The sequence below is a fragment of the Phoenix dactylifera genome, chromosome 3, assembly GCF_051530095.1.
Source record: "Phoenix dactylifera cultivar Ajwa chromosome 3, Ajwa_hap1_PhDact_Kaust_v1.1, whole genome shotgun sequence".
Classification (NCBI taxonomy): Eukaryota; Viridiplantae; Streptophyta; class Magnoliopsida; order Arecales; family Arecaceae; genus Phoenix; species Phoenix dactylifera.
Genome location: NC_143192.1, coordinates 11,062,861 through 11,201,004, shown reverse-complemented (window position 1 = coordinate 11,201,004; position 138,144 = coordinate 11,062,861). Strand labels below are relative to the sequence as shown.

The 138,144-nt window shown below is 41.4% G+C and overlaps 2 protein-coding genes, 1 long non-coding RNA gene, 1 other non-coding gene and 2 pseudogenes across 8 annotated transcripts; 5 read left to right on the top strand and 1 right to left on the bottom strand.

Annotated features, from left to right (window-relative positions):
- Positions 1–14,386: 14,386 nt before the first annotated feature.
- LOC120105469 (small nucleolar RNA R71) lies at positions 14,387–14,492 on the bottom strand. Its single transcript, XR_005507866.1, has one exon. It is a non-coding gene; the product is annotated as a small nucleolar RNA R71 (small nucleolar RNA).
- A 40,490-nt stretch (positions 14,493–54,982) lies between these two features.
- LOC103698098 (uncharacterized) lies at positions 54,983–57,894 on the top strand. Its single transcript, XM_039117959.2, has 2 exons — positions 54,983–55,491; positions 56,778–57,894. The coding sequence occupies exons 1-2, from the start codon at positions 55,128–55,130 to the stop codon at positions 57,680–57,682; spliced, it is 1,269 nt and encodes a 422-aa protein (XP_038973887.1). The 5' UTR covers positions 54,983–55,127; the 3' UTR covers positions 57,683–57,894.
- Positions 57,895–64,785: 6,891 nt separating this feature from the next.
- Positions 64,786–65,601, top strand: LOC120105461 (Kunitz family trypsin and protease inhibitor protein). Its single transcript, XM_039117952.3, has one exon. The coding sequence runs from the start codon at positions 64,810–64,812 to the stop codon at positions 65,425–65,427; it is 618 nt and encodes a 205-aa protein (XP_038973880.1). The 5' UTR covers positions 64,786–64,809; the 3' UTR covers positions 65,428–65,601.
- Positions 65,602–90,433: 24,832 nt separating this feature from the next.
- Positions 90,434–91,643, top strand: LOC120107413 (flavonol sulfotransferase-like pseudogene; annotated as a pseudogene). Its single transcript, XR_015976131.1, has one exon. The product of XR_015976131.1 is annotated as a flavonol sulfotransferase-like pseudogene (transcript).
- A 19,395-nt stretch (positions 91,644–111,038) lies between these two features.
- Positions 111,039–114,140, top strand: LOC120109116 (uncharacterized). Of its 4 annotated transcripts, none has more exons than XR_015976127.2 (4): positions 111,039–111,593; positions 111,755–112,100; positions 112,427–112,618; positions 113,921–114,140. It is a non-coding gene; the product is annotated as an uncharacterized LOC120109116 (long non-coding RNA). The 4 variants fall into 4 exon arrangements; XR_015976129.2 differs by adding an exon at positions 113,748–113,812 and having other exon boundaries at positions 111,057–111,593; positions 111,755–112,618; XR_015976130.2 differs by having other exon boundaries at positions 111,060–111,593; positions 111,755–111,832; positions 113,748–114,140.
- Positions 114,141–114,418: 278 nt separating this feature from the next.
- On the top strand, positions 114,419–115,999 carry LOC120105466 (flavonol sulfotransferase-like pseudogene; annotated as a pseudogene).
- Positions 116,000–138,144: the final 22,145 nt, after the last annotated feature.

Here is a 138,144-nt window from a genome sequence, read left to right as displayed (position 1 = left end):
AGAAGAGGATGGAGGTGGATGAGAGAGGCGGTGGTGGAGGGAGTTACTAGGCAACCATTAAGGCCAGGTGTGGATAGAAAATAAATGCATCAACCAGTTTTTTGCATGCAAAAGGAACACTAGCATTAATAATAAGTTAGCTTTATGTTTGAGTGTGTATGCTTGTTTTTATTTGTTTCTATGTGTGTCTAAGAGAAAGAATAGAAGAAAAGAAGAGTTAGATAAATGCATAATAATTAGAATTGGATTTCCTAACTAATCATACCATAAATTTTCAAATTTATAGCCCATTGGATTCCTTTAGAAGATCAAAGATGTTCAAAATCTGACCAAAATCGATAGTTTAATCCCTAAACCTAGATCCATTCAATTTCAAAGAATCAAATGCTTTATATAGAATCAAGTTCTAGTGTAGGTGAAAAAAAGGGGTCACTCTAGCAAATCCATAAGTAGGAAAAAATAAGTCAATGGATCATTCGATGTGTAGCTTGGATTATAGATGCCTCAAAGTACTACTTTGAGAAGCTCTTTCAAAGGTCAAAATAATGAAGTAGGACTGAGGTATAACCAAAGTCTAATCCATCTCATGCACTTCATAACTCTTGTGAACACTTGGTGGCTTTACTACGAATTTGAGCTAATATTTGAAAACCACCTTTAGGGTTTTTTGCTTGCATGATAGGTCTAAGATTTAGATCTTTATTTTTCGTTACTGTTGCTGGTGGTCCAAACCGAGAACGATGGACACGACGGTGTGAACGGGGTTCCGCCTGAGTTGTCTTGGTTGGTGTTGGTTGCGCTCCACCTTCCGCCAAGGAACCTGCAAACAAGCCTTGCACCACCACCAGGGTGGTGATGGCCCTCCGACGGTCAAGTCAGAGGAGATTGGAGGAGGAGAGATGATAATCACAAGTGGGAGAGAGTGCTCTGGGAGGTATTGCTTACCCCCCCCCTTCTCCCCCCAGCCGCATATATACCTGGCTGGGAGGTCTCTCAGGGGGGTTTGTCGTCGTGGGGCACGATAGAATGGCCACTGACATGGCCGTTACGGGGCGTCGTGGAGCAGCGCCGGGTACGGTCATGGCAGGGCGTAGTGGAGCTCCGCTTTGTACGGTCGATACAGGAGATCGTGGGCAGCATCGGGTACAGCCGTTGCAGGGAGTAGTGGAGCAGGAGGCCGCGGCGTGCCTCTGGAGAATAGCCTGTCGTTATCAAAAGATCTCCGACTCGGGGTCGGAATGCTGGATCATAGGGCAGCCGACCCGGGGTCGGGCTGCGAAGCCGGGGAGGTCCGACTCGGGGTCGGAGTGCTGGATCATAGGGCAGCCGACCCGGGGTCGGGCTGCGGAGCCGAGGAGGTCCGACTCGGGGTCGGAGTGCTGGATCACTGTTGCTGGTGGTCCAAACCGAGAACGATGGACACGACGGTGTGAACGGGGTTCCGCCTGAGTTGTCTTGGTTGGTGCTGGTTGCGCTCCACCTTCCGCCAAGGAACCTGCAAACAAGCCTTGCACCACCACCAGGGTGGTGATGGCCCTCCGACGGTCAAGTCAGAGGAGATTGGAGGAGGAGAGATGATAATCACAAGTGGGAGAGAGTGCTCTGGGAGGTATTGCTTACCCCCCCCCCTTCTCCCCCCAGCCGCATATATACCTGGCTGGGAGGTCTCTCAGGGGGGTTTGTCGTCGTGGGGCACGATAGAATGGCCACTGACATGGCCGTTACGGGGCGTCGTGGAGCAGCGCCGGGTACGGTCATGGCAGGGCGTAGTGGAGCTCCGCTTTGTACGGTCGATACAGGAGATCGTGGGCAGCATCGGGTACAGCCGTTGCAGGGAGTAGTGGAGCAGGAGGCCGCGGCGTGCCTCTGGAGAATAGCCTGTCGTTATCAAAAGATCTCCGACTCGGGGTCGGAATGCTGGATCATAGGGCAGCCGACCCGGGGTCGGGCTGCGAAGCCGGGGAGGTCCGACTCGGGGTCGGAGTGCTGGATCATAGGGCAGCCGACCCGGGGTCGGGCTGCGGAGCCGAGGAGGTCCGACTCGGGGTCGGAGTGCTGGATCATAGGGCAGCCGACCCGGGGTCGGGCTGCGGAGCCGAGGAGGTCCGACTCGGGGTCGGAATGCTGGATCATAGGGCAGCCGTAGCTTTCCTGGATACGCGTGCCGATCACGTGGGGCATGGCGGCTCAATTCCCCCATAACAGTAGCCCCCCGCTTCCGAGCCTGGAACCAGAAGGGGAACAGGTGAAGGGAGTGATGTTTCGAGATTGCCGCCATCCTTCGGAGAGGCGCGCGCGCTTCAAGCTTCCCGCCTTCTTTATGGCGTATGGCGGTTGCTGCTGACCTGGCAACCTGAGGATTTCGGCGGACATCCTTCCTTAATGGTGTCGATTCGCCTTTGGGGTGCGAGCGACCCTTCGGCGGCCAGGCGTCTTCTGGCGTCATCGAGGTGTCACTTGCCCTTTCGCCTATTTAATCGGGGGCCCTCCCCCGTCCGTCTTCTTCTTTACGGACATTTTCGAGTTTCTCCTTTGCGCTACCATTGTTGCCGCCGAAACGTTCGCTTGCTTTTCCTTTGACGCTCTCGGAGCCGTTCTTCCTCCTCTTCAAGTGAGTTTCCCACTCTTCTACTTTGAGCTCTTCATACTTTTTCTTTTTGTACTAGTGCACCCCAGTCGTTCCGGCCTTTCCCTCCTTCTTGACCCCGTCCTGACCGTAGATTGGCCATTAGGGATGGGCGAAGTGGGAGCAGATAGCATCAAGTCAAAACTGGTCGCCGAGGACTTAGACGGATTTGTGGCTCGGTACCACCTTCCCGAGGCCTGCAATGTCACGCTCCCAGGGCCTGAGGAGAGGATGTCTCATCCTCCCCGAGGGAAGATCGCCATCAATGAGGGCATCCTCCAAGCCGGGTTCCGCTTTCCCCCTTCAGACCTAGTCTTACAGGTGCTCCGGGGTTTAGGAATGGCACCGACGCAACTGGTGCCGAACTCGTGGCGTGCTCTGACGGTCTTCCAGGTTCTCTGTCGCTTGCATGCGATTCCCGCCACCTTGAACGTTTTCTGGGAGCTCTACGGCCTGAGCGGCCACCCCCAGGACAAAGGGTGGTGGTGCTTCGCAGCGCGGCGAGGGTGCGGCCTTGTCAAGGAGGGTCCTACCTCCATTCACCACTGGAAGGAGCGCTTCTTTTTCGTTGATGCAGACCCCTCCTGGGAAATCAGGGTAATCTGGGGGACGCCGGTGAAGTCCCCAATTGGCCTGTCGAAGTTGTCGAGGGAGGAATCCGAGGGCGTCGCCGCCTTGAAGGGGTTGGTCGCCGAGGGCCAGCTTCCCCCGGTGGGCCGCCTCATTTCTGAGGATACCTTGGTGAACGTCGGTTTGAGCTCGGTCCCCACCGACCGTGAGTCCGCCATCGTTTCTTTAGCTCTTTTCTTCTCTTTCGTTCCTTCTTCCTTTCGGTTTCTCAGTCCCTGACCATCCCGTCCTTCTTGCAGAGGTCGACGACGTCATGCGGTCGGTGAAGTCGAAGGCTGTTGGTAGGGCGTCCCTGCTGGAAGCAGTCCGGAGGAGGAAACGAGCTCTTCCGAGCGGGGCCCCACCGGCGAAGAAGTCCCGTAAGGAGATACCTCCGATGCCGACCGACGAGTCCGGGCCCACCGGTCAGGGAGATGTCGTGGGCACCGACCGGCAGCTGACGCTGTATCAGCCCTCCGGTGGTAAGGTTGCCGCTACTCCGGAGGTGCCACCTGAGCCTGCTCAAGACGGACGGGTCGGACGTGATCGGTCCCCAACCCGGCCTTCGACTCGGTCGGCTCCTGATGACTCGAGGAGGGACGCGCCGAGGCCCCGGCCGAGCGGGACCCTATCAATTCCTGGGGCGACCCCCGCCGCGAGCGTGATCAGCCGGACTCTTCCCCAGGCGATGGATAAGGGTAAGGCTGCAGAACCACCATCCGGCTCCGGGGAGAAATCGGGGTCTGCCTTCACTACCGATGGCGCCCGAAATCTCATCGAAACAGTGTTGCTGGAGAAGGACCGTCGGCGGGTCCGGGAGTTGGATGTCTCTGACGTCGGGGCCGCCAGCTGCGTCCGTCTCATGTCGGTGAGTGTTCTTCTGGCCGTCTTTCACCATTTATTGGCTCTGTTGTTCTCCGCCTGACTCCCTTATTTTTCCTATTTCTTAGCTCGCCCAGTACATGATCCGTCTGGAGGAGTGCTACAAGGAACAGGCGGGGCTTTTGGCGAAGGCCGAGGACCGGCTGAAAGCAATGGAAGAGGGAGGCCGGGCTGCGGCAGGCAGGACGACCGGGGACCTCGAGGCGAGGCTCCGGGAGGCCGAAGAGCGGGCACTCGGCTTCGCCGCCCTGGAGGAGCAACTGTCAGAGGCTCGGGAGCAACTCAAAGCCGCCTCGGGCCTCGAAAGCAGGGTCAAGAAGGCGGAGGAACGGGCTGAAAAGCAGTCCCGGAAGATCGCGGACTATCGAGAGCGGTGGGAGAAGGCCCAGCGGTCTGCCGACAACGCCTGCGACCGAATCCGCTCTTTTGAAGCCAAACTAGGCGAACTGGAGTCGGCCCTGGAGAAGTCATGCACGGACGTCCAAGAGCTCCGTTCGCGCCTGAAGGAAGCCGAGGCCGCTCGGGTTGCTACCGAGGCGAAGCATAAAGAGGCTCAGGCTGATCTGCTGAGGGTCTCCTCTGAGGCCGAAGGCCGGATTGTGGCGAAGGTCTTGGAGGCCAAGGCTCAGATTATGGAGCGAGCTGAGGCGGAGCTGGCCGAGAAGAGGGCGGAAATCGGGCGTCAGGCGGTAGAGGCTTATCGCCAGTCCGCCGAGTTCGCCCATGATATGTCGGAGGCAGTGCGGACCTATCGCCAGTCTGACGAGTTTGTCCATGACGCGTCGGACGCGGGGGCCGAAGCCTTCACCTTGGGCTTCGAGGAGGGCCTGGCAAGGGTGTCGGCTAAGTATCCCGAAGTTGACCTGAGCGAGATCTCCCTCCTGGACTCCTCTCCGGCGCCATCGCCTGCTGGTTCTCCTGCTGCTTCCCTACCTCCCGCGGACGAGCCCGGCGTTCCCGACCCGGGAGTTCCTCCAAGCTGACCTCTTGTACCTTCCATTGTCTTTTTTATTTTTGTATGTCGGCGTTTTGCCCAATTGTATGGGCCTCGGCCCTGAAAATTAATGCACGTTGAATATTTCTTCATCTCGCCCTCGTCCTCTTTTTTTTTTTTAGCTCTTGGTTGCTTCTTGCTGACTTTTGATTCCCGAAGTTCTTCCGGCGCTAGGCCAGGCATCCGAGGGTTAAACCTCAGGAAACTCTTCCGGCGTTAAGCCAGGCATCCGAGGGTTAGGCCTCAGGAAATTCTTCCGGCGCTAAGCCAGACATCCGAGGGTTAGGCCTCAGGAAATTCTTCCGGCGCTAAGCCAGGCATCCGAGGGTTAGGCCTCAGAAAATTCTTCCGGCGCTAAGCCAGGCATCCGAGGGTTAGGCCTCAGGAAATTCTTCCGGCGCTAAGCCAGGCATCCGAGGGTTAGGCCTCAGGAAACTCTTCCGGCGCTGAGCCAGGCATCCGAGGGTTAGGCCTCAGGAAACTCTTCCGGCGCTAAGCCAGGCATCCGAGGGTTAGGCCTCAGGAAACTCTTCCGGCGCTAAGCCAGGCATCCGAGGGTTAGGCCTCAGGAAACTCTTCCGGCGCTGAGCCAGGCATCCGAGGCCCGAGCCTCGGGAGATTCCACTCGTTGGTCGGCCTAGGCTGGCGCAAGCCGAGGCGACCGGTCGGGGCTTCCGGCTAGTCTGCTCCCGGGATGATCATCGGGTTAGCCAGGCATCTGAGGGTTGTCAAGCCAACTGTTGCTGGTGGTCCAAACCGAGAACGATGGACACGACGGTGTGAACGGGGTTCCGCCTGAGTTGTCTTGGTTGGTGCTGGTTGCGCTCCACCTTCCGCCAAGGAACCTGCAAACAAGCCTTGCACCACCACCAGGGTGGTGATGGCCCTCCGACGGTCAAGTCAGAGGAGATTGGAGGAGGAGAGATGATAATCACAAGTGGGAGAGAGTGCTCTGGGAGGTATTGCTTACCCCCCCCTTCTCCCCCCAGCCGCATATATACCTGGCTGGGAGGTCTCTCAGGGGGGTTTGTCGTCGTGGGGCACGATAGAATGGCCACTGACATGGCCGTTACGGGGCGTCGTGGAGCAGCGCCGGGTACGGTCATGGCAGGGCGTAGTGGAGCTCCGCTTTGTACGGTCGATACAGGAGATCGTGGGCAGCATCGGGTACAGCCGTTGCAGGGAGTAGTGGAGCAGGAGGCCACGGCGTGCCTCTGGAGAATAGCCTGTCGTTATCAAAAGAGTTACATATTTGCTTTTTTGTTGCTTACTCTCGTATTTTGATTTTGTGTTTGATTGTGTTTCAAGTTTTACAAAAGAGAGAAAAACATTGTCAAGATACACGTTGATCCCTTATATGCTCTATTTTGAATCTAGTGGCTCGTTTCCATGCATTCAATGTGATTGTCATGTATGCATGTTTATAGACACCCCCACCTATGGTAGGGTGAATAACTCCATGTTTGGTTACACCTAACACTTGGTTAACCAATCCTAGCCCTAAGACACCTAATCACCTGAACCCAACCCTAAACTACCTTGAGTCATCCGGTTCTAACCCTACACTAGCCAAACCTAAGTCACTTAGTACTAGCCTTAAGCGATTCGATCCTAGTATTAAGCCACCCAATCTAATCCTCACATGCCCAATTTTAATTCTAAACCTTCCAATCAACCCAATTCTGACCCCATGTCTCTTTCTAACCATGATCAAACCAATTAGTTTAACTCTGAGGGCAATGCAGATTTTGGATAAAACTAGATGTCATGAACCAACTCATGGACCCCTCGATATCCTTACCCCAAAATTTTCCCTCCTACTCTGGGTGCACCAACAAATGAAAAATTCTTGCATCCATAGGGATGCACCATGATAAAATCGCTCCCTATTTATCTACCATCTCTCTTTTCCTTCAGGGGATTACTTTCTGAGTACTATCCCTCTAGCTTGCTACCTAATCATTCTCATAACCAGCTTAATATACCCTTATTCCTTCTTTTACTATATGCTTCCTATATTTTTTACATTCTCTCCTCGTCACACCAAATCCCACTTCCACCACAAGATAGACCCAAGATTGCCTCAATAACAAATTTTATTCACCTTTGATGCTATCTTTATGACATGCATTAGGCAACCAAAGATGTTTGGTGTTTGGCCCCCATACCCCCTTCACATGACCCAATTAACCTTTAAGTTTCCACTTAACTTTAGCTAACTTGATGCCCTTGCCATCCTAATAATCCACCCTTAAATCTTCACCCCCTTTCTACAAGATCTTCTCTAACAATTACCTGAACTAGTTGAGCCCCTAGCAAACAATATCAACCACCTAAACAGCTTAAGCCATCCAACCCTCTATAATAACCCCAATTTTTTTTTTATATAAAGAAGGATAGAATAGTCCTTAAAATTGATATAAGGGGTAAAATTGGAAGGAATCAAAAGTTAATGGCATAATTGTAGATGCATTGAAGTGGCAAGGGCAAAATGGAAATTTAGCATTGTGATGTGACTTAAAAGAGGGTTTGAGTTGTGCTGGCGGTGGATTTGAGCTGAGGTGGTAGATTTTGAACAGAGAGAAGGAAAAAGAGCTAGTCTCAGGTGGAAAGAAGAAGAAGAAGAAGAAGAAGAAGAAAGAAAGAGGAAGGGAGCCCCGATTGTGCTGCCAGCTGAAAGGAGAAGTGCTAGTCTCCTTCCCCTCTACGCAAAGACCTCAATTTTCCGAAGAGAAAAAGGTAAATACCCATCCCTACCTAGTCTTCTAATGAAATTAGGCTATATAAAGGATGGATGTGGTCTAGAGAGGTTAGATAGTAGTGTTAGAGGACGTTAAAAGAGAGGAAATTGGATTTCAACAAGGTTTTCCGAGGCTGCGGAAAACATGAGTCGAAGTCCTGAATTCAGTAAATTGTTTTAGGGTCAATCAGCCTATGTTGCCAATATATGTTACCATTCTGAAAATCCCTATGAGTGTAAAATGTTAGATAAAAATTTCATAAAATTTAGAGTTTGAAAAGTGAATCAAATCGGGATGAAGTAACCCGCTGTCAGTCTGGGTTACTGTTTATCCGAGATGAAGAAGGTGAGAAAAATGAAGGAAGTCACCTCAAAACATGCCGGAGTCGACTCGAGGGCAGATTGGGATCGACTCAACCTCAGCGGAGTCGACTCGGAAAGTCGAAGACGGCTCGAGAGTCCGAAAAATTTTAGAAGGAGAAAGGATTCAATTTTTTCTCGCACCTTGCCCCAACAGTAATGGCCCAAGGTGTGAGTGAGATGCTCCTGCATCAAAATACACATAAATAGCAAGTTGATTAATAGAAAAAGAAAGATTTAGTAAGGGAGGAGTTGAGTCAATTAAAGTTTTCTATGTTTATGATTGATACATAGATTATGAGTCCTTGATACAAGACTGAATGTATAATTAATGCATGTCACAGTTGGGCAAAAAGCTAGAGAACAAGAGGAAGAAGTCCCCTACCGCCTACTGTAGATTTTGGAGGTGTATCAGGACCGTGCCGGATTGGCAGGTGAGTGGAAGTCATGTACTTTGCACCATGACCATTCTTAATTTATTTTCATGAATGTCGCCAAGTGTGAATTGATTCTACTTGTGTATATTGATTGATATTGTAGTAGATTCTTCTATAAACTTGTTTCTCCATGCTTGATTATTTTGTACATGCATTTGAGGGAATATTGAGAGAAATTACAAGGGGTAGAAGAGTAGTCAAATAGGCTCCAAATTATGAAATGACTTCTTTTGTAAATTGATTTCATTTCCTCTATTTTAAAGACTTGTAGAGCCTTTTCAGTGGTATATTGAGTTGCATTGCACTCCCTTGACTCCTCACTCCCAACCCTGATGTTAGTTTATGATTGGATCATGGTCGAGTGGGTGGTAGTCTTGATTATACTCCTTTTTACTAAAGTATTGGGAGGGTGCATTATGGCATTTATGCATTGTTTGGCAATATCTACAGGACACCTATAGTCGATGGGGTTAGACATCGGCCTATGTGTAAATAGTAGCCTTCTGGGTGGACGGAGCCTAGTCCCTTCCTAGGGTGGACACGGCCCTAGGCGTAGGGTCGGCCGGTCCTGCGACTTATATATCTGCTTGCTGCCGGGCATAGTAAGATTCCGAGAGGTGCAGTATGGCTTTCCGCGGATGTAGCATTCCCACGAGGTGCCAATAGTATTCAGATGTGAGGTGATTCTCATGGATTTCTATGGATTTCTGTTCTGCATACTGGCCAGCATTTACATTATTGGTGTGGTGTCATATTCTATGCATGCATATGACAGTAGAAAGTTGTTGTGGTTCGCCTGGGGTGTAAGACCCACCTTCCGATAGCTGTTTATCGATGTCTCAGCATATTGACACCCGATTTGTATGTTCCAGCATTATGATCTGTTGAACATTTTCATGAGTAGCATATATGTTTACTTGATTATTCCATATGTGCTTCAGATGAGTTGATATTGATTATGGTGATATTGATTATTTACTCCATATTCTTTACGTTGAGTTCATGTTCATCTTGTTATTAATCACCATTCATATGCTCTTGAGATTTCATCTCGAGCCATAATTATATTCTGTCTCATATACATAGTACTCTCAACTCCACTCACTGAGTATTTATATACTCACTCCTCAGTTGATATTTTTGTTGCAGGCCAGCTGATATATAGAGAGGAGCAGGATTAGTGGTTGCTTGCTAGCTGTGACGCTCCATAGTATAGTATAGTGTAGAGTAGAGGTTTATATATTTTGATGTATTATAGACCTTCAGTGTGTATGGTGTACAGTTATAGGCATGGATCCTATTGTGGATATGGGTATGACCATGAATAAAATGGAAACCGGATTTTTTATACAGATGGGGTGTGCCGGTGATAATGTATTGATTTATATTGTCCAGGTTATTTGTGACAGGATTATGTGATTACAGCTCTGACAGGTAGATTGTGGTATGTGTGGATATTTCCTGACAGGTTAAAAATAGAACAAAGTGATCATTTTGTGCATATATCATGCCAAAATTTTCAAAAATTTATGATGATTGATAGGTAGTAGGGTTCTACGCGGTGGCTGGTGGCCTTATGCCTACCCGCACCCTAGGACCGTCGCGGCGGCCCGCCGGATTAGGACAGAGGTGATAAGTGCTTAATAATTTATAATTTAGTTACCTTTCCATAGCACTTATCAATATTTTTAAACTGATAAATACATATTTTACCATGAAATTGAACAAACATTGAAGTAAGTTTAAAATATGGTAATTATTCTCTTAAACTAGATTCTGAACTTGTCTCTCTCTTAATTGCAATCTTTCATGAAAACTACAGAAAAATATATAAGGAGATTGTGTTGACCCGACTAAGGTTATAACTAAATGGGCTTTGGTCCTGATTTGATTGAAAGTTATAATTGTATAGGAAAATATTTGATTAACCCTTTTATTAAGTCACGGTCTGATTTGGTTGAGTCCAATCTGAAGCGGTTTAGTAAGAATTAAATGACATTGGGCTCGAAAACAAGTTCAAGCCAAATCAACGATCATGACCCACCTCAAACCCAAAGTAATTCCCAACCAATTCCTTACCTGCCTTCATATAAAATTTATAAATTTAAAACAAAAAAAAGAAATTAATGAATATAATAAAATAAATAAAATATGAATAGTGCATCACGGATTCACTGTTCATATGAACAGTGTCCCATGAAAATACTGTTCATATGAACAGTGTTACAAAAAAAAAAAAAATAAACAAAACATAAGCACTGTTCATCTTCTTCCCCGCAGTGCATCACGGTCGAGATTCGCTCCTCCCTCCCGTTCCAGCCACGAGTTCCATGCGGTGCAACCACGGATCCGCGTTCTCCACTCTTCCGGATCTCCAGCTCCTCTCAACGTCCCCATCATCCCACGGATCAAGCCTCCACATCCAAGCAATCCCACAAATCAAGCTCCCGAGTCCGCCTCCTTTGAAGCCAGCGATGCAAATCCTCCACGCGGTACAGCCGGCGACCAGCTCCTCCGCGATCACCGTGCGTGCAGCCAGCACCCCAGCCCAAGCGCTCGTCCGCGTTCATCACGGATCCCGCATCCATCCGTGGGCCAAAGAAGAAGATGGATCTTCTTCCATCCGTGAAGCATTCCTCCCGGCGATCCCGCAGGCCTTCATCTCTCCCATATCCGCCGATTCAAGAAGCCGTTTCAGCCGCCCGTGATTCTCCCCACCTTCCGCATGTGTTCCCCTCTTCCGTGATCCGGCGATCCCGCACCGCGTCCCCCTCTTTCGGATTCGAGAGCCCCTGCATCGCGTCCCCTCCTAGCTCAGCCTCCTTCGCATGATCCGCTCGTCCGCGTCACTGCCAGCAGCCCAAGTTCCCATCCGTACTCATCTTCCATGGATTCAAGACCCCCACCTCTGCATCTTCTTCTGCCCGTTGATCACGATCTCCAGCGCATCCAGATTAGCTCCCTCCCAGCTTCTTCCACTCCCAACGGTTCACAGCAGCATTTCTTCCCCTATTTCAGCAGCCGGTAATCCAGCTCCTTCCATCGCGCCTCATTGCAGCACCCTCTTCCGGAAACTCCCACACCCGGACGGCAAGCGTGATCCAAGCCGTCTGTGATCAAGACGATGCAGCCAGCGACCGGATCTCCCGCCTCCTCCTCCGCCCGTGACACATCCGGAGCCAATCCCCCGCTTCCGCGATTCAAAGCTCAATTTCCTGCAAGCATCCGAGCATCCGAGATAGTCTCTGCATCCTCCCAGCTTCTTCCAATCCATTTGCAGCCGCAACCATTCCGGGATACGATCACAGTTCCTTCTATTTCCAGGGAACCCAGCACCCAACGCAGTTGCCCGTGATTTCCCTTCGCATCCCGAATAGCCAGCCATCCGCCAGGAAGCGCATCATAGCCAATCCCCCGCCTCCGCCTCGTCCGTTTCTCGCCATCCAAGAGGGATTCTCTTCCGTGATCAGCGCCCAGCGATTCCACGGCCGTTTCGATCCTCAGTCGGCTGCAAGGGGTGGGGAAGTCCTATATAAAGAGCTCGGTTTGAAAGAAAACGGGGGGGGCACGGTTCCAAGAAAAAAATAGAGCTTGCTCTGTTTTGAAGAGAAAAAGAAAACAAAAAAAAAAAGAATAAAAAATAGAGAGGGTTTGAGGCGGATGGCAAAGGAGTTCTTCAGCCAACCAATGGAGATGACAAGCACCATGAGCAGCTGAGCCTCGGTTTAGGGGTTTGATGAAGCCATAGAGGAGTATTCGTTTCATTTTTATTGATTTGAGTTTGTATTGTAAGATGGTTGCATGATGAAGAATTTATCAATTGATCTTACGATTTATCCAATTTATGTGAATCATCTATCTTGCATAAAATATTTTACATAGATTGATCTATTTCATCGAATCCAACACCTGTGGTTTGGAGGAGATATTCATATGACATCGATTTCATGTTTAATGACTTAATGATCAGATGCATCATGCTAGGTTAGACAGGTCATGCTTATCGTTAGAGTAGATGGTTTGTGCTAGACTTAGATGATTCATGCTGGAAATTAGTTATGATTTTCTTTTGTGATTGCTTTGGCTTGTAGTCGGAAGCAATCGAGTCTTACATACAACTCAATCATTGAAAGCGTCACGGATATAAATCTATCGGTGGAATCTAGCCCTAAACACCTCTCTCCATAGACAATTCATACTACTACACCCATATTAATTCTTAGTTTTTATCATTTACTCTAGCTTATCCCCTTTGAAGTAATTATTTAATTAGAAAAAATAACTTGTCTCCAATCCCTGTGGACCGACACCCGTAATTACTATCCTACAGGATACGTGCTATTGCGTGGTTTAATTTCAAAATTGAAAGAACCGATCAATTTTTGGCGCCGTTGCCGGGGATTGCTTGCATAGTTATTTTTCCTATCATAAAAAAAAATTAATTAATTAAAAAAAACTTTCAAAAAAAATATATATATATATATAAAAATTATTCTCTATTATTGTTACTTTTCTTATCTCCTTTTTCTCTTCTACTATTTTTTTTTTTAATTTTTCTTTTGGTCTTATTTGATCAGAAATCGAAGAGGAGATCTGGGCTATCAGAAAGGAATGCTTTGGAGGTTTGCTAAAAAAAAAAATTTAAATTGCTGGGGAAATTTCCTTTGGTAACCTCTAAACCTTTCTTATTTAAATTAATTATTAGCTTGAAATTTTGTGGTGATTGTTTGATTTCAATTTCAGCAAGAGTGTGAATGCATGCTTGATACACATACACAAATCAATTTGCACATAGTAAGGGCAATCACCCCAACAAGATAAGAGCCGGATTTCATCACCGGACTCTTGCCCAACTTAGGTGAACTCAATCTCACATAGTGTCATCTTTGATTAAAATCAATTAGACGTTGGCCCCTAGGGACATTCGAGCTCAATAGGACGAAGATCACCGAAAGTTGCACCAATTTCGCTCTGTGGCTTAGTTGATGTCTAGGCAAGCTTTGTCCCTATAAGGGAGACAGTTCATCTGTTCGAGGCAAGTGGGTTTTAAGTGGGACCTTTGCGAACGCATCGTGACCCCTCCACTTACCTGGGAGCTTACCTGGTCAACTCGGTTCATTAGACCGGATTGGAGGCTTAGGTGCCCTCTTCAAACCAGTTAGGAGCTGTCTAGTGATTTTAGGACAAAGACTTGGATTGATATGCTTTTCTCTTTTTGCATGCTTGATTGATCGAGTACTAGTGTATGCACGGTAGTCGTTCTAGAGTACAAAACCTATTACCTTTTGACCCTGAAATAGAACGAACCCTTAGGAACATTCGAGCTAAGATCAAAACATTAGGATCATCCCCACCTCTTAAGATGGCTGAAGAACAACCCAAACTCCTGAGGGAGTACTTTACTCCCACTATTTACACTTCCCCATCTTGCATTCGATTACCTGAGGTAGCAGCTGTACAATATGAAATAAAGTCTAGTATGATCCAAATGCTTCCATCTTTTTATGGGCTCACCAATGAAGATCCATATAAACACCTAGATGAATTCCTTGAAATTTGCACCACTGTCAAGATTCAGAATTTCACTGATGATGCTCTGAAACTTAGATTATTCCCCTTCTCCCTTAAAGATAGAGCCAAACAATGGCTGAATTCTTTAGAAGCTAACTCAATTCGTTCTTGGGATCAAATGCAACAAGAATTCCTTAAAAAATACTTTTCCATAGGAAGAACGAACCAGTTTAGACGTGCCATTACAAGCTTCTCCCAAACTGAGGGAGAAGAATTTCATGAAACTTGGGAGAGATTTAGGGACCTAATCCGTAAATGCCCTCATCATCAAATACCTAAGTGGCAACTAGTGCAATGTTTTTATGATGGATTGACAGAACGAAACCGTCAGATGATCGATGCTGCATGCGGGGGCACTTTTATGCTTCAAAATGAGCATGAAGCATGGAAATTATTTGAAAATCTTAATGAAAACTCCCTCCACCATGCTTCATGTTCTCGTCAAGCACCCCCGAGTTCTCAAAGAAAAGGGACAATTTGTGAAATAAGTCATTCTATGGACCTGTCTAGCAAGGTAGATACATTGTCCCATAAGATTGACCAACTGATGATAGGTGGGCATTACATGAACTCTTCCCAAGCACAAGTGTGTACTATTTGTTCTAGCCCATCCCATCCTATTCATGAGTGCCCCTCAGCACCCCAATATCCCGAACTCGTGCAAGAACACATCAATGCTGTTCAAACACAGCCCAGACCGGATAATGACCCATTTTCCAATACATATAATCCGGGATGGCGAAATCATCCAAACTTTTCTTGGAAGCAGCAAGCTTCGAACACAGCCCAACCCTATTCCCAAAATTTTCAAAATTCTCAGAATTTTCAAACCCAACAAAATATTCATCCCTACCGTCCCTCAACTCAATTTCAACACATTCTTCCTCCACCCCAAAGAAACACAGCCTTTGAGGAGAAAGTGTTGAACGCCCTTCAAGGTTTGGAAACCATTACACAATTAGTGCACTCTCATACACAATCAATCGCCAAGCTAGAATCCCAAATGGGTCAACTAGCTAATGCACTAAACAAGCGAGAGGAAGGAAAGCTTCCAAGCCAACCACTAAGTAATCCTAGGGGACAATACATGGCTCAAGAAAATCAACTAAATGCAATTCATCATGAACAAGCCAATGCTTTGACTATCCTAAGGAGTGGACGTGTAGTAGACAATAAGATTGGGGAGGACAACAATAAGGAAGATGAAGAAGAGGATAGAAATGTGTCAAATGAAAAACCTGTTAGGATCCCACATATGCCATGAAAATTTCAAAATAATTTTCAGATTGCAGCGGAAAAACATATGCGGGATCCGTTCATCGCATGAACGTATTTTAAAACCATTCGTTTGTAGATAGATTAGAATTAAATTATTTTAAACCATTTTAAAATCATTAAGAAGATCATATCTTCACCTTGTGCGGGTAGATGGTCTCCGCAAATCTGATTTACGTGGATTTGTAGAAGGTTCGATGGAAGCCGCACACGCGTCCGGCCTCTACGGGTATCCACACGAGGTAATGATTCAATCGAAGCCTACGTATCTCCCCGGGGTGCTAGCTCCCTTGCAGAGATGGCTTTTGATGGCTGAAGTCCTCCCTTTCAATCAACTCTTGAATGCTTAGGGAGGAGGAGGAAGAAAGACGGATCAAAGGGAACAAGAACAAAACACTTTCAGTCTTTTCCCTTTTCTTTTGTTGGCACCAAGAATGAAGAAGGAGGAGAGCCACCAAGGATTCTTCTTCCTCTTCTCTTGCTTGCGGATGAAAGGAGGAGGAAGGGGGTCCTTTTTGCTGCCGTGAACACCAAAAGAAGGATTAGAGGAGGGGCTGAACCCCTCCTCCTTTTATTTCTCCATGAGATAAGGATGAGCTCCTTATTTTTAGGAGCTCACCCTTATCTCCCAATTCGGCAGCAAGGAGGGGCTTACGCCCCTCCTTTTTCTTCCACGCACTTCCCAAGGGGAGGGGCGTGGGCCCCTCCCTCATATCCCATTTTATTAGCCATTTAATCAAATTAAGTGGCAAGATGGTTTGGGTTCATTTTATGAGTCCAATCCTAGTCAAAATAGGATTTTTATGAACCCATTTCAATTTCCTCCAATTCCGAATCCAATTAGAATTTAATTGAGCCATGACTCTATTGAACTCTTCAATCCTAATCTAATTAGGAGTCATGAAATTAATTAAATTAAATTTAAAATTAATTAGGACTTAAAATAATCCTAATCTAATTAGGACTTATTAAATTTCAGCCCTAAGACAATTAGGACTTTAGAAATCCTATTCCAAATAGGATTCTAATTTAATTTGAAATCCTAATCTAATTAGGACTCCAAGGATCCTACTCCAAGTAGGACTCATGATCAAGTCCAATTAATTAAATTTAATTAATTAAATTAAATTGTAATTCGATTGCAATTGTTCCTTCTTCCAACCACTAACTCTTAGCGGGTTATCCATTTATCAATCTAATTGATTATTTGTGATTCCTAATCACATTCAACCATCGGATCGGTCAATACCTCTAATGTGTGTGACCCCATAGGTTCTATTCTGACTGGTAGTGAGAAATATTGCGATCTCTATTACAATATCATTGAAAACTCCTTTCAATGGGTTGAAACAATTTCAACTCAACTCATCAGGGTTTATCGACCATCAAGATGATCCCTGTGAGTCTCACCATCCACCAGTGACACCTAGCAGTATGTAGTGGCCACCCAGCAGAATAGAATGATGAACCTCTAGGTGCAGTTATCGTATGATACAGTCCTTCTATCGTGGATCCCTACAGACCGGAGGTCATGGATAACTCGTCAAACTCCGTCGTCTGTCATATGTCTAGATTTATTTGACTTGAGTTCGATAGTGAAAAACTCTTTCTCCACTTTATATTTCTGCCCTGGCCAAGGTCTTAGAACTCAGTCTAATAAATCACATAGGATCACTCCTCTTCTATCAAGGTCGATAGATTCCATGTAAGTGCATATCCTACTCCTACAGTGAACTTACTGCAGCCAATCTACACTACAAGGACCCATATGGCTAGAGACCATGTATACGTGTAGTCAAACTACAATAACCTCACTGTGAGTAGCCGAAGCACCGCAGGTCAAAGGACCAGTCATACTACTGCAACATCAAGCAAGTCACTGACGAGTGGATAGACATCCAAGTGACTTCTTGTCTTGGTCACGCTCAGTACCCTTGTTCTCTAACAAGCACCTGCACTATCACTTCAGTGTCCCTACACTGTGGACTCGAGTCTCGTCCATCCATAAGGAAAGCGATTTGTGCACTGATCGGATCGATCACCGTCCTCGTGATGATCCATTGATCATGAGCATTTAGAAATTAATCACCAATAATACATGGCTCAAATTCTCAACTCTTGAGAATATGTACCATCATCTTATTAATTTCTTGGACGATTCATAGACACATAAACAATATGAATGAAAAGATGCCCATTTATTATTCGATAATAATAAAGTCAAGTACAAATTTATGTTCTAGAATTAATAATGTGTCCGCCAGATTGGCTTCTAGGGCATACATCTAACAATCTCCCACTTGCACTAAAGCCAATCAGACATATATCTAAGTCCCATCTTCTCAAGGTGGGCTTCTGTCTTCTGCTGATTTAACTGCTTAGTGAGCGGGTCTGCCACGTTGTCCGCGGAGTCTACTCTCTGCACCTCGACATATTTCTTCTCGAGGTATTCGCGTATGAGGTGAAAGCGCCGCTCTATGTGCTTGGACTTCTGATGAGACCTTGGCTCCTTAGCAAGAGCTATGGCGCCATTATTATCGCAGTAGAGTGTGATGGCATCCGATGGCATTACATCTAGCTCTGCAATGAATTTGTTGAACCAGAAGGCTTCCTTTGCAGCTTCAGAGGCGGCGATATACTCAGCTTCCATGGTAGAATCAGCAATGATCGGTTGTTTGGAACTCTTCCAATTTACCGTACCACCATTACACAAGAACACATATCTAGATGTAGACTTTCTATCATCAATATCAGTCATAAAGTCTGAATCTCTGTATCCTTCTACCTTTAACTCCAATGCTCCTCCAAAGACCAAGAACAAATCTTTAGTTCTTCTTAAGTACTTAAGAATGTTCTTCACAGCTGTCCAGTGCTGTTCACCTGGATTCGACTGATATCTGCTAGTGACACTCACAGCAAGGGCTATATCAGGTCGTGTACACAGCATGGCATACATGAGGCTTCCTATTGCAGAAGCATAAGGAATCCTGCTCATGCGTTGAATCTCTTCAGATGTGTTGGGGCACATCTTTTTGGAGAGATGAATCCTATGCCTAAGGGGTAATAGACCCCTCTTGGAGTTTTCCATACTGAACCTCTTCAGTACCTCCTCTATGTACATCTTTTGTGATAGGCCAAGCATCCTTTTAGATCTATCCCTATAGACCTTTATCCCCAAAATGTAGGATGCTTCCCCAAGGTCTTTCATGGAGAACTCTTTTGATAACCAGACCTTGACCGAGGTTAACATAGGAATATCATTTCCTATCAGGAGGATGTCATCCACGTACAGTACGAGGAACACGACAACACTCCCACTAACCTTCTTGTAAACACACGGTTCCTCTTCGTTCTTGATGAACTCAAACGATTTGATCGCATCATTAAAACGAGTGTTCCAACTCTGAGATGCTTGCTTTAGTCCATAGATGGACCTTTGCAGCTTGCAGACCTTGTGATCACCATCACTGGAAGTGAAACCCAAAGGCTGCTCCATATAGATATCTTCATCAAGATATCCATTCAGGAAAGCAGTTTTCACATCCATCTGCCATATTTCATAATCATGAAATGCTGCAATAGCAAGCAATGTTCGAATGGATTTCAGCATGGCTACAGGTGAAAAGGTCTCCTGATAGTCAATGCCTTCGCGCTGACTATACCCTTTCGCTACTAGCCTTGCCTTATAGGTCTCTACCTTTCCATCCGAACCTATCTTCCTTTTATAGATCCATTTACATCCAATAGGTACTATACCTTCTGGTGGATCTACTAAGGTCCAGACTTGGTTGGAATACATGGAGTCTATCTCTGACTTCATGGCTTCCAGCCATTTCTCGGAATCGATATCTGATATCGCCTCGTTGTAGGTCTTGGGATCCTGTACATGTTCCCTATCTCCCATGAGAAACATTTCCTCGGTGTCCTCTACTAGTATACCTAAGTATCTATCGGGAGGATGGGAGACCCTACTAGATCTACGAGATGGAAGAGGTACTACGTGTACTGGCTCTGTATGAATAGGTTCTATAGGATCCATGACTCGTTGCTTTTCAGAGACTCTCTCTTCAAGCTCAATTTTTCTCCCACTGCCTCTATCAAGGATAAACTGTTTTTCCAGGAAGACGGCATGTCGGCTCACAAACACATTGTGATCCTCTGAGATGTAAAAATTGTATCCTAATGACTCTTTAGGATATCCAATGAAACGAGCACTTATGGTCCTAGGCTCTAACTTGTCTGCCTGTAGTCGCTTGACGTGGGCCGGACATCCCTAAATCTTGAGATGACCAAGACTCGGCTTCTTACCATGCCATATCTCATACGGTGTGGTAGGAACGGATTTAGAGGGAACTCTATTCAATAAATAAATTGCGGATAATAAGGCATCTCCCCAAAGAAACATAGGTAGATCAGTGAAGCTCATCATGGATCGGACCATATCCAATAGAGTCCGATTCCTCCTTTCTGACACCCCGTTGAGTTGAGGTGTACCCGGAGGTGTCCATTGTGAGACTATGCCATTTTTCTTGAGATAATCCCGGAATTCCCCACTAAGGTATTCTCCTCCTCGATCTGATCGAAGAACCTTAAGGGTTTTTCCAGTCTGTTTTTCTACTTCATTTCTAAACTCTTTGAACTTTTCAAAAGACTCAGATTTGTATCTCATAAGATACACATACCCATATCGTGAATAGTCATCGGTAAAGGTAATGAAGTATGAATAACGACCCCTGGCTGACACATCAAATGGGCCACATACATCAGTATGAACCAGGGTAAGTATTTCAGTGGTCCTCTCCCCATGTCCTACAAAGGGTAACCTAGCCATTTTTCCTTGAAGACAGTACTCACAAACTGGATATGACTCAGAAGTCAATGGGCCGAGAAGCCCATCTTTCTCCAATTTGTTCATTCTGTCCTCTCCAATATGGCCAAGCCTGAGGTGCCACAAATACTTCTGGTTTATCTCATCTCTCGATCTTTTAGATCCTATGGCATCCACTACTTGCTCAGACACATTCACAGACACATCAATATGCAAGTGATAGAGACTGTCAATCATGAAACCACATGCAACTAATTTATTTCTGAAATAAATAGAACAGCAGTCTTTGTCAAAAGTCAAAACATGACCATCCTGTGCTAAACACGAAATAGAAATCAAATTTCTGCTAGCAGCATGGACATAATAACAGTCTCTAAGCAATAAACTAAATCCAGACGGTAATCGCAGAGGGTAGGTGCCCACAGCTACAGCAGCAACTCTTGCCCCGTTGCCAACCCGAAGGGTCACTGCACCTTCCGCCAGCCTCCTACTTTTCTTTAGACCCTGCATAGTAGTGCACAAATGAGCACTAGAACCAGAATCTATAACCCAACTAGAAGTAGAAGAAACCGTAAGGTTAGTTTCAATCACGAGCAAGTCTAGCATACCTTCAGAAGGTGTGTCCTTTTTGTTCTTCAGGCTCTCGAGGTATGAAGGGCAGTTCCTTTTCCAGTGGCCGTTGACGTTGCAGTGGAAACATTTTCCTTTGTCATCAGCCCTTTTCTTATGAACTTCCTTCTTAGGCTTTTTGTCTTTCTTGTGCTTCTTTGCAGGCTTCTTTTTCTTCCAAGTAGACTTTCTCTTGGAACTAGAAGTCAGCTCAGCAGCCAGAACAGAGCCCCTTGAACCTTTCAAGGCCCCTTCAGTAGTTACCAACATATTCAACAATTCGGTCTTTGTGCATTCAATTTTATTCATATGGTAGTTCACTATAAACTGGCCAAATGAATCAGGAAGGGATTGCAGGATCAGATCTATCTGCAGTTCCTTATGCATGGACATACCGAGCTTCTCAAGTTCCTCGAGGTCCTTGATCATAGTCAAACAGTGATCGTGGACAGACTGCCCCTCATGCATCTTTGCCTTGAAGAGCCTCTTGGACACTTCAAAGTGTGCAGTGCGGCTCTGCTCACCATACAACTCTTGCAGATGAGCCAGTATTTCCCTAGCAGTCTTTATGTTTTCATGCTGGCATTGAAGTTCGTTAGTCATGGATGCCATGATGTAGCACTTGACCCTAATGTCGTCATCAGTCCACTTCTGATGCGTCTCACGCTGATCATCAGTAGGACGTGCTGGTAGCCTAGGGATATCATTCTCGAGCACATACCCTATTTTCTCACAATTCAGAACAATTTTCAGGTTCCTAAGCCAGTGTTTATAGTTGGTTCCGGTCAGTCTGTTGGTCTCAAGGATTCGGGTCAAAGGGTTTGAAGCTGACATTGTGATCTGTAGAGAGTAAAGATTCTAGTTAGACTTTGTACTTGAACTTAATTTGTTCTAGAGACTTTTAAAACAAATATGCTCCCACTATTTTCTCGAATCCCTCATACTCCCCTGATGGAGAAACGAAAACCCTACGCGACTAGGATTTCTAGTGGGTACTGCGGTCTCACCGATTTACATGCCGCCTCACCTAACAGTTATTGGTGACATATAAATGGATGAGTGTACAACTCTTGTACAATGCTTCTCAAGCATATTGCAGTGGTACTTGGTCTCTAAGTGATGAAGACCTCACCTAACAGTTATTGGTCCCATTACTTAGTTAAGTCAGACCCACCGTATAACCGCGGAAATAAAGTCGTCATTGGGTCCTCACCTAACAGTTATTGGTGCCCAACCCCACCTTTACCCCACAACATCTCATGTCTAATAGAGAGGTCCAGTCCCCCGATGCAACTTGCCCACTGTGTCCAGCCGAGACAAATCAACGCCGGAAAGACCTTAGCAGCTCTACTACGGTGGAAGACCTATGGACTTAATATTGCATAATCAAGTCTTAGTGTTTGCAACTTGAGTTCTTCATAAGAAGTAATCGAATAATTGGCCAGGTAAGCAGGTGGGAGGCTCCCCTTACTCAGAGAGTAAGATCCTAATTAAGTAACCACCTTATAGGCTTGCCTAGACACCAATTAGATCAATTAATCTAATATGACTAACTCATGTTGGTTCACCCTCGACTGATTAGGGAGGTTTCGATTTAGGTCTCACTCGATCGCGTATTCACATCTCATGCAAATATAAGTCTACCCGCATAGATTAAGATTAGAATTAAATTTTTCAAGGCATTTTAGATCTGAAATTTAAGGGATTATGCTTGCTGAAAATTAAGTATGCAGAATTTTCAGCTTGCTCCATCGGATCGGTCAATACCTCTAATGTGTGTGACCCCATAGGTTCTATTCTGACTGGTAGTGAGAAATATTGCGATCTCTATCACAATATCATTGAAAACTCCTTTCAATGGGTTGAAACAATTTCAACTCAACTCATCAGGGTTTATCGACCATCAAGATGATCCCTGTGAGTCTCACCATCCACCAGTGACACCTAGCAGTATGTAGTGGCCACCCAGCAGAATAGAATGATGAACCTCTAGGTGCAGTTATCGTATGATACAGTCCTTCTATCGTGGATCCCTACAGACCGGAGGTCATGGATAACTCGTCAAACCCCGTCGTCTGTCATATGTCTAGATTTATTTGACTTGAGTTCGATAGTGAAAAACTCTTTCTCCACTTTATATTTCTGCCCTGGCCAAGGTCTTAGAACTCAGTCTAATAAATCACATAGGATCACTCCTCTTCTATCAAGGTCGATAGATTCCATGTAAGTGCATATCCTACTCCTACAGTGAACTTACTGCAGCCAATCTACACTACAAGGACCCATATGGCTAGAGACCATGTATACGTGTAGTCAAACTACAATAACCTCACTGTGAGTAGCCGAAGCACCGCAGGTCAAAGGACCAGTCATACTACTGCAACATCAAGCAAGTCACTGACGAGTGGATAGACATCCAAGTGACTTCTTGTCTTGGTCACGCTCGGTACCCTTGTTCTCTAACAAGCACCTGCACTATCACTTCAGTGTCCCTACACTGTGGACTCGAGTCTCGTCCATTCATAAGGAAAGCGATTTGTGCACTGATCGGATCGATCACCGTCCTCGTGATGATCCATTGATCATGAGCATTTAGAAATTAATCACCAATAATACATGGCTCAAATTCTCAACTCTTGAGAATATGTACCATCATCTTATTAATTTTTTGGACGATTCATAGACACATAAACAATATGAATGAAAAGATGCCCATTTATTATTCGATAATAATAAAGTCAAGTACAAATTTATGTTCTAGAATTAATAATGTGTCCGCCAGATTGGCTTCTAGGGCATACATCTAACAAAACCTTCTTCTTCTTCAGCTAGTCCACCTTCTGCCAAAACTCACACCCCAAAGGCTCCATTTTCTGAAGCTCTTAATTCACCCTCTCCCTTTGGCAAAAAAGGAACTTCACTAGAGGAAATAATGGAGGTTTTCAAATAAGTGAAAATCAACCTTCCGCTTCTTGATGCTATTAGACAAGTTCCCTCCTATGCCAAATTTCTCAAAGACCTTTGTACACAAAAGCGAAAATCTAGGGCACATGTGCCTAAAAAGGTCTTCCTAACTGAGCAAGTGAGTTCTATTCTTCAACACAACACCCCTCCAAAATTCAAAGATCCTGGTGCTCCCACCATCTCCTGTGTCTTAGGAAATAATTTCATTGATCGAGCACTCTTAGATCTAGGGGCAAGTGTCAACCTTCTACCTTATTCAGTTTATGAGAAACTTGGTTTAGGTGAGTTAAAACCAACCTCGGTATCCCTTCAATTGGCTGATCGATCTGTAAAAACACCACGTGGGATAATTGAAGATGTTCTTGTCAAGGTAGACAAATTCTATTTTCCAGTAGATTTCATTGTCCTTGATATGGAACATGAGCCTAATCCTAAGAAACAAATCCTCGTGATCCTTGGGCGGCCCTTTTTAGCAACAGCCAATGCATGCATCAATTGTAGAACAGGGGTAATGAACATATCATTTGGGAATATGAAGGTAAAATTAAATGTGTTCAATGCGGCCGACCAACCCGCAAGAAAAATTAAGTGTTTTATGATAGACAAAATAGATGACCTCATAGAAGGAGATGCAAAAACTATCTCACTATGTCTGGCTGAAGACAATAAACTTAGCGCTTGTTGGGAGGCAACCAAATTCTCTTAGATTATTTCTTAACATTGAGGACAATGTTAGGTTTAGGTTTGGAGGTATTCATCTTGATTTTCATCCCAAAAAAAAAAATAAAAAAATAAAAAAATAAAAAAAAATAAAAAATAAAAAAATAATAATAAAAAAATCATTTTTTTAAAAAAATAAAAAAAAAGTTGTTAAAAAAAAGTTTTTGTTAAAAAAAATCCTAATTTATATACATTTATGCGAGAATGATAAACACACAAGGTATATAAAATCTAAAAAGCCCAATGACTAGTGGGAAGTAATACAAATTTAAGTTCTTTTTATTAAGTCTCTCTTAGGGAGTTGTAAGGTAATTAATACTTTGGAATTTCACTACACACTGGCCGACTCTTCTAAGGTCTAGGCTCGACATTATGTTGAGAGTATGGTAGCAACCTTGGACCCTGATGAATCATACTTATCTAATTCAAAAAAAAAAAAAACATCAATAAAAATGGATTTAGTCAGGAACATCGAAAAGGGCTACCTATTGTCAAAGATCAAGTGGGCTTGTGATGAGGACTCCGAGCATAAGTCCGTAGGGGAGTCTTGATGCCCGACACCTTATGCCAACTGGTGTGAGAGTTGTCGACTGATTGCTCGTTACACAGAGAAATCACCACAAGAGTAAAAGTGCACAATTTATATATCTTTCTTTAAAAAAAAAAGAAAAAAAAATGTTGTATTGACCGAAAAGACAATAGTGTGAAAGCCGTCGTTGTAAAAATTCGAGTAAACTGGAATATTACAGATAAAGCCCGTGAGGTACTAAAGTAAATATCCACAACTCTCGAAATCCTGCAGATAAGATGATTTTGAATCAGTGAGTAGGTCTTTTCGACCAATCCTTGGAAACTACTAGTATTAACAATATTTTGGAGATCCGAACCCTTAGCTTGTGTACGGTCCAGATTTCACCGAGCACTCCAGTATAAATAAGTCTTACAACTCCCTAAACGGAAACTTAATGACTTTAACTTAGATTGCATACTAATCTAGAATTTGGGCTGACTTAGTAAATAAAACCGTGTGTGCTTTGAAATTCTTATCATTTATGTATCTTAAATTAGATTTTAATTAAAAAAAAGTTTTTTTTTCTAGCTAGTATGCACTTGGAATTTGAAGTTTCATCAATCAAATAAAAAAAAAAAAAGAAAACAACAACAACAACAACAAATTAATCATAACAATAAATGATATTGAAGTTTGTGGGTATCTTCACTGGAAACCCTCACGAGACTATAACTCGTCCACTAGGGTAACCTAGGGGTTTAAAGCCTTATTGCATATGGTAAATGCAATCGCGATGCCTGCGAAAGTGAGTTAGAGCTTTTCTTTAATTTTATTTTGCTCGAGGACTAGCAAAACATAGGTTTGGGGGTGTGATAAGTGCTTAATAATTTATAATTTAGTTACCTTTCCATAGCACTTATCAATATTTTTAAACTGATAAATACATATTTTACCATGAAATTGAACAAACATTGAAGTAAGTTTAAAATATGGTAATTATTCTCTTAAACTAGATTCTGAACTTGTCTCTCTCTTAATTGCAATCTTTCATGAAAACTACAGAAAAATATATAAGGAGATTGTGTTGACCCGACTAAGGTTATAACTAAATGGGCTTTGGTCCTGATTTGATTGAAAGTTATAATTGTATAGGAAAATATTTGATTAACCCTTTTATTAAGTCACGGTCTGATCTGGTTGAGTCCAATCTGAAGCGGTTTAGTAAGAATTAAATGACATTGGGCTCGAAAACAAGTTCAAGCCAAATCAACGATCATGACCCACCTCAAACCCAAAGTAATTCCCAACCAATTCCTTACCTGCCTTCATATAAAATTTATAAATTTAAAACAAAAAAAAAGAAATTAATGAATATAATAAAATAAATAAAATATGAATAGTGCATCACGGATTCACTGTTCATATGAACAGTGTCCCATGAAAATACTGTTCATATGAACAGTGTTACAAAAAAAAATAAAATAAACAAAACATAAGCACTGTTCATCTTCTTCCCCGCAGTGCATCACGGCCGAGATTCGCTCCTCCCTCCCGTTCCAGCCACGAGTTCCATGCGGTGCAACCACGGATCCGCATTCTCCACTCTTCCGGATCTCCAGCTCCTCTCAACGTCCCCATCATCCCACGGATCAAGCCTCCACATCCAAGCAATCCCACAAATCAAGCTCCCGAGTCCGCCTCCTTTGAAGCCAGCGATGCAAATCCTCCACGCGGTACAGCCGGCGACCAGCTCCTCCGCGATCACCGTGCGTGCAGCCAGCACCCCAGCCCAAGCGCTCGTCCGCGTTCATCACGGATCCCGCATCCATCCGTGGGCCAAAGAAGAAGATGGATCTTCTTCCATCCGTGAAGCATTCCTCCTGGCGATCCCGCAGGCCTTCATATCTCCCATATCCGCCGATTCAAGAAGCCGTTTCAGCCGCCCGTGATTCTCCCCACCTTCCGCATGCGTTCCCCTCTTCCGTGATCCGGCGATCCCGCACCGCGTCCCCCTCTTCCGGATTCGAGAGCCCCTGCATCGCGTCCCCTCCTAGCTCAGCCTCCTTCGCATGATCCGCTCGTCCGCGTCACTGCCAGCAGCCCAAGTTCCCATCCGTACTCATCTTCTACGGATTCAAGACCCCCACCTCCGCATCTTCTTCTGCCCGTTGATCACGATCTCCAGCGCATCCAGATCAGCTCCCTCCCGGCTTCTTCCACTCCTCCCAACGGTTCACAGCAGCATTTCTTCCCCTGTTTCAGCAGCCGGTAATCCAGCTCCTTCCATCGCGCCTCATTGCAGCACCCTCTTCCGAAAACTCCCACACCCGGACGGCAAGCGTGATCCAAGCCGTCTGTGATCAAGACGATGCAGCCAGCGACCGGATCTCCCGCCTCCTCCTCCGCCCGTGATGCATCCGGAGCCAATCCCCCGCTTCCGCGATTCAAAGCTCAATTTCCTGCAAGCATCCGAGATAGTCTCTGCATCCTCCCAGCTTCTTCCAATCCATTTGCAGCCGCAACCATTCCGGGATACGATCACAGTTCCTTCTATTTCCAGGGAACCCAGCACCCAACGCAGTTGCCCGTGATTTCCCTTCGCATCCCGAATAGCCAGCCATCCGCCAGGAAGCGCATCATAGCCAATCCCCCGCCTCCGCCTCGTCCGTTTCTCGCCATCCAGGAGGGATCCTCTTCCGTGATCAGCGCCCAGCGATTCCACGGCCGTTTCGATCCTCAGTCGGCTGCAAGGGGTGGGGAAGTCCTATATAAAGAGCTCGGTTCGAAAGAAAACGGGGGGGCACGGTTCCAAGAAAAAAACAGAGCTTGCTCTGTTTTGAAGAGAAAAAGAAAACCAAAAAAAAAAGAATAAAAAATAGAGAGGGTTTGAGGCGGATGGCAAAGGAGTTCTTCAGCCAACCAATGGAGATGACAAGCACCATGAGCAGCTGAGCCTCGGTTTAGGGGTTTGATGAAGCCATAGAGGAGTATTCGTTTCATTTTTATTGATTTGAGTTTGTATTGTAAGATGGTTGCATGATGAAGAATTTATCAATTGATCTTACGATTTATCCAATTTATGTGAATCATCTATCTTGCATAAAATATTTTACATAGATTGATCTATTTCATCGAATCCAACACCTGTGGTTTGGAGGAGATATTCATGTGACATCGATTTCATGTTTAATGACTTAATGATCAGATGCATCATGCTAGGTTAGATAGGTCATGCTTATCGTTAGAGTAGATGGTTTGTGCTAGACTTAGATGATTCATGCTGGAAATTAGTTATGATTTTCTTTTGTGATTGCTTTGGCTTGTAGTCGGAAGCAATCGAGTCTTACATACAACTCAATCATTGAAAGCGTCACGGATATAAATCTATCGGTGGAATCTAGCCCTAAATACCTCTCTCCATAGACAATTCATACTACTACACCCATATTAATTCTTAGTTTTTATCATTTACTCTAGCTTATCCCCTTTGAAGTAATTATTTAATTAGGAAAAATAACTTGTCTCCAATCCCTGTGGACCGACACCCGTAATCACTATCCTACAGGATACGTGCTATTGCGTGGTTTAATTTCAAAATTGAAAGAACCGATCAGGAGGTCGTGACAAGCTTGGTATTAGAGCAAAGGTTAAGAAGAGTCCTGTCAGAGCAATAGGGTGAGTCTGGATTAAGTATAGGATTATACTAAGGAGCATAAGGTTTTTCCGTATGTTATTTTAGAGTCGTTTACAATTCAGTAAAATATATTATGGCTCAGTATGTAACGAATTCCCTCTCTCTTTGACTTTTTAAAAGATATATAAAGAATACCTCCAAGGAGAGGACCTGCTCGTCCTGGAAGGAGGATGGAGCCAAATATAGCATTGGATGCGGGTTCCACACATGTCGAACCTTAAAAAGAAAAATCTCCTCCTGCAGACAGGCGGAGAGTTGATGATCAAGGGGAGGTAGGAAGTAGAGATCCACTGGTAGAACAACTTTTGGTGGAGAATCAGGCTTTAAGAGAGCAGAGTGCTTGAGGAAAGCCTCCTGCCCCATCAACGGCATCCATCCCACCTCTTGTACCTGTGCCGAGGAGTTTGGTCAAGCGGGCTCTAGATGATGAGGGGATTACTGTACAGGACTTTCTGAGGCTCAGAACCCCAAAATTTAAGGGGGAAAGAAGGTGAAGATCCTTAGAGATTCCTGGAGGAAACGGAGAAGATGATTCGGAGATTGCCTTGTTCTAATGCAAAGGCAATAAAACTTGTAGGGCTCACAATGAAAGAAGATGCCTGGGACTGGTACCAGAGGCAAGTGGAGGACAGATTGTACAATAGGAATCCTCCAACCTGGAAAAAGTTCAGGCAAGCAGTGATGGATGAATTCTTATCTTCGGCTGAGAGGCAAAATCGGGATCTTCAGTTTGAGAGGTTGAAGCAGATGCTCGGAATGAGCGTAACTGAGTACGCTCGTGAGTTTACCAGACTGGGGAGGTATGCTCCTCATTGATAAGATTAAAGCTAGAGTGTTGTTTGATTCTGGAGCTACCCATTCATCTATGTCCCCTTATTTTGCTAAAAAGTTAGCTAAGGATAAGATATTGATGCATCCCTTAGCTATTAGCACACCTGTAGGGGATAGTATAGAAGTGAGATATGTGTATCCTACCTGTGTGGTAGAGGTAGAAGGTAAGACATTCCCAGTCGATTTGATTGAGTTGGCAGTGTTAGACTTTGATGTCATATTAAGCATGGATTGGTTATCAGACAATCGTGCCACCATTAACTGCCAAGAAAAGAATGTTATCTTCAGACCTTTAGATGGGGGTGAATTTGTATATCAGGGGGATCGGAGTGAGGTCCCAGTGAATTTGGTGTCTGCAATGAAAGTAAAGAGGCTGCTGGAAAAAGGGTGTCGAGGCTATCTAGCTTATGTGATGGACACCCAGGTGGAATATGTTGATCTGCAACAGATTCCAGTTGCTAGGGAATATCCAGATGTATTTCCACGGGAATTACCAAGATTGCCACCCGACAGAAAAATTGAGTTCAGTATTGAACTTCTTCCTGGTACAAACCCTATATCGATTGCTCCCTATCGTATGGCACCTACAGAGCTGAGGGAGTTGAAGGTGCAGTTGCAGGATCTGCTAGACAAGGGGTTTGTTAGGCCCAGTACATCACCATAGGGTGCCCCAGTTCTGTTTGTGAAGAAGAAGGATGGGTCACTGAGATTGTGTATAGATTATAGACAGCTGAATAAAGTGACCATCAAAAATAGATACCCACTCCCCAGAATAGATGACTTGTTTGATCAATTACAGGGGACTGAGTACTTCTCGAAGATTGATCTGCAGTCTGGGTATCATCAGCTGAAAATCAGAAAGAAAGATATATTGAAGACTGCATTCAGAACAACATATGGGCACTATGAGTTTCTAGTGCTTCCATTTGGGCTGACAAATGCCCCAACAGCATTCATGGATTTGATGAATAGGGTCTTTAAACCCTATCTTGACAGGTTTGTGATAGTATTTATAGATGACATCCTCATATATTCTAAGAGTCAGGCTGATCATGAAGAGCATTTGAGGATAGCACTACAAACCTTGAGAGAACATGAACTGTATGCCAAACTTACCAAATGTGAGTTTTGGCTATAAGAAGTTGGATTTTTGGGACACATAATATGTAAGGAAGGTATCAGGGTGGATCCCAAGAAGAATGAGGCAGTTATGAATTGGCTTAGACCAACAAATGTAACAGAAATCAGGAGTTTTCTGGGTCTGGCTGGGTACTATAGGAAGTTTGTAAAGACCTTCTCAAAAATAGCTGCCCCATTGACAAAGCTGACTTGGAAGCAAGTTAAGTTCACTTGGACAGATTCTTGTGAATAGAGCTTCCAGAAGCTGAAAGATTGCCTCACATCAGCTCCAGTTTTGACTCTACCCACAGATACAGGCGGGTTTGTAGTTTACTGTGATGCTTCCAGAGTGGGATTGGGATGTGTGTTAATACAGAATGGCAAGGTGATTGCATATGCATCCAGACAGCTGAGAAAGCATGAGATAAACTATCTCACTCATGACTTGGAAATAGCTACTGTCATATTTGCATTAAAGATATGGAGGCATTATTTATATGGTGAGAAATGTGAAATATATACTGATCACAAAAGCCTCCAGTACATTCAGCAGCAAAGAGATTTGAATCTCAGACAGAGGAGATGGATAGAGCTGTTGAAGGATTATGACTGCCAAATCCTGTATCATCCGGACAAGGCTAATGTAGTAGCAGATGCATTAAGCTGGAAGTCAATGGGCAGTTTATCTCACATTTTCGTCTAGAGGAGAGAGATAGTCAGAGATCTGACAGATTTATTTGGTCAGGGACTATCTTTTGAGGTATCAGAGGTTCGTCCTTTGATTGCATAGTTTCAGGTGAAACCGAGGTTGATAGATGAAATCAAAGTTTCACAGGATTTAGTTCCAATCCTTATGAAACTGAAAGGAGAAGTGCAATCAGGACAGACAGAAAGGTTTCAGATTGTGGATGAGATGTTGATGTATGGCAGTAGGCTATGTGTGCCAAATGTGGGAGATCTAAGATAGAGGATTATGCATGAAGCACACAACACTCCCTATAGCATTCATCCTGGTTCCGCCAAGATGTATCGTGATATCAAAAGCATGTATTGGTGGAACGGATTGAAAAGGGATGTGGCCAAGTATGTGGCTTCTTGTTTGACTTGTCAGCAAGTGAAATTTGAACGTTAGAAGCCAACAGGACTGTTGCAAGAGTTACCTTTGCCCGAGTGGAAATGGGAAGGGGTAACTATGGACTTTGTGGTCGGGCTGCCCAGAACACAAAAAGGATATGATTCCATCTGGGTGATTGTGGATAGATTGACAAAATCAGCCCATTTTCTACCGGTGAAGACCACATATTCAGTAGCTCAATATGCCGAGATGTATGTGGATAGGATAGTGTCCTTGCATGGAGTGCCAGTTTCTATTATATCGGATAGAGGTTCACAGTTTACCTCTAGATTTTGGCAGAATCTCCAAGAGGCATTGGGGACTCAACTTGATTTCAGTACAGCATTTCATCCTCGGACAGATGGGCAATCAGAGAGGATTATTCAAACCCTCGAGGATATGCTCAGAATGTGTGTACTGGATTTCAGAGGTAGCTGGGATAGATACTTATCTTTAGTGGAGTTTGCATATAATAATAGCTATCACTCCACTATTGGTATGGCACCTTATGAGGTGCTTTATGGGAGGAAATATAGATCTCTCTTGTGCTGGTCTGAGATTGGAGAGAAGCACCTAGAAGGGACAGATTTGATTAGAGAGATATCAAAAAAGGTGTCAGTGATACAGAAAAGGTTGAGGACAGTGTTTAGTAGGCAGAAGAGCTACATAGATTTCAGAAGAAGAGATGTGCAGTTTGGCACGGGGGATCATGTTTTCTTAAAGATCTCTCCTATGAAAGGAGTAATGAGGTTTGGAAAGAGGGGCAAGCTTAGTCCCCAATACATTGGCCCCTTTGAGATACTAGACAAGGTTGGCAATGTATCTTACAGATTAGCACTGCCTCCAAACCTCAGCCATGTGCATCCAGTATTCCATATATCTATGCTCCGGAAATATGTGCCGGATCCATCCCATGTGCTACTAGTGCAGAAAGTTACTGTAGAGGGAGATTTTTCTTATGAAGAACTTCCTGTAGCTATTCTTGATACTCATATTAGGAAGCTGAGAAATAAAAAAATATGTATGGTGAAGGTTCAATGGCATCGGCACAATGTTGATGAGTGCACTTGGGATTCGGAGCAGAATATGAAGAGCAGGTACCCTCACCTCTTTGAGTAATCAGGTAATTTACTCTTTTAAATTCAAGGACGAATTTTATATAAAGGGGGAGGATGCAATAACCCCTTTTTTTTAAATATAAAGAAGGATAGAATAGTCCTTAAAATTGATATAAGGGGTAAAATAGGAACAAATTAAAAGTTAATGGCATAATTGTAGATGCATTGAAGTGGCAAAGGCAAAATGGAGATTTAGCATTGTGATGTGACTTAAAAGGGGGTTTGAGTTGTGCTGGCGGTGGATTTGAGCTGAGGCGGTAGATTTTGAATAGAGAGAAGGAAAGAGAGCTAATCTTAGGCAGAAAGAAAAGAAGAAGAAGAAGAAGAAGAAGAAGAAAGAAGAAAGAGAAAGGGAGCCCCGATTGCGCTGCCAGCTGAAAGGAGAAGTGCTAGTCTCCTTCTCCTCTACGCAAAGACCTCGATTTTCCGAAGAAAAAAAGGTAAATACCCATTCCTACCTAGTCTTCTAATGAAATTAGGCTATACAAAGGGTGGATGTGGTCTAGAGAGGTTAGATAGAAGTGTTAGAGGGCGTTAAAAGAGAGGAAATTGGATTTCGACAACTCGAGGCTGCGGAAAACCTGTGTCGAAGTTCTGATTTCAGTGAATTATTTCGGGAGCCAATCGGCCTCCGTTGCTGATATATGTTACCATTCTGGAAATTCCTATGAGTGTAAAATATTAGATAAAAATTTCATAAAATTTAGAGTTTGGAAAGTGAATCAAAACCGGGATGAAGTAACCCGTTGTCAGTCCGGGTTACTGTTCATCCGAGATGAAGAAGGTGAGAAAAATGATGGAAGTCGCCTCAAAATGCGCCGGAGTCGACTCGAGGTCAACTGGAGTCGACTCGGGGCAGATTGGGGTCGACTCGAGCCTCAGCGAAGTCGACTCGAGAAGTCGGAGACGGCTTGAGAGTCAGGAAAATTTTAGAAGGAGAAAGGATTTAATTTTTTATCGCACCTTGCCCCAATAGTAATGGCCCAAGGTGTGAGTGAGATGCTCCTGCATCAAAATACACATAAATAGCAAGTTAATTAATAAAAAAAGAAAGATTTAGTGAGGAGGGAGTTGAGTCAATTAAAGTTTTATATGTTTATGATTGATACATAGATTATGAGTCCTTGATACAAGACTGAATGTATAATTAATGCATGTCACAGTTGGGCAAGAAACTAGGGAACAAGAGGAAGAAGTCTCCTACCGTCTACTGTAGATTTTAGAGGTATATCAGGACCGTGCCGGATTGGCAGGTAAGTAGGAGTTATGTACTTTGCACCATGAACATTCTTAATTCATTTTCATGAATGTCGCCAAGTGTGAATTGATTCCACTTGTGCATATTGATTGATATTGTAGTAGATTCCTCTATAATCTTGTTTCTCCATGCTTGATTATTTTGTACATGCATTTGAGGAAACATTGAGAGGAATTACAAGGGGTAGAAGAGTAGTCAAATTGGTTCCGAATTGTGAAATGACTTCTTTTGTAAAATGATTTTATTTCCTCTATTTCAAAGACTTGTAGAGCCTTTTCAGTGGTATATTGAGTTGTATTGCACTCCCTTGACTCCTCACTCCCAACCCTGATGTTAGTTTATGATTGGATCGTGGTCGAGTGAGTGGTAGTCTTGATTATACTCCTTTTTAGTAGAGTATTGGGAGGGTGCATTATGGCATTTATGCATGGCTTGGCAATATCTACAGGACACCTATAGTCGATGGGGTTAGACATCGGCCTGTGTGTAAATAGTAGCCTTCTGGTGGGCTGAGCCCAGTCCCTTCCTGGGGGGACACGACTCTAGGCGTAGGATTGGCCGGTCCTGCGACTTATATATCTGCTTGTCGCCAGGCATAGTAAGACCCCGCGAGGTGCAGTATGGCTTTCCGCGGATATAGCATTTCTGTGAGGTGCCAATAGTATTCAGATGTGAGGTGATTCTCATGGATTTCTATGGATTTCTATCCTGCATACTGGCCAGCATTTACATTATTGGTATGGTGTCATATTCTATGCATGAATATGACAGTAGGGTGTTGTTATGGTTCGCTTGGGGTGTAAGACTCACCTCTCGATAGCTGTTTATCGATGTCTCAGCATATTGACACCCGATTTGTATGTTCCAGCATTATGATCTGTTGAGCATATTCATGAGTAGCAATATGTTTACTTGATTATTCCATGTGTGCTTCAGATGAGTTGATATTAATTATGGTGATATTGATGATTTACTCCATATTCTTTACGTTGAGTTCATGTTCATCTGTTATTGATCACCATTCATATGCTCTTGAGATTTCATCTCGAGCCATGATTATATTCTGTCTCATATGCATAGTACTCTCAACTCTACTCACTGAGTATTTATATACTCACTCCCTAATTGATATTTTTGTTGCAGGCCAGCTAATATATAGAGAGGAGCAGGATTAGTGGTTGCCTGCTAGCTGTGACGCTCCATAGTATAGTATAGTGTAGAGTAGAGGTTTATATATTTTGATGTATTATAGACCTTCAGTGTGTATGGTGTACAGTTATAGGCATAGATCCTGTTGTGGATATGGGTATGACCATGAATGAAATGGAAACCGGATTTTTTATGCAGATGGGGTGTGCCTGTGATAATGTATTGATTTATATTGTCCAGGTTTATTTTGTGACAGGATTATGTGATTGCAGCTCTGACAGGTAGATTATGGTATGTGTGGATATTTTCTGACAGGTTAAAAATAGAACAAAGTGATCATTTTGTGCATATATCATGCCAAAATTTTTAGAAATTTATGATGATTGATAGGTAGTAGGGTTCTACACGGTGGCTGGTGGCCTTATGCCTACCCGCACCCTAGGATCGTTGCGGCGGCCCGCCGGATCAGGACGGGGTCGTGACACCCTCAATCAAATTCTTTTATGTTACAAGCAATTGCACAATAACTACAATAATCCTAACAAATCACTATGCAAAACAATGGCAAGTCGCACTGTAATTTTATCCAACTAGAGGATCCATTGAATATCAACAACTACTAGAGCCATGGTCATTGCAGGAGCTCTTTCTGTAAGGATATGATTTGAATTAGCACTATGATTACCACTAGATCCTAAGACATCAGTGTCAAGATCCCCAGACATCCTCTCTTTGCTCTTTTCACTTTAAAATGCTCAATACAACATCAAAATAATTATTGGATAAAACAACCTAAAAATAACTGAAAGTGAATCCTAGGTTCTTCGGTATTAAGCATGCTGATTTTTTTTTTTTTTTGAAAATCATAGCTGAACCTGATTGGGTTGCCTACGTACCCCTTCATAAGGGGGATCAAGCCATACGTAGTTCTTTTAAGTTTCAAAAATGCAGCGAAAAAATCGAATCAAACAATTTAATTCGTGCATGCTTACAAGATCGAATCTAGAAATCAGCACTGTAAGAATACATAAGATTATGCCGGAATCGTTTAAACAATTATGCTAAAACTTTATGCATCATTAACTATCGGACTGAAAGTTAAATATTCTATTTCGATTAATCTTCGAATATCCATCGAATGGATTCTGGAGATATCTCCGTGAGGAGTCCCAAAGGAGGATAAAACCTCAGGGAATCGGACCTAGATCCTGACACCAAATAAAATATTAATGTAGGATTAATACCTTTTATGAAGGATGAAACTTGTGGATTTGATCCTTGACTTCGCAGCCACGCACACGAATGGCCTTTATGAGAAATCCACGCGAAGTTCCTGGAGAAATCCAATCCTGCGGAAGTGCTAGCTTGCGCAGAATTTCTTGAGGCTAAAATTTGATCTTCCCAACGCTATCAACTTTTGATCCGCCTTCTTGGAAGAACTTGAAGGAAAGGTTTAGAGGGATCGAAGAGGACTTAGATCTAATCTAAAGACTCTTATCAGGGACCCCTAACACTAATGGCGTGAAGGACTTAGTGGAGGAAGAAGTCGGCAAGATTGAATGCAAAATTTTTTTCATGCATGAACTAGGGTTCCTCACTTTTCTTTTTCCTTTTTTCCTTCTTTTTTTCTTTCTTTCTTCCTTGAATTTGACCACCATCTGATGGAGATCCTTTTAATGTTGCTATCCCCTCTAACTTCATGCCAACCATCCTATATTTGGGGAGGATTTTGTGGGATTTTGAATTTTGAATTCAAAATTCAAGTTCATGTGCCATTATATGATGAAACTTGATCTAATCTAAACCATTCATCATATTGCCACTTTTCTCTTTCAATTTCGAAATTCCCATGCTCCCAATCAGATTAGAGGGTCATGTGGTGATTTTGTGAGGTTTTAATTCGAAATTCAAACTTAATTAGAAGTGAGATAGAGATAAGGATGACATATGCTATGAAGAGAGAGAATTTGATTTTATCCAATTCTTTTCATGAATCTATCTCTCCATGTTGCCCCATCTGATGATGAAAGAGGTCCCTGATGTTGCCATGTGTCCCATGGCATCATTAAATAAATTAAATTATTTTTTAATCATATTAAAAATTAATTTATGGCGCCATGCATGGATATGTGACATGTGGACTTCAAGATCCGAACAATTTCAGATCAAACCCATTTAATTATATTAAATCCTAACAATCAGGATGGTCCAATTATCTTGGGTTGAACCTAATCCAATTAGGTCAATCCCTAATTAAGCACAAATTTAATCTAATTTAATTTGATCAATCTAAGTCCTCTTAATTCAGACCTAATCCAATCAGCTCAAAAATCCTAATTGAGCCCAGAGTTGAATCTAATTCAATTTGGCTCATCCTTAGTCTAACTACTCAATCCAATTGAGTTCATTAGCAATCTAATTACTAATTAATCCTCCGATAATTACTTTAATTATTTTATAAGATAATTAGCCAATTGAATTGACCAAATTATCCCTGAATGATTCTTAATCATTCATCAGCCTTCTTGATCAATCAGGAATCTTCTATGCATGTAACCTAATAGGTTCGAACCTAAGCCGATAGTATAGAAACGACTTTCTACACTAATCGATGTGACCATCTAGCAATGGTACCCGATGTCCGGATAGGCCGAATATATGCGAAGCAAATATTCTGGAACCTTAGACTATGGTTACTGTATAATTCAATCCATTTGACTCCTAATGCCAGGATGACTTAGAGCTCACTGTCAACCCTATAATTAGTACATCCATTATGTAATTAACTTTAGATATCCCGTGACTCCTTATTGGGATTACCCTGGCCAAGGTTTTGCTAAATTAATCACAAGACATTATCTCCTGTTTTCAAGAGGGGTCAATTCCATCTTGACTCACAACTAACTACGCAAGTACTTGACTGCACCCAGTGACCTTTCGTCACTAAATTAAAAATCCAGGTAGTCCGGTACCAAAATACAGTGAGTTGCTTGCTAGTCACAGGTTGCGGTCTCAGGTCAGAGGGCCAAACTTATACCTATATCCACTCGGAACATCTCTCGACAGTAGAGCGTTCCAGAATTGGTCACGTTCAGTAAAATGTACTCTTACACTTCACCTATGTAACATACCAGTGTCTCCACACTCCTTGGTTAAGAGGACAACCAACGTATATGTCATACAATGATCTAATCTCGATAATGCTATCGTCCTAGTAACAACATATCACTTGGTCGCGAACAAGTTGAGGACTCAAAAGATAAATCCTCCTTTATCATAACATAAGTCCTAAGGACTTCATCATATAAGAGTTCATTTGAAGATGAAATGATGAATAATGCCAAATAACACTTTATTAATTTGTCAATTCATTTACAAAATTCAATCATCAATATGCTGACGATTGACATTTAAGATACAATTCCCAACAATAACCACTTAAACCCAATCCTTAAATTAACCCGATCAACCAAAGTAAAAGCTTATGTTAACTTACACCTAAACACAATTCTCAACATTGACCATTTCTTCTAAGGCAAGTACTATCTAATTTGGGTGCTACAACCATTAATCCATTTGTTAAGTCATGAGAATTAGGTTAAGTTTAGCCTTATTGACTAGCCAATTGGCTCCTATCAAACTATAGTTAAACCAGCTCCAGTTTGGCTCAAATTTTGATTAGTCACTCTTCTAAATATTTATTTTATGTCTACAAAAATTTAACTTTCCCTTATCATCCTAAAAGGGTCCAAAGTAGGGTTGGATGGAAGTATTAATTTTTGCTTCTAATTTTGAGCCATTCAAAGTGATTTGGTAAAGAGATATCTCAAACAAAGATTAACTTTTAAATTAACCTAAGTTACTTAAGGACTAATCATAGTCCCTCGTGACTTTAATCCATTTAAGTAATCTAAGTTTAATTATAGCTTGACACTTGAACTAATCCTAACCATCTAAGAGGGCTAGGCTTAGCACTCCACTAACACCTAACTGCGACTATAAATACTCCTCTCTAGTAGCTAGGAAAGGACTTTCTAAACATGGACACCATTTTGAACTAAAGAAAGTGGTATTTCTACTTCTCTCTCTAGATTATACCCTTCCTTTTTTAAAAAATTATTGCCAACAATCAAAAACTCTTCTACTTATGAAGATCGGTTCAAGCAAAGTAGAAGAGCAATGAGCCCAAGAGAAGTCCCCCAAGAGGGATCACTCCAGCACCCATTTATGGATCAATGAGGAAACTTTTCTCTACTTTTTTCTCATAATACTTTACATTCTTGCAAATTCTTGGAAACTATATTGATGTAATGATCATTTATTGCTTATTAAACAATTTTGTTTTGGAGTTGCATCCTTTTTTAGAGTAGTTCTTTACTTGCTTTTACTCTTTTTCCTTATTTATTTTCTTGCATATTTTCTTGTTCTTGATTTTTTTTAAAAAAAAATTATTTTCATAGGTGAGAATAATCTATTTTTAGGCCAAATACATGGAGCCTATTAGTTTTTATATTTAGGTCACCCCCTAAAGAACCTTAGTGAATATTTCTACATGTTTAGGTAGCATGTCAGATTAGGATTTTAACCTAAAGCCCTAAGATAGAATTTGAGTGCCTACATTTTAAGTGTCCACCCAGGGATCAATTCTTATTGGTGGTTAATATTGCCCTCGTGATGCTTAGGGTTATTCTAAGGGTAGCCTCCTCCTCGTACACAACCATTGGCCTTGCCCAATCTTTGGTTAATTCCACTTTTCTTATTTCTTTTCATTTTCCATTAGGTATTCATCTTTTATGTCAGAAAAATAGACTTGTTGGCAGCTCCAAAACCTCTATTTCTTGACTTTCCTTCTCATGTCAAATTCTCTTTCCATTAGGTCACTCGAGAATCGAATTGAACCGATCTCACTGGTTGGTTTAATTTTAGTTTAAGCATATATTGAGGCAATATATTACCAATGAGATCGGGTAATGGTTTCATTATAATTGTTTAAAAATTCTGGTTGCTTTAATTGTAGATAATTGTTTAGAAATTCAGGAAGAAAAATCCAAATGAAACAATTTCATTATAAATTGAGAGATAGGGTATCATGATCCAATTCAAACCAGACTAGTAAAATGTTATGTATATAAAATATATGATATAATAAACAGAAGTATGTATATGTATACACACACACACACATACACACACACACACACATATATATATATATGATCCAAGCTATTCGATGTGCTATACTATCTTTAAACTTCTTACTCTCAGAAAATCCTGTGATTTATAGATCACTAGCTTATACATCCAATAGTTGTGTTATTTAAATTATTCATTTTTTACCACTAGATGCCATACATATTAGGAATCGAAGCAGTTTACAAACTCTTTGGAGTTCTTTAGTTGAAGTTACACTGCAACTCAAGTTGAGTTGAATAAAACTTGAGCTCCAGTAGTTGACTTACAAAGAAGCTCAGTATTGTGTTTGAAGGAAAGTTGAGAAAAGAAGAGGTGAAACAGTTGTACCAAAAATGAATTAGCCTAAATAGCAGAAAAATATGGTTTTCTTCCACCTTCATTATATGACCTATTTTTCTTTTGAAATTCAACATTATTTTGTTAAAGAAAAGGTTGGAAAGACAATGAGATTTCTTTCTCCTAAAGATAATTTTCCAAACAAATTTATAAAATAGAAAAAAAATGATTGATAATTTTTCCCCAAACTAATTGTGAAGAAAAGCAAAATTAGAACTTTTTTTTCTAATAACAACCAATTCTAATCAATAATCTTCAAATTGGAGAAATATAATGTCATCATATTTTGTTATAAACAAATTATCCATAAGAACCATTGCATCAAGAATTGGGAAAAGAAATGAAAAAAATAATTTTTTCATGTATATTCCCATCAACACACGCACCGCACGCATGCACATACCCCCCCACACCAATCTGGTTTGGCTGGTTGGTTTGATTTACTTCTAATAGAGTATCAATTGGGATTTAGTTGGCTTCGATATTTCTGAGGACCCGTGCGGGCGTGTGTTTAGTCCCACATCGGTTATTCGTTGGATAGATCTTGGATACTTATATAGGATCAAGGAACCCAAATAATACCTTTCGGCTAGCCATTTTGGGTGAGTTCCTGGGTTGTTACTACTGAGATACGCCCCGTTCGATGCGACGTTCGCAGCGGAATTCGAACGGGACGTCGTTCATCGTATGAACGTGCCTCGGATCGTAGAATTCAAAAATTTTTCTGGATCCAAATCCAGCAGATCTTTGAACTCATTAGGGAGGGGAGATTAGGATCGAAAGAGGGTTGATTAAGATTTATAAAACTAAAACAAAAATCAGAAGTTTTAGATTTGAAGATCTCATCTTCAAAAATTCTACAGGTGTAGAACACCGCATCCTGATGACCTATTCTAGGTTTCTGTTTGAGCCGCACAATTGTTCGGCCTCTACATGTATCCACACGAGGATCTAATCATCTGAGAATAGGTCTTACCGGAGTGCTAGCTTATTGCAAAGACCTCTCATGACTATCATAATATTGGAAGATAAAAATCTGCAGCATATCTCTTTGAAGAAGAATGTTTTCTTCTTCAACCTTGCTCGCAATGGAGGAAGATGAGAGATGAAGCTTTAAGCATGGATCTTCCTTGCCATGCACCCGTGGATGAAGAGAAAGATGAGGTCCCCTTACTGCCGTGGAGAAGGAAGGAAGAAGAGAGGGAGAGAGAAGGCGTGGGGATCTAGGATTAAGAATTCAATGCACATGCCTCCCCTTTTATAGATTGGGTTTAGAGCTTCTTCTAATCTTATTAGGAGTATGGGACTATAACCCACCCTTGGATTAATCCCAAGTATTCAATCCTTGTGCTCATAGATGCATGACATGTGTCCACTTAATCAATTGATTAATTTTCTAATCACATTAGGATTCCTAATCTCATTAGGAGAATTAATTGATTTGGGAGCATGCATCCTATGATGCCATGTGGACTTTAAAGTCCGCATAGTGTGAACACGATTTAAGTTATATTCATCCTACGACGACATGTGGTCTTTAAAATCTGCACAATCCTTGATTTAATCAAATTGACCCAATCATGAACCCAAATCAATTTGGGTCGAATCCAATTTGATTTGGCTCATTAAATCAGCTCAATTGCAATCCAATTGCAATCAATTCCACTTAATTCTCCTTCCATTAACTCACTAATACTTAGTGGGTTAATTCAATCATCAATCATATTGATATTGACTTCAATTGAGATTCTAAATCACAATTATGATAGTTTGACTAATTAAATCCTCGATGTGTGTGACCCTGTAGGTTCTATTCTGACTGGTAGTGAGACATATTGAGATCTCCATCTCAATATCACTGAAACTCCTTTCAGTGGACTGAAACGATTTCAGTTCTACTCTCAGGGTTCACTGATCACCAAATGAATGCCTTCGAGTCTCACAATCCACTAGTGACACCTAGCAGTATATGATGGCAACCCAGCAGAATGGAATGTCTGAACCTCTAGGTGCAGTTAGCGTATGATACAATCTCTATCATGGATCCCAACGTGACGGTGGTTATGGATATCTCGTCAAACCCCATCGTCTGTCATATGTCAAATTTATACGATTTCCAGTTCGAGATATGGAAAACTCTTTTTCTAAAATACCTAGCCAGAAATTTATCGAACTCAGTCTCATAAATCACATAGGATCACTCCTAATCTATCAAGATCGATAGATCCCATCTAGATGCAACTCTATTCCAAAATAAACCTACTGTAGCCAATCCGCACTACAAGGACCCAACTGGCTAGGGCCCAAGTTCACATGCTCGTCAAACTACAGCAACCTCACAGTGAATAGCTGAGGCATCGCAGGTCAAAGAACTAGTCATATAACTGCAGCATAAGTAGTCACTGACGAGTGGATAGACATCCATGTGACTACTATCTTTGGTCATGCTCAGTACCTTGTTATCTAACAAGTACTTGTATAATCACTCCAGTGTGTCCACCCGAGACTCGTCCATCTAACTAAGTGCACTAATCTCAGCGGATCGATCACCGTCCCTCGTGATGGATCCATCGATCAGGAGCATTTAGAAATTAATCCTTAATGACACATGCCTCAAATTCTCAACTTCTTGAGAATATGTATCATCATTTATTAATTTTTTAGATGATTCATGGACACATACAAACATGAATGAAAAACAAATTGCCCAATCTTATTTATTAATAAGTGTCAAATTACAAATTTGTGCCCTAGATTACAAACGCTGGTTCTTTAGAAAGAAGAAAAGACAGAAAAAAGAAAGTAGCGGAAAGAAGACTCTCTCGAAAGGGCCCGTGGAATAATATGCATCAGCCACGTTGGCTTCTAGGGCATACTTCTAACAGTTACAAATGGTATCAGAGCGGATCCGGCCTATAATCTATGTGGACTAGAGGACACTGCAGCACGGATCCATTGGGGCTAACCATGAGCCGATCGTGGTGTTTGTGATTAGATTTGAATAGATTTGAACCTTTAGCCTGACGAGGACGTCAGGGCTTTAACAAGGAGAGTATGTGAGGACCCGTGTGGGTGTGTGTTAAGTCCCACATTAGTTATTCGCTGGATAGATCTTGGGTACTTATACAGGATCAAGAAATCCAAATAATATCTTCTGGCTAGCCATTTTGGGTGAGGTCCTGAGTTGTGACAAATGATATCAAAGCGAACCCATCTTATAACCTATGTGGACTAGATGACACTACAGCACGAATCCATTGGGGCTAACCACGGGCCAATCGTGGTGTTTGTGATTAGATTTGAATGAATTTGAATCCTTAGCCTGACGAGGATGTCAGGGCTTAAATGGAGAGAGTATGTGAGGACCCATGCGGATGTGTGTTTAGTCCCACATCGGTTATTTGCTGGGTAGATCTTGGGTACTTATACAGGATCAAGAAATCCAAATAATACCTTCTGGCAAGTCATTTTGGGTGAGGTCCTGTGTTGTTACAAATGGTATCAGAGCGGACCCGGCTCATAACCTATGTGGACTAGAGGACACTGCAGCATGGATTCATTGGGGCTAACCACAGGTCAATCGTGGTATTTGTGATTAGATTTGAATAGATATGAACCCTTAGCCTGACGAAGATGTCAGGGCTTGAATGGGGGGAGTATGTGAGGACCCGTGCAGACGTGTGTTTAGTCCCACATTGGTTATTCGCTGGGTGGATCTTGAATACTTATACAGGATCAAGGAACCCAAATAATACCTTCCAGCTAGCCATTTTGGGTGAGTTCCTAGGTTGTTACAATATTTGAGTTGACCCCCTAATCTGAACCAACTTGTCACTAATTAATGAGTTGGGCTTGGGTTCTCTCGTCTTAGAGGTAGGCCCAACCCATGGCCCAAGCCTGCTTACCAAAGAAAAGCAATAGGTCCAGGCCCCCCAAGGACAGAAGCTCCGAACAAGTCAATACATGAATTGGCCGGGTTACATTTAGCCTAGAAAATGTAGTAATGGCGTGGGCAAGAGATTCCCAATCGAATCCTGGATAAATGGAGGTTGTGCTACCGGGCCGCTGGTTGCCCATGGTCGGCAACTTGTATGGTTGCCGAGAAGAACCTCCCACATGCCAATCATTGCTCTTCAGGATTTTTTGAGGATGGTGCCCCGACAGCAAGAAGCACAAGCAAAGATCCTATTGCCGCCGAGCTCTGAGGTCGGTAGGAGACAATCTGAGTAGACTGACTGAGGTACAAAGGATGGATCTCACCGTGTGCGGCCTATAAAATGTTTGCTTGCTGGAGGTTTCTACCGGGGGACCCTCCAATGCCTAAGTCAGGATTGAGAGGCAATAGTATGGAAGAGAGAAAATTTTAGCAAAGTGAAGGCTCTATGAGTAATATTGCATGCATACCCGAGGTCCTCCAGGTTGTCTCTTTATATAGAGGAGCCCATTTTGTCATTACTTAGCCTGACATAACATGCAATGATGGGCGGATAATGGCTGGCTATATAAGGCGTGGGTGCCAGTCTGCGTGGGCCACGGGCAGCATGATGGAAGCCCTCAAACGATGGATGGTGGTGATGTGTTGGTGTGTTGGATGGCTAGGATTTACCAAAGTGTTGGATGAATGCCCACAGTAGGATGGCTGGTTGGGGCTTGATGGCGTGATGGATGGATGGGATTAATGGACCACCTCAGGGCAGCACCAAAAATCAAAGGATGGCAGTGGAATTTGGAGGTAGGACTAGCTCAAGCTAGCACCTATTTTCATGGGTCGCTTTAAAGCTAATGCCCAGAATTTTTCATTCATTCAAAAAAGATCCTTTCAAATTATATGAGAGGCTTATTTATAGGACTCCCTAAGGATCTCAACCATCTCTTCTAACGAAAGACAATTCAAACTCAAATTTCAAATTCAAAACAGCAACTCTAAAGCCTAAAGATTCTCCTTCTTTCAAGGGATGCCAAGTCAACCTCCAAGCCTATGCATATGTCTTTAAATTCAAATGGCTCATCTGCATGCCTTTTAATTTAAATTCAAATGGCTGATTGCTCTTCCTAAGATTTAGGAAGCCATATGCCATGCTCCACGCCATACTCCTCCTCATGTGCCATGCCTCCTTGCTGGTCCTTTGTGCCTTGTACGCCTTCTTTCAAAGTGGGCTCAAACCCAATTGCATTGGGTCCTTGCAAGCCGCCATCTAAGTAATATATTTGCTTGGCTTTTTTTGCTTTGGCTCTTCTTGCTTTCCTTGCTGCATTCCTCATGACTTTCTTCATGTCTTCATCACAGCACCAGTGGGGCGCAGGCTGTGGTGCTGCTGCAATTGCGGCCCATCAGAACTGTCGATGTTATGACTGTTAGTCCTTGCGGCCCATCAGAACTGTCGAGGTCACTCACTTTGGTTGGTCAATTGCTCAGTTGGGGTCGGGCCGTTCTCTTCGGTTTACGTCCGGAGTTGAGGTGGTAGGTTTAGCTCGAGGTTGAGGTGTCTAACATTTCTCGCAACAAAGAGAAAAAGAAAATCACATGCTCTTGAACCATCTTAAAAAGAAACATACCTATCTATGTAAATGAATATAATATTTGGATCATAATCTAATATCCTACCTTATGGCTAGCAACCCATTAAACATCTTTCCAAGATTCTCGCATCCTAAGATTAAATATGTTACCTCTGAATTCTCCTAAGGATTCTACGAGTTTGGTAAAAGAGTAATATCTATCCATAATTTTTGAGTCATTCACATGCTTCCACAACTATTCTCAAAACTCTCAACCATGTGATCAAACCTAATTCCATGGACACCTAAAACAGAGGAGGGCATGGTATGGTGACCTTTGTCGGTATCTTTTCATCGCTCTCATGAGAGAGGTGCCATGAACTGAGCTAACAATTGGAGAACACCTTGCTATCTTTCTCGAATCTCCTTAGAGTTAATTAATGTCAAAATCCAAATTTCTAAATCTTAATGAAATAATTGGAAAAAAGAAATCTAACATATCTAAACTGTCATTCAAAGAGCAATGCATATCTTAATAATTCTTAAGAGAAGTTATAAGCTTATTATTAAATCAAGAAATATCCATGAAAGATTGTCCAAATGCAGACATTAATGAGATAAATCAAAGTTGCATGGACAACTAATACAAAACCTTCGCAAGAATACTCTAGAAGAAAATATCGCCGACATAGATGAAAATCAAATAAGGCACAAATCTTTCAGCATAAAATGATGGTGAAACGAAAATATTTATGATCCAAATCAGCCTCTGCAACCTTGTTCATTCTATTCATCATCATCCATGATCTCTACCACTTCCCTGTCAGTCCCATTGTAGTTTCATCATGATGTTATACTTTCTACTATCTAATTTTGCTTACTTACCTCAATTAGAGCATCAAGATTGTCATGGGAAACAGTGTAAGACATCAACATCAATTCTGGCAATTAAGAGATGATCCCCATCTTGAGAGTCCTCTGGTCGCTCTATCATCCTTCAAAAAAAAGAAAAAAAAAGGAGGGGGGATTAACCAAAGTTTCAAATAGAACTCAAGATATCAAATTGATAAAACCGGAGAAAGGAAGCACCATTTTGAATCTCATGCCCATCAATGAGATTAAACATAAAAATATAAAACTCCAACTTCCAAGTAGATGTTGTTTCAAGGTTCCCCTCCTCAATTATGATCTCTGTGGTTGCTTTGTGGGATCATGCTTCCATGAGATTGCTTCTGACTCCTCTTTTTTCTTATGCCTTCTGACTCCTTGCTAGCTCCAACCAACAATATGCATAAACCTCAAAAAACCATCTACTATATTAGATCGAAGGAATTTATGAGGAGAACAAATGGAAAACAAGGAGAAAGTTTGACTCTCCCAATGATTCGAGAATTCTGTGAACCCAGATATTGGCCATGGGGATGTTCCACGGGAAAGGTGCAAGGAGTGTGGAGCTCTACACCATAATGACACAATATGAGGAGAGAGAGGGAGAGAGAGATTTAAATTGATAATTAAAGAGGAGAAGGGGATGGCTTGGGTTTATAGATAGATAAAGCAGAGGAGGTTTTGGAAGGAGAGAAATGATTGCAAAATTTGTAAACGAAGTCCTTAACTATTTTTTTCTTTAACTAAATTCTGCCGTACATATCAATAAATGGGAGCAAGAGAAATGGGAGGGAAAGGGATGAGGTGCTCTCTCAACGAAACAGCTAATTTTTGCTATCGGATATTTTATTATTTTTAAAATATTTATTTTAGTTTAATGGAGGATATTTTAGTTATTTCAGGATATGTGGTTGAAAATTTTTGCTATAACCAAAATTTATATTTTTTGCTTCATAATTGAAATGAATTAGCTTATACTTACACAATGCTTAAGGTACGATTTCTTCCTCTTTTTTCAACTATTCTTAAAATACGATATAACAATATAATAAATTAGAATAAATAGAGAGTTTTAATAGCCAAATTTATATTACATATTAAATAATAAATTTTAATAATTGTTGAGTAGAAACTCCTGTCATTAGTACTAACAGTGAATCTAGGCTAGTTGAGCCTGGTGCGTAAATTCTTGTCATTAATATCGACGTATGTAACATCAGCTCTATGCAATGCATGAGGTATGTTTTTTAGAAAACATTATTTTGAAAATATAATATGATAATATAAAAAATTATAATAAATAGAAGGTTCTATAGCAAATACCTATACATATCAAATGTATATTAGGTAATAAACTTTAATGATAGCCAAGCACATTAATACTGAGATTATTATTACATGTTATATATTGACTAATAAATTTTAATATATATATATGCTAATATATATATATATATATATGCATATACGTACGTATATATACATACATATATCTATCTATATATATACATCCATCTATATATATACGTGTATATATACATACATACATATATGTATGTATGTATGTATGTATGTATGTTTGTTTGTTTGTTTGTTTGTTTGTTTGTTTGTATATATATGTATATATATGTGTGTGTGTGTGTGTGAGAGAGAGAGAGAGAAAGAGAGAGAGAGAGAGAGTATTAATTGAGGGGTTGAGAGGGTGAGTTAATATGGGATTGTAAAAAGACATAAATACCCTTAAGAGTTATCAAAAGTAAGGGTATTTTTTGTCCAATAAAAAATGGGTAGATTGATAACCAGGGCTGTCAACGAGCTGAGCTACTCGGGCTCGGCTCGGGCCCGGCTCGGTAAAAGCCCGGCTCGAGCTTGGCTCGTTAGTCAAACGAGTCCAATCCCGAGCCCAAAATAAGGTCCGTTTAAATCCGAGCCCGAGCCCAAGCTTGAGCTCGAGCAGCTCACGAGTCCAAACGAGCCCAAATAAGGGCTCAGTCCAATTAACAATAATTGGATCCCAATTAAACTTGGACTCAACCCAATCAAATTTTATTTGGCTTAATCAATTTAAATCCCAATCTGATTGAACCCAGTTGGATTTAGATCAAACCCAACCGAGCTAAACCAAATCTATTTAATTTCTTTAAATCAAATTGGATTGGTTCGGGTTCGGACTCAACCCGTTAACCCATTTTTCTTTTCTTCTTCTTTCTTCTCAGTTTCTCCAGAACCTTCCCAAACCCTTCTTTCTTCTCGGTTTCTTCTCTGTTCTCCTCGCCGGCTCACCCCCAAGCCCGAAGCCGAGGCCCCCCGTCCCCGCCCTCCCCTCCGACAATGGCTACGACAACGAGGACGACGATGATGACGATGCCGTACACCTGATCCTAGCTCTCCGAGAAGCTCTGCCACCTCCTCCTCTCCCTTCTCACCACCAATGCTGCCGCCCCCCGGCGGGGGAGGCAACAAGCGACACCACCCCATCCGGCCATTCCGGTGCCGAGGCTCCCCCTAACCCCCAGCTTTCACTCCCTCCCCTGCGGCCGAGCCTGCGGCCTTCTTTCTTCTCTTCTTCTTCTTTTTTTCTTTCTTTCTTTCTTTCTTTCCTTCGTTCTTCTCTCCTCCGACAAACCGTTGATGGGGATGAGGATGGGGTGGGCTCGGGCTCGGGAAAACGAGCTTTACGAGTCAGAGCCTGAGTCTGGCTGTGCCAAGTGAGCCCGAGCTCGAGCCCGAGCCCGAGCCTGAAATTTTATGAAACAAGCCAAGCCGGGCTCGGCTCGTTAACAGCCCTATTGATAACCTACCATAACAGAGAGTAGGTTATCAATCCCTATATATATACACTAACTTTTGTTCCAACTATTTTTGAAATGCAAAATAATAATATAACAAATTATAATAAATAGATGTTTTCAATAGCCGAATTTTTATTGCACATTATGTAATACATTAATGATGGCCTAGCATATTATACCAATATTACTAATATATATTGTATATTAAGCAATAAACTTTAGTGATGATCGAGCATGTTAATATTGACATCATTAATTCTGGTACCCGGTTTGTACAAGTTAATCCTTCATTTTAGATATATATAGGAGTACGTGAGGTACAGTTTTTTTTTAACTATTCCTAAAATGTAATATAAGAATATAATAAATTATACTAAATAGAAGGCTTTAATAGCCAAACTTTGTTGTACATTAAGCAATTAACTTTAATACTGGCTGAGCAGAAACTTCCATCATTAATATCCATGTTATTAATGTTACAAAATATATTATTTTATTGATTTAGTATTTCAAATTATAATTATGATGACTATTATAATTGATGAGAGCACAAAAGTGCAATCTACACGCGGCTTAAATTTGTATCACTACTAACATATAACGATAAAATCACTGAGTTAATATTATATTTTTGTTTGGTACAGGTTATCGTAAACTAGAGATAAAATGCACATTTAGTACAATTGGGTTCAGAAAGATGCATAGCCCCAAGTCATACGCACCCAATCTCACTATGGCTTGGTCGAACCTATCATTCATCAAGCTCACAACCACGAGTAGCAGCCAGCCAAGCCTAATCACATTGGAGCAACACTTGGCGACCATCCAGAGGGAACGAACAATGAAACATCTAAGGCAAGATCATCCCAGAACTACATCAACCCATGGCCTAGAGAACGATCAGCAGACGCTTGGCACGGTGGAGAGCATTCCAGATTTCAGCTGTCCACGATCACAGCTACGCGTGAAGCGTCCCACGCATCCAAGCTCCCGTGCACAATCTCAGGCGTCCAAAGTCTCCATCGCGTCCGTCTTCTCCGAATGTCCTGCAAAGCATCCTCCTGCGAGCTTCCCGGGATGCTGGCTCAAGGCATCCGTGATCTTCCGGAGTTCCGGATCCACGGCATCCGATCTTCTTCTCCCACGCATCTCACGCATTCCATCCCGCCTGCAGCCATTCGTGAGCCAGCGATCAGCGCCTCCCAGCAGCCCGGTTCACCTCCCAGCCGTTCACAAGCCTCAATCCGCGTCCCAGCCTTCCTCCTAGACAAGATCAGCGCCCGCTTCTTCCTTCATTCCAGCCATTCGTGAGCATCTCGGCACCATCCGCATCCCACGCGTCTCAGCTTCCTTCGGCGACCATCCAGCGCATCATCCGCGTTTCAAAGCTTCCGTGATCCATTCCCAGCGTGCGATCCCAGCGTCCGCCTCCCAGCAGCATCCACGCGTCGTCCTCAACCACGATCAGCTCCCTTGCTTCCGGATCCGCGTCTCAGCCCTCCCGGCCGAGATTAGCGTCCATTCCTTCCGATCCGCCCGCCAATCCCGCGAAGCATCCCCCGCATTCAGTCCTCCTTCATCAATATCTCGCGATCAACGTCCGAAATTGATTCCGGTCCGCCCATATCCACCGCGTGCGCTGAGGGGGGATGTGATCTATATATCTCTGATTTGAAGAAGAAAACAGGAGTTCGGTCGAAGAGGAGAAAGGGGGAGAGAAATAGAGAGAAGAAACAGGGGATGCCCTGTTCTTCCGAAAAGAAAAGAAAAAGAGAGGGAGAGGCTAATTTTTTAATGGAGGGCTGATTTCTTAGGTGAAGGGTGATGGAGGAACTTTTGATGTATTGCTTTCTTTGAAGTAAATTCTGAACCTTTACTCTTATAGATTTATATTTTTGATATGTTATGGATTCTTGCATAATTATTTTGTAGATAGTTCTTTAATGGTTTATGTTGATTGACATATAGACCGCTTTAGTATTTGTTTTGTCGTTGATGTAATAGGTACGATGAATGCTTAGAGATAGAGTTCATATGTCAATAAAATATATCCCATGTTTTGATCTATCCTACTTTTACATCTTTAATCAAGAACCGAAGAATTTATTTCTTGAATGCAATATTATCAAAGAGGATTCCAGATCCCTACACCATCTTAATCTATCCAAACTTCGATTTTCTATTTACTGATTTATTTTCTATTTGCAAAATATCATCTTAAACCACAAATTTATTGAATTAATTATATCTAAAAATTACGCTAATAATCCATAGATCGTTTCCTGGGGAATCGACCTCGGACTTCCGAGTTATACTACTTGTGCGATTCTCCTGCACTTGGAAGAGCATTTTTGCGAGCGCACCAATAATAGTAATAGATAATAATAAAAATAATGAGAGTACTTTCTTTAATCACATTTCACTTGATAAAAACTCAAATTATATAATTTCTTTTAGGGGAAATTGATGCAAAATATTAAATTTTGAAAAAAATGAAAATAATGGTTGTTATTGACATCAAAATCAACTATTATAAATCTAAATAATATGTTATAAATGATTCTTTTATCAAAAATAAGAAATTTATTGATCAAAAGAGAAGGTATTATGATTTTATAAATCTGTTAAGAGCAAAAAAAATTTGGTGAATATGATCAATTCTTATTAAGAGTAAGAAGTTTAATGAATGATTATAGTTATTATATATAAACATATATATTTATGTGTGTCTATGTACAAAAGCCTACTTATTATCCAAAATAAAAAAAAAAAAATTTTAATAATATCATTAATATGGTGCAAAATAAAGTTCTGTATTAAATAAGAGTCCTATTTATTATCCAAAATAACTCACTAAATAAAGTTCACACAATAGCAAACATTTTTTCTTATTTTTCCAACTATTCTTGAAATATTATATAACAATGTCGCCAAATTACTCTCATCAAATATCTAAATTGATGTAGTAATATTGGTTTAGATAACTATAGAACTAGTCATTTTGGTTAGATAATATTCTCTAGTATCAATTATACTAATATCACTTATATAAGTCTTATTGACACTTTTATAATTGATAGTAAATATTGATAATAGTAAGATATTCTATTTTCTATCCCTTATACTTATTATTAAGGGAACAGATAATATAATACCAATGATAACAAATATCTGTTAATAAATGATCATTATAGGTCTACTTCCTTTTGTATCAATAACGAGAGAAAATAATGATAGTACTTTTTAATCACATCTCACTTGGTGAAAGTATTATTTCTTAAATTTTAATATCTTTTAGAGACATATTGTTGCAAAAATAAACTTTCAAAAAAAGAAAATTAGTTAAAATAATTCACATGAAAATAATAGTTATTATTGACATCAAAATTAACTATATAATACTAAATAATGTATTATAAGATATTTATTTATTGAAATAAAAAAATTATTTATCAAGAAGAAAGGTATTGATATTTATAATCTTATTGAGAGAAAAAATTTTGATGAATATGATTAGCTCTCATCAAAAGTAGAAAGTTTGATGAATGGCTATAGATATTTTACATATATATAATAGATTATTTAAAACAAAAATTTATACATACAAATTTATTTATTATTGAAATATAAAATTATATTAATAATATTATTAATATGGATGTGTTTATGGTGAATGTCTTTATAGTGGATAAGTTAAATGGATGTTTGTTATATATGATTGATATAATAGATAACAGAATAGATATAATAGTTATTTTACCTATATATAATAGATTATCTAAAACAAAAAAAATTTATGTAAAATATTATTTATTATTTAAATATAAAATTATATTAATAATATTATTAATATGAATGTGTTTATAGTGAATGAGATTTCATTTATCCCATGCTTGTCTTAGTGATTGACTTACAAAATATACCATGACAATTGATGGCAATATATTTTTTTTAGTGAAAGGATAATTTAGATAAGTAAATGGATGCTTGTTATATATGAATGGCGTCCTTTCTTCAGGTTCTTCGACGCCTGGTCGGAGCCTTGCAGTCCACACCGGAGGCAGTTTGGGCGACTTATACTGCTTACCAAATCTGGCTTGCAAGGAACGCATGGACTTTTAGGGAGGGCTGCCCCCCACCGGGGTAGTGGTGGAGAGGGCCCGACTATTGGCGGTGGAGGCCTCTCAGGAAATCCGGTCGGACCGATCTTTGACAGCTCGGAATATCTGAGGTTCCTCATCTGCTCTTTGAGTGTCCCGTTTGGTGTTTTTCACCTGCGAGCCCCCACCCCCTAGTTTTCTCAAGGTCAATTTCAATGGATGCGTCCTAGAGGGAGGTAGGAGAGGTGGGGCAGGCTTTATTGTCAGGGGTCCGGACTCCAGGGTGATTACTGCTAGGGATTGCCACTTGTTTAATACCTTGTGCCGAAAGCGGAGCTGAGATCGGTCTGTGCGGGATTGTGCTATATTCGGCGTGCTTTGCAGGAGAGAGAAGTCTTTTTGGAGGGTAATTCTGCGACGGTCATTGGATGGATCCTGCAGAGGTTCTAGGAGGGTCGGTGATTACCATCTGCTGCTGAGAGATATCCAGGCTATGGTTTGTGGTGAGATGATGCTTCAGGCAAAGCACGTGTTTAGGGAGGCCAATGGTGCTGCAGATTGGGTGGCCTCTTTTGTTGCCGACCACTCGAGGGACCATTTTTGGGTTGGAGAGGCGGAATTACCCAGTGCACTCCGTGATGTACTATTTTTTGATTTACTTTGTTGTATCCGTACACGTTATGTATGATACTTTTGCTTAAAAAAATAAATAAAAAAATAAAAATAAAAAATAAAAAAAAAACCGACATGGCTTTACGGTCGCCCGGCTGCAACTTAAAAACAAGGCTCTCACCCTATCGGGCCCCCTAATTCGTCCGCCTCCCACCAGAGAGCTGATTAGGGTTTCCTCCAAACCCTAGTCCCCTCTTTGGCCGGCCCAAATCGATACCCCATCCGATCTCCGGCGTCCATGGCAAAACGGGAGAGCGCCAAGCTCGAGGAGGAGGGGGCGAAGGTATGCATCAACGAGGCCCTCACCGACGACGAGCTCCGGGCGGTGTTGGCGAGGCTGGACAGGGAGGAGGAGAAGGACACTTTTGGCCTCGTGTGCAAGCGGTGGTTCCGGCTGCAGAGCTCCGAGCGGCGCCGCCTTCGGGCCCGCGCGGGCCCCGCCATGCTCCGCCGCATGGCCGACCGCTTCTCCGGCCTCGTCGAGCTCGACCTCTCCCAGTCCGCCTCCCGCTCCTTCTACCCCGGCGTCACCGATTCTGATCTCTCCGTAATAGCAGCCGGGTTCCGGGTCTTGCGAGTTCTTAATCTCCAGAATTGTAAAGGTGAGATCTTTACGGGGAAATAGTCAATTTTTCTTTCTTCTCTCTTCGATTCTGTCATGTTTTTCAGCTTGTTTTGTTTCTTGGAAGATAATTTTGACTGAATTTAAGAATATTGTGTTGTTGTTGATTTCGTTGGTTTGTTGGGTGCTAAGAAAATGGGGTTCATTTTTACTGATATATGGCCTGATACCTGTTCTTAGGCTTTGGACTCCTTTTTTTATAAAATCATTTAATTTTTGATTTGGTTTATAGGTTTCCTAGTTAGTGATGATGGTGATATGATCTGGTGGAAATTTGCTTTTTTATTTTTTGGTCAGAACTCAGAACACACAGTTATGGACTTCGTCAGAACTCAGAATCAAAACTCGGTTATAGACTTCTGACTCTATTTAAGAAAGATAATAATATTGTTTTCAAAGTTACTCCATTATAATATTGTCTTGGTAGAAAAGACGAGAATTTGATTTAATTGTTGTATGGTGTTGGTTGTGTTTTGTTTGTATATGGTTTGAATATTTGTTGTTGGTTGTCGTTAATTATTTAAATTGAAATGATGCAACATGCGGTAGTTGTCAGAATTATGAGATGAAATTTATTCTTTGCTTTCTGGGATTAGCTGTATGGAAAATTTATTGTTTTTGGTTAGGCTCTGAAATCTGGAACTCTTCTTTGGTTGTTGGTGTAATTTTGTAAAAGTATATTGCCCCCAATGAGATTTTTAAACTGTAGCTCGTTCATTAAGTTTTAAACTTCACAGTCTATTTAGACAGTAAAATGTTTTTTCAGAGGGAATAAGTCTTCCTGAGTGATTAGAATTTAATCAAACAATTCAGTGTGAGGTATTTTTTTTATTGATTTTTCCCATGAGAATTACTTTCATAAAACTTTTGTTCTCTGCTTAGTAAAGGGATAGCAGTTATTTGTGTAAAGGCAGGATATTCTATTTTTATTCCATGAAATTTCATTTTCAAGGACCACATTGCTTCATCGTACTATTTGAGAAACTCTCTCTCTCTTTTAGTTGCTACATTTGTTTGATTGTGGTATGGAACAAGTTACCATGAACTGCATCTGTCCTACATTGCTAATGAGCAAATACTCTTCGAGGAGAATTCATATTCTGACCATGTAAGCCAATATTTTTTTAGTAAAAAACTTAGGAGAATAAATTCTTTATGCAGGCCGAATATTTAGTTATATTCATGAATTGGTCTTGTCATGGTTTTGGGGAACTGGTTATCATGCATTTCATCTCAGATAAAAATCATGTGTGTGCCGTTGGACAGGTGTTACTGATTCCGGGATGCTAATTCTGGGAAATGGCCTTCCAACGCTCCAATCCTTGGACATTTCGCACTGCAGAAAACTTACAGACAAGGGATTGACAGCTGTTGCACTGGGTTGTTGCAATTTGAGAAGGTTCCACCTTGCTGGCTGCAAGTCCATCACAGATGATCTACTGCAAGCTTTATCCAGGACCTGCTCTCACCTAGAAGAGCTGGGATTAGCAGGTTGCAACAGCATAACCGACTCCGGGCTCTCATTTCTTGCTAATGGCTGTCATTTTATTAAATATTTAGATGTTAGTAAATGCAGCAAGATTAGTGATGTTGGAGTTTCAAGAGTTGCTGAGGTCTCTTCATCATATCTGAAGACCCTAAAGCTGTTGGATTGCTACAAAGTTGGTGATAAATCCATATTTACCTTGGCTGACTCCTGCCATAACCTTGAGACCCTGGTTATTGGTGGATGTCATGATGTTTCTGATGAGTCAATGAAATCCTTAGCGCTTGCCTGTGTTAACAGCCTGAAGAACTTGCGAATGGATTGGTGTTTAAACGTCACCGACTTATCCTTGAACTGCTTGCTGTCAAATTGTAGATATCTTATGGCTCTTGATATTGGGTGCTGTGATAAAGTAACAGATTCGGCATTTCAGGCGCTAGGAATGGGAGGCTTTGAGTCAGATTTGAAAGTTTTGAAGGCCAGTAACTGCCTAAGGATCACAGTTACAGGAGTAGGCACAATATTGCAGTACTGCAGGTCCATGGAGTATCTTGACTTACGGTCCTGTCCAAATGTTACAAGGCTTGGTTGTGAGCAAGCTGGTTTACAGTTTCCTGAACGCTGTAAAACGAACTTTGATGGCAGCTTATCAGAGAGTGATGCTATGGTTGACATGTTTTTTTGAAGGCAGACCAGAATAACGGAAGGCCCCTTGTTGATAGTTGCTCCATTGACATTGTCATGTCATAACCAGCAGCCAATTGTTAGCAACCAAGATAAAGTACATTGTTGGGTGCTGTGAATTTGTATCATGTTTGCTTGATATCTATTGCTTGTAAATCTTTTGATATCTGTATCACCAGAGTTGTGTTAATATGTTGATATTTTCCCAGCCAACTCCTGTTTTTGATGATCTGTTACTTGGAGGATGTCAGAATAAATGAGAGTAAACTGAGTGGCTCTACCTGACATATGCACATCATGCTTTAGAATTGAAGGTCATCGCCCGATTTCTACATCCTACATGCAGGAGAGACGAGCTGTTTTAATGGGATGCAGTGTGCCTGGATCCAATATATTTTTTGACAAGCAGACTCTGTTTAACTCTCGGCATGATCTGTTTCTCAAGATGTGTTTTCTGATCCACAATGAGCAAGATTTTGTCCAGTCTTGGATCTTGGTATGCATAAAAAGACAAGAAAAATGCTAGATATCATCTGTTGTATCACTGCTCGGATTTTGGTTCCATGTGGAAGTTGGTGATCGGCAGAGCAATGCATGCGAAGTTGGTGATCGGCGGAGCATTGCTTCTCGATTAACACCATTTACCTGCTCGTGTGCTTCAACAATCCACCACTGCCGCATTAGACTGTTAATCTGAGCTGTGAATGAGTCCGTAGTAGTACCTGACTATGAAACCGTCCAAATATTTTTTGGAAGGCCAATTCATTGTGAAGAAATCCAAATGTATTTAAGGTTTTTCTGCTTGTTAAATTGCCTCTGAAGATTTGGAGGGGCAGGTGCTGTTTAGCATTTTATATTTTGGTTCTGCTTTAGGCTTCGCAAAATGATGAAAATTTCTAACTTAACAAAGGCTCTATCGACAGCCCTGTTATTCGAAATCATTTATAGGAATGTGAATTATTAAATTTATGTCCTAGATGACTACCTATTTCTTAATACAAAGTGTCTATAGCAAGAACGATGGATAGAGTGCAAGGCAGTATAACGAAACAAACAAATAGATACATAGATGGATAACATTCCTCGTAGCCAATATATAGACTGAGTGTATTTGTCATTGCTGTGTATGTTCCAAAATTAGGATGAAAGTGGATAAAATAATATTCATCCAAATCTGTTGTCATTTCTAAATATAGAAATTTGAACATCCAACTAATATTTCTATCCACATCTATATTCGTAAAAAAAAATGGATATTGATATGGATAGACAATTCAATTTATATCTGAATAACTGATTCTATTTGTCATTCTATTTAATTTTATATAATACTTATGAATTTTTAAAAGAAATAAATGTTTGCATTAGCATGTTATTAACTTGATTTTTCTTTCACTTAATAATTTCTTTAATTCTATGATCATAAAATTTAACTATCCAATTTATATTTATATTTATATCCGTATCAATTTAAAATAAATATGGATATAAATTTTTGTATTTAACTAAAATCCATATTTATATATGAATTTGTCAAATAAAATAAATATAGATATAAATATAGTTATATGCAATTTATATCTTATATGATTTCACGCCCTATCCAAAATAAAGTATGAATCCTTTTATCCAGATGTAACTCATTATTGCTCTTTTAGCGACTTTGCTTCTATGCCTTTGTCGACTCGAAGTCTCGTGTGAAGATACTAACCTTAAACGGTTTGTACCGGATGGTGGACGCGGAGGAGTCTATATTCCATATCTTCATCGGATGTCTGCAGGCTGCTTAGATCTGAAGGTGCACCTCAAGCTTCCTCGACCCTTGGCAGGGATAGACGTCGACCGAGGATTTTCTGAATTTCTTAGAAGTTTTCTCACAGAGGTCTGGCCTTGAGAACCGATAGATCAGGGTTGCCAATCTAGCCTACCATTATTAGCTAGATAGAAATGTCCAGATCTTTTGAGGACTGCAGAGCACATCCAAAGTTGGTGGCAGACAGAGCTCTACTTCATACGGCGGAGGTTATTGGTACTACTATATCGTCGTCCCTCAGGATGGGTAGGCAAATCTAAGATTCCCATTTTGCTCTTATAGCGCCTAGGACCGTCTTTGTATTCTAGGAGTCCCTACTCTTCAACTTTCTCAAGGTGAACTTCGATGGCAGTTTTTGAAAGAGAGGGTGTAGTGGTGCTGTGGGATTTGTCATCAGAGATCACGACATCAGACTGGTAACGACCGGGGGTTAGTAGATTTTTGACACGTCTATTATTAGTGCCGAGCTCAGAGCCACATGGAAGGGCATCACCTATACGAGATGTGCATGTGTTGGGTGCAGACCGCATTCTATTTGAGGGGGACTCGGCTACATGATAAAGTGGGTTCGGGGTTGGGGTTGCGCTGCTGGCGGAAGGTCGCTGCTCCATGACATCTGTAGACTCTTGAAAGAGTGTGGCTTCTATCGGGCCACATATGCCTATATGAAGGCGAATAGTGCTGCTGACTGGATCGTTTCCTTCGCGGCTCATCACTCTGGAGGCTTTATTTGGGAGAACCACATGTCTGTGCCTTATCATTTGTGCTATCTTTTTTTTCTGATTTTGTTGGCTCCACCCACACTCATCGTGTGTGAGCTGCCATTGTACCAAAAAAAAAAAAAAAACGGTTCGCACATTTGACACAGCATAATTTTAGGTCGACCAGCTGATTCCTACCTTCTTTTACAAATCACTCAAAAACAATTTATATTTAAACAATCGTCCATATCAGGAATATGACAACTGCAATACTACCCTGGAACCAAACCACAAAAAAATGCTAAACTTGACACTCATACCTATTCTGCATTCACCAACTAACGTGGAAGTCAGAGTGATCTCCTCAGAATTATCCCATCCCAAGTGATTGTCATAATGGTTTACTCTTCACTTTCTAGGATGCATCCAATGCATGTTGAAGAAAAAACAAATTAAGGAACCAAAGGATAATAAAGATAAAACATGAATTTAATCAAAAGTATCAATATTTTTATTTATTTTTTTTTATTTTGATATACTTTGATGTATAAAAATTCAATTGATCCATACTATATATATATATATATATATATAGAAATCTGAGACAAAAGCTTAGTTGGGACTTTAATCTATTGTAGCTTGTCTAAATAGATATAATCAATGTTAGATGGGTTTAAGTTCATAAGATATTTCACCAATTGCCTAATAGAAGTTGTCCGGACCTTCTTCTCTAATGCATGTTGAAGAAAAAACAAATTAAAAAAAAAAATCAAAGAACCAAAGGATAATAAAATAAAACAAGAATTTAATCAAAAATATCAATATTTTTAATTATTTTTTTATTTGATATACTATGATGTATAAAAATTTAATTGATCCGTACTATATTTATATGATATGTAGAAATCTGTGACAACAGCTTAGTTCAGAGTTTAATCTATTACAGCTCCTCTATATAGATATAATCAATATTAAGTGGGTTTAAGTTCACAAGACATTTCACCTATTGTCTAATAGAAGTTGTCCAGATCTTCTTCTCTACGATTTTCAACTTTAAAAATTTAACCTTTTATGGAAGATAGCCCGAAATTTTACCTTTTTCTAAAAGATTCAAATTTTTAAATAAAAAATTCAATTGTTTTTTTTGAAAAAAGTTCAAATTTTAGAAGTTATTCATGCTGCTTTAATGCTTACACCTAGGGTTGCAAATGGGTTGGATCGGGTCGGATCCTAAGTGACCCCGATTTGATCCGTTTTCTTGTTTGGGTCCTAATTTTGGACCCGGATCCGACTCAGTTGAAAATCGGGTCGGGTTTATGCCTACAAATTTTGACCCGATAGATCATTCAGATCGGGTCGGATCCGGATCTATGTATTTTTATATTCAAAGTTTCACTATATAATAGTAAAAAACTGATCCAAAAAAAGGGTCGGGTCGGATTGGGGTCTAGATCAAAATTGGGTGGATCCGATCCGATCCGATCCGAAAAATAGAACGAGTCCAAATTTAGAATCCGACCCGACCCCATGGGTCCTAAAATTCAGGTACCATTTGCAGCCCTACTAACACCAAAACTCAACTTTCAAATTGAGGTCGAGCAAAGCTAATGTCAAACTTTTTCCTATTCTCCGAAGGCTACCACAGGAGTGATGCTTTATAAGGAAATTTAGAAAAAGGTGAATATTCCAAGATCACGGGACTTTTAAGGTACTAGGAAAAACATATCTTGCATTAGTTCATGGATTGAAACTTCTTTTAAGTCTCGTTAGTGGATACCAGAAGTTCATCAAGCTCGCCTTTTGCTGGCTTGGCAACTCATCAGTAAATGCTCTGATGTATCTCACCAATTCCTGCTTGTTATACAAATCCTCCTGTTGTGGCAAAAAGGAAAAGATTTGTATACATACTCACATACTCTTCATACATGATCAATTTCAAAATATTAAAACCACTTTTAGGGGAAAACATATTCAAATTACACTGATATTCTTATGACATGAGAACCAATCACAAATAGCATGCATCAAACTAGTTCATCACATAGATGAAAAGATAGTTTATAACAAAAGAAAAATAGTTGTACACAAGTAAATACCTAACACTTCCTATTCAATAAGTGGATATTTAGATAAAATTTTCTTTAAACTATGTCGAAATTTGGTTGAATGATAGGTCAGAGCTTTAGTGTTCTTATGAGAAGAATTAGAAGCTTGTTACGCAAGCATAAGCATACAAATCGATCTAAAGTTCGTGGAGAAAGTTTTTTAGGCACATCAAACAATATAGAAGGCCAAATTCCCAGTGCCGATGAAGCATTAAGCTTCACAATTCTTTGGCTGGATAAGACCAGTGAATGGTCAAATACTTGGTTAGAAATTCTACTACTATATATTACTATCTCCGCGGCCTCAATTTCTTTGTAGTAAAAATTTTTCGTACGTCAGAGTGGTGGCTGCAGGTGGCTATCAGCTATTCGACATCTCGGTTTCCAGTGCAGAGCTGAGGACTGTTTACGAGCCTTCATCATGCCTGGCGCGATTTACGAGCTAACTCTATTATCTTGGAATGTGATTTGGCCACGGTGATCAGTTGGATCTGGAGGGCTTAAGGGGTAACGGTTGCGACCAACCATTGCTCCTAGATATCTGGACAATATTGAGGGATGGAGGAGCCTTTCAAGCCAAGCATGTTTTTCGAGAAGCCAATGGGACTGCGGATTGGGTGGCGGTTTATGTGGCCAGTCATTCCGGTAGTACCTTGTGGGCTGAAGATGGAGAGTTGCTTTAGGCACTCTAAGGTATTTTATTTTCTGATTTTATTGGGTGCATCCATACTCGTCTGGAATGAACTACCCGCTTAAGCAAAAAAAAAAGGAAAAAAAATCTTCATAGATTGAAAAACGAGGAAAAAAATCTTCATATATATATATATATATATTGCAGTATATCAAAGTTAAATGTATGACTTTGATCACAAAATAGTATATTGTTTGATAAGTCATTTTGTATCATGCACTCATATTAGTTACACTTATTTGATTCATTTGATTATATTTTGGTTACTTACTGAGCTATGGGCTCATTCTTTTGAATTTATATTTTTACAAAGCCCTTGGCTTAGAAGTGAACAGATAATGGTCAGATATATAGATTAGCCATCATACCAGCCTTTACAATTTTGTTTAAAACATTTTCAAATGTTGTTATGTGTAGAATCTCTCAACCGCTGCTGTATGTAGAAATATGTGAATTAGATTGGTTAAGTTATCTAAATATGCAAACCGAGAAATGTTTTGGAATTTGAATTACCGAGTCTTGAAAATTACATCAGAGTTGAACTTTTTTTATTATTATTCGGCCCATATTTGTAGACTATTGGCAGGTTGTCGCCAAGCATGCTCGTGGGATCCCCATCCTACATGTGTGCGTGTGTGCATGCACGTGCGTGTGTGTGTGGCGGATTGTCACATTCCTCGGCTTGAGTTGAGATAGGAGGCATGGCAAATAGTAAAACTAACAATAATAATTATGAGTAGCAATTAAGCGAAGGGTAGCATATTGCCTGATAGGGGACTCTTCACACAAGCTAGTTCACCTAGGTTGTTCCAAAACTAGTCGCTTTAAGCTTTGCCTGAAATTTCAGATAAATGGCACAGAAGATGAAGCTTACCTCCTTTCTTTGGCAAAACGTTGATCGAACCTTATCCAAATGATCTGGCGATATCTATCCATATATATGTGCATATCAACACTTGACTAGGCAGCTGAGACAACAAACTCATCCGTCGTCGTCTTTAACTGGACTCGTGGATTTGAAATTTGGAACCTTGAAAAAGAAGGCACGTAACCCTAGAAAAGTCACAGTAGTTGTCTCCAAAAGCTGCTCCAAGAGTTTGATTGGTAAATAGGCCGGACCGACAGTAGCTAGAAGTCGAAATCCGTTTCTCTTGTAGGTACCACGTCCAGGTCCAATGCTCAGGTTGACTTCAGATGGTTATATCTGGATCTAAATACTCTCCGAGACTTTGAGGCTTTCAACCATGTTCCTGAAACATTATGTCACAGAGAACCGAGCATGAAGGCCCCATATATATCATGAAGGCCACAACTGGTACTTAATTTAACAAACTGCTGATATACATGACTCGGAGACACAGGACACAAACATCAAACACCAAATATGAACAATTTTGATGGAAAACTAACAATTTATAACTTGTAACACTGTTTTCATGTCCTATATGTTAAATAACCCGAAACCAGTGTAATGGCGGTTCTGCATCCAAGTGATAAAACTCGAGCCTTGTTCTCGTGACAGGCTTCATCAAACCTGGACTGAATCCATGTTTATCGATCGACCAATCTAGTTACATGGCGTCCGGTGATAGACTTCTCAAGTCGCCTCCAAAATGATAAGATTCTAATTACTGAACTCCCACGTCTCTGAAGGTTTTATTCAATCTCATGCCAATTTTTTCTTGATCTCTTCATGTACATTGGACAAAATACATCTTCATTACAAGTCAAAGTTACGTGTCAGACTGTGCATGCACTTGTAGCTTTCGTCCAAACGTTATGGAAACACGACCAGGGATCCCTCCCCTTCATTCATGCATGCCCAACCCTACCACATCAACCATGAAGCTAATTCTTCTATTCTCGGCCTTCTTCCTTCTCTCCTCCCTCACAACACTAGCAGCCGCCGAGGTCGTCCTCGACAGGGATGGCAACGAGCTACGACGTGGGGTAGAATACTACATCTACCCCGGCATCACTGACGTCGCCGGCGGTCTTACCCTTGCAAGCCGGAACCACTCTTGTCCACTGGATGTGACCCTTGCAATCTCTCCAACCAGTAATGGCCTTCCCCTCACCTTCTTGCCGGCCGATCCCGAGGAGGACACCATCAATACATCGACGGACTTAAATATTGTCTTCTCGGCTGTCACCATCTGTGTGCAGTCTACAGTGTGGAAGCTCGACTTCGATGACGCCGCCGGGCGTTTTTATGTGACGACGGGCGGCGTCGCCGGGAATCCCGGCCGTGAGACGTTGGCCAACTGGTTCAAGATAGAGAACGATCGTGGTGCCTATAAGCTGGTTTTCTGTCCCACGGTGTGTGATATATGCAAGCCTGTTTGTGGGAATTTGGGTGTATACCGGGAGGACGGGAGGCTATGGCTGGGGATCAACTCCGATGCACCACTCCCGGTTGAGTTCAGAGGGGCATAAACTGGGTCTTGCTCCTCTCTAGTAAGCAAGAACGGAATGGGACTATTAGTCGTGTGGTAATTAAATTTAAATAAAAGTCCTGAGAGTATTGTTTATAATTCTGATGGCTGAATGTGCTCCATGTATCTTGAATTGTTTTAAGATAATTAAATATACAAAGCTCCTATTGATGTTTGTTTTCGTATCGATTAACAAATTAATATTATATGTGCACAATTACAAAGAAAAGGGTTTGTACGCCATGCAATCAGGAAATATTGCATCACTCATTCCTCACAACCATTAAACATTATCTCAGGACCATGCCACTGAGGAAGGTTTATCTATTGTAGTGCTTTCAAGATTTCTTGGGGAAGCAATTGATGTGGCGAAGGATTTGAAAGTTCTTTTGAAATATTCTTCTTATCAACGTGCTCTCTTTAGTTACTGTCAATGGTTGTGAGGTCCTTGTTACTTTCTCAAGGGTCATCTCCATGGGAGAAATGTCGTAAAGGTTGCTCTAGAGATTTGGGCTATTTTTGATAATTTTTATAAAAAATCAAGATACTAAGTGCAAGATCTTTAAGATGCTCTAAAGTATAATTAAAGAGCTAATTTGTCACGCCCCGAATCCGGAGTGCATTCTAAATTCAGAGCGCAACAGGCGCAGCATACCTACCGAACGGACCATATATACAAGCATGCAAGGCTACTGATCAAATCATAATAATCTCAAAGCAATAATAATAACTCTTCGATCCTCGAAAACTAATTTAATCAAAATTTAAAAAAAAATCATTCTCATAATCAATTGTTCCTGCAACACTTCCTTTCCCCTCCTCCTTTTCCTTTCTTTTATTGTAATAAACTGTCTATGTCCCTCTGTAATTATTCCTTCCATTGATTAATAAAATTTGAGTCGTTTCCCCTTCTTTTTCATCAAAAAAAAAAGAAGAAATGCTAAATCATCACAAGAAAAAGATGGAAATCATGCATAGAGACAAAGGAGAGACAAGGCCAACAAGTAAAGAACAAGTAAAGACAAATCCAAATTCATCTCAAAATGCACTCTCGCATGTCATTATGTATGCATAAGCTAATGCTGGAATGGGCATCCTTCCAAAATAGAGCTGGAAAAGGCGAGCAAAGTTGATAAAAAGCTAGAGTGAATTAACAGTCCTATATGTCTTGGACCAGAATTTTCAAACTAGTCTTTATGCCTTGGACAACAAATTAAAGGAGGCAGTAAGTTTTATGTGGAAGTTGCAGATGGTCAATTCAAAGCAGCCTTATTTCTTGTTGCTGGAAACTGGATCCGGGGGCGGCCGTCGGCTGAGAAGGAGGAGCTCCGGTGGGGATCGACGGGCTGCGGGTGGCGGCGGTCCGTCGGCGGACGGCGTCCTCTAGGATATCTGCAAAAAGCCGGTGGCCGGGATTTCCGGTGCCGGCCCTCCGATGCTTAAGTCAGAGGGAGGATATATGAGTAGAGAGAGAATGACCTGAGTTTTTCTTTTCCTTTCTCTTTCTCTCTCCCCTTTTACGATAGAGGGGCTCTCCTTTTATAATGGGGTGCTGGATTACCTGTGATGCGACGGGACCAGATCGTCGTACGACTGAGTACGTCGCGTGAGTTGGTGGGTGATCACATGAATTAATGCCTTGCTGTAGAGGATGAGGTCGGAATCAAGAAGTTGTCGCGCGGACTGGACGTAGCCGAACTGACCTGCTATAGGGAACTGGAGGTCAGCAAACGGCAGGAACCATGCGCATTAATTGTTGAGTAGGCCGAAGGTCATAAGCATTAATTGTTGAGTAGGCCGGAGGTTTGCGGAGACTATGCTCATTAATTGTTGAGTAAGCCGAAGGTCTGCGGAGACCATGCTCATTAATTGTTGAGTAAGCCAGAGGTCTGCGGAGACCATGCTCATTAATTATTGAGTAAGCCGGCTAAGGCGTGGTTCCGAGCTGGGCCGTAGATGGACGTGACAGTAGCAGGCGATTGGTGAGGTCTGACTTCTAGGGATCGGATGCCTTCCGAGGTCGGACGTTCTGAGGTCGAGAACCCAGAGTTGGGCGCCTGATCTGGCACCAAGCAGTCCGGCGTCAGGCGCCAGGTCGGTCGTCTAAGGTCGGGCGTCAGGTCGGTCATCCTAAGGTCGGGTACTTCTGACCATATGTTTTAGGATGACTTGTATTTTCCTCAACACTATCCCCCGACTTCCGAGTCCAAGCTGTTGGTGAGCTGGGACGTGGGAAGTAATTGCTTTTATTGCAGCGGTGGGGGTTAGGGAGGTTTAAATTATGCCGGCATTCCGCGTGCCTCGGGGCGTTTTTAATGAAGGGAGAGGAGACGACGCCCTTTCGTCCTTCGAGGCTGTTTTGAGTAGCGGGCTCATGATGGGGCTCTGGGATCCGATGGGACGGCGCCTTGATCCCGTATCCGAGGCGTCCGCCCAGAATAAATGCGCTGCTTCGGTTCTCAGGGCGGACACATGGCGCAATCCGGACTGGAGGCGGGTTTTAGCCCCGCCGATCTGAGCCGTCGGAAGGGTCTATATAAGCCCTCGACTTTGCCCTAGAAAGGTCTCCCTTGTTTGATTCCGCCGTTGTCCTTTCTTTTCTTCTTCCTCGACTGCGGTTGAACCTTCCCGGCGACGTTTGGAGGCGATTTCCGGCGATACTCTGGTGACCTTACAGTAGGTCGTTCTCCCATGTTGGCTCGGAGGCTTTCTCCTTTTCTTTAGATACTTGTCTCTTCCTTCTTCTTCGTGTTCATTTTTTACTCCTTTCTCCTTTTCTTCTTCCTTTTTGAGATGGGTCTCGGTCCCGGTGAGGTTGGGTCCACTCTGATTGAGGAGGAACTGGAGTTGGTCCGTTTTCGGTTCTTCTTTCAACCCGGGTTTCATCTCGAATTTGCGGGGCCGGAAGATCAGGTGACGAGACCTCCGCCAGGTCGGGTCGGAGTGTATGTCGATGCACTCTGGGCCGGCCTGCGGTTCCCCCTGCACGAGTTCATAAATGACTTGCTGGTGGAGTATCAACTCGTGCCAGCACAGCTCACTCCGAACTCGTGGAGGACCATCGTCGGGATCCCGACCTCAGTGAGCGTATTCCGCCGGTATTTTATGCTCAAAACGAACCCGGTGGATGTGGAGTGGTTATATTTTGCTTGGAGGAGCGGCTTGTCGCTCTTCCGAGGTGCCCCTTCCTCTATTCACGAGTGGAAAGGAAAATTTTTCTTTCTTTCTTCCGAGCTCTCGTGGGGGTTCGATCCGAGGTGGGGGCGTCCCAGGTTGAAGGCCCTGAATAGGCTTAGTGGTCTCTTGGTGGAGGAGCAGAGGGCCTTTGACGCTCTGCGGAGTCTCGGGAGGGACATCCTTCTGACCGAGTTCTTGACTGAAGAAGCTCTGGTGCACGTCGGCCTGAGCTCGGCGCGCCCCAAGGGTAAGGGCAGTTGTACTGCTCTTTCATTTTTCAATTCCCGCCCCATCTGTTTCTTCTTTTTGTTCTCCTGACGCAGTCCGATACTTAACAAAAATTTTTTTCTTTGTTTCAGATATTCCTCATATGCCGACCAGCAACGCGTCCCTTTTCTCCCGGCTGAAGAGGAGGTCGGACGAGACCGGCGAGGCTGTGCCCAAGCCCCGCAAGAAGGCCAGGCTGGCCACCACTTCTGCCCCTGCCGAGGCGAGGGGCTCGGGGGCTGGGGCCTCGGGGTCTTCTCGGGGGAGAGCTCCAGTCCTCGAGCACGCAAGCTCGGGCTTCGGAGCGTCGGGCTCGGCTTCCCCGACCTGCCCTGCTCCCATCTCCCAGCGGGCGAGCCGGCCAGTCATTCACCTGCGGCGCTCGGGGCCTGAGCCGAGCAGGGGCCCCGGGGTTCCGGGCCCTTCTCGTCCTGTTGCCCTAGGCTCGGGCGGGGCGAGTTCCTCAGGGGCTGGAGGGCGCTCTGAGGGGGGATCGGCCGAGCCAGAGTCCCCGATCCCGGAGGGTAGCTCGGCCTTCCAGGATGGCGATGTCGCGCGGGCTGTTTTTCGCCGTGCAATGCTCCCAGCCGACCGGGCCGAGTTTGGAGCTCTCGGCCTTAAGGAGATTGTCGACCAGACGTATTGTAACACTGCTCGGGTGAGATATTCTCTTATTTTGGTTTTAGTCGTCAGTGTTTCCTTCGATTCTTACTCATCGCTATCTTTTCCTGCAGCATATCCATGAAGTAGACACTCTGGTGTTCATCGCCTCGGAATGCCAGAATGAATCTCGGCGATTTCAGAAATAGCTGGAGTCAGCCAAGAAGAGGCTAGCTGAGGTGGAGGCCGTGCTAGCGGAAGCTGTAGCACGGAGGGAGGCCACAGAGGCAGGTCGGCGAGCCATCATTGACGAACTCGAAGAGGAGAGAGCTGCACACTCCTTGACAAGATCAGCGTTGCGTGTCTCCGAGGCACGCTTGGCCGAGGCCCGTTCCGAAGCCGCCGGCTATAAGTATGAGGGCGGGGTCCTCTGCCTAAAACTTGAGCAGCTCGAGGCCCGGGAGAAGAAGGCACTCGAGCGGGCGGAGAATGCCATGGAGCTCTTCAAGGAGTCTGAAGAGTTCCGCGACATGCTGAAGGAGGAAACCGTGGACGGGTTCCTCCGGGGCTTTGAGAACTTTCGAAGACAAATGCGTCGATATTGCCCCCAGCTCGACCTTTCGGGGATCCGTCCGAGGATGGGCCTGAGTGATGGGACCGAGGACGAGGTTCTCGCAATTATCGCGGTCGAGGAGGAGCTTGCCGAGATCGAAGCCAGCATGGCCGATCAGGCAACATCAGGGGCTCCCCCCGAGGAGGTCGCCGAGGAGGCTCATGGGGCTACTGACGAGGCCCTGACCGAGGTCGCCGAGGGGGCTCACGGGGCTACTGACGAGGCCCCGACCGAGGTCGCCGCAGAGGGTTCAGAGCCAGCACTCGCGGAAGGCCCTCAGGTCATCGCAATCGACGACCTCGAGGGTGATGCTGGTGCAGCCGCCGTTCCTTAGGACTTAGTTGTTTTTGTTTTCCTTATTGTTGTAAACGAGGTCGGCCTTTAAACTTGTTGTTTGGCCGACTCTCAATTTTGTACTTAAGCCTTCGGGCTCTTCCTTAATGAAAGAATATTTTTTCCAGTTCGTACTTACTTCTTTTTCCTCTAACTGATTTATCCAAGTATCCGAGTTTGGCTAGGCCCGTAGACTTAGGTTCGGATTACGCTCGCTACGTTATCAAGCTTAAGTTCGATAAAAAACGACTTTATGGTGCCGAGCTCAGACCTTTGGGCTCGGTCAGGATTGTAGACTCGAATTCTATGTATCCAAGCTCCAGTTATGCTTGCTAGGGAGGCTCCGAGCTCAGACTCTAGGAGAGTTCACTAAGTATTTGGGCTCGGATTTGAAGTTCGCAGGGCTGTTGAGCCTGGCTCCTGAATTTCGAGGACACCAGGCTCGGGCTCAAGCCTCAAAAGGGTTTCGTTAGACCTCCAGATTCATCTTCTAGGGTATTTGGCCAAGTTCTTGAGCTCGGCTTTTTCGGGCGTAGGTTTACCGATAATGCTGGGGTCGGCCCCTAAGGAGATCGTGAACCAAGGTCGGGTTGTCATCGGGGCCTTTATAGTTGTTGGCCTCGGGCTTGATTGAGGTTCTGGCAAATAGAGTCGGAACGTATGGTGAGTGTCTTGGCCCTCTCGAGCTCAACCAGTGTGTCCGCGAACGGGGTCGTTACTGCAGGCTAACATCGATTTTTCGGTGTTTGGGACTTGGATGAGCCTTTATTCAGAAGGGTTTATATAGATTAACATGGAGGTCGTCGATGGAGAGAGCGTGCACGAGGTTGGCGAGACCCCGGCCTTAGATTTACTCGGGCATCCCGACCTTGGTCGGGGGGAGGCCCCGAGCTCAATCAGGACCTTGCTAGTAGTACGTAAATAGACAAATGTAATGGGGCAAGTGTCAAGTGGGATGTACCTCTTGCACCTTTAAGACCAAGTGCTCCATGTCGAAGCAGGTCGCTTTGTTTCTTGATCGACTTTTGGAGGCGCCTTTTAGCTCGGAGTCCGTCTCGGGAATGCCGACGAATTGGGAGATATCGCCGGTATCGAGCACGAGGTCGAGGGGGCTTGAGCTCGCTGTCGACCCGGTAACTCTTCCCGAGGGCGAGGGAGTTTGAGACTCTACGGTCGACTCACGGGGCATCCCGACCTTAGTCGAGGTATCGAACACGAGGTCGAGGGAGCTTGGGCTCGCTGTCGACCCGATGACGCTTTCCGAGGTCGAGGGAGTTTGAGACTCTACAGTCAACTCACGGGGCATCCCGACCTTAGTCGAGGTATCGAACATGAGGTCGAAGGAGCTTGGGCTCGCTGTCGACCCGATGACGCTTCCCGAGGTCGAGGAAGTTTGAGACTCTACGGTCGACTCACGGGACATCCCAATCTTAGTGGAGGTATCGAACACGAGGTCGAGGGAACTTGGGCTCGCTGTCGACCCGATGACGCTTTCCGAGGTCGAGGGAGTTTGTGACTCTACGGTCAACTTACGGGGCATCCCGACCTTGGTCGAGGTATTTGAGGGAGATCGAGGCCGAGCTCGATGTCAGCGCGGAGGGACGCTTCAAGTCCAACCGAGGCATCTGAACTTAGTCGGGCGTCCGAACTCTATTAGGCGTCCGAGCCGTGCTGGGCATCCGAGCTTGGTCAAGTAATCTGAGGATCGCAAATGTCCTAATATTAGGAGAAACACAGTATAATTTAAGGAGAATCGTAGATAGACAATCGTGAGGAGGCGGGATTCATGTTCCCGATCACCAGGGACCCCTTAGGGTTTTTACTGGAAATACATCCGTAGATTCTCGGAATTCCAGCTTCGTGGAATGGGGGTCCCTTCGAGAGACTCCAACTTATATGCTCCGGGTCGTTGTACTCAGGCAATTCGGTACGGTCCTTCCTAGTTTGGAGCGAGCTTTCCTTGCTCGGTGGGCTGAGAAGCTTCGGCTCTCCTGAGGACGAAGTCCCCTACCTTGAAGAGCTTGGGCTTGACTCTAGAGTTGTAGTACTGGGCCGTTTTCTGCTGGTACCTTGCCATGCGGACTCGGGCGACCTCTCGTGTTTCTTCAACGAGGTCCAAGTTATTTCTGAGCCGAGAAGAGTTGGAGTCGGCATCGTAGTATTCCACTCTCGAGGAGGGGAGGCCGATTTCGAGCGGGATAACGGCCTTCGTCCCGTATGCCAGGTTGAAGGGGGTCTCGCCAGTGGATAACCGGAATTAGTCCGGTAAGCTCAGAGGACGTTGTACAGATCTTCGACCCACTGTCCTTTGGACCGATCAAGCCTGGCCTTGAGCTCCTGCAAAATGGTACGATTTGTTACCTCAGTTTCTCCGTTTGTTTGGGGGTGGGCGACCGAGGTGAAACGGTGGTCGATGCCGAGCTCGGAGCAGACTAAGAATGCGGCCGTTGTCAGATATAAGAATGCGGGGGAGCCCAAATCTGCAGATTATTGACTTCCAGACGAAGTCCCGCATCTTCTACTCGGTGATCCAGGCTACGGGCTCAGCCTCGACCCATTTGGTGAAGTAGTCGATGGAGACGACCAGGAACTTTCTTTGCCCGGTGGCTAGGGGAAAAGGCCCCAGGATGTCAATCCCCCATTGGGCGAATGGCCAGGGGGCGATATTTGAGGTCAGCGGGGTCGAGGATCGGTGCTGGATATTGGCATTCTGCTGGCATCGGTCGCACCTTCGGACAAAGTCTGCCGCATCCTTTTGAAGAGTGGGCCAAAAGTAGCCTTGGCGCAAAATTTTATGAGCCAACGCTCGGCCTCCCAAATGGTTCCTGCATATTCCTTCATGGACCTCTCGCATAGCATAGTCTGCTTCTGACGGACGAAGGCATCTAAGAAGAGGAGAGGTGAAGGATTTTCGGTAGAGCTTGCCTTCATATAATATAAATCGGGAGGCTAAACGCCTGATTCGGCGAGCCTCGAGCCTGTCAGTGGGGAGGGTTTCATTTTGTAGGTAGCCGACGAGCTCGTCCATCCAGCTCGGCTCGGTGTCGATGCACATGGTCGGTTCAGGCTCTTCTGTGCTGGGCGTTCAGAGATATTCAAGCACCGTTGCCTTAGGGAGCTCACTCATGCGGGAAGTCGCCAGCTTTGACAATTGGCCAGCCCTGAGGTTCTCCGCTCTGGGAATATGTTGAATGTTGAAGGAGCCTAGGGCGGATATGAGCTCCCGCACCTTCTGAAGGTATTTCTGCATTGATGATTCCTTTGCTTCAAAATATCCCAAGACCTGGCTCACGACCAGTTGGGAGTCACTGAAGGCCTTCAGGTCTTCTGCTTTCAGGTCCTTTGCCAGCTTGAGCCCGGCAATGAGCGCCTCATACTCCGCCTCATTGTTTGAAGCCGGGAACTCAAGGCGCAGGGCCTGCTCTGCTACCACCCCGTCTGAGCTTGTAAGGACAAGACCGGCCCCGCTACCCCCCGAGGTCGAGGAGCCGTCCACATATATGACCCATGGCTGCCCCGGGGTCTCCTTTGTCGGCATGGATGGGTGCTCAGGATCGTCCGGTAAAGTGCACTCCATGATGAAATCGGCGAGTGTCTGAGCTTTGATTGCCGGCCTCGATCGATACTCAAGGTCGAACTCTCCGAGCTCAACTGCCCATTTGGCGATCCTTCCGGCGCGGTCCGACCTATGCAAGACTTGTTTGATGGGCTGGTCAGTCAGCACGGCCACAGTATAGGCCTGAAAATAGGGTCAGAGTCTCCGAGCCGAAGTGATCAGGGCGAAGATTGTTTTCTCCAGCTTAGAGTACTGGGTCTCGGCATCCCTGAGAACTCGGCTGGTATAGTAGATAGGCTTTTGGAGCCTGTCCTCCTCCCGGACTAGGACCAAGCTCACTGCAACCGGGGAGACGGCCAGGTACAGGTAAAGAACTTCGCCTTGCTGAGGTTTGGTGAGTAGCGGAGGGGAGGCGAGAAGGCGCCTGAGCTCCTCAAAAGCTTGCTGGCATTCCTCCGACCATAAGAAATCTTTCGGTCGCTTGAGGATTTTGAAGAATGGGAGGCATCGCTCGGCCGATCTGGAGATAAATCTCCCCAGAGCTGCGACCCGCCCGGTAAGTCGCTGTACCTCCTTGACCGTCTTCGGTGGCACCATGTCTTGCAGCACTTGGATCTTCTCGGGATTGGCTTCAACTCTACGCTGGGTTACCACGAAGCCCAAAAATTTACCTGAGGTAACTCTGAATGCACATTTTGCAGGGTTGAGCTTCATTTGGTATTTCTTGAGCTTGGAGAAGGCTTCGTCGAGGTCAGCCACATGGTGCTCTGCCGTCCGGCTCTTCACCAGCATGTCATCCACATAGACCTCCATATTTCGGCCTATCTGGTCTTTAAAGATTTGGCTAACCAACCTTTGGTATGTAGCTCCCGCGTTCTTCAACCCGAACGGCATCACCTTGTAACAATAAGTGCCCTTGTCGGTGATGAAAGCCGTCTTCTCTTCATCTTCGGGCGCCATTCGGATCTGGTTGTACCCCAAAAAGGCGTCCATGAAGGTTAGCAACTGATGCCCCGAAGTAGAGTCGACAAGCTGGTCGATGCTGGGGACGGAAAAACTGTCTTTCGGGCAGGCCTTGTTCAAGTCGGTGTAGTCCACGCACATGCGCCATTTCGCATTGGCTTTCCTCACGAGGACCACATTGGCGAGCCAGTCTGGATAAGAGACCTCCCGGATGAAGCCGGCTCCGAGGAGTTTGTCCACTTCCTCGGCCGCCGCTTGCTGCCGCTCCGGGGCGGAGCCTCGTTTCTTTTGCCTCACGGGTCTGCAGGTCGGTTTTACCTGGAGTCGGTGGATCATGACCTCGGGGTCGATTTCTGACATATCAGCGGGCGACTAGGCGAAGACGTCTATGTTGGCTCGAAGGAATTCGATCAGACACCCTTTTTCGCAGGAACTCAAGCCGGAGCCGACCTGTACGATTAGTTCTGGAGAACTTTCTAGTAAAGGGATTTGGGTAAGAAGCTCACCGGGCTCTACCCGTTTCTTCCAAAGGTCGTCCCGCACGTCCAGGGTTTCGATGGATAGCATGCGGCCTGTTGCTTGGGTTGATGCCTCGGCCAGTAACTCTTGCTGGCCTGATGCTTCAGTTGATCGCTTTGCTTCGTAGGTCGCCACGTAGCACCGCTTGGCCATCATCTGATCTCCGCGGACCTCGCCCACTCCTTGATTGGTAGAGAACCGCAGAAGAAGGTGGTAGGTTGAGACTATAGCTCGGAGGGCATTTAGCCCTGATCGTCCGAGGATAGCATTGTAGGCCGAAAGCAGGCGGACCATGAGGAAGTCTGTTTTCACAGTACTTTCTCGGGGGGCGAGACCGACCGTGACTAGAAGGCTGACCTCACCTTCAACTGGGACCGAGTCCCCGGTGAATCCGACCAGCGGGGCATTTATTTTCCGAAGCTGGTTTTCCGCTAAGCCCATTCTTTGGTAAGCTTGATAATACAAAATATTTACTGAGCTTCCATTATCAACTAAGACCCGCTTTACATGAAACTTGTTTATAACCATGGATCCGAGGTCGTAGCAGGGACCTCGGCTGAGGTGGGGACCTTGGTCGAAGATGTCCCTGCTGTCGAGGCGGGTTCCTTAGTCGAGGGAGATTCTTTTCACGGCGGGGGGATCGGCTTCTCTGGCGTCCGCGCTCCTCGCGACGCTTCTTCGGTTTCTTTGAAACCAGCTCGGTCGCACCCCACCTGGAGGCGATAGCTTCCTCAGCCTTTGCATATTTCCGGGCTCGGGCCAGCATTTCGGTGAAGTTGGCGGAAAAGCTTTTTTCAATGGAGAAGAGAAATCTGTAGGAGCGAGTCCCAGTCTTTAGTGCCGACATGGCTATTGACTGGTCGAGCTCACGGACTTCCCATATTGCGGCGGTGAAGCGGTCGAGATACTCCCTGAGAGATTCTCCCTCCTTTTGCTTGATATCCAGGAGGGAGTCCGATGTTCGCTGCTGGCGCCGGCTGGCAGCAAAATTGGTGGCGAATTGCCTGCCGAGCTGCTCGAAAGAGGATACCGTGCTCGGCTTCAGTCCGGAAAACTATAGCCGAGCTGTTCCCCGGAGGGTCGCTGGGAAGGCCTTGCAGAGCAGGGCCTTCGAGGACCCTTGCAGTGCCATGAGAGCTCGGTAACTCTCCAAATAGTCGAGGGGGTCGGTAGTTCCATTATAGGGCTCCACTTGGGGCATCTTGAACCTCGGTGGGACCGGCTCATCCTCGATGTGGCGGGAGAAGGGGGACTTGGTGGTGAATTCAAAGTCCCCTTCGCGCCTCGCCTTCCTGCTGTGAAGCGCCTCAATCTGGCACTCGAGATTCTCGACTTTCTTGTTGAGCTCCCCCGCCTGGGGGATTGCCGCGGTAGTCTGTTCCGGCTCACGGCGGTCCGGGGCCGACTCGGCCTCCGAAAGTTGTGGCCTTCGGTCTATGCTTTTCCCTGGCAACTCCCTCCGGGGAGACGCTCGGGCCGAGCTTTGGCGATAGCACTGTTCTTCATTGTTGGCCCTTGAGGAGCCACGGAGGTTTTGGCTCTAGGGCACTGGTCCGTTTGGAGGGAGCGTTGGTTGAACCTGGGCCGGGGGGGTGGCACGGGTAGAGCTCCCTCGCGCTGCAAGCCTTGGACGGCTGCGGCCAAGGCATGGACCTGCTGCACCAAGATGTTGAACTGTTCCGGCTGAACTTGAGGAACTGGGTCAGCCGGAGGTGGTGAGTTCTGGACAGAGTGTCCAGGACTTGGTGGGGGACGCCGGGAGGCGTTAGAAGCTCCTTTACTTCTCAACTTTATGGCTGCAACTCGGGCCCTTCCTCTAGCGCCAACTGTTGCTGGAAACTGGACCCGGGGGCGGCCGTCGGCTGAGAAGGAGGAGCTCCGGTGGGGATCGATGGGCTGCGGGTGGCGGCGGTCCGTCAGCGGACGGCGTCCTCTAGGATATCTGCAAAAAGCCGGTGGCCGGGATTTCCGACGCCGGCCCTCCGATGCTTAAGTCAGAGGGGGAATATATGAGTAGAGGGAGAATGACCTGAGTTTTTCTTTTCCTTTCTCTCTCTCTCTCCCCTTTTACGATAGAGGGGCTCTCCTTTTATAATGGGGTGCTGGATTACCTATGATGCGACGGGACCAGATCGGCGTACGACTGAGTACGTCACGTGAGTTGGTGGGTGATCACATGAATTAATGCTTTGCTGTAGAGGATGAGGTCGGAATCAAGGAGTTGCCACGGCGGACTGGACGTAGCCGAACTGACCTGTTATGGGGAACTGGAGGTCAGCAAACGGCAGGAACCATGCGCATTAATTGTTGAGTGGGCCGGAGGTCATAAGCATTAATTGTTGAGTAGGCCGGAGGTCTGCGGAGACCATGCTCATTAATTGTTGAGTAAGCCGGAGGTCTGCGGAGACCATGCTCATTAATTGTTGAGTAAGCCGGCTAAGGCGTGGTTCCGAGCTGGGCCGTAGATAGACGTGACAGTAGCGGGCGGTTGGTGAAGTCTGACTTCTAGGAATCGGATGCCTTCCGAGGTCGGACGTTCTGAGGTCGAGAACCCAGAGTTGGGCGCCTGATCTGGCGCCAAGCCATCCGGCGTCAGGCGCCGGGTCGGTCGTCTAAGGTCGGGCGTCAGGTCGGTCGTCCTAAGGTCGGGTACTTCCGACCATATGTTTTAGGGTGACTTGTATTTCCCTCAACATTTCTAATGATCAAGACTTCATGAGGTTATTGCCAAGACCAATCTAATCACTCAATTTGCATTGTCCAATCTCGACCTATATGTTATTTGCATGGTTCGAAAACCACGGAGTGATGTGTAAGAGTTTTAGATGATACTCTTATGTTATAATAGTTTTATTTAGTTTTTCAGATTTTTTTTTGACTCCTAAGAGTTGTTGTTTCACAGTTCAATCTTCGGCTCCAGCAAGAAAGTAGTGCAGTAAACCCAACTGTCAGATCATCAAATAAACTCACTCCAACTACCATGTGGCCTAATCTATTGTTTAAGAGCAATCTACGTAGACTCAGATGCCCTGCATCAATCACTTTGCTCCATAAAATGGCACAAATGATGGTACCAATTCAAGTGGAGCCATGAGAATAAAGGTGACTTTTTGAGTGATATTTTTTAGTTACTAAAGCTTTTCTTGATTCTTTAAGCTTTATTTTCTGCCAGAAAAGGATGTATCATCTACCACTCCATAACTAGTATAATCCTACACTTCATTCAGGCATTAATGAGTGCCTAGACTCAAATATCAAACTTGTGGCATCGACCTCTTCTCCCCAAAGAAGTTCAAGAGCATCTCCAATGGATGCCTGCCTTCTTATCCCATATCTGGATCTCCTCTCCACCAAAAAGGCCTTTTCCGCACAAGGTATCCATCATTTCAGGGACCATTCTCACAGGCTGTGTTTGTTTAGGATTAAGAAAAAGATGGAATAGGAGAACTATGAGGGGCAGAAGAGGACGTGGAAGAGCCAAAGGTGCATTCTAGGGAGGCCTTTTCCATAGAAGACCCTTTGAAGCAACAATCTCCCAGTTTCCATATCCATCCTATCTCAATGTTCTCACAGGAGCGAACGCAATTCCTCTTGAGTTAAAGGAATCATTCCAGCCAATGGACCACCAGGCCCCTCCATGAAGGCATCTCATCCTTTGCTTTTGTAACTACATCAGGCGCGGGAAACTCTCCGTAGAGATTCCCCCTTAATTCAACCTCGGCTCCCCCTAACCCACTTCTTGCACCACCAACCCCATCAAATCCCATTTAATGGCCCCCTCCCAGTTTTAGTTTTATTTTATTCTTCGTACGTGCCCCCTCTTGTAGTTATTTCACCTCGTCCCCCTCGCATCCTACTAAAGAAATTTAAAAACGGGAGCTCCTTTTGGGGTGCTTGGTTCGCGAGTAGGATTAAAATCAGAATTAAAATAAAAATCAAAATGACCGTACTTTCTGATATGTTTGGTTTCTGACTGAAATTGAAATCGATATTAAAATAAAATTTAAATAATATGAGAGGATTGAGATTGGATTTTGGGGATCAGAGTAATAATTTTCATTCCCCTCTAAAATTTGAATCGAAATGAGTGCGAGGACCTATGCAAGCATGTATTTAGTTCTATATCAGTTATTCGTTGGGGACGTCTAAGCACTTATACAGGACTAAAAAACCTAAAAAACTACCTTCCAGATAGTTTTTTTGGATGAGATTTTCATTAGTTATAAATAAATAGAGCGGATTTGACCTATAATTAATATGGACTAGAAAACACTGCGGACCATGAGCCAATCATGGTGCTTGTGATTAGATTGAAATAAATTTGAACCTTTAGCCTGATAAGGACATCAGAGCTTAAATGGGAGGAGTATGTCAGAACTCGTTAAAATAACTCCTCACATGTTAGTAGATATGATTTTTGTATTTAGTGATAAAGTAAATTGAAAAAGGAAAAAAAGCTTTTTTTCATGACAACAACACTTGATGGACATGGGTCAGAAAAACAACAGCTATTGGGAGAGTATTAACATTTGGAATTGAATATTCTTGTGCTGGCAATTCCATCTCTCCTTTTGGCATTCATTATATTTCCAATACAAAAGGGCAACAGAACGTCGACAATTTCTGGAGCTATGGGAGGCTTTCAAGCATGTTTGCCAAGTCTGCCGAACTTTGTGAGGTGGTCATTCAGCTTCTCACATTGCTATGAACCAATCTCAGCCTTAGAAGGTTAGCTGTTATATCATCCAATCATCTGGCCATAGACCAAAAAATAAAGAATTAGTTCTTGAGTAATGTCATTCTAGGAAAGATCATGAAAGGTATCCATCGAGGGGCTTTATTCTGAAAATCTAGAAACAATTATTGAATGCAGAATTCACAAAGTTTTTAAACATTGAAATAGTTAATGAGATTCCAAGGTTTTCAAAGCCTAGATATCTTTTTGCATCAATAATAGAGGGGGACAAGGCCTAGAGGGAGCAGGGGAATCTTTTTTTTTTTTCTTTCTTTTCAAGAAAACAGAAACCGAGATATGGACATTTCACCAACCCCACTTTAAATTAATAAGAGTTGATAACTGATCCAAAGTTTAATAAGAGATATGGGTGCTCTTCAACAAATCCTCTGTCATCGTAGCCAAGCTTTCTGCTTGCTGGTTGTCCATCTCAGAGAGAGAGAGAGAGAGAGAGAGAGAGAGAGAGAGAGAGAGAGAAGGATGTAGGTGGTGGTAGATATAGAATAAACAGAGAATTAAGCATGTTTTTATAGTGTTGAAATTCTCCTCTCTTTTTTTCCATTTAGGCCCACCCAAATAGCTCATGCAACATTCAATGATGATTAAAAGTTGGACAGGATAAAACAAATATTCACCTGCATGTGAGAAGTGGCTAACATTGGGTTGAACCCAGTGGCTTATTAATACCACAAGACCAAAAAACCTACTTGATTTGCCTGGCAAATTTAGTGCTGTTTAGTTAGAGGTGACCATCAATTCTTTGCTTTGTTTCCACCGAACCAAAATTTGTTGATCTTGGCATTAACCTATCAACCAGACACTTAGGAGGAGCTTAAAACAAATTTTACACAAATATCTTTAATAGTTCCATAACATGAACCCAAACCAATCAACTGCGGAGTCACCAAAGTTTGATGTTTGGTATCACGCTAGAAGATTCAACGAACGCCACTAAGATCAGATGTGAAATTTTCAATTCTAGCCTTGGTTTATTTTCTTAGATTATTTTAATCTTATCTTCTTTAATTCTTTCTAGATTAAAGTTAAAAAAAAGTTAAAAAAATTAATAATAAAAAAAATTTGTTAGTAATTGATAGGGTGCAATCCCCCGAGGTTATCATACCTTTATTGGGGTTCCTCACGGAGTAATCTCCAGAGCTTATTCAACGGGTATTCGGAAATTGACTGACGCATAAGGATTAGTTTTTAGTTTACATTCAAGTTATTCCTATATAAAAATTTAAATAAACCAAAAAAAACATAAAATTAAAAATTTTAAAAAATAAATATAAAAATAATAATAAAAAAAATTGCTTGATCATTTAATTAAAGGAATTTAATGTCATGCCATAAAACTTTTTTTTAAAAAAAATTTATAATTGTTGCATGTAGTGTAAAGCATTTGCATAAAATATTCTAAGGGCAGAACCCACTAAAAAAATAAGGTCAGAATTTCATCACTCGTCTTTAGCCAAAAATCATCACAGTGCATAAATATCCTGAGCCTAATCATATTAAAAATAATTAGACATTGGCCTTAGGGTTTTCGAGCTCAATAGGCTCTTGGAAAGAAGCGACTGAAAGCCACTCTAGTGAGAACTTTAGTAATTGGTGATGTCTAGGCAAATTTTATAACAGTGAAAACTGTTACGAGAATTGTGGTACTTAAGTGAGCCTAGTGCACCACCACACACCTTGGGACTTACCTGGTCACTAGTTACTAGATCTTCTTAACTGGTAAGCTCAAGTTTAATCTGAAAGGGAGATTAGGAGCTGTCTAATCTAGGAGAGAATTTCAGAAATTTTTACCTAATAATTTTCCATGCAACTAGATTTAAGAAGCTACTAAACTTCGCTTAATTTTAAGACTAATAGAGCCAAATTGTTGTGTGGTGTTGGTTGTGGTCATCTGTGTCTAGCCCTTCTTTTCTCTTAGGATCTCGTTCATTTTAGGAGTCAAATCTAATGAATTGTTGATAATGTATGTATGGTAGAAGGTCATTAAGGGGTAAGTTAACACCATTTGATCCTGAGATTGACAGAACTTTTTATCACAACCAGCGAACTGTAAGCCAACCATTAATTTCTACAATGGGTGAACATATTAGAACTTTGAATGAGTTGTTCGCACCCGCATCCGCTAGTCCCCCTACTTGCATAGTGTTACCAATTAATAATGCAGAATTTGAGATTCGGGCTGCGACAATAAACATGTTATCCAAATTTCATAGGTTTGAGAGTGAACAACCGTATATTCATCTAAATAATTTTTTTGATAATCTGTCAAATGTTCAGAAATCAAAACTTAGATGAAGAAGGTATTAAATTAAGGTTGTTTCCCATGACTTTAGAGGATTGTGCTGCTGCATGGTTGTATTCTCTTGCTTCAAATTTCATCACATCATGGAAACAACTATCTAGGAAGTTCATGGCTAAATTCTATCCCATAGTAAAGACTGAAAAAATTAAGGATGCCATCAGAACTTTTAGAGAAAAATCTGAGGAGGAATTTTTCCAACTTTGGGAAAGATTCCATGATCTTTTGGTCAAGTGTCCGCACCATGGGATTGACAAGGCTGATCTAGTACATTTCTTTTACAAAGGATTACCTCCAGCACACAGGAACATGATTGAATCCATGCATAAGGGTAGGTTCATGAACCAAACCCCTGATCAAGCTTATGAGTTCCTTGTTGACTTAGCTGAAAATGCCCAAAATTGGAGTAGCTATGGTCAGGAGGTAGATAGAGATGATTATGGGTTTAGAGAACCAAGTTCCTACGGAATAAAAACAGACCCAGAACTTAAAAATGTCATGTCCAATTTGGTGAATGGAAGTGAACAACCTGAGCAAAAAGTTGGATGCTTTTACCGTTTTCACTAACTCAAAACTCACAAAAAGAGTCAAATTCCATCATGAAAGTGGAACATGAGCCACAGGGCCTATGTATCTTGTGTAACAGTTCGGAACATCTAGTGGAGTGCTGTTCTAGTTTATCCAATATTAAGGCCGAGCAGGCAAATGCTCTAAATTCATATAATGCCTTTAAGAAACCCACTCCCAACTCATTCAGCCCAGTTTATCACCCTGATAATAGGTTTCACCCAAACTTCTCATACAGGTAGACTGAACCTATTCAGCATCAGGGTGGTCCACCAGGTTTTCAGAAGAATTTTTTCAGGATAGGTCCATCACAGATAAACCAATCATTGGCTCCACCTATTCCTACTTATAGTGCCCCTATCTCTCAGCAATCAACATCGTTGGAAGCCATGATGGCTAATATGATGAAGCAGCAACAAGACTTCATCCAACAGCAACAACAAACCAATATGGCTCAAACCCAGACTAACCAATTTCATGCGCAAGCAATTGCAAAACTTGAGGTTAGTCTGAGCCAAATAGCTAACTCTCTAGGGGATAGGAAAAGAGGTGAATTACTCAGTTAGCCAGTGCCTAATCCTAGTAGGCAACAAAATCAAGGGCCGAGAAGCCAGTTTCAGATTGACTCAAATGAAAACCCAACCCATGAAGTCCAGGCAATTACCACTTTACGGTCTGGTAAGCAAGTGGACAACAAGATCCAACTTTCTGTACAAGAAAAAAAAGAAAAGCATGAATCGAACCCCACTCAGGAAAGGGGCAAGAACAGGGAACACAAGGAATAGAGGAAAAATCAATAGAGACACATACACCCAAGGCTCCCTTTCCTAGTAGACTATAAGACTCCAAGAAAAAATCTCAGTATGATGAAATCATGGAGGTTTTTGAAAATGTTCAAATAAATTTATCCTTCCTGCATGCCATCAAACAGATCCCTTCCTATACAAAATTTTTAAAAGACCTCACCACGGTGAAAAGGAAAATCAGTATTCCTAGGCAAGCTGTGATGGCGGCATAAGCCTCATCTCTCATTCAACAACAGATTGCCCCAAAATACAAGGACCCTGGTTGCCCCACCGTTGAAATTAAAATAGGAGAAACCATCATTTGAAGAGCCCTCCTAGATTTAGGAGCTAGTGTAAACTTGTTACCATATTCTGTTTACACAGAGTTAGGTTTGGGGGAATTAAAACCCACAAATATCACTCTTTCGTTAGCAGATAGGATTGTAAGTACCCCAAAGAAATTGTAGAGGATGTGATTGTAAAAGTCAATGAGTTTTACTACCTTGTGGATTTTGTAGTCCTTAAAACTGAACCAGTAAAAAATTCAGATAGTCACATCCCGGTGATCCTAGGTAGACCATTTTTGGCTACTTCAAATGCGCCTGTGATCAGTTGCCGAAATGGAATAATGACTCTAGCCTTTGGGAACATGACTGTCCAGCTCAATGTTTTTCACAGTAGTAGTCAGTCAACTAAGATGGACGATTTGGAAGAAATTCACATGATCGAGAACATAATTAGCAGTTCTTTTGAAGAGTCAAGTTATTCTGATCCATTAGAAAGATGTTTGGCTAATTTCGGTCAAGATTGTGAATCAAGTCAGGAGGTTAATACATTGTTAGATTCCATTCCTGTGATGGACACTAGCAGATGGGCTACCAAGTTCGAACCATTGCCTATTTTGGAATCTCAGCTAGTGCTATCCAATGTGAAACCTTCCCAGCTAGAACTTAAAGATCTTTCCGAAAACTTGAAGTATGCATTTCTTGGAGACAACAAAACCTTACCTGTTATAATTGCATTGAATCTGACTAAAGAACAGGAAGAGAAGTTGTTAAGTATCCTTCGGAAGAATCAGGAAGCTATCGATTGGTCTATAGCTAAGGAGATTAGTCCTTCTGTGGTCCAACATAAGATCTATCTAGAAGAGGATACAAAAATCACTAGAGAGCCACAAAGGCGACTTAATCCAGTCATGAAGGATGTAGTTCGAGCCGAGGTCATCAAGCTTTTAGATGCATGGATTATATATCCTATTTCTGATAGTCAGTGGGTAAGCCCAGTTCAAGTTATACCCAAGAAGTCTGGCATTACTGTGGTAAAAAATGATCACAATGAGTTAGTCCCTACTCGAATCTAAACGGGATGGCGAGTATGCATCGACTACAGGAAGCTTAATGCTATGACTAGAAAAGACCACTTTCCTCTACCCTACATCGATCAAACGCTAGAACGTCTAGCTGGCCACTCTCATTACTATTTCCTCGATGGTTATTCTGAATATAACCAAGTCCCTATTGCACGTGAGGATCAAGAGAAAACTACGTTCATCCATCCTTATGGCACTTTTGCCTATCGTCGCATGCCTTTTGGGCTATGCAATGCACCGGCTACATTCCAGCGGTGCATGATGAGTATTTTCTCCGACATAGTGGAGAAATTTTTAGAAATTTTCATGGATGACTTTTCTGTATTTGGATCAAATTTCGATGAATGTCTGCACCACTTAACACTTGTTGTAGAACGCTGTAAAGAGAAAAACCTAGTTCTTAACTGGGAGAAGTGTCATTTTATGGTAGAATCAGGCATTGTTTTAGGACACATTGTGTCACAAAGGAGAATTGAGGTGGATAAAGCCAAAGTAGAATTAATTGCTAAATTGCCACCTTCCAAGACTGTTAGGAAAATTCGATCATTTTTAGAGCATGCGGATTTTTACCGCCGCTTTATCAAGGATTTTAGCAAAATATCGAAACCCTTATGTGATTTGTTGGCCAAAGATGCTATTTTCAATTTTTTGCCAATTTGTGTAGCTGCTTTCGAAAGACTGAAGTCTGAATTGACTTCAACACCCATCATAAGGTCTCCTGATTGGAGTTATCCTTTTGAAATCATGTGTGATGCATCTGATTATGCCATAGGTGTCGTCTTGGGTCAGCGAGTGGGGAAGCTTCCCCATGTTATTTATTATGCCAGCAAAATCCTGAATGACGCCCAACTCAACTAGTCCACCACTGAAAAAGAATTGTTGGCGGTTGTTTTTGCTTTAGATAAATTTCGTCCCTACCTGATAGGATCTAAGGTTCTTGTTTATTTTGATCATGCCGTCCTTAAGTACCTTCTCACAAAGAAGGATGCCAAGGCAAGGCTCATTCGTTGGATCCTATTGCTCCAGAAATTTGATCTCGAAATTCGAGATAAAAAGAGATCTGAAAATGTAGTGGCTGACCACTTATCCAGACTAATTGTTGAGTCATCTGCAGAATCCTTACATGTATCCGAAACTTTTCCGGATGAACAACTAATGATGATTTTCCATACCAATGTTCCATGGTATGCTGACATAGTCAACTACCTCGTTACTGAACAAATGCCCAGCTCTTGGACCAAGCAGGAGCAATTTTGCTTCCTAGCTCGTGTGAAGTGGTATTTTTGGGATGAACCATACTTATTCAAATACTGCCCTGATTAGATCATCCAACGGTGTATCCTTGAATATGAACAAAGAAAAGTCCTTTCCTTTTGTCATGACCATGCTTGTGGTGGTCATTTCGGTGGTAAAAAGACAGCCGCAAAGATTTTGCAGTGCGGATTCTATTGGCCCACACTATTCCATGACTCACATGAGTATTGTAAAACATGTGATCGATGTCAAAGACTAGGAAAAATTTCAAAAAGAAATGAGATGCCCCTGAATCCGATCTTAATTGTAGAAATCTTTGATATTTGGGGTATTAATTTTATGGATCTTTCTTCTATGTCGTTCGGGCACCAGTACATACTCCTTGCTGTTGACTATGTGTCTAAGTGGATTGACGTTGTCGTGTGTAAGACTAATGATCACAAAGTGGTGATCAAGTTTCTTAAGGAGTATGTCTTCGCTCGTTTTAGCACACTTCGTGCTATCATTAGTGATGGGAGGAAATACTTTTGCAATAGAATTTTTAAAGCCCTTGCTAGGAAGTACAACATTACTCACAAGATCGGTACACCGTATCATCCACAAACGAGTGGACAAGTTGAGATTTCCAACAGGGAAATCAAGACCATCCTTGAGAAAACTGTCAATCCATCTCAAAAGGATTGGTCCCTTAGGCTAACGGATGCATTGTGGGCATATCGTACGGCCTATAAAACACCAATTGGAATGTCCCCATATAGGATTGTCTATGGCAAGGCTTGCCATTTACCTGTCGAGTTAGAGCACAAGGCCTATTGGGCAATCAAACGCCTAAATTTCGATCTCGACAAGGCAAGAGAGCATAGAAAGCTTCAGCTCGATGAGCTTGAAGAAATTAGGAACGATGCTTACGAGTGTCTTAAGAAGTACAAGGATCGCATGAAGGTCATACATGATAAAATGATCACTCGTAAAGAATTTCACCAAGAACAAAAAGTCCTTCTATATGATTCTCGATTACATCTATTCCCTGGAAAACTTAAATCTCGTTGGACTGGCCCATACACGGTAGAGAAAGTGCATCCGCATGGTGCAGTAGTAATATGCAACACCAAGGATGGTGGGTCCTTTCAAGTCAATGGACATCGTTTAAAACCATACCTTGAGTATCTGAGTCTAGAAGTCGAGGAGACACTTCTGACCGATCCTGTCTATCGTGAATGAATTATAATTGTCTAGCTGAAGACATAAAACTTAGTGCTCTTGGGAGGCAACCCAATATGTAAAGATTAAAATTATTATTAATGAGTTACTAACATACAGGTTTGGGGATATTTTTCCCAATCTTCAATTTATCCAGCCATATCAAGGTCCAAAAATCAGGTAATGTCTCCTCTGCCCTATTACTGTTTTAATTTTCTCAACATTGAGGACAATGCTGAATTTAAGTATGGGGGTGAGAATATTTTTGATTTTTCTACCTAAAAAAGATTTTTGTGCCTTAAAAAAAAGAATTTTAAATTTTTAACTCAAATTCTAATCTTTTTTTTTGGCTGTATAAACTAGGAATTGCTTTGACAATAGCTTTGAGTTAACAAATATGATAACAGTTCTAGCTTGAGTTTTCGTTCCATCTATCTTCTGCTAACATGATAGAAGATGATTTAGCACCTACACATAAGCATATGAATAGTGGGGTATGTAAACTTGCAACTAATATGAATACTTTTAACCTTCTAGATAATTTAAAGTTATGTGTGTAATGAACACCTTAAAAAAAGAAAAAAAAGAAAAAAAAATGAGTTTATTGTAAGTCTTCTCACTGAGTAACTGGGTCTTTTGCTTGGCAAGCAGCGAGTGTTCGCGTAAAAAGGTGAGGATGACTGAGATTAAACTCTGAGTGACTAATTCGGCCTTGGAGCCTAGTTGACTTGAGTTATTAAGCCTGTTAGGGTGTCTCTACACCTAGTGCCCTGAGCCATCTGGATCGGAAGTCATTGGCCTAACACTCGCTACATGGGTCAGCTAAAAAGCTTAATAAGGCTAGATATTGCACAAGTCATTCTTCTTAGCATTCAATCTGATTAAAAGTTAAATCTTGGGTGTTCATTACCATTTAACTCTAAAAAGTCTTGAAAATTAGAGTGATCATATTGAAAGTAAGTGAAAACCACTCATTTATATGATACTACCTTGCACCTCACTACATTCTTGACTTGTTAGCAGATAGATGGGGTGTAATGAAACTTGAGTTAGAGTCTGCTTAAATATGACAGCAATAAGTCTCTATTGTCCTTGCAATTCTAGGTTCATACAATAATACTTGTTCAAATTTTGAGATAAACATTGAAAATCCCTGACTGATGAAGTTTGTGGGTAACTTCACTACAAACCCTCACGAGACAATACTCGTCCACTAGGATAACCTAGGAGTTTAAAAGCTTGTTGCACGTGCTAAGTGCAATCGTGATTCGCTACGAAAATGGGTACTTATCTTAGTTTTGTGTACTTAGCTTCAATAAAAAGTCATAGGTTAGACTACATCTTTTGTGCCCTTATTTTATCGTTTGCTCGTTGATTACTAGAGACTAGCAATAAGCTAGTTGCGGGGTATGATGAGAGCATAAAAGTGCGACCTACATGCTGGTTAAATTAATATTATTGTTAACATATAATGATAAATTCACTAGTTTAATATTATATTTTCGTTCGGCACGGGTTATTATAAAGTTTAAATGCGCATTTCGTACAGATGGCGCAGGCCCAATCCTACCATGACCTTGTCAAGCATATTTTCCCTCGAACGACTTCCCATTCAGCCCACGCATATTAGCCCGTCTCCCGCGTCCCCTGCTTCCTGATTCACCTCCCAGAGAGCTGCCAAATTCGAGATGGAATATGTCATATCTGATGGATTCCCACCAACCATCCAAGGATCACAACCGAGCCTGGTTTGAAGAGATAAAGTAGGGGAGCTAACAGTGGAGCCGTCCCTTTCCGAGTGATCTCCACATCCTCCTTCCAGCCTCCCACGTCCGTCCGACTGGAAGCGTGGTCCCAGTTCGATTCCGAATCAGCATGCAGATCCAACGTCTCCAGACGCCGCGTACTCCTCTTCTTCCTTCTGCGATCCATCCTAGTGTCTGCGGCCCGTTGATCGCGATCTCCCAGCACTCCATCCGTCCGTGGCCCAAAGAAGAAAATCCATCTTCTTCCATCCGATTGCAAGCGTGATCCCATCTTCATCCGGATCCATGCCTTCCTCTCAGAAATCCCCACGTCCCCCTTCCGGATTCGAGACCCCCTCCTCCGCCTCTTCTTCCGCCCGTCCCAGCCGCTCGTAAAGCCAGCCATCCTTTCGTCTCAGCCTCCCGCTTCCAATCCGGCGTCCACGAAGCTTCTGGTGATTCCGCATCTCTTCTGGATTCGAGATTCCCAGCATCCACGTTTGCAATCAGCCGCATCCAGCCATTCCGGATTACCTTCCATTCCCAGCATCCCGGATGGCCCTCGCCTCCGTCTCTTCTTCCGTCGGCATTCACAAACATCTGCAATCAAGGAGCTGCCCTAGCCCGTGATCCCAACCATCTCCGCGGCAGATCCACGTCTTCCTCCAAGCGATCCCACGGCTAGCTCCATCGATCCAGTCGATCCCATGCATTCTGCCCCAACAATCATGCATGCGTTCCCCCTCTTCTCCATGCGAAATTAAGAGATCCATCATCGCCGGCTTCAAGGGCCACATTCTTGATGCTTCCAACCCCTTGGTAGGAGAGATGTGTCGAAATTACTTTGACGGGGTCGCTGTGATGACAAAACTTAATTTGTTTTTCCGTTTTAAAAGTAAGATAAGGTGTGTCGATTTGTCCCAGCCGTCGCAACCGGCCAGTTGACAGCTGTAGTCCATATGTTATTGTTCTGTAGTGCTATGCTTGTTAAAGATTCCTCTCAAATCTCATCCTAGCAACATATTTCTTCCGAGAGATCCGATAAAGTTGGGACAATCGTTCCTATTGTCCATGGCTCACTCTCCATCCTACCCCTTGTCCAAATGCCTGCCTTCCCAAACCGAAGAAGAGATGGAAAACCAGAAGAGGACCTATCAATACTTCAGGCACCTGGTTTCCACCCTTCCGAGAGTTGGAGGCTTTAAGCGCCCCTTCTACTGCTATAATGGCTGGTATGCGAGGCTGCCTTCGTTGGTGTCCGCTATGGTCGCCCGAGAGCACTTCCAGGCCCAACCTACAGACGTGCTCCTTGCTACCTGCCCCAAGAGTGGAACCACATGGCTTAAGGCCCTTCTTTTTGCGACGGTGAATCGCAGCTCTCACACCAATTCTCACCCACCCCTCGCCACCCTTAGCCCTCATCAATGTGTTCCCTCCCTCGAGTTCTCGGTTTACGTGAATGATCGCATCCCTGACCTGGATGCGCTCTCCTCACCGAGGCTCTTCGGCACCCATATCCCATTCCAATCACTACCGGCGTCCGTCATAGACGCTGGTTGCAGAATTGTCTATCTGTATCGTGATCCGAAGGATTGTTTCATCTCCTTGTGGCACTTCGCCAACAAGTTCAGAGCCAAGGATAATATTGAGCTCTGGACTCTCGATGAATTTCTCGAGCACTTCTCCAATGGGATCTCCCCCTTCGGGCCTTATTGGGATCATGTGCTGGGATACTGGAATGGGCACCTGGAAAGGCCTCAGAAGGTCTTGTTTCTCAAATATGAAGAGCTAATGCAGCACCCTGAGGTTCATCTGAAAAGGTTGGCGGAGTTCGTTGGGTGTCCTTTCACTGAGGATGAAGAGAAGGAAGGGGTGGTGGAAGGCATCATAAGGCTGTGCTCATTCGAAAACTTGAGCAATTTGGAGGTGAATAAGATTGGAAGGTCGGAGCTGGCGATCGGAACAGTTGAGAATAGCATATTTTTCAGGCGCGGTGAGGTTGGAGATTGGGTGAATCATCTTACACCGGAGATGGCTCGGCGATTGGAGGAGATTACGGAGAGCAAGTTTAGAGGTTCCGGTCTGAGCTTTTAGATTATCATGAGATATCGTAGATCGATGTTGCTTGCTTGCATGTCATTTCTGTGTGCGAAAGTATGTGCAGTTGTGCTTATGTATCCATCATATAAGCCTACAAGTCTCTTGCTGATAGCTCTATATCGAGCTGATCCTAATTATTGCAAGGCAACTGGATGGTGCATAGCCCTTAACACTGCTACCCCCCCACCTTTCTACCTCCTTTCCAACCTCCAGATTAAAACCCATATTACATAGCTACATGCGTTCCTTTTTCTTCTACCCCTTTAGAAAATGATTAGATTTACCTTGTAAACAAACAAATATGATGAGGCTAGGTAGTATAAACTCCTCTTCAACATGAAGCATTCTAATCATTCAGCATCTATCACTTAATGCTTCATAAATGTGTATCTCATATATCTGTTTATATGTGTCTGGGTTAATGCTTTGATGCAATGGCAAGGGTTGCAAGCAGGACAATCTTAAATTTTCTTGGAATCCACCAATGAATGCCACTTCAAGTGGCTTCCAGGAAACCCCTGCAAGTGGGTGAGTTAATTCGGCCTTGCATGTTACTCAATTCGGGTCAAAGAGAGGGTTCCAGAAGATATTATTTGGCCCCATAGTTGTTGAGCAAATAATTGTAGTTGTCCACAACTTCTACTGGACGCAACCATCTAATTATTGAATGTCCACAGCGATGATTGAATTAGTAGAAGATGCCACAATTATAAAATTGTTCAACTAGGCTCCTAAATCCTGAAGATGAGCTTGAAGGAATGCCCATGTATGTTTGCGTCCATGCAATTGATACCTTTCATTTCTGATTTTATTTTTTTTTATTTTTTGTAGCATACTCGTATTTAACAGTTTGATTCTGAAAATTTGGATGGCCTATTTAGAGGCCATCCAAATTTAGGATCCAGAATGTTTTTGAACATGATAAGTGGCAAACTTACAGGTAAGGCATGGTATAATGTCCGTTCTGGCGCTGAATATTTAATTGAAAATACATAAAATATAGTGTAGGCTGGACTAGTTTGGCTTTGGTTCATCAAACGATGTGATATAAGAAAAACTTTTTAAACCGATTTAATTGATATATTCTTTAATTTGCTAGTGCCTGGAACTGACATTTTGGCCTCTAATCTAACTACACTTCATATTAGTTATGAAGAGACAAATTAAGTAACTCTAAAAAGGCAGTATTTGGCATCCCATGAGGTAGGTTTACAAGCCGAGATAGCAGAAATTTGATGCTTACTGTTTTCCAGCTCAAAGGTTGATGTTTTCTATCAGTTGGTTTATTGAATGTTATTGATATGTCATGCTAAAAACAACTCCTAAGAGTTGTTTTGTTCGTGTAAAAAAAAAATTCTCACTAAATTATTTTTTCTGAGAATATGATGCTAGGGAAAATGGTTTTAGCATGTTTGGTTAATCATGAAAAATTGACACATTCCAGATTGGCTTATGTTTGGTTGAGCATTTACTTTATTGAAAAACTTATATGTATATTATACCCTTAATAAAGGAAAAACACCTTACCCATGAATTTTGATAGCTTTAGGATACTTTTGAAAAAAACAAAGATCCTAATTCTCAATCGGTGAGCAAGTAGCATATCTATAAATCCCATGGGTTTTTCTTTCTTATGAAATATGAGAATCTTATTCTCATAGGGATGCTACTTTTTTTATCTTTCTTCTTTGAAAATTCCAACCAAACATGAGGTATTTCTTTGTTTTCTCATGGACCACACTTTTTCTCCTTTTTCCACAAACCAAATGAGCCCTTAAAAATTTCTACTCATTTATACAACCAATGTGACCCATGAGTAGACTTGGGCACTGGGCCGGGCCGCCCACGGCCCGGCACGAAGCGGGCCGTGCCTGGCACGGCCCGCTAGCTACAGTACCGGGCCGTGCCTGGCACGGCCCATTCAAGGGGGCCGTGCTGGGTCACGAGTTTCTGGCCCGCGGGCCGAGCTCGGCACGGCCCGCTTCGGGCCTGGGCCGGCACGGCCCGCGGGCCAGGCACGGCCCGTCTCCATTAAAATAAATGCTTCATAAATTTTTTTTAATAAATTAATAAATATTGAAAACTAAGGATTTATTAATATAAAGCCACCTTAATGGTGGGGGGTTTGGCATAGACCCCTACCAGTTTATTAATTTAAATCAAAATGGTACATGAAGGGAGGTTTGGACCTTGGTCTGACCTCCAGAATACAATAAGAAAGGAGAAAAAATAGAGATGACTCACTTTAACAATTAAAAAATAAAAATGTACAATTATAAAAAATTAAGAAATCTTACTAATCATCAGTGATTCAGTGAATCAGTATTCACTCTTCAGTAGTGTTTGTATCATCATCATCAGAGGATGTTGTATTATGTCCACCTTTATCTTGAAGTCTTGCCTCAGCATCCAACCAATCTTTGAAGCAGAGAAGCATCTCAACCGTTTCGTCCGTCATCCTACTTCTCTTTTCGTCAAGAACACGCCGACCTGCACTAAAAGCGGATTCCGATGCTACCGTGGACATCGGCACAGCTAAAATATCGCGTGCAATTGCAGACATAACAGGATATTGATTTTTAACACTCTTCCACCAAGATAATATATCTAGACTCTCTATTTGATTTTCATCATATGCAGACTGAAGATCATTTCGTAAATACAATTCTAGTTCACTACTTAAAGATGAAGAAGATGAAGATAAACTTGAAGCATGTGTGTGTGTTTTCTCTGTGCAATGAATGAAAAAATAGATGACGAACGAGAACTACTAGAAGAAGAAATAGAGCTTTGTACGGAGAATCTAGATCCACGAATTTTTTCATCATATATAGCATAAATATCATAAAGAAGTTGTTTTACCTCATTTTTAGCAGGTTCAGGATCTTGAATCATATTTTCACAGTATGCATCAAGTAAAATTAGCACGCCATTCAATTTAACTCTTGGATCAAATACAGCAGCTAAGTTATGCATAGGACATATCTTGTCCCAATACTCATTCCATTTAGATTCCATTTGGTCAATAATAGGCATTAAAACATCATCATATCTATGTTCTGCAAATTTTTGACTAATTATATATGCTTGTTGTGAAAATGAACATGAAGTTGGATAATAAATACCAGAAAGAACATTAGTAGCATTATAAAAACTAAGCAAAAAATCTTCCAAAATTTTTCCTTTATTCCAATCAGTTTCAGTCAATGTAAAGCCTAATCCACGATCATTAATATATGCACTTAATAAGTTTTTATATGGGTATGCATCATGTATCATGCTATATGTTGAGTTCCAACGAGTAATTACATCAAGTTTAAATTTTTTAAAACGTTTACCATGATTTATACATAGTTCCTCAAATTCTTGAAGTCTTGATCTTGAAGCATGAATAAAAGAAACTGCATTTCTAATTTTTGAAATCACATCTTGAATCATGCCCATGCCAGCTTGAACAGAAAGATTTAAGATATGACATGCACATCTAATATGCAATAAATTTCCATCTAACATGGGTTGCAATGAGTCTTTTAATAATGTAACAGCAGAATTATTATTAGATGCATTATCAAAAGTAATAGACATAATTTTATCATTAATATTATATGAACATGCAGTTTGATAAATGACATTTGAAATTTGTTGCCTAGAATGTGGAAAATCAAAAGCACGAAAAGCAAGAATACGTTTATTTAATTGCCAATCATTATCAATATAATGAGCAGTAATGGCAATAAAACAATTACTACCTACAGATGCTGACCAAATATCAGAAGTTAATAAAATTTTTACATTTAAAGTAGAAAGTTGATGATCCAAAGATTGAGTTAAAGATTGATTTTGATGATCACAAAATCTTGAAGTATAATTACTAATGTTTGTGTTGCAAGAAGAAAAGATAATTTATTTTGCAAGGAACATAGCAAGTTGGAAAAATACAAGAAGGCCTCAAAAGCTCTCAAGAAAAGTTAGAAGAAAGCTACAATTTAATGGCCCAAGTTTCAAGTTCAAAGGATTTAAGTTGGAGGAGCAAATTCAAAGAAAGATTCAAAAAAATAGTCCTCGAGTCGACTTCGGAAAGTTTAGAGTCGACTCTGGCACTCTAGAGTTTCAAGAAACAGTGCTCGAGTCGACTCCGGCACTCTACGAGTCGACTCCGACTGAGAACAAACAAAAAGACAGAAAGTTGATTTTCAGCGCTACAGTGATCTCGAGCCGACTCCAACTTCAGCGCTACAGTGCGGAGCCGACTCCCAGCTACAGTGTCGGCAGACTACTATTCACAGTCGACTCCTGTTTCAGCCGAGTCGACTCCTACTTCAGCCGAGTCGACTCGAGCACGCTGGGAGGCATAACGGCTAGTTTTTTCTCGATTCCAACGGCTCTATTTTTGTCTCTAACGGCTAGATTTTTGTTTCCACTCTCTCTAAAGCTATAAAATCAAGAGAAGAGCTAGGGAAGAAGGTATGGAAGTGGGAGAGAACATTTAGGAAAGAGATTTCAAAGAGATTACAAGGAAAATCTCCCATAAGCACAAAAGAGCCATTCAAAGTAAAATAGAGAGAAGAAGAGCATCCAAGTGAATCCCAAAGCTTCCTCTCCATCCGTGTGCTGCCTCGGTGATCCTCTACTTCGTGCAAAATCAGAAGAGGGTTAAGGGAAGAAGAAGCCGAGTTCCTCCATCTACAAACTAGTTTGAAGGCTTCTTCTCTTTACTTTACTTATTTATATTTGCTATATTTGCTTATATGAGAAGCTTGTATTTGATTTAAACTCTTGTTCTAATATCTTGTAACTTGATTCAATCTTGATTGAATCAAGGGGTTAAGGTTTGTTGGTGAGCCAAAGGAAAAACCAACGTTGTAAGGTTGTGGTTGGTGAGCCTTTGGGAAAACCAACTGGGTTGATTGTGAACCCGGAAAACAATCGTTGTAAGGTTGTGGTTGGTGAGCCTTTGGGAAAACCAACTGGGTTGGATTGTGAGCCCGTGAAAACAATCGGTTGGTTCTAGTCGGTGAGCCTGTGAAAACCGACCGAGTTCGTTGTGATCTCGCAAAATAATAAGTTGGGTTGTGAGCTTGTAAAACAACCGGCTGTAATCTGAGGGATTATAGTGAAATTCCCAAGAGGTCTTGGGGAGTGGATGTAGGTGCTGGGATGCACCGAACCACTATACTTTTGTTGTGTTTGTGATGCTCTTTGTTGTCTGACTTCCTCACTCACTTACTTACTTAGATACTATGCGTGCTTAACTCTTCTTCGTGCATCCTTTAGTTGCAAGCATATTCAATTTACTTAATCAAGTCTCATTCAATTGAATTGCATACTTGGGCAAACTTAGACTAATCTTTTATTGAGTCCACTGCTTAATAGTTGATTAGATTAGAGTCATACTCTTGCTAAGTTTAAATTCCACTAAGCATCCATACAACTTAGCCTAATTAACTCTAAAAGATTAGAAGTAGTTGAAAAGTTTTTAAAAGACCCAATTCACCCCCCCTCTTGGGTTGTCACCTTGGGCAACAAGTGGTATCAAAGCAGGTGCTCTTCTATTAATTATAAGTCTTAACCGACTAGAGCTAAAGATTATGACAACCCCACATAACATACTATTTGCCGAGGGACTTTCCATAAACAGACCTCCACTGTTTGATGGAACTTACTATATTCAATGGAAAGCTAGAATGAAAAATTTTGTTCAATCACAAAACTATAAAATGTGGAATATCATTATAAATGGACCTCACACACTTTCTCAAAATGTCAATGAAAAAGACTTAGCACAATTGAATGCTAATGCTATGAACTTTCTATATTGTGCTATCCATGAATCTATATTTCATAAGATTTCTGCATGCTTATCTGCTAAAGAAATCTGGGATACTTTAACAATTATTTATGATAAATCTCAGATTAGCTCACATGTGCTTCAATTGCGTACTAACAATGAGATTGCAGAATCCTCCACAGTAGCCGAGTCGACTCCCAGTTTGTCCGAGTCGACTCCTAGAGAAGAACAGTCTGAAGGGCAGAGACACAGTCTTGAAGACCCTGTGAACGAGTCGACTCCAAGTATTTCCGAGTCGACTCCCAAGTTAGCCGAGTCGACTCCAACAAGACCCGAGTCGACTCCGAGGCAGAACAGTTCAAAAGACAGAGAATCATCTTTTAGGCCTCTGAGAACGAGACGTCTCCCGAAGATCTCGAGTCGACTCTCAAGTCAGTCGAGTCGACTCCAAGTAAACCCGAGTCGACTCGAGGAAGAAAGAACAACAAAAAAATTCAAAAGCTTCCTAAAGACAAAGAAGAAGAGGAAGCAAGAAGAAAGAAAGAAAGAGATAAAAAGGAAGAAAGTTTTGACCAAGGAAGAGTCAAGCAAGGAAATAAAAGCTAGGAGCAACAATGATGATATTAGCTCCAAGGAACTACAAGAGGTAACTAACTTTTGCTTTATGGCACAAGAAGATAAGGTAAAATCTGAATCTAATTTTACACCAAATGAATTTCATGAAGAATTTTCTTATGATGAACTTTTAAATGCTTTTCATGATTTGTATGGCGAATGTAGAAAATTAGCTATGAAAAATAAAAATCTTAAAAAGCTAAATTTGAAAATTTCAAAAGAAAGAAATTCTATTGCTGAAATACAAGACAAACTAAATTCTGAAAATAAAAGCTTAAGGTCATTTTCAGAAGAATTGATTCAGAAAAATCATAGCTTAATTAAAGAAAATCAAAACTTAAGTAAAGAAATTAATCAATTAAAATCTTTTATTAACAAATTTACCGTAAGTTCAGAACGATTAAAAATGATGTTTGAAAGCCAATATGTTGCTTATGATAAATCAAAACTTGGCTTGACTCCTTTACTTAACAATAAATCTCAAGAGAAAAAGGTTATCAATTCACCAAGCAAACCATTAAATAAGATAACTTATTTCAAACATGAAAAGAATGGGCATAACAACTTTTTCCATCGTTCTAACACAATTAAATCAAATGGTAAAGTTATTACTATTAAATAGATTTGGGTTCCAAAAGGAACCATATGTCCTAACTCTCAAGGACCCAAGCAAGCTTGGGTACCCAAAATGAAAATATGAGGATGTAGACATAGGTGTGCCAAGATACCCATGGAACAAAAGAAACTTAAAATATACTTATGAAAAGTAATTAACAAAAATAATAATAATGAAATCAGTAATCCTTGCATCTCATCATTATTTTTGCTTTAGTATTTGATATGAATTGCAAGTATTGATCAATTTTGTGATATAGAAAATACTTTTGGAAATATAATCAAATCATTTCATTTTATAGTATACTTTACTCACTATTGAATAAGTTGCTAAATGATTAATCAATTTATTAAGAATAACTCTATGAATTTTCTATATGCTTGATTGAGAGTTTTTATCCATGGCATTATTGTTTATTGATCATAGATATGATAATGTGTACTTGGTGTGCTTTTGAATATATGCACTATGAATACCAAGATTAAATAAACCATCTTTGGCATATAAAATCAACTCATGCTAGTATGTACTTAATCTCAAAAGACCTTGTCATTGGCTTACTTAGATTATCTTCTGAAAGGTCAAAAATTTGCTATGCATGCTAACTAAGGAAACAAACAAGAATCAATTTCTAAATCCAAAGATGTTATTTCCATCACTAAGTTTTCAAAAGCTTACATTAGATTTGTTCTTGGCAAATAAAATTGAAGTATTTTCTGTATTTGCTAAATCTTGTAAAAGTGTTTCAAATGAAAAAGGTTTCCAAACTGTGAAGATAAAGATCAAGGCATAGTGTTGAAAACCAAAATCCTGATAAAGTTTATACAGAAAATAATATTAAATCCAATTATTTCAGCACCAAGGACACCATAAGTAAAATAGTGTTAATGGAACTCTTGAAGAAATGAAAAAGACAATGGTGTATGATAGTCTACTTAAATGATTTTTGTTAAAAGCTATCATCACTGCTTGTCATACATATGATTTCTATTATATCTATTTTTGATGAAAACTCCTTTTGATCTTCTGAACAATAGAAAATAAACTATTGCATATCTTTCATATTTTTCAGTCGTACATGTTATGCTTGATATATTCTTATGAAAATAATGCCAAATCTGATAGAGATATGTCTATCCTTGGATATCATTCATCAAGCAATGCATATAGAATATTCAATGAAAAGATTTTAGTTACAGAAATATCAAGTCATTTTATTCTTTATGAGACTAATGATTTATTATCAAGATACTAAAATCAAATTATATATATATATGGTTAATCTTTTACATATAACAATCTGAAAACATGTTAATAATTAGAACCAAATTGAGTTTTTCAGAAATGCACTTAATGAAGAAAAATTGATGACTACTAAAAGACTAAATCAAGAAAAGATGAAATAGATCTTGATGAAATTCTTGCATGATTAGAAGTAAGGATCACCATTATCATTTGCTTGCTTTATGAGCTTTATATTCTATCAAATGAGTATGTAGAATGGACTCCTATGTGCTTACTTTATTAAAGAAGATATATGTTAAATAACCACCATATTTGAAAATACTCATTACAAATATGATAAAACAATATATGATTTGAAACAAGCATCAAAAGCATGATATAAAAGCTTAAGCAACCTTTTTGATAGAAAGTAATAGTGATAAATCTATGCATCAAAAAAAGAATTTGTGATATCTTACTTGCTCAAAGTATACATTGATGATATCATTTTTGGTTCTACTAATGGAGATTTATATGAAGATTTTACTAAGCTCATGCAAGGTGAGTTTGAAATATGTATGATGAATGAATTAACATTTTCTCTCAAACTCCAAATTAAGCCAAACAAGAAAGAAAATCTTCATTGACCAAAGTTAGTCCACAAGACAACTCTTATAGAAGATTGGCATGAAGAAGGTATGTCTATGACCCCATCTTGTAGAATTTGAAAAGGATGAGCAAAGTAGATCTATTGTTTTAAAGCTGTATTGAAGCATGATAGAATAATTATTTTATCATACAGCTAGTAGACCAGATTGTATGCTCATTATGTGACCTCGTGAAAGACTTCATTCTAACTTTAATGAATCGTATTTTATTGATAACAAATAAATCATAATCTGAAACAACTGTTTAAGATAAGTTGATTAAAATCTAGCTAGCGTGTCTTATTGATAATTATCTTAAACAAATAAATTCTAAACTAAATTGATTTTGAAAATAAGAAATTGATTTAACCTTGATAAATCTTTCTATTGCCTCACATGCTTGTCCTTGAACCATCTTGGTTAATGAAACTATTTCTTTAGTTCAAGTGATATGTGCTTGCTTATATTTAGGCAATCTCTTGAGTAAAGTGAGTCAATATTCAACTATTGTCATATCTTATATTGAGTCATCTAGTTAAAAAAAAATATGTTGGATGAATGGTTTGTATCTTGAAGAAACTAATGACTTTCTTTCAAGAAAGAAAAGGAGTTTGTTAATAATGCAGGATTCTTGAGCAAGAAAATGAGAAATTTCAACTTGAAGGACACCTCCACATAAGATACAATAAACATTCACATGCAAACAAGAGAGAGGACCTTCTTCAGCCAAAAGTTGATACATAAGAAATCTAGTAAATATTTGACTTGAAGAATGCAGAATGAATCGGTAATTCTAGATATCTCTCTCATAAATTAGCTAAGCAAAGTCAATAACTTAAATCTTATTGTGGCATGATTAAAATCTTTAAATATTAATTTCTAGATATCATGTCTATATATACATTAATTGACTTATGCTTTTAGAAATTATTTCATGGTTTGCTCAAACTAAAATATTTCTTTGCCTATATCATAACCATGAAATACACAAGTAAATGCTTAAAATTTTGATTTAAAATAACTTGTGAGAAGTTATGAATCCTTGAGCACAATAAAAAAGTTGTTTGCATGATATACACCTATATGATACATAAGATTATTTCTTTATTCTGCTCTTCCATGTAAATTACTTGAGAATAACAAAAAGAGAGAGAGATAAAGAAAAGAAAATGGATATTATTCAAGAGAAGTAAAATCTAAGTAAAGGCAAATACTCCAATCTTAAGGAAAAGCAAAACAAGCATAATATATTCGGCACATTTGTGAGACTTGTGTGAGCATTCTTTTGGAAGGGATAAAATCCGTAATTAATTACACTTAAACAGAAAGAGTTTGAAGTAAACATTTTAACATTTCTATATTGCTCATCATAGGGATGGTGCCAATGGGGAGGCTAGTGGTAGTACCCGGCACTATTTGACCCAACTATTCGGTGTAGGGTATATTAGGGACGGCACAAGAGGGAGGCTAGTGGTAGTACCTCGTGCCCCTTCCAACTCCACCGGATAGGGAGCAAATAGAGTATAGAGCATAAGAAAGTAAAAACGAAAAATAATAACAAAATGTTCGTTAATTGATTAAGAAAAGAAATTCAAAAAAATGAATGACAAAATAAATGAAAGTATATAAGAAGAATCAAGTCAAGTTTTAGTCACTTGGAAACACACCTTAAGGATGAAATTAGTGCAAGATTATATTTAAATAGGGGGAGTTTATTTAAGAATTGATTTTGATCCTTGACATGCTCACTCTTAATATTTTAATGCATGACTTAACACATAATATATTTTGCATGTGGCATGATGTCTTGTATTATGGGTTCTCAATATTTTGTGATGCTCCATACTTGGACAATTTGATTGAATGTTTGAAATACTACATAAAATTTTTGTTTGGTATTATTGAAAAGAAAATTCAGATTTGTCGTTCACAATCATCGTTAAAATCTGATAGTTGAATAAATCTGTAAAAAGGAGAAGAGAAGTATATCTCTATATAGGCAAAATGAATTGAGTTTGTTTTATCCTTCAACTAGCCTAACCTTGGTATATAATGTTCTAATTTATACCAAAACTCAACATAAATACAAATATTCTGAATATGCTCTTATATGTTTGAAATATGTGTTTTCAATCGTAATGATTTAAGATGAGCTACAATGAAGAAGATACATATCTCAAATTATAATTTTGAAAGCCTTCTTGGAAATTCTTATGATAATTCAGAATCTGATTTTGTATAAAAGCTTAAACTTAACTTAAAAATGCTTATATCGTTACATCTTTGTAACCTTAGTTATATGCTTCAATGATCACGTCATTCAGGAGAATAACTCAATATGATTTTTAAATGAAAATTTTAATATAAGAAAAATAGAATTAATTTTGACGCCTTGGTTGATTGTCTCGATACGCATCTGAAACATATCTTTTCTTATCCTTAAGGTGTACTAATATTGGTCTAAATGATGTGTCTTTCAATGATCTTAATTGCAAACAAATATTTTTAAATATATGATTTTATTTTGATATTAAAAAGATTTATTGTGCTTCATGTATACATTGCTGAAAAAACTATGATTAAGAAATTGAGTTCTATAACTATATATACTTCAATGATCATCTATATGTTTTTCTCTCTCCTACATTATTAAAGACTTCCATCAAAATATATATATATATATATATTATTAAAAGAGTGAATGATCTTAAGTCTAGAAACATTTCAGCTCACTCAAATGATTCTTAAAAGAAAGAAAATGTAAATGCTTTTGAAAGAATTTGAGCTTCAAATGAATCATTTTCTGATTAATATTTCAGTACATTTTCTCAAAAATTAAGAGGAAGCATAACTTGTTCTTGAAAGATTAAAAAGAGTGATTGCTATAAATTTTGAATAATTCTAGATCACTCTATATTCTCGATATCATAGAATTTCAGTTTTATTCACACTTGTCATTACAATCTGAAATTCAACAAAAGAAAAGAATGATTAAAGAGGAATGCATCTTTTGAGGGGGAGCTTTAGATATTCAGTATCTTATCCTAAAAATTACTTTAATTTGATGCATACCTTGATTTTTATGGATTGATTTTGATGAACCTCCTTATATTGCAAGACTTGCTTTAATTATAAGTTTATACCTTGAGATGAGTTCTATAAAGGTTGTCTTATCTCAAACCTTAAGTCTTATGAAAATAAGCTGAAACTTATAGAAAATATATTTTTTTGAGATTGACAATTTTATTGAACATTATCTTCAAATTCTAAACTCTTAAATGGAATGATCAATTGAGGGGGAGAAAGAAAATTTCAGAAGGAGAGGTCTTATGGAACTTAATTGCATAAATCTATAACTAAAGGATAGAGAAAGAATACTAAATGAAAAGTGATCCTAATACTCTCCAATATGTATCATCTGAAATTTAAATCTGAAAATCTTTATGATACACCTTGAGGCTTGTTATTTGGTTAATATATCTTATGCATAAATCATGAACCAAATTGCAACTCAAACAGTTATTCTTAAGAGCCTCTAACTTAATGAAAAAGGGGAAGAATAATGTGTTGAATTTTCTTGAGTATCTCTCAGAAAACCTATTATGGAAATTCAGTAATGAGTCCTAATTGGCTTGTCCTTTAGAACTTCAATTTTGTGCCAATTCATTATTATATGTACCAAAATGTGCTTCTTCTTAAAGGAATAAATTCTTTAAAAGAGCTTTAAAAGAACCTTCAAAGCTTTGAATTTTATGCATATTCTAAGATATATCATAAATTGCATGAATTCATGTTTTAGTATTTATTCCACAATATTTTTACACCATAAAAAAAAACTTTGCAATCATACTTAATATATTGCTCTTATACTCTGAAAATTAGTTAAATTGCTCTCATGTTGCTAAAATACTTAATATATTGGGCAAAAGATCTTAAATGAACAAGCTTTCATATTTATTATTAAAGAATGGTTAGATTTTCATTCGTGCTTTCTTTGAATATCATTCTTGGTACTTCTTGAATTAACTTGAGAAAGATTCCACCTACACTTGATTTGAAAACTATCTTTGGAACCACATTCGATGTATTCTCACTATAATTGGCTCTGATCTATGCTCATTAATCTTTTTCTAACATTATTGCCTTGAGTTATATGATTCATATTCTTGCAATAATTTGACATACAAATCAGAGTACAAAAAGAAAAAGAAATATTTGAGTATTCTTATCTTTGTGCTTAATGTTTCATTATCTTGCAACCTTTTTAATGTTGTCAAAAAGGGGGAGAAATATCTAAGTATATGCTCATAATGCTTTATGTTTTGAATTGAATACAAATCAGCTTAAATTGAAATATGTTGATTGTGTTACGCTGATTAAATCTAAAGCATTATCATGAAGTATGTTTTAAATATATATGTTTTCTACTTCATGCAACTTAGCTATGCATTAGTCCTAGAACACAATATATTTTATATTGCACATACTACAAGTTTTGTCATCATCAAAAAGGGGGAGACTGATGACCCAAAGATTGAGTTAAAGATTGATTTTGATGATCACAAAACCTTGAAGTATAATTACTAATGTTTGTGTTGCAAGAAGAAAAGATAATTTATTTTGTAAGGAACATAGCAAGTTGGAAAAATACAAGAAGGCCTCAAAAGCTCTCAAGAAAAGTTAGAAGAAAGCTACAATTTAATGGCCCAAGTTTCAAGTTCAAAGGATTTAAGTTGGAGAAGCAAATTCAAAGAAAGATTTAAAAAAATAGTCCTCGAGTCGACTCCGAAAAGTTTAGAGTCGACTCTGGCACTCTAGAGTTTCAAGAAATAGTGCTCGAGTCGACTCCGGCACTCTACGAGTCGACTCCGACTGAGAACAAACAAAAAGACAGAAAGTTGATTTTCAGCGCTACAGTGTTCTCGAGCCGACTCCAACTTCAGCGCTACAGTGCGGAGCCGACTCCCAGCTACAGTGTCGGCAGACTACTATTCACAGATCGACTCCTGTTTCAGCCGAGTCGACTCCTACTTCAGCCTAGTCGACTCGAGCACGCTGGGAGGCATAACGGCTAGTTTTTTCTCGATTCCAACGGCTCTATTTTTGTCTCTAACGGCTAGATTTTTGTTTCCACTCTCTCTAAAGCTATAAAATCAAGAGAAGAGCTAGGGAAGAAGGTATGGAAGTGGGAGAGAACATTTAGGAAAGAGATTTCAAAGAGATTACAAGGGAAATCTCCCATAAGCACAAAAGGGCCATTCAAAGTAAAATAGAGAGAAGAAGAGCATCCAAGTGAATCCCAAAGCTTCCTCTCCATCCGTGTGCTGCCTCGGTGATTCTCTACTTCGTGCAAAATCAGAAGAGGGTTAAGGGAAGAAGAAGCCGAGTTCCTCCATCTACAAACTAGTTTGAAGGCTTCTTCTCTTTACTTTACTTATTTATATTTGCTATATTTGCTTATATGAGAAGCTTGTATTTGATTTAAACTCTTGTTCTAATATCTTGTAACTTGATTCAATCAAGGGATTGAATCAAGGGGTTAAGGTTTGTTGGTGAGCCAAAGGGAAAACCAACGTTGTAAGGTTGTGGTTGGTGAGCCTTTGGAAAAACCAACTGGGTTGATTGTGAACCCGGAAAACAATCGTTGTAAGGTTGTGGTTGGTGAGCCTTTGGAAAAACCAACTGGGTTGGATTGTGAGCCCGTGAAAATAATCGGTTGGTTCTAGTCGGTGAGCCTGTGAAAACCGACCGAGTTCGTTGTGATCTCGCAAAACAACAAGTTGGGTTGTGAGCTTGTAAAACAACCGGCTGTAATCTGAGGGATTATAGTGAAATTCCCAAGAGGTCTTGGAGAGTGGATGTAGGTGCTGGGATGCACCGAACCACTATACTTTTGTTGTGTTTGTGATGCTCTTTGTTGTCTGACTTCCTCACTCACTTACTTACTTAGATACTATGCGTGCTTAACTCTTCTTCGTGCATCCTTTAGTTGCAAGCATATTCAATTTACTTAATCAAGTCTCATTCAATTGAATTGCATACTTGGGCAAACTTAGACTAATCTTTTATTGAGTCCACTGCTTAATAGTTGATTAGATTAGAGTCATACTCTTGCTAAGTTTAAATTCCACTAAGCATCCATACAACTTAGCCTAATTAACTCTAAAAGATTAGAAGTAGTTGAAAAGTTTTTAAAAGACCCAATTCACCCCCCCCCCCCCCCTCTTGGGTTGTCACCTTGGGCAACAAAAGTGTTTCAATTAAACTTTGTCTCATTGCTAAAAAGTTAGTCATAGCTACTCTTCTAAATGTACGCCTACTAGTTCTTTTGTAAGCAGGTTGTAGATTTAATTGAACATATTCTTCAAAATTAAAAGATTCACATAAACTAAAAGGTAATTCATCCTTAACTATCCATTTTACAAGTGCTTTTCTTTGATTTTCTTGATTATATGCAAAATTACCTACAAGTAATCCCCCTTGTATATTAAGGGTACTTTGAGTTTGAGCATGAGAATCATGCATCCTATGACTCTCTTGATGTCTTTTTAAATGCCCTGTTCCCCCACTACTACTACAACTATAAAGTTTGGCACATTTTTTATATTTAGCTTTCCAGACTCCATCAACCATAACTCTATCAAATTCATTACATACAGCACTAGTCCTCTTACGAGAAGAGGTTTGATCTTCACTCGGTTCACTAGTTCTAGAGGAACTAGGAACATGGGGTTGGGGATTAGTTTCTTCTCCCTCAGAAACAGGAGGAATGCCAAAATGTGACTTTCCTCAAAAGATGACATATCTAAATTGATGAATTCAAAAAATAAAAACTAACCACAAGGAGGAATTGAGTAGAGGGTCGGAGGGCAGAGGCAGAGCCGAGATTCTGAGCTTCCTCTTGTGCTCTCAACAGGAGTGACCTTCTCTTCTCAACAGGAACCTCCTCTTGTGTAGCACTTGAACACTTGCTAAATGCAAACTAAAAATTAAATTGCTAGAAGAGCACTTTAGAAGAGAGAAATAATAGTAGTAGAGAAGGAGAGAATAGTTGGTTTGGTGTGGTGAGAATGAGGGAGGAAAGGGGTATTTATAGAAGCCCAAAAAAAATTTTCCCAAAATACCCCTCAATTTAGCCATTTTTGGACTGTTGGGAGGGGCATTTTTGAAAAAATCCCAAAATAGCCGTTGGAAACGGCTATTTTTCTCCCCCCCTCTCCAGACGGGCCGTGCCTGGCACGGCCCGTTTGCGCCCGAGACGGGCCGTGCCAGGCACGGACCGTCTCGTGCCGTGCCGGGCCCGGCCCGCCAATAGACGGGCCTGGCAAGGCCCGTTTGGACTCGTTGCGGGCCGTGCCTGGCACGGCCCGTTTGCGCCCGAGACGGGCCGTGCCAGGCACGGCCTGCCAATAGACGGGCCTGGGGCCGGACCGGGCTTCGGTTCTCTGCTGAGCGGGCCAGGCCAGGCACGGCCCGTTTAGACCTCTGGCCCGGTGGGCCTGGGCCGGGCCGGCCCGGCACGGCCCGATGCCCAAGTCTACCCATGAGGTCATCCTCCAGAAAAGGTCTTCACATATTGCTTCAATTTGAATTCTAAGTTTGCTATCACTCTGCATGATTCTAACTATTTGAGAATGTGGCTTAGATGATTTATTACATTCACTATAGAAATCAAAGATTTTTTGAAAAAAATTATGTTATGAAAATGCCAAGTTGTAATTAAAATTCCTTTTGTGAATATTTGTAATATAAGTTCATATCTCAAATGTGTTACTAGATTTCCTTTTTCTCGTTTAATATCAGATGAACAAGTCATTTTCGTTAACGAAATGCATCATTATGTTTTTTCACTAGTTAAATAATGTGTCTTAATCACCTGTCCAAGCCTTAGCCAAAGGGCCTTTTTAGTTTTGTCGCAGTACAGAAAGTTGTCACTGAGTAAAGTAAAAGGACCAATTGGATATGGCCCTCCCGGACATTAGAGAATTGAAGAATCGGTTTTTTCTACAAAAAAAAAGAGAAAAATTCAAATATGAGCCAAATTGGCTAAAAAAATTAAAAAAAAAAACAACAAATCACCTCCGTTTGGTCTCAAAGTCAAAATCTTATTAATCTAGAGAGAAGGATCTCCCCTAGCGATATTTTCATAACTCTAAATCCTAAAACCAAGAGAGCATTATTTTCATAATCTTTAGTTTTCCTTAGAGAAAACCTCTATCTTTGGGTTTTCATTGAAGAAAAAAATAATAATAACAAAAAGTAAAGAAAATCAAATTGGAATAGCATGCCAAGTTTCACATGATTCGGCAAAATTGCTTACATCCATCAAGCAGGATCTCTCTTCTCTCAATTTAATCAAAGATGGATACATACTAGATGGAGTAATAAAGGAAACAATAATAACAAAAAGAACTAGTGTTAATTGACGTTCCCAACTAAGCGAACAAAAGATTATTGATACCAAATCAACCGTTAAACCCTCCTCGAATTAGTCACGTCGTTGTCACACCACCAATCAAATCATTGAAACTTCATTTGCTCTCTCAAATCCCACCACCCCTCCATTTATAATTAGATTTAGGAGATCTAGTTAATTCGAACATTGACAAGGGAAGCTGATAGTGAAGTATCTTTTCATAAAGGCTTCTTTTCAAATGTAAAACCAGATCTTTTAAGAAGCATATGAAACCTATCATTATCATGCTTATTTGTGCCTTTACTTTGGTATGCTGGAATTAGAGGAATGCAAGGATCTTCCTCCCACTTCTTGGTGATTGCTCTCTTGCTCTCCAAAAGACTTGTCATAATTCGTGAATATTTGGCAAGGATTAGAAGGCTGAATCATCTTCTTGTTGATGGGGGTTCTTCTGGTCATCTATTGGTCGTATTCCATTACCGTTGGTCTAACCGGGCAACACTCCTTTAACCCCTCCTCCTTTTCCTTTTCTTTTTATTGTAATGAACTGTCTATCTCCCTCCATGCATAATTATTCCTTTCATTCATTAATAAAGTTTGAGTGGTTTCACCATCTTTTTGATAAAGAAAAAGTAATAAATGCTAAATCATCACAAGAGAAGGATGGAGAGTCATGCATAGAGACAAAGAAGAGGCAAGCCAACAAGTAGAGACAAATCCAAATACATCTCAGAATGCACTCTCGCATGTGCATTACTTATGAGCTATGCTGGACCGGACATCCTTCCAAAATAGAGCCAAGAAAGGTAAGCAAAGTTGATAACATCAATCAACAGTCCTATATGTCTTGGACCAGAATTTTTAAACTGGTCTTTATGTCTGGGACAACAAATTAAAGGAGGCAGTAAGTTTTAGGCGGAAGTTGCAGATGGTCAGTTCAAAGTAGCCTTATTTCTGAAGATCAAGACTTCATGAGGTTATTGCCGAGACCAATCTAATCATTCAACTTGCATTATCCAATCTTGACCTATATGTTATAATAGTTTTATTTAGTTTTTCAGATTTTTTTTACTTCTAAAGGTTGTTGTTTCAGAGTTGCTCCAATCTTTGGCTCCAGCAAGAAAGGAGTGCGGTAAACCCAACTGTCAGATCATCAAATAAACTCACTCCTGTTAGCCTAGATGCACAAATATAATTGATAAATCGATAATTAAATATTTCTAATATTCAAAACAGTAAATAAGAAGAATAAACTAGTAAATAATTAACTTGACAATAGAATAATAAAATGAAGAAAGAAGAGAGAAGATGGCATGTGGATCGAAACATGTTGACGCCCCCCACGTACGAGTCTGCTGGCATAGATCTCTTAGAGATGCGACAATCCCATAAAGAATCATGTCTTCTCCGTCAGTGTGCCTCCAAGGAAGAAAAAAGAGTACATTCACGCTTGCAGATAGCTCAAAAGAAACTTTAAAAAATCATGAGGAGAAAAAAAAAATATTTATTTTCTCCTCAATGATCTTTAGAGCCCTTTTTATATAGACTCTTGGAATAGAAAGCAGAGAAATTTTTCATTGTATTTGAAATGATCCTTAGAGCCCTTTATATAGGCTCAGACGCGTCAAAAGAAGCAGACTCTCCTCCCGCGGATTGATAATGTGTCTTCTTGTGCTCCTTTGATCATGCAGCTTGTTGCATCTTGGTCGTTCATGCCTCCTTCCTTCTTCGAGGGGCCTTTCTATGTTTGCTCTTGCGCGTGGATGCATGACACTTGTCATGGCCTGCTTCCTTTAGAGATCTTTTCATGTTTGTTCCCTTGCTTATTTGCGGATGCTTGCCACTTGACTGTTGACCAAGTTAAATGTTTGGTTTTCAAATTTTAAAATATTTGATTTAATTCAACAACTCCAACCACCATGTGGCCTAATCTATTGTTTAAGAGCAATCTACGGAGACTTAGATGCCTTGCATCAATCACTTTGCTCCATAAAATGGCACAAATGACGATACTGATTCAAGTGAAGCCCATGAAAAATACACCACAACATCAGGATGACATTTCTTGATTCTTTATGCTTTATTTTCTTTGGGCGAGAATACACGTCACTACAAAAAAAAATGGAGTTATACCGACCTTTTTTTGCCGACGCTTTTTACAAGCGTCGGCGATTTTCGGTCCAGGCCCAACATATGCCGATGCTTTCTAAAAGCGTCGGCCATAGACGATGCTAATTAGCGTCGTGGTAGATTGTGGCCTAAGGCGACGCGTATACGCATCGTCAAAACTCAAATTTACAACAAAAAACAAGCGGGCCGTTCCTCTCCTCCTTCCTCCTCTCCGGCGATGAACCATACATATTAATAATGTGTGGGTGCGGGTTATCGTCGGTAGCGAGAGAACTTCCCTCTCTCCGAAGAGGAGCGCTTCGGGAATGCAGGAAATGGCGCCAGCCGAGATTCTTCCTTGGCTGGAAAGCGAGAAAAGGAATAAGGAGACGCCATGGCCCCTCTCTCGTCTCTTACAATGCCGATGCTTCCATCCCTTCCCTCCTTTAAATCTCCCCGCCTTCGAGTTCGGAGATGCTCCAAGAACCCTAGTTCTCGGCTTCTTTCCGGGTTTCTTGTCTTCTGCATGTTCTTGCTGATTCCCTCGCTGAAAGATCGGACTAGTGCATTCGCCGGAGGCGCGGAAACCCTGGGGATCGAGGGATTTCTTGGAGAAAATGATTTGATTTCGAGACATTTTGTGGTTGTTGAGGTATATGATTCTTTCATGAAACCTAGCTTGTGTTTCTATGTAGAGATCTTTCGGCAGACAGTGCTTCTTGTTAATATCTCTTAGGCTTCTTGGATATGCTCTAGAAATATTAGCTCTCCAGATCCCCTAATATCTTGAACATCTGTTGTGTCTGATGGTAGATTTGCTGGAGCTGAGTTCTTGCTGCGCAAACCCTCGGAATTGAGACGTTTTGTGGAGGAAACGCTGTAGTTATTGAGGTACGACAAACCCTTGTTTGAGGTTATTGCTTGGTTGTCTTTGTGAAATTGCAGTCGTTGGTATGTGCTGCTTGTGAGGCCGCAATCAGAGCGGAAAAGATATGCATTTTATTCTAGGAAAAGAATGAATACTTCAGTCCATACAAGATGAAATGAAAAATCTGCATAAATAGAGAGGTGCAGAGAAAGGAGGAAAAGAGGAGGAGAAATGGTAGGGATCGTAGCACACTTCTAAGGCTATATGACGAGACCCCAACCCTCTCTTCTGGTACCACTTCTTTCCCTTTTGCTCTCCTTCCTGCATAAAAACAAAAAGCTTTCCTCTGTTCTCTATTCCTCCGTTGATTTCTCTGCTTCTCTTTTGTGTTTTCTGTTATGTTTTTCTCTTTTATTTGCTTTCCCTTCTCACTTCTTTGAGCTTTGATCAAGCTGGTAGCTAGTGTAGATGGGGCGTCCGTATGAGGATGGTTTAGTAAGAGATCCCTTTTGGGGTTGTTGACTTCTATTATCTTGTCATTTGATGTTTTTCCCAGTGGATTTGTAGTGATAGAAATGGGCTTTCTTAGTCTGCTTTGGGTTTGTTGGGAGTTTTAGGATAAGAAGGAAGGGCAGGTTGCAGAGGAAGCTGGGACTAATGAAATCGATGTCCATGGTGATGCTGGGAGGGAAGAAGACGATGTGGTGGTGGAGATCTATGCAGAGTTCAAGCCGGTAGATCACCCGCTCGAGCCTCCGGACGAGGACCCACCTGCGAAATGGCCAATGCCCGATTCTTCCCTTCTGAATGTAAGTGGCTAACGTGTCCTAATACAGACCTTTTTCTTGCTATGTGTGACTGTATTTATCTATAAAATTCCCTGATTAATGGTATGATGACATGTTGTTTGCCCGTATGCATGAGATATTGGAATTTTTTTTTTTTTTTTAATAGACTTGGATTATGGCGACTTCAAATGATACTAGGACTCGTATATGTTCATCTGGAAGTGATAAATATGAGACTGTCAAATAAATTTCTCCATATTTAATAGAATGTAAAGGGTACTCAAACAGGAAAGTCTTTGCCTTGAGCTTTTCTTAATCAGGGGACCTAAAATTTGAATGGAGTCTAGAATTATGATGATGTGGGACCATCGAGGTTAGGATTTACTTGGAATCATTTTTCTTGCTTGGAATTTAGGTGTGTCCTGCACATTAGGGGGAAAAAATTAATACTACATCGACTTGTTAGTTTCAGTGGCCCTGGTCTTGGTTGAGTCCTGTTAGTTAGGAAACTGGCAAGCTGGTAATAGATTGCTACAGCTTGCAATTAAGCTTGGATCGGTATTATATTGCGATTTCAGTCTAAAATCATAAGAAGGCATGCGAACATGGATGATGATGAGATGTTACAATTTTTCATATCAACTATCCTAAGAATTTCAAGTAGTTTTGCTATTTTTATTCATCTTTTTTGGAGTTTGAGAGAGATTTTGGACTTAAGGGTGCAATTATCTAGGGAGGAAGACAATGATGTTCTCTAGTTCACTATTCCATGTATTCCTTTGCTCGGTGGTATCAAAGCTATACTTGGTGCATTGTGGACCCCAACTAGGAATACTATTTTGATGAAAGAACTTTAAACCAGCAAAATGTTGCTTTAATAGATAAGATGTGGGCATCTGAGTGAAGTTCCTATTTGGTCATGACTCTGGACCTTCTTGACAGGACCAACATCCTTTGCACCAATAATTGAAACAGCCATCGGCATTGTAGATAATAGTGGTGGCCAATATCATGTTCTTCTTATAATAGCAGATGGACACGTCAGCTATTTAAGATGCTTCTCTTTTCAATTTTTCGTTGTTATTTTCCCTATTCGTAGATTTTTATTTTTTCTATTCGTTCTTATAAAGCAACAATTGACCTTCACCAGAAATGACTGCTCTCCCTCCACCAATTCAAATCCAAAATACTCACACTCAAGCAGCTCGGAGCAAGGTGCTGGAGTTCATAAAAGGGCGTCAGCCATTCCATCAGAGAGTTCTCTAGAAGAGAAACAAGTAAATAAATTAATTTACATATATGGTTTCCCCTTTTTTTTTGCAGATTTCTGAGACTTCAAAAGCTCATAGAGATGATGATGATGGAGCTGAATCCCGTCCTTGATACCTTCTAGACTTGTATATGTTTCTTATTTTGCAAAGTACATTGTAATTCTAAGATATGATAATTTAAATATTTCAAATGATTTGAATGTTTGTGTCAATGTAAATGTAATACAGGTTCATATTGTTAAATGTATTTTTATAATTTACATTCGTATTTATATTGTTTTTATATTGTTATAATGTGTTATAATGTTTGTGTAAGCCCTGTTTTTGCCGACGCTTTCTCTTAGCGTCGGCAAAAACTTTTGCCACTCCAGTATCGCCGACGCTTTTGCAACGCTTCTGTTTGCATCGCGGGAACTTTAGCCGACGCTTATAAGCATCGGTAAAGATTATAAAAGGCGTCGGAAAAGATGAATTTTCTTGTAGTGCACCATAACTAATATAATCCTAAACTTCAATCAGGCGTTAATGAGTACCGAGACTAAAATATCAAACTAGTGGCATCAACCTCTTCTCCCCAAAGAAATTTAAAAACGGGAGCTCCTTTAAAGCTTCCTCTCAAATCTCATCCTAGCAACATATTTCTTCCGAGACATCCGATAAAGTTGGGACAATCGCTCCTATTGTCCATGGCTCACTCTCAATCCTACCCCTTGTCCAAATGCCTGCCTTCCCAAACCAAAGAAGAGATGGAAAACCAGAAGAGGACCTACCAATCCTTCAGGCGCCTGGTTTCCACCCTTCTGAGTTTTGATGGAGTCGCTAACCACCCCCTCTACTGCTATAATGGCTGGTATGCGGCCCTGCCTTTGTTGGTGTCCGCTATTGTCGCCCGAGAACACTTCAAGGCCCAACCTGCAGACGTGCTCCTGGCTACCTGCCCCAAGACTGGAACCACATGGCTCAAGGCCCTTCTTTTTGCGACGGTGAATCGCAGCTCTCACACCAATTCTCACCCACCCCTCGCCACCCTCAGCCCTCATCAATGTGTTCCCTCCCTCGAGTTCTCGGTTTGCGTGAATGATCGCATCCCTGACCTGGATGCGCTCTCCTCACCGAGGCTCTTCGGCACCCATATCCCATTCCAATCACTACCGGCGTCTGTCATAGACTCTGGTTGCAGAATTGTCTATCTGTATCGTGATCCGAAGGATTGTTTCATCTCCTTGTGGCACTTCGTCAACAAGCTCAGAGCCAAGGATAATATTGAGCTCTGGACTCTCGATGAAGCTCTCGAGCACTTCTCCAATGGGATCTCCCCCTTCGGGCCTTATTGGGAACATGTGCTGGGATACTGGAATGGGCACCTGGAAAGGCCTCAGAAGGTCTTGTTTCTCAAATATGAAGAGCTAATGCAGCACCCTAAGGTTCATCTGAAAAGGTTGGCGGAGTTCGTTGGGTCTCCTTTCACTGAGGATGAAGAGAAGGAAGGGGTGGTGGAAGGCATCATAAGGCTGTGTTCATTCGAAAACATGAGCAATTCGGAGGTGAATAAGATTGGAAGGGCAGAGCTGGAGGTCGGAACAGTTGAGTATAGCTTATTTTTCAGGCGCGGTGACGTTGGAGGTTGGGCGAATCATCTTACACCGGAGATGGCTCGGCGATTGGAAGAGATTACGGAGAGCAAGTTTAGAGGTTCTGGTCTGAGCTTTTAGATTATCATGAGATATCGTAGATGTTGCTTGTTTGCATGTCATTTCTGTGTGCGAAAGTATGTGCAGTTGTGCTTATGTATCAATCATATAAGCCTACAAGTCTCTTACTGATAGCTCTATATCGAGCTGATCCTATATATGCGTCTGGGTTGCTTTGATGCAATGGCAAGGGTTGCAAGCAGGACAATCTTAAATTTTCTTGGAATCCACCAATGAATGCCACTTCAAGTGGCTTCCAGGAAACCCCTACAAGTTTGTGAGTTCGGCCTTGCTTGTTACTCAATTCGGGGCAAAGATAGGGTTCCAGAAGATATTATTTGGCCCCATAGAAGTTGAGCAAATAATTGTAGATGTCCGCAAAGCTTCTAAGGGACACAACCATCTAATTATTGAATGTCCACAGTGATTATTGAATTAGTAAAAGATGCCACAATTATAAAATTGTTCAACTGGGCTCCTAAATCCTGAAGAGGAGCTTGAAGGAATGCCCATATATGTTTGCGTCCATGCACTTGATGCCTTTCATTTCTGATTTTAATTTATAGGATTTTTGGTAGCATACTCGTATTTAGCAGTTTGATTCTGAAAATTTGGATGGCCTATTTAGAGGCCATCCAAATTTAGGATCCAAAATGCCTTTGAACATGATAACTGGCAAACTTTACAGGTAAGGCATGGTATAATGTATTTAATTGAAAATTCATATAATATAGTGTAGGCTGGACTAGTTTGGCTTTGGTTCATCAAACGATGAGATATAAGAAAAGCTTTCCATACAGATTTAATTGGTATATTGTTTGCTAGTACCTGGAACGAACATTTTGGTCTCTAATCTGACTACACTTCATATTAGTTATGAAGAGACAAATTAAGTAGCTATGATAAGGCAGTATTAGGCATCCCATGAGGCTGGTTTATGAGCAAAGATAGTAGAAATTTGATGCTTACTGTTTCCTGCTCAGAGGTTGATGTTTTCTATCAATTGGTTTATTAAACATTATTTGATGACCCAAAGATTGATTTAAAGATTGATTTTGATGATCACAAAACCTTGAAGTATAAATACTAACGTTTGTATTGCAAGGAGAAAGATAGTTATTTTGCAAGGAATATAGCAAGTTGGAAGAACACAAGAAGGCCTCCAAAGCTCTCAAGAAAAGTAGGAAGAAAGCTACAATTTATTGACCCAAGTTTCAAGTTCAAAGGACTCAAGTTGGAAGAGCAAATTCAAAGGAAAATCCAAAAGAATAGTCCTCGAGTCGACTCCTGGATAGTACGAGTCGACTCCAGGGAGTAACAAGGCAGAAACACAGAGAAGCTATTTTGGACCCTGAGAGCCGAGTCGACTCCTGAGGAACTCGAGTCGACTCCAATGGTTGGCAGGTCGACTCCTAAGGAAGCAAGAGTCGACTCCCAGAGAAATACAAGGCAAAAAGTCAGAGAGCCAATTTCAGACACTGAGTGCCGAGTCGACTCCCGCAAAGCCCGAGTCGACTCCGAGACAGCGCTACACCAAAAGACAGAAGACAATGTTTTTGTCTCTGAGACTCGAGTCGACTCCAAGACAGTTCGAGTCGACTCCAAGGCAGCGCTACTCCAAAAAGACAGAAGACTGTTTTTCGGATACTGAGAGCCGAGTCGACTCCGGAACAGTTCGAGTCGACTCCAAGACTGAACGAGCCAAAAGACAGAAGATCGGGAGTTCGGCCTCTGAGCGCCGAGTCGACTCCCAGAATTCACGAGTCGACTCGAGTGAGCCAAGTTGAAGAATACATCTATGGATTCCTTGGGATGAGCCGACTCCAAAAGTGCAAGGTCAGCTCCAGATTTGGGCGAGTCGACTCCGGGTTAAGTCGAGTCGACTCCCAGTCGAGAAGACCACTTTAATTCAAATCTGGAACAGTTGCCGAGCCGACTCCAGAAAAGCATGAGTCGACTCCTGCTACAGCCGAGTCGACTCCAGATCGCGCGAGTCGACTCCGATCCCAACCAAAACTTTGTCAGGAGTTGCAGACTGTGCACAACGGCTCTATTTTTGTCTCTAACGGCTAGATTTCTGTTTCCACGACATGTAAAGCTATAAAATCAAGAGGAGAGCTAGGGGAGAAGGTATGGAAGTGGGAGAGAACATTTAGGGAAGAGATTTCAAAGAGATTACAAGGGAAATCTCCCATAAGCACAAAAGGGCCATTCAAAGCAAAATAGAGAGAAGAAGAGCATCCGAGTGAATTCCAAAGCTTCCTCTCCAACTGTGTGCTGCCTCAGTGATCCTCTACCTCGTGCGAAATCAGAAGAGGGTCAAGTAAAGAAGAAGCCGAGTTTCCTCATCTACACAACTTGTTTGAGGGCTTCTCTTTACCTATTTGTTTATATTGTTATATTTGCTTGTTTAAGAAGCTTTGATTTGTTTTAAATTCGTGTTCTAATATCTTGTAACTTGATTCAATCAAGGGATTGAATCAAGGGGTTAAGGTTTGTTGGTGAGCCAAAGGGGAAAACCAACGGTGTTAGGTTGTGGTTGGTGAGCCTTTGGGAAAACCAACTGGGTTGATTGTGAACCCGAAAAACAATCGTTGTTAGGTTGTGGTTGGTGAGCCTTTGGGAAAACTAACTGGGTTTGATTGTGAACCCGGGAAAATAATCGGTTGGTTCTAGTCGGTGAGCCTGTGAAAACCGACCGAGTTCGTTGTTATCTCGCAAAACAACAAGTTGGGTTGTGAACTTGTAAAACAACCGGCTGTAATCTGTAAGATTATAGTGAAATTTCCAAGAGGTCTTGGGGAGTGGATGTAGGTGCTGGGGTGCACCGAACTACTATATGTTTGTTGTGTTTGTAATGCCTCTTGTCATTGTCTAACTTACTCACTTACTTACTTAGATAAATTGCTTGCTTAACTCTTATCCGCGCATCCTTTAGTTGCAAGCATATTCAATCAAGTCACATTCTATACATCAAACTGTTGCTAAGTTTAAATTTCACTGTGCAACTATACAACTTAACATAATTAATTGAAAAGTTTTAGAAGTAGTCTAAAAGTTTTAAAAGACCCAATTCACCCCCCCTCTTGGGTTGTATCTACTGGGCAACATTATTGACATGTCATGCTAAAAACAACTCTTAGGACTCGTTTGGTTCGCAGAAAAAAAAAATCTCACTAGAATATTTTTTTTAAGAATATGATGCCTGAGAAAATGGTTTTAGCATGTTTAGTTGATCATGAAAAAGTGGTACATCTCAAAGTGGATTATGTTTGGTTGAGCAACTACTCTCCTAAAAAAGTTATATATGAAATATCTGTTATACCCTTAACAAAAGAAACACAAGGATCCATGAATTTTGATGGCTTAAAAATACCTTTGAATAAAAAAAAGGAAACCCAATTCTCAATCGGTGGGCAAGTAACGATTCTATATCTCCCATGGGTTGTTCTTTCTTTTTCTTTTTTCGTAAAGCAAACAAGTCTTTAAAAATTTTACTCATTTATTCAGCCAATGTGAGCCTTGAGGTCATCCTCCAGAAAAGGTCCTGACATATTGCTTCAATTTGAATTCAAAGGCCCCATTTGGAGAAGCTTTTGAAGGGCCAAAAAGCACTTTCTCATCCTTTAAAAGCACTTTTAGATTAAAAAAAGAATGTTTGGTAAAAATTTTGAAAAATTGTTTTAGCTTTTCCAAAAAGCTGAAAATAGCTTTTTAGAAGAAGCTCTATTTTGGAGCTTTCCAAAAAAGCACTTTTAGGCCACATCAGGAAACTATTTTTTGCCCCAAAATATTTCCCATTTAAAAGTCCCTTTTTCCTCCCAAAATACTCCATTTTGCCACCTCTTCCTCTCCCACCCATCCCCTCTTCAATGCCACCTTCAAGGCCCTCTCCCTCTCCCCCGCCGATGCCCCCGACGCCCTCCGCCTTTTCTCCCTCCTCTGCCGCTCCGTCCACTCCATCCATGCCCTCACCCTCATCTCCGGCTTCGCCGTCTACCCTCCCGTTGTCATGCCGCCGGCCTCGGCTGGCCTTCCCAGGTGCTTGATCGCGCCTTCCATCACCACGTGAGAGAAGTGGCGCAAGGGAGGAAGAAGGGAGAGGGGAAGAGAAGAAAGAAAGAAGTAAAAAGGGGAGAAGCTTCGGGAAGGAAGAAGAAAAAAGAAGAGAAGGAAAAAAAAAAGAAAATAAAATAAAATAAAAGAAAAAGAAAAAAAAAGAAAAGAAAAGAATAAATAAATAAATAAATAAAAATAAATAGTAGTAATTGTGTTGCCCAGTAGATACAACCCAAGAGAGGGGTGAATTGGGTGTTTTAAAAACTTTTTGTCTGATTAAAAGAAAATACACAAGTGTATGTGCAAAAGTGAAACTAAAGTTGTAACCACAGTCAATCGCAAACACAAAGGTTTATAGTGGTTCGGAGCTTCCACTGCTCCTACATCCACTCCCCAAACACCTTTGGGAATTTTCACTATAATCAGCGATTACAGTCCGGTAGTTTTGCGAGTGCACTACCCAACTCGTTGTTTTACTCCGGGCTAACAACGAACCCTACAATCCGGTAGTTTTTCGAGTGAACTACCCAACTCGTTGTTTTACCCCGGGCTAACAACGAACCCTACAATCTCCCAATCTTAACTTAGGCTTGGGACGCCTATCCCTTGTTCCAAGTCCCTTGACTGGAACAAGCACAATATTCAAACGTTTTACAAAGATTTAAAAGCTCTTATGAAAGCAAATATAGCAATGAGAAATAACAAAATCGGAAGACCCCTTTTTGCCGTTGGAAGCGTGGATGATGGTGGTTCTTCCGATGTGGATCACGTTGGCTTGAATGCGAGCTTTGATTGCCAAGTGGGAGTGAGTAGATGAGCACGAAATCAGATGAAGAAGGCTTGAATGCACTTGATTTCTCCTCTTTAAAGCACCAACTCCCTTGAACCTCTTCTTCTTTCTTCTCTCTTGAATGATCTTATGTTTGGCTTGTAAGAGATGTTTTAAAGGCACTTAAAAGCTCCCTTTTATAGCCCTACAAGCAATAGATCCGTTAGACACAAAAATATAGCCGTTTGAAATTCAAACAAACCTGAAAAAGTGTGTCAGTCGCGTCCCAGGCGCTCCGGAGACGTCTCCGCTTGAACGCGAGACGTCTCGGCTATATAAGAAATCTTTTGACGATGTTGGAGTCGACTCGGTACTTTACGGGGACGTCTCGGGATGTTTGCGCTTTTTGCATGGGGACGACTCCGCGACGTCGGGGACGACTCCGCAGTTTTATCACCGAAAAACAAGTCCTCTGGAATCTCCTGAGAGAGTCGACTCCGCGCTTTCTGGGGACGTCTCGGAAAGTTTGCTTTTTATACGTGGGGACGACTCCGCGTCCTTCGGAGATGACTCGCGCGCATCTCTTGAAATCAGCCTTTCTGCCGCCACTGAGAGAGTCGACTCCGCTACTGAGAGAGTCGACTCCGACCCTGCGAGACGCCTCGCCAGGTGCCGGGGACGTCTCCAAACGTGCCAATTCTTCCTATTCGTGCCGGAGACGTCTCTGGGATAAACCGGAGACGTCTCGGCTGTCCCTGATCTGTTTTCTTCATCTCAAAAATTCTTCAATAAATCCTTGAAAAATAAGGGAACTTGCCTAGACATTTCTTAACAATATTTTTAGATAAACACGTGAAATCCTCAAATAAATTGTTAATACATAGGGAATTATACTCTAGTGTTTTGTGTTCATCAAAATCCATTAGGGGGTCAACAAATTGTTCAACAAATTTTATCATCTGGCTAGAAAATTTGTTAGGGAGATAAATGATCATCAGAAGGATAAAAAATTAATTTATACTAATAATTATAATATTTTATATATTTATTATTGTATTATACTATAAATATAATATTATATTGCATTATATCATAATACATGGATATGCTATGTCAAATAATTTAATATTATATTAAATTATTATGCTATAGTTTACAATATTAATTACTATATTATAATAATATTATATTACATTATAATAATATTATACTATATCATATATTTATATATTAATATATATTATATTTTATTATGCTCGGTTGTATAATACTATACAATATCCTTTATAATCATTTTGTCATACCAAAAGTACTTTCTCAATTTGTTTACCAAATACATGTTAAAGTGGCACAGCACTTTAGAAATGTAGTTATCAAACAGCAAACAACATTTTATAAAATCTCTACTTCAGAAAGCTCTATTTCCAACAGCTCTACTTCCAAAACCTTTACTGCTAATAGCTTCCCTAAATAGGGCCTAAGTTTGGTATCACTCTACATGATTCTGACTATTTGAGAAAGTGGCTTAAATGATTTATTACATTCGTTATACAAATCAAAGATTTTTTGACAAAAAATTATGTTATGAAAGTGCCTAATTGTAATTAAAATTCCTTTTGTGAATATTTGTAATATAAGGTAAATATCTCAAATGTGTTACTATATTTCCTTTTTCTCAGTTAATATAAGATTAACAGGTCATTTTCATTAACGAAATGCATCATTATGTATTTTCACTAGTTAAATAGCGGGTCTTAATCATGCGTCCAAGCTTTAGCCAAAGGGCCTTTTTAATTTTGTCGCAATACGGAACGTGGTCTCTAAGTCAAGTAAAAGGACAAAATGGATATGGCCCTCCCGGACATGAGAGAATTAAAGAATAGGCTTTTCCAAAATAAAAAAAAAAAAAGAAAGAGAGAAAAAATTTCAAATCTGAGCCAAACCGGCAAAAAAAAAAAAACAGAAGCCTGCAAAACTACTCCTTTTGGATACTATTCCAGAGAGAAGGATCTCCCCTAGCGATATTTTCAAAACCCTAAATCCTAAAATCATGAGAGCATTATTTCCATAATCTTTAGTTTTCTTTAGAGAAAATAATAATAAAAAGTAAAGAAAATCAAATTGGAATAGCATTTCAAGTTTCACATAATTCAGCAAAATTGCTTATATCCATCAAGCAGAATCTCTCTTCTTTCAATATTCAGAGATGGATACATACTAGATGGAGTAATAAAAGAAACAATAATAACAAAAAGAATTAGTGTTAATTTATGTTCTCAACTAAGCAAACAAAAGATTGTTGATACCAAATCAACAGTCAAACCCTCCTCCAATTAGTCATGTTGTTGTAACACCACTAATCAAATCATCGAACCTTCATTTGATCTCTCAAATCCCACCTCCCCTCCATTTATAATTAGATTTAGGAGATCTAGTTAATCCTAACACTAACAATGGAAGCTGATAGTGAAGTGTTCGTCCTGTTCCTGTTTAACTAAAAATATGCTAGACAGATCGTTGTTAGAGCCGACGAACAAAAGTTGAATTTAAATTCTTATTCTTACCTTTCCTTACTCGAAGAATAGCGGTTGTAAGAGGTCGATCCACAGGGAGGCGATTGGAGTTGCATAAAAATTAGAACGTTCACTTGGATTTGAAATCGATTTTTGAATGATAAAAGGAAAACATTATTTTGAGGATGTTGAATGTTTTCTAATTGAAATTAACTAAAAGACAAGTACTTAGATTCGAAAAGCATTTATTTAATTAATCAAAATAAAGAGCTTTGGCATAAATTAAAATAGACGACACTAAGAAGATTGAAGCCTGAAACATAAATTTCATAAAAGAAAATTAAATATATTGCATCAAAGAAAAATTAAAAGATTGCATAAAAGAAAAAAAAATAGAAATTAATTTGAATCTAGAACAGGGATTGCATGAAAGAAAATTGATGGATTTCATAAAACGGAAAACTGATTACAAATAAAAATGGAGATTAGAGGCCTAATACTCCTTCTATTTTGCAAATCAAATAAAGAAAGAAAAAATAAAAACAAATTACTTCTCTTTTCCCTCTCTCTCTCTCTCTCACGGTGGAACATAAAATACTAATTTCCCCTTTTTTTTTTTCTTTCTTCTTCCCAAAAGAACAGAGCATCCCTTGTTCTTTTCTTTCTCTCTTCTCTCCCAAGCCGATGGCCTCCCTTCTCCCTGGTTCTTAGCCTCCACCGAGCACACCCTTCTTCTCTTCCTCCTTCTCCTTTTATAGCCGCGGACGGGCGCTTGATGCGGAAGGGAGATGGCAGACGCGGTGAGGACGCGGGTAGGAGTCGATCACGGGATGCTTGCAGTCGGACGCGGGGATCACGGGATGCTGTGATCTCGGCTTGAAATCGAAAGGGAGGAGATGCAGTGGGCGGACGGGATGCTTGCAGCGCGTGAAGAACGCAGGCGTTGCTGGCATGTGGTGGAGACGCGGTGAAGACGCGGTGCAGACGCGGTGAAGACGCGGTGCAGACGCGGTGCGGGATCGCCGGAGATTGGATCACGGCTGGGGCTTCCTTCTTCGGATGCTGGGATTTCGGGCGTTGCTGGCACGGTGGAGCTGATGATGAAGCGTGATCCGTGGACGATGGGATTCCGGAAGGTGGGGATGCGGATCCGGGCTGCACTTGAAATGGGCGGAAGGGATGGGACGGATGCCACGGCTGGGATCACGGAAGAGCTGAGAGCGTGATCGTCGGGAGGAAGGAGACGCGCGGGATGATGCCGTTGAAGATGCGGACGCGCTGCTGGCACGCGGTGGGTGGCACGGTGAGAACTTCCTTCTTTGGTAGGTGGCCTGCGGTGCGGGGATTTGGTCGCAGACGGCTAGAGACACGGTGGCGACACGCTGCGGGACCCCTGCTAGCATCACGGAAGAGCTGGCAGCGACGGGAGAAGAGGAAATGGGTCATGTGCCTGCAATGGAATTGGATTTGGAGGAAGGTCTGGGAGATATCAAGTTCCGTCCAATTAGATAAAAAAAGAATAGTGTGATATGGAATTTGGCTTGTAGACGGACGGGTCATCTTTCAAGTCATGGGTTACCCAGCACCTTATGGCAAATTTAGATTTGTCCAAAATTATTTTCCAAAGGCTCAAAAGAAATGGATCCGATTCGGACCCGAACCCGACTCGGACCCGATTTAAATTCAAATTTGTACTCAATGTGCATTTTATCTCTAATTTATACTAATCTATGTTAAATCCAAATATAATATTAATCTAGTGAATTTATTATTATCGGTTAACAATAACACTCATTTTAGTAACATGTAGGTCGCACTTTTGTGCTCTCATCACACCCCCCAAGTAGCTTATTGCTAGTCTCTAGCAATTCAGTGCGAAAATGATAAAATGAGAGAGCAAAAGTGTTATTTATTATATAAATATACTAAGATAAATACTCACTTTCGTAGAGCATTACGATTGCACTTAGCATGTGCAACAAGCCGTTAAACCCCTAGGTTATCCTAGGGGACGAGTGTTGTCTCGTGAGGGTTTGCAGTGAAGTTACCCACAAACTTCATGAGTCAAGGATTTCCAAATTTTAACTCGAAATTTGAACAAGTATTACTGTATGAAACTAGAATTGCAAGGACAATAGAGACTTGTTGTTATCATATTTAAACAGACTCTAACTCAAATTTCATTACACCCCATCTATCTGCTAACAAGTCAAGAATGTAGTGAGGTGCAAGATAGTATCATATAAATGAGTGGCTTTTACTTTACTTCCAACATGATTACTTTAGTTTTCAAGACTTTCTAGAGTTAAATGGTAATGAACACCCCGGATTTATTTATTCATTTTTTTTTTCATCATTTTTTTTTTCAGACTGAGTGCTAAGAAGAATGACTTGTGCAATATCTAGCCTTATTAAGCTTTCTAGCTAACCCATGTAGCGAGTGTTAGGCCAATGACTCCCGATCCAGATGGCTCAGGGCACTAGGTGTAGAGACACCCTAACAGGCTTAATAACTCAGGTTAACTAGGCTTCAAGGCCAAATTAGTCACTCAGAGTTTACTCTCAATCATCCTCACCTTTTTACGCGAACACTCGCTGCTTGCCAGGCAGGAGGCCCGGTTACTCAGTGAGAAGCCTTAAATTAAACTCATTATTTTATTTTATTTTGTCTCTTTTTTTTTTTTTTTTGGTTAGGCTAGGGTGTTCATGACACATATAACTCTAAATTATCCCAAAAATTAAAAGTATTCATATTAGTCGTAAGTTTACATACCCCACTATTCATGTGCTTACGTGTAGGTGCTAACTCATCTTGTATCATGTTAGCAGAAGATAGGTGGGATGAAAACTTAAGCTAGAACTGCTATCATATTTCTTAACTCAAAGCTATTGTCAGAGCAATTCCTAGTTTGTACAGCCAAAAAGATTAGAGTTTGAGTTAAAAATTTGAAATCCCCTTTTTTTTATTATTTTTTTTTGAAATTTTAATAATAATTTTTTTTTAATAATTTTTTTTTAATTGCATAAAAAAATCAAAAATATTCTCTCCCTTTTTCTTTTTTTTTTGAAGAAAAATCAAAAATATTCTCACCCCCATACCTAAATCTAACATTGTCCTCAATGTTAAAGAAAATTTAAAGCAGTAAGAGGACAGAGGAGAAGGTACCTGATATGGGCGGGTAAATTGGGGCAAAATACCCCCAAACCTGCATTTTTTTTTTTTTGAGAATATTTACATGTTGGGTTGCCTCCCAAGAGCGCTAAGTTTTATGTCTTCAGCCAGACAATTCTAATTCATTCATGATAAACAGGGTCGGTCAGAAGTGTCTCCTCAACTTCTGGACTCAGATACTCAAGGTATGGTTTTAAACGATGTCCATTGACTTGAAAGGACCTACCATCCTTGGTATTGCATATTACTACTGCACCATGCGGGTGCACTTTCTCTACTGTGTATGGGCCAGTCCAGCGAGATTTAAGTTTTCTAGGGAATAGATGTAATCGAGAATCATATAGAAGGACTTTTTGTCCTTGGTGAAATTCCTTACGAATGATCATTTTATCATGCATGATCTTCATGCGATCTTTGTACTTTTTGGCACACTCGTAAGCATCGTTTCTAATTTCTTCAAGCTCATCGAGTTGAAGCTTCCTATGTTCTCCTGCTTTGTCAAGATCGAAATTTAAATGTTTAATAGCCCAATAGGCCTTGTGCTCTAACTCAACAGGTAAATGGCAGGCCTTGCCATAGACAGTTCTATATGGAGACATTCCAATTGGTGTTTTGTAAGCCGTCCGATATGCCCACAGTGCATCTGTTAGCCTAAGAGACCAATCCTTCCGAGATGTATGAACAGTTTTTTCAAGGATGGTCTTGATCTCCCGATTGGAAATTTTGACTTGTCCACTTGTTTGTGGATGATATGGTGTACTGACCTTATGATTAATGTTGTACTTTCTCATAAGGGCTTTAAAGATTTTATTACAAAAATGTTTCCCCCCATCACTAATGATAGCATGAGGGGTGCCAAAACGAGCAAAGATAGATTCTTTAAGGAACTTGATCACCACTTTGTGATCATTGGTCTTACATGCGATAGCCTCAATCCATTTTGATACATAGTCAACCGCCACAAGAATGTACTGATGCCCAAACGACATAGGAAAAGGACCCATAAAATCAATACCCCAAACATCGAAAATTTCTATAATTAAGATAGGGTTCAGGGGCATCTCATTCTTTCTCGAAAGTTTTCCTAATCGTTGACATCGATCGCAAGATTTACAATAGTCATGCGCATCTCGAAAAAGTGTGGGCCAATAAAATCCGCACTGCAAAACTTTTGCAGCAGTTTTCTTCCCACTAAAATGACCACCACAAGCATGGTCATGACAAAAGAAAAGGACATTCCTTTGATTGTGTTCGGGGATGCATCGTCTAATGATTTGATCAGGACAGTATTTGAACAAGTATGGTTCATCCCAAAAATACCACTTCACACGAGCTAGGAAGCGAAATTGTTCCTGTTTGGTCCAAGAGCTGGGCATTTGTTCAGTAACAAGGTAGTTGACTATGTCAGCATACCATGGAACATTGGTGTGGGAAATCATCATTAGTTGTTCATCCGGAAAAGTTTCGGATACAGGTAAGGATTCCGCAGATGACTCAACAATCAGTCTGGACAAGTGGTCAGCTACTACATTTTCAGACCCCTTTTTATCTCGAATTTCGAGATCAAATTTCTGGAGCAATAGGATCCAACGAATGAGCCTCGCCTTAGCATCCTTCTTTGTGAGAAGGTACTTAAGGGCGGCATGATCAGAATAAATAAGGACCTTGGATCCTATAAGATAGGGACGAAATTTGTCTAGAGCAAAGACAACAGCCAACAACTCTTTTTCAGTGGTAGAATAGTTAAGTTGGGCATCATTCAGAGTTTTGCTCGCATAGTGAATCACATGGGGCAGCTTCCCCACTCGCTGACCTAGGACGGCACCTATTGCATAATCGGATGCGTCACACATGATTTCAAATGGCAAACTCCAATCAGGGGACCTTATGATGGGTGCTGAGGTTAGTTCAGACTTTAGTCTTTCGAAAGCAGTTATACAAATTGGCGAAAAATTAAAAGTAGCATCTTTCGCCAACAAATCGCATAAGGATTTCGACAATTTACTGAAATCCTTGATAAAGCGGCGGTAAAAACCCGCATGCCCTAAAAAGGATCTGACTTCCCTAACAGTCTTAGGAGGTGGCAATTTAGCAATTAATTCTACTTTGGCCTTATCCACCTCAATTCCTCTTTGTGACACAATGTGTCCCAAAACAATACCTGATTGGACCATAAAATGACATTTTTCCCAGTTAAGAACTAAATTTTTCTCTTTACATCGTTCTACAACAAGGGTCAAGTGATGCAAACATTCATTAAAGTTAGATCCGAATACAGAAAAGTCATCCATAAAAACTTCTAAAAATTTCTCCACCATGTCGGAGAAAATACTCATCATACACCGCTGGAATGTAGCCGGTGCATTACATAACCCAAAAGGCATGCGACGATAGGCAAAAGTACCATAAGGACAGGTGAATGTGGTTTTCTCTTGATCCTCACGTGCAATTGGTACTTGGTTATATCCAGAATAACCATCAAGAAAACAGTAATGAGAGTGGCCAGCTAGACGTTCTAACATTTGATCAATGAAGGGTAGTGGGAAGTGGTCTTTCCTAGTCATGGCGTTAAGCTTCCTATAGTCGATGCATACTCGCCATCCCGTTTGGACTCGAGTAGGGACTAACTCATTGTGATCATTTTTCACCACAGTGATGCCAGACTTTTTAGGTACGACTTGAACTGGGCTTACCCACTGACTATCAGAAATAGGATATATAATCCCTGCATCTAACAGCTTGATGACCTCAGCTCGAACTACGTCCTTCATGATTGGATTAAGTCGCCTTTGTGGTTCTCTAGAAATTTTTGCATCTTCTTCTAGATGGATTTTATGTTGGACCACAGAAGGACTAATCCCCTTAATATCAGCTATAGACCAACCGATAGCTTCCTGATTCTTCCGAAGGATACTTAACAACTTCTCTTCCTGTTCTTTAGTTAGATTCGATGCAACTATAACAGGTAAGGTCTTGTTTTCCCCAAGAAATGCATACTTCAAGTTTTCGGGAAGGTCTTTGAGTTCTAGTTGTGGAGGTTTGACATTGGATGACACTAGCTAAGATTCCGAAATAGGCAATGATTCAAACTTGGTGGCCCATCTGCTAGTATCCATCACAGGAATGGAATCTAACAATGCATTAACCTCTTGACTTGACTCACAATCTTGACCAAAATTAGCCAAACATCTTTCTAATGGGTCAGAATAACTCGACTCTTCAAAAGAACTGCTAATTATATTCTCAATCATGTGAATTTCTTCCAAATCGTCCATCTCAGTTGACTGACTACTACTATGAAAAACATTGAGCTGGACAGTCATGTTCCCAAAGGCTAGAGTCATTATTCCATTTCGGCAACTAATCACAGCATTTGAAGTGGCCAAAAATGGTCTACCTAGGATCACCGGGATGTGACTTTCTGGATTTTTTACTGGTTCAGTTTCAAGGACTACAAAATCCACAGGGTAGTAGAATTCATTAACTTTTACAATCACATCCTCCACAATTCCTTTGGGATACTTCACAGTCCTATCTGCTAATGACAAGGTAATATTTGTGGACTTTAATTCCCCCAAACCTAGTTCGGTGTAGACAGAATAGGGTAATAGGTTCACACTTGCTCCTAGGTCTAATAGGGCTCTCCGAATGATGGTTTCTCCTATTTTAATTTCAACAGTGGGGCAACCAGGGTCCTTGTATTTTGGGGCAATCTGTTGTTGAATAAGAGATGAGGCTTGTGCCGCCATCACAGCTTGCCTAGGAATGCTGGTTTTTTTTTTCACCGTGGTTAGGTCTTTTAAGAATTTTGTATAGGAGGGAATCTGTCTGATGGCATCTAGGAAGGGTAAATTTATTTGAACATTTTTAAAGACTTCCATGATTTCATCGTACTGAGATTTTTTCTTTGAGTCTTGTAGTCTACTAGGAAAGGGAGCCTTAGGTGTGTAAGTTTCTATTGGTTTCTCCTCTATTCCTTGTGTTCCCTGTTCTTGTGCCTTTTTCTGGGTGGGATTTGGTTCATGCTTTTCTTCTTTTTCTTGCACAGGAAGTTGGACTTTGTTGTCCACTTGCTTGCCAGACCGTAAAGTGGTAATTGCCTGGACTTCATGGGTAGGGTTTCCATTAGAATCAATCTGAAACTGGCCTCTCGGCCCTTGATTCTGTTGTCTACTAGGGTTAGGTACTGGCTGACTGGGCAATTCACCTCTCTTCCTATCCCCTAGAGAGTTAGCTATTTGGCTCAGACTAACCTCAAGTTTTGCAATCGCTTGCGCATGGAATTGATTAGTCTGGGTTTGAGCTATGTTGGTCTGTTGTTGCTGTTGGATGAAGTCTTGTTGCTGCTTCATCATGTTAGCCATCATGGCTTCTAATGATGTAGTTTGCTGAGGGATAGGGGCACTATAAGTAGGAATAGGTGGAGCCAATGATTGGTTTATTTGTGATGGACCTATCCTAGGAAAATTCTTCTGAAAACCTGGTGGACCACCTTGATGCTGAATAGGTTCATTTTGCTTGTATGAAAAATTTGGGTGGAACCTATTATCAGGGTGGTAGACTGGGCTGAATGAATTGGGAGTGGGTTTCTTGAAGGCACTATATGAGTTAAGAGCATTTGCCTGCTCAGCCTTAATGTTGGGTAAACTAGGACAACACTCCACTAGATGCTCAGAACTATTACATAAGATACATAAACTATGTGACTCGTGATCCACTTTCATGATTGGATTTAACTCTTTATATGAACTCGGACTAGTGGAAACAGTGAAAGCATCAAACTTTTTGCTTAAGTTGTTCATTCCAGTCACCAGATTGGACATGACATTTTTGAGTTCTGGGTCTGCTTTCATTTCATAATTACCCGGTTTTCTAGACCCGAACTCATCTCTATTTACTTCCTCACTATAGCTACTCCAATTTTGGGCGTTCTCGGCTAAGTCAACAAGAAATTCATAGGCTTGATCCGGGGTTTGGTCCATGAACCTACCTTTGTGCATGGACTCGATCATGTTTCTATGTGCCGGAGGTAGTCCTTTATAAAAGAAATGTACTAGATCAGCCTTGTCAAGCCCATGGTGTGGGCATTTGACCAACAAGTCATGGAATCTTTCCCAAAGTTGGGAAAATTCCTCCTCGGATTTTCCTCTAAAAGTTCTTATGGCATCCTTAATTTTTTCAGTCTTTACCATAGGATAGAACTTAGCCATGAACTTCCTAGATAGTTGTTCCCATGATGTGATGGAATTTGAAGCTAGGGAATACAGCCATGCAGCAGCACGATCCTCTAAAGTCATGGGAAATAACCTTAATTTAATACCCTCTTCATCTAAATTTTGATTTCTAAACGTTTGACAAATTGTCAAAAATTTGTTTAGATGAATGTAGGGTTGTTCACTCTCGAACCCATGAAACTTGGGTAACATGTTTATTGTTGCAGCCCGAATTTCAAATTGGGCTGCATTATTTATTGGCAATACTATACATGTAGGTGGACTAGCGGATGCAGGAGCGAATAATTCATTCAGGGTTCTAATATGTTCACCCATTGTAGAAATCGACGGTTGGTTTACAGTTCGCAGGTTGTGATGAAAAGTTCTTTCAATCTCATGATCAAATGGGGTTAACTCATCCCTTAATGACCTTCTACCATGCATACATTTTCCACAACTTAATTAGATTCGACTCTTACAATGAACGAAATCCTAAAAGAAGAGAAGGGCTAGACACAGATGACCACAACCAACACCACACAACAATTTGACCCTATTAGTCTTAGAACTAAGTGAGGTTTAGTAGCTTCTTAAATCTAGTTGCACCGAGATATATCAGGTTAAAAAGTTCCTGAAATTCTCTCCTAGATTAGACAGCTCCTAATCTCCCTTTCAGATTAAGCTTGAGCTTACCAGTTAAGCAATCCAGTAATCAGTGACCAGGAAAGTCCCGGGGTGTGTGGTGGTGCCAGAAGGGATACACCGATACCACAATACCCGTAATAGTTTTCACTGTTGTAAAACTTTTCTAGACATCACCAATTACTAAATTCTCACTGGAGTGGCTTTCAGCCGCTTCTTTCCAAGAGCCTAATTGAGCTCGAAAACCCTAAGGCCAACGTCTAATTTGATTTTAATTTAATTTGGCTTAGGATAAGTATGCAAGGTGGTGATTTTTGGGCTAAGGACAGGTAATGACTTCCCGACCTTATCTTTTTAATGGGTTTTGCCCTTAAATTATTTTATGCAAGTGCTTAATACTAAATGCAGCAAATAATCAATGTTTTTTCAAAGTTTATGCAATGTCATTAGGTTGTATTGATTAAATGAGCAAGCAATTTTTTTTTTACTTTTAATTTTTTTTTATTTTTTTAAACTTTTTTTATTTTTTTTATTTTTTTTATTTTTTTTTAAATTTTTTTATAGCAATAACTTGAATGTAAACTAAACACAATCCTTATGCGTCAGTCAATCTCCGAATGCCCGTTGAATAAGCCCTGGAGATTACTCCGTGAGGAGTCCCAATAGAGGTATGATAACCTCGGGAAATTGCACCCTATCAATTACTAGCAAAAATAATATATATATATATATATTTTTGAATTTTTTTTGATTTAATTATTTTTTTAAACTTTTTTTTAAAAATTTAAATTTCAAATTTCGAATCACAGAATTCAAATTTTGAATTTAAATTTTTGAATTTTTTTTTTGAATTTTGGAAATTTTTTCAAATTTTTTTTTACTTTTTTTAGAAAACTTTAAATTTTGAATTTCAAATTTCAGAATTTAATAACTACGAAATTACTAACTAAAAATAATCAAAATAAGAAAAATTAATAAAAATAAAAATTTACTACCGGAGTGCGTTCATTCCGGACATCCAAAATCCAATTTGATCTTTGTGATCGTTCTTGCTTCTCGATTTGCCTCCCCGGCAACGGCGCCAAAATTCTGTTCGTCCTGTTCCTGTTTGACTAAAAATATGCTAGACAGATCGTTGTTAGAGCCGACGAACAAAAGTTGAATTTAAATTCTTACTCTTACCTTTCCTTACTCGAAGAATAGCGGTTGTAAGAGGTCGATCCACAGGGAGGCGATTGGAGTTGCATAAAAATTAGAACGTTCACTTGGATTTGAAATCGATTTTTGAATGATAAAAGGAAAACATTATTTTGAGGATGTTGAATGTTTTCTAATTGAAATTAACTAAAAGACAAGTACTTAGATTCGAAAAGCATTTATTTAATTAATCAAAATAAAGAGCTTTGGCATAAATTAAAATAGACGACACTAAGAAGATTGAAGCCTGAAACATAAATTTCATAAAAGAAAATTAAATATATTGCATCAAAGAAAAATTAAAAGATTGCATAAAAGAAAAAAAAATAGAAATTAATTTGAATCTAGAACAGAGATTGCATGAAAGAAAATTGATGGATTTCATAAAACGGAAAACTGATTACAAATAAAAATGGAGATTAGAGGCCTAATACTCCTTCTATTTTGCAAATCAAATAAAGAAAGAAAAAATAAAAACAAATTACTTCTCTTTTCCCTCTCTCTCTCTCTCTCACGGTGGAACATAAAATACTAATTTCCCCTTTTTTTTTTTTTTCTTTCTTCTTCCCAAAAGAACAGAGCATCCCCTGTTCTTTTCTTTCTCTCTTCTCTCCCAAGCCGATGGCCTCCCTTCTCCCTGGTTCTTAGCCTCCACCGAGCACACCCTTCTTCTCTTCCTCCTTCTCCTTTTATAGCCGCGGACGGGCGCTTGATGCGGAAGGGAGATGGCAGACGCGGTGAGGACGCGGGTAGGAGTCGATCACGGGATGCTTGCAGTCGGACGCGGGGATCACGGGATGCTGTGATCTCGGCTTGAAATCGAAAGGGAGGAGATGCAGTGGGCGGACGGGATGCTTGCAGCGCGTGAAGAACGCAGGCGTTGCTGGCATGTGGTGGAGACGCGGTGAAGACGCGGTGCAGACGCGGTGAAGACGCGGTGCAGACGCGGTGCGGGATCGCCGGAGATTGGATCACGGCTGGGGCTTCCTTCTTCGGATGCTGGGATTTCGGGCGTTGCTGGCACGGTGGAGCTGATGATGAAGCGTGATCCGTGGACGATGGGATTCCGGGAGGTGGGGACGCGGATCCGGGCTGCACTTGAAACGGGCGGAAGGGATGGGACGGATGCCACGGCTGGGATCACGGAAGAGCTGAGAGCGTGATCGTCGGGAGGAAGGAGACGCGCGGGATGATGCCGTTGAAGATGCGGACGCACTGCTGGCACGCGGTGGGTGGCACGGTGAGAACTTCCTTCTTTGGTAGGTGGCCTGCGGTGCGGGGATTTGGTCGCAGACGGCTAGAGACACGGTGGCGACACGCTGCGGGACCCCTGCTAGCATCACGGAAGAGCTGGCAGCGACGGGAGAAGAGGAAATGGGTCATGTGCCTGCAATGGAATTGGATTTGGAGGAAGGTCTGGGAGATATCAAGTTCCGTCCAATTAGATAAAAAAAGAATAGTGTGATATGGAATTTGGCTTGTAGACGGACGGGTCATCTTTCAAGTCATGGGTTACCCAGCACCTTATGGCAAATTTAGATTTGTCCAAAATTATTTTCCAAAGGCTCAAAAGAAATGGATCCGATTCGGACCCGAACCCGACTCGGACCCGATTTGAATTCAAATTTGTACTCAATGTGCATTTTATCTCTAATTTATACTAATCTATGTTAAATCCAAATATAATATTAATCTAGTGAATTTATTATTATCGGTTAACAATAACACTCATTTTAGTAACATGTAGGTCGCACTTTTGTGCTCTCATCATGAAGTATCTACTCATAAAGGCCTCTTTTCAAATGTAAAACCATATCTTTTAAGAAGGATTTGTAACCTATCATTAGCATGCTTATATGTGCCTTTACTTAGGTATGCTGGAATTAGAGGAATGCTAGAATCTTCCTCCATCTTCTCGGTGATTGCTCCCTTGCTCTCCAAAAGACTTGTCATGCTTTGTAAATATTTGGGCAAGGATATAAGGCTGCATGAGGAGTTTGCCAAGGACTGAATCATCTTCTTGTTGATGGGGGTTCTTCTGGTCATCTATTGGCCTTACTCCATTACCTTAGGTCTAACTCGGCTGTTGCCCAAGGAGACAACCCAAGAGGGAGGGGATGAATTGGGTTTTTGATTAAATATTGACCAATTAAAGATTTGGTAAGGGATTAACTAAATCTATTGCAAGTGGATTAGTTAGATCACTAGATGCAATGAGTGAAGAGAGAGAAAGAGACAAAGACCAATTCAAACACAGAGAGATTTATAGTGGTTCGGAGCCAACACTTGCTCCTACGTCCACTTCCCAAGCTGCACTTGGGAGTTCACTATAATTTCTAGGATTATAGCCGGTTGTTTTGCAAGCTCACAACCAAACTTGTTGTTTTCACGAGATCACAACGAACTCGGTCGGTTTTGACAGGCTCACCGACTAGAACCAAACGATTATTTTTTCGGGGTGACAATCAAACCCAGTTGGTTTTTCTCGGTTCACCAACCATAACTTTACACCGTTGGTTTTATCTTTGGCTCACCAACAAACCTTACAACCCTTGATTCAATCCCCTGATTGAATCAAGTACAAAAAGCAAGAGTTTAAAGTTTACAACAATAAAGCTTCTAAAAGGCATATTTAGGGCAATATAAACAAAGAGGAGTTAGAAGCCCTCAAACAGATTTGAGTTGTTGAAGTTGGGCTTTTCGATTTCTGAGTCTCCTCTTGAATGAGCCGGAGGATGGGGAACAGTCGGTAGAGCTTTGAATGCGAAGGAAGCTTTTTGATTTGAGTTGAATGCACTTCTTCCTTCTTTTTCTTGGATTCGCTCTTGAGATGCTTTTTTCGAGGTTGAAAATCTTTTATGTTCAAATGGAATAACTCTCTTCTTCTCTACTACTGTTCACTCTTGATTTGGAGCCGTTCTGACCCATCTGCACAATCTGACAATGTATCTGTTGGGATCGGAGTCGACTCGTGCGATCTGGAGTCGACTCGGCTGTTACTGGAGTCGACTCGCGCTATACTGGAGACGACTCGGCCATTGTTCCAAATTTGAATTAAAGTGCCTGCCTTGTCCTAGAGTCGACTTGGACCAAACTGGAGTCGACTCGTCAACAGTGGAGACGACTTGGGCACTTAGGAGTCAGCTCGTTCTCAGGAATCCAGAGAACCCAATTTCTGATTTTCTTCCTCGAGTCGACTCGGGTCAACTTGGAGTCGACTCGGCTGACTTGAGAGACGACTCGAGATCTTCGGGAGACGTCTCGCTCTCAGAGACCGAAAAATTGATTCTCTATCTTTTTGAACTGATCTAGCTCGGAGTCGACTCGGGCCTTACTGGAGTCGACTCGGCTAACTTGGGAGTCGACTCTGGAACACCTGGAGTCGACTCGTTCACAGGATCTCCGAAACTGACTCTCTGCCTTTTAGATTGCTTTCCTCTGGGAGTCGACTCGGCTGATATGGGAGACGACTCGTAGTCTTCGCGAGTCGGCTCGTTGACAGGGTCTCAAAAACTGACGTTATGTCTTTTTGTCAGCTTCTCTTTGGAGTCGACTCGGGACCATCTGGAGTCGACTCGCCAAGCACCGGAGTCGACTCGCAACCTTTTGGAGTCGTCTCGCAAACAGGGTCGAAAATTCATCGTTCTGTCTTTCTGTCTGTTCTCAGTCGGAGTCGACTCGGAGAGTCCTGGAGTCGACTCGAGCTTGTGCCAGAAACTTCAAGTGGAAGGGATCTTCTGTTGCTCCCATTTTGCATGATCGAGGGCCCCTAAGAGCTGGCTCTCCCTCTGTCGGCCAGCTGGGGCCCTGTCAATTCCTTCTCAACATGAGGTGGCAACCTTCCACGATTGCCACCCCTGGCAGTAGGGCCCACAACACAATAATCGAGCCCAACACCCCTAACTGGGCCTCAAAAGTATTGGGCCTAGTTGGTTTTGGGCTCGAACATTATAGTCAATCCAAAGCAGCCTTATTTCTAACGATCGAGACTTCATGGGGTTATTGCCGAGACCAATCTAATCACTCAACTTGCATTGTCCAATCTTGACCTATATGTTATAATAGTTTTATTTAGTTTTTCCAAAAAAATTTTTACTTCTAAGGGTTGTTGTTTCAGAGTTGCTCCAATCTTCGGCTCCAGCAAGAAAGGAGTGCAGTAAACCCAACTGTCAGATCAGCAAATAAACTCACTCCAGCCACCATGTGGCCTAATCTATTGTTTAAGAGCAATCTACGGAGACTCAGATGCCTTGCATCAATCACTTTGCTCCATAAAATGGCATAAATGACGATACCGATTCAAGTGGAGCCATGAGAATAACAGGGTGACTTTTTGAGTGATATTTTTTAGTTACTAAAGCTTTTCTTGATTCTTTAAGCTTTATTTTCTGCCAGAAAAGGATGTATCATCTACCACTCCATAACTAGTATAATCCTACACTCCAATCAGGCATTAATGAGTACCTAGACTCAAATATCAAACTTGTGGCATCGACCTCTTCTCCCCAAAGAAGTTCAAGAGCATCTCCAATGGATGCCTGCCTTCTTATCCCATCTCTGGATCTCCTCTCCACCAAAAAGGCCTTTTCTGCACAAGGTATCCATCATTTCAGGGACTATTCTCACAGGTTGTGTTTGTTCAGGATTAAGAAAAAGATGGAATAGGAGAACCATGAGGGGCAGAAGAGGACGTGGAAGAGCCAAAGGTGCTTTCCAGGGAGGCCTTTTCCATAGAAGACCCTTGGAGCAACAATCTCCCAGTTTCCATGCCGATCCTATCTCAATGTTCTCCGGTGAAGACCCTTTGGAGCAACAATCTCCCAGTTTCCATGTCGATCCTATCTCAATGTTCTCACCGGAGAGAACGCAATTCCTCTGGGTTAAAGGAATCATTCCAGCCAATGGACCACCAGGCCCCTCCATGAAGGCATCTCATCCTTTGCCCTAGTAACTACATCAGGCGTGGTAAACCCTCCGTAGAGATTCCACTTCAATTCGACCTCGGTTCCCCCTACACCCA

Coding starts and splice junctions, on each gene's coding strand:
- LOC103698098 (XM_039117959.2), top strand. CDS start 55,128: ATGGCAAAACGGGAGAGCGCCAAGCTCGAGGAGGAGGGGGCGAAGGTA. Junction 55,492..56,777: donor TAATCTCCAGAATTGTAAAG/GTGAGATCTTTA, acceptor GCCGTTGGACAG/GTGTTACTGATTCCGGGATG.
- LOC120105461 (XM_039117952.3), top strand. CDS start 64,810: ATGCCCAACCCTACCACATCAACCATGAAGCTAATTCTTCTATTCTCG.